General features: G+C 36.5%; 3 protein-coding genes across 3 annotated transcripts; all 3 read left to right on the forward strand.

Moving 5' to 3' along the window:
* Positions 1-13,850: 13,850 nt before the first annotated feature.
* Positions 13,851-38,871, forward strand: LOC100888107. Its single transcript, XM_003728937.3, has 4 exons — positions 13,851-14,365; positions 26,105-26,623; positions 31,282-31,406; positions 36,761-38,871. The coding sequence occupies exons 1-4, from the start codon at positions 14,236-14,238 to the stop codon at positions 36,959-36,961; spliced, it is 975 nt and encodes a 324-aa protein (XP_003728985.1). The 5' UTR covers positions 13,851-14,235; the 3' UTR covers positions 36,962-38,871.
* A 45,325-nt stretch (positions 38,872-84,196) lies between these two features.
* LOC575414 lies at positions 84,197-98,009 on the forward strand. The gene is made up of 4 exons (XM_030973256.1): positions 84,197-85,258; positions 92,903-93,622; positions 94,065-94,265; positions 94,693-98,009. The coding sequence occupies exons 1-4, from the start codon at positions 85,126-85,128 to the stop codon at positions 94,818-94,820; spliced, it is 1,182 nt and encodes a 393-aa protein (XP_030829116.1). The 5' UTR covers positions 84,197-85,125; the 3' UTR covers positions 94,821-98,009.
* Positions 98,010-112,742: 14,733 nt separating this feature from the next.
* Positions 112,743-119,112, forward strand: LOC115919403 (metalloproteinase inhibitor 1-like). The gene is made up of 4 exons (XM_030973077.1): positions 112,743-112,884; positions 114,561-114,845; positions 117,560-117,687; positions 118,398-119,112. The coding sequence occupies exons 1-4, from the start codon at positions 112,755-112,757 to the stop codon at positions 118,548-118,550; spliced, it is 696 nt and encodes a 231-aa protein (XP_030828937.1). The 5' UTR covers positions 112,743-112,754; the 3' UTR covers positions 118,551-119,112.
* The last annotated feature ends 2,905 nt before the right edge of the window (positions 119,113-122,017 follow it).

Consider the following 122,017-nt stretch of genomic DNA (forward strand, 5'->3'; position numbering starts at 1 on the left):
GCCAACTCAAAGAATCATTTTGTAATGATTGACATTTTAAAATAAAAACAATGATTTCGTGCAGATGCTCTAACAAAGTGACAAAAGGGCCAAATAAGGGGACTTACCTGATCTGTATCATTTTTCAGAACAGGTAAAGAACTTCGTAAGGTGCTAGGTCTCTACAGGAATTGACAGAGAAATGAAAATATGACAGAGGTTCACTTTAAAAGTCAACAAAAGTCAACTTTGAACTACCTAAGCTACTTAGTGCCAGCTTACCTAGGATTATTCCTCACCCGTAATACTTGATGGACTGCTTACACATGCTTCAATTTTAGATTTAGATTAAGATCAAGTTTCTGCTAAAAAGTACAATTATGAAGTGAACTAGTACCACGGCATGACGCCTGATCATACCTACATTTCTTCACTTTCACTTATATAGCCTCCATTTATAATTGAATGCAAAAGTTTGTGCACAATTGTGAAATTTTTTGTTTAATTAAAGCTATTTGCTATCCAGCTTGGTGAGTTCCACAGATGTCTTTGCTCTTACATGCCCACTCAATAATGCAAGATAACAAATCTTGCTTGACAAAATAGTAGGCCTATATATAAAATATCTGCATTCTTGTTTGATTATAAAAACATGTAACATACCTTGACCATGGCCATTACAAATAGACCATTTGTTAAGAATGGTCAAAGGTATATAAGACTGACTATGGGTCCAAGGTTAATTGGGTATACATGTACCTACTTCCTTGAAGTTAGCTCTGAAGGTCATGTGACTTCTTAAAGTGTATTCCTTCAATCACAAATATTTTTGACAATATTTCAGACTTTATACTAATAGTTTGTAAAGTCTTGACTCTTCAGAGAGTTGAAATATAGTCTGCTAAGAGCCAGAAGGGCATTATGTTAAACATTTTCTTAAGAGTTAATACCTTTCTAACTCTCAGTAGACAAACTGCCATTTCAAATGCTAAAGGTATTCCACTGGAAGAAATTAAAGTTAGGAATAAGTTCAAAGGCCGGGACTCATTAATTCCTTACATAAACATAACTTTTTCAAAGTTTGTGGAACAGAAATAAGAAATTCCTTTGTATTATGGTTTACATGGCCCTGACTATATTGTATCTGTAAATACTTATTTAGATATATTGTGAGAATTTTGACGAAGGATAAATATTTCTGCAAATTGACAGAAATGTTGTTTGTCAGGCAGTCCATACTGCCTTGCAATAATCAATTTGATAAATTGCATTACAATACTCAATTTCTTCACGACATGTAATCTGGCCAAAATTGAGTTTGAGCGAATTCCACATGCCATATGGACCTCATTACAATTGCAAATAATCCTTATTTTTATCGACAAACCAATGGAAAGGGTTTGTCAGTTTGAAATTTAAGAATAGGGCCTACTGGACAAAATTCAACATTTTTTTTATTGATATTTGTTTTGTAGATTTGTGGCAGCTCGATTTGGGTTTGTAGTTCAAGGTTGAAGTTTTGTTTAACAACTATGCAAAGAAATGTAATCCAAAACACTGTACTTTAGTTTTAGACAAGTAAAATGTGATGTACTATGTTTAGTTAGAAACTAAATTAACATTTTCAGTAAGCTGGAATAACTAAAAGAGAATTGGGCCAAAGAATGAAAGCTATGCTGTAATACATAAAGTCGTTGAGAAAATGGTAACACAATTGAATGTTTACAACAAAATAAATAGAGAGTAGAAACAGAAAGTGTAATACCAGACAAGGAAAAGATACAGAGAGAAAGAGAGATAGAGAGAGAGAGAGAGAGAGAGGGGGGGGGGCAGAGAAAGGGAGAGAGGAAAAAGGGAGAAACTAGATGGAATTCGACTGCGCGCAGTCGAAAATGATGCCTCCGTCATAGAGCAATTTTACAAACCAAAACAGAAGAAATTTTTCAAATTCAAGTTCAATTGTAATCCATTAACAGGTTCTCAGAATATCGTGATTACAAACAATTTCTCATATACATATATGACCCATTGAACTTTGACCTCATGATCCTAATATCTACTCAGCTCATTGGCTCTGCAAGATATCCAGAGTTAAATAGTAATCCATCTGTCAGTTCTAATGAGAATGCGTTCACAAGCTATTTTTGCATACATAATGAGCCCATGACCTTGGACCTTATGAACCAAGAATCTACACAGTTCATTGGCTCTGCAAGATACATAAATGATCTAAGTTTGGCAGGAATCCATCAATCTGTTCTAATGATAACGCGATCACAAGCTGTTTTTGCATACATAATGGGCGCTGTGACCTTTGACCTTTGACCTCGTTACCCAAAATCTAATAAGTTCATCGGCTCTGCAAGTAACATACATGACCTAAGTTTGGCAGGAATCCATCAATCGGTTCTTGAGATAACGCGATCACAAGCTGTTTTTGCATACATAATGAGCCCTGTGACCTTTGACCTTTGACCTCGTGACCCCAAAATCTAATCAGTTCATTGGCTCTGCAAGATACATACATGACCAAAGTTTGGCAGGAATCCATCTATCGGTTCTTCAGATAACGCGATCACGAGCCGTTTTGCATACATAATGAGCCCTGTGACCTTTGACCTTTGACCTCGTGACCCCAAAATCTAATCAGTTCATCGACTCTACAAGATACATACATGACCAAAGTTTGGCAGGAATCCATCCATCGGTTCTTCAGATAACGCGATCACGAGCTGTTTTTGCATACATAATGAGCCCTGTGACCTTTGACCTTTGACCTCGTGACCCCAAAATCTAATCAGTTCATCGACTTTGCTAGATACATATATGACCAAAGTTTGGTAGGAATCCATAGATCCGTTCTTCAGATAACGTGATCACGAGAACGGGACGTACGTACAGACGTACGTACAGACGTACGGACGGACGGACGGACGGACGGACGGACGGACAACCCGAAAACATAATGCCTCCGGCTACTTCGTAACGGAGGCATAAAAAGGAGAGGGAGTGTGTATGTGTGTGTGTGTGTGAGAGAGAGAGAGAGAGAGACAGACAGACCAAGACAGAGGGAGGGAGGAGAGAGAGAATGCATTAAATAATTAACAGAAAGAAAAGAGCACAGAGCAAGAAAACAAGTATGGAGTGACTTCTGACCATGATCAGCGCAATCTTCACTGTTCGCTGTTTTATGAATGAAATTAAACTCCCAATTCATTCTGTCAGCATATTCTCATTATCCCTAAATTACTGGTAAAATGTTCAAAGCAGAGATCAGTCTAGAATAGAACTCCTGTTCAGCTTGGTCTATGAAGAAGAACTAATTAAACTTTAATCATTTCCTTCAGGTCTTCTAAGAGTACAGCTAACATCCATCATTGATTAAAAATATGATTTGGCTTAAAAGTAATCTCAGGTGTCATACAAAAAGTCTGAAATTGTAATTAAAATGATGTGATCATTTTGCCGTTAAATAAATTCTTTGAAATGCATCACTTATTAAATACTTCTGATATGATTATTTTACCACAAATACATCCAATGATATTTACTACTCCAGGTAATACTACATCGATACACTATGATACATTAATTCTATGATTCTAGATGAATGCTAAACAAGCAATATATCAAGGCTGGAAAATAAAAGTGATAATGCAGCTTTAAGTTCCAGAAAAACAAGACAAATAATTGAGAAAAATATCAAAGAAACAGATCACATAATCAGGTGATCTGTTTTTCATCCTATCTGTCATTTTATTTTTATCTGGGTCATTTTATCGGTCATCCAAAATAAACATAAGATCAAATGGTGCATACTTACACCCCTAGGTGGGCGAGTTGACAGTGCCCATTTTAAGGAATTATGTCTGAAGGGTTGTGACAGAGATAGAAGGCGTTGGTTGGTGTTTGGGACAGTCAAAACGCATTCTATATGTTATCTTCAGAGTATCTTGCCTTTGTTGGATTAAAAAATAATTATTAAAAAAGGAGGGGAAAAGGAATACAAATTGAATAGGGAGGGGGCTACTAAACAAAATTTCATCCAAGAAGCTTGAGTTTTATTTTCCATTCGATGCTAAAACTTGACCATTACACACAACCAAAGAAATCATGTGTTTATAAGATTATGACTTTAAAAGTGAACAGTGTTATTGGGGAGAAGCAAGAGCGTAAAGGTGCAATAAATGCATCAAAACGTCTTTAAAATATCCTTGAGATTATCTTTATTATTAAACATTTCGGAAATATTATATATATATATATATGGTCAATAACACTTGAATCTTGAAATTTGAATACAAATTTGGAGGAAAAAAAAAATTGAATTGTGTTTTAGTAAGTCACTTACAGATAAAGGGATGCGTTGTTCTTTCCATAATCATCCCTGCATGTTGCAATCCTCTGGACAAAGTCGTATTATAAATTACAATTTTCTGCGGGGGAGTGTGAATGCTTCAGTATAACAGCCAATAAAATAACTAAACACCCACTGATACATACAAATCATTTTCATTGCCTAAATGGATAAATAAATATGCAATTCTGGACCAAGATCAAAACACATTTCTTTAAACTGTCACATGACAAGATGCAAGTAGTCTGCATTTTCTCACACTTCACTTTTATATAAATATAAGATTTCTCTTAAATCTTTCACAGATCATCATCCTTTTGAAGCATTCTTCTTGGATAAATTTTGAAGAAAATGGAATTAGCGTTATTTGGATTAGCCTTTAAGAATATGAAAAAGTATGACTCATTATCAAAGAAATAAGAGATTTAAAAAAAAAAAAATGTTTATGAATGACAAATGATAAAAGACAGACACAGAGACATTACAAAACAGTTCTCAGTCGTCTACCAAAATAGTTTGATGATTGTACAAACAATTAAGGGAATAAAAGCCCAATCCATTCATGTTTGAATGATACAAATTTGTGTTTTCTTTTAGTGTGAACCTTTGGGAATCATATGAATGGATCCGTCATGTTTAGAAATACCCATTTTTTAAATTTTTGAAAATATTCATGGCCTATGAAATTTAATTAATAATAATAAATTACATTTATATAGCGCTTAATACAAAGTTTCTAAGCGCTTAACAAAAATAAAACTAAAGTAATGTTAACCTACAAATTACAAAAATATAATACATGATACATAATTATAATAACAAATTCCTAACAACAATCATACAATAATAATAGTAAATATTTACATAACGCTTTATAGTTTAATGAACAAAATATGATTACATTACATTACATGTTGAACAGATAAGTCTTAAGTTTACTCTTAAATGTTTCTAACGTTGGGGACTCGCGTATTTCATGGGGAAGATTGTTCCAAAGTTGGGGGGCACAGACAGAAAAGGCACGATTTCCATAGCGGGTGTGGGTGCGAGGGCCTGGGGCCAGATGAAGATGTGCTATGGATGATGATCGGAGACGCATAGATGAAGTACAGGTTTTAGGAGTGATGAGTGCCGAGAGATATGAGGGAGCAAGTTTGTGAAAGGCCTTGTATGTAAGCATGAGAATCTTGAATTTGAATTTGATATTTGAGATCTACTTCTTTTTTGTAATATCTTTTAATTTTGTTTTAAGTATCACACATGTTCCCCTTAGTTGCACATGGCATGAATCTCTCCATATCATGATTTTAATAACCAAAAAGATTTTTAAAATTGTTTAGTTGGTGCGCAGCTTTGAGCACATAAAATGTTAATTTAGAGCAAACATAAGCTGAAATTGTTTAATAAAGGTGGGGGAGGAGAGGTTAAAACAAGCAGAGAAACCAGATAAAATGGATATCTTTGGGGAAATAAAGACACATAAATTTGGATTGTCACATATGCTTGGCTCCCCAGATAGAAGTTCAAGGCCATTGCTTGTAAGGAATTTATAGGTTTATTTAGTGACTCGTCAATGTCTTGGATTCTGTTTTGATTTGGCGTTTTGTCACTCCACCCAAATGTTTATACCACTAACAGAGACTCTGCTCCAGTAAATCAATGAATTATGAAGCTGGAACTATACGTCACCATGCCAACATGTTATCTTCATATCAGAAAGAATATTCACTGGACTAATATCCCAACAACTACCCTCTGGACACCAATTCTTGTCCATAAGGGAAAATTGTTAATAACACTAATAATAGGTAGGGCCTCATATTTTTTTCTTTTTTTTGGGGGGGGGGGGATTTTGTCCATATCAGTATAGTCTACCGTTATTGGGAGAATGCCTCATAACATTTGGGGCAGGCTGCATATATTCATGTAATTAAAATGTGCTCTGTATGGCACATTTGAATTGCATGAATCTATTATAGAAAGAACAAAAAAAGAATGGTTGTCATAAAAACATACAATACTTTTCTTTTTTACACAATCCTTTTAATCTACAATATGATGATGGGAGGTGTAAACAAAAACCCATTAAAGGTAAAGACCAGTATTGGAAACGCCCCAATTTCAAAAAATGAAATGGAACCTCTTATTACCAATCATGTGAAAGAATATGTTTTGACTAATACATGATAATAAAAAATTTGCCGGGGAAACTGCCTACTAATTGATATATTTGGTAAATTAGTTTATCTATTGGGATGTGAGAGATAAACGAATGTGTCGTGCACGTGTGTGTAGTCCCATATACATCTTTCTGTGTACAGTGCTTGTAACTTTACAAAGACTGGGCCAAATTTCTTATCATTTTGATGATTCCAGAACCTTGCAATACACACAAATACTTATATGCTAGATGATCAACCTTTTTTGATCGATTCCACAACGTTTCTTTCACAATGCAATCGCATGACTTTAAGTATGTTGACACCCAGACAAAGACATAGTGCAAAAATCAAACCCTTCTCCTGTACCCCTTTATGCAAGTTCTATCCTAGAAAAATAAGGTCAAAGGAGCACTGCTGGGGGTCTACTTGACCTTCATAGCACAGACTTAATGGATTTAGCTTTGTAGCTCTTTCTGCTTAGCCCTTAAAAGCCTGAGATTAACCTAGATTTCATATATTCAAGAGAGGTGAAAAGTATCTTCTTCCTTCAAAAAAACACTCTCAGATGATATATAATGATTGTCAGACAGGGGCCCTTATATCTTTATATGTGGAGCAGTGCAATCGTCAGAACTGGGATATATCCCCCAAACCCCTATACTCGTCTGAGGGGTAAATTACAAAGAGTGATTTGTTTACAGGATTTTATTCAGGTAAAGAAACAGGTCATGGGTGAAATGAGCCTGCATTGAGTAGGGGCTCCTTTGGGTGAAAGAAGAGTACTAGCAATGTTTTTCTGTATGATGTCTCCATCAGTATTTGAGATGAGGCAGGAACCTAAAATGGCTGACATCATGATATCATTTATTGAGAGCCAGAAGGGCATTAGCTCAACTTCAGTGTCCGTTTTTACTTCAAACAGGGGCACAACAAGATTGAGGGAACTGGGGGGGGGGGGGGGGAATTTAATACTCTGCTTTGGGTTTTCTTAGAAAAGGTGTGGCTAACTTGTAGGCAAATCTTGTCTCATCCCCCCTCCACCCTCTTTTCAAATAGTCTAGCCATATCCCAAACAAAGAACAATGTCTTGTGTCTCTTATATAAATCAGTGCAAAGTTTACACTTCACCCTGACAGTGAAAAATATACAAATTTAATAGAAAAATGAATAACACAAAATTACATAATGAAACAGGCATATTGGGGCACTGTTCTTGAATATAATAAAGAATCAATACTTGCCATGTGAATATATTTTAGTATGAGAATGTACATCCCTCACAATGAATATATTAGAAATACATGTTCCCACCCATGATATTGACCTCTTCATTTGTCTTTATTGGGCCCCATATCTTCAAGGAATGATGGTGGGAGGGGGGGGGGGGGGTCATAATCTGCCTGTAATTCATTCAACCTGTCTCACCCACAGAAACATTCCTACACATCACAACAATTAGGAGATTAATACTCTTAAGGATTATTAATATACGTGGGACTACCTGCTCCCCCGATTGATTCCGTAGGCGTTCCCTGACCCTTCACATAAACAATCCTCACTCAGGTATGCACTTCAGAAGAGAAAGGGGAAGACATTCCTAAGATTTCTGGGATTCTTCAGGCTTGACAAGACAGCATTTAGAGTCTGGGTGGAGTCCATCCAAAACTGACAAACAAGAACCCAGGGAGTACATCCAACCAGACACCTGACATCTATTTATTTGTACATATGTTTGTAATATATATCTCACAAACTCAACTACCACTGCAAAGACAAATCCTTCTCTTTTGTCGTTGTCGCTGAATTATATCCGGACTCTATAACAAGTTTGTATTTTTCTTGGACAAGCTTTACACGCAAGGCCTGTCAAAACACATTCCTCAGATCACTCCCAATCCAAAATAGCCATATTTCTTGGAGCTAGGAGATAAACTATATATTTCAATATTTTGATTTGTGGTTTCACAACCCAGCAGGAAGCTGATTTGAACTGTCTCTTTGCTGATTTCATTTTCAATTTCATACTATATTCCTTTGGGGAATTTTTATGGCTATTCCTTTCTTTGTTATGGTTGTCTTTTTTGACTTTGCTTGACCCTGTAGGTTCCGGGTCCTTTTGCTCCATTGTCACAGAACTTTCTGGAGTCTTTGTCAAATCTTGTAATCTCAATTTCTAATTCTGGTCAAGCATTGTCAAATACAAGAGTAAGGGTTTACAGTTTTCACAAGTACCTTTGAAATATAAGCAAAAGATGTAGTACCCTTTCATTTTAGAAATAAAAAATATATAAAAACCCCAAAATATATCCAATCTAGGAACAGAATGTGACAAAGGTCCTGTATGTACAGACATTCCAGCAATGAAGACCAACAGGTAGTTTCTATTGATATATCATTCTATACTATCAACCTCATATGATGAACATATGACAACAAAAGACACACTCACACAAAATAGATAAACATATACTAAGATACAGAGTGAAAGAAAGCAAAGCGCATCAGTTATAGCAATGTATCAAAGAGTGATTATTGGAGGAAAGCATGTAATAAACAATATGTTTTTTCAAGCTGATTAAGTTGACAAAATACTGTCAGTAAAATTGTCTCTTTTTCTGATTTGATGAACGGAAGGTAATGAAAAGTAACAGTACACACATATGTATCCTTTAAGTAGAATAAAAATAAGGAAATACATGGTTCACCATCCAAGGTTGTTATCTGAATTATGTTTTCATTCCAAATAAAAACATTTCCCTTTCAAAACTTTGACATTTTGCCAAGTCCTTGATGATTAATGAATGAAAGAAAAAAAGCCATTCTAAACTGTTCAAACAAGTGTGATATAGGACTAACAGTATTGTACCATTTGCAGGGTGGTACCCAAATACTTTGTTAGGAGAGGGGCAAAGGGGCTCTCCCTGATGCCACACCCACTTATTTGGCTTCATGTGAGGATAGCTTGTGAGACCACAGCCTACTGGTACAAGTAAAGTTCATAAGACTGACAATGTTAGTCTCAGGAATCCTCAGATTAGTTTTCATAAGGCCTGCTAGACCCACTTGTAATTGGTCTTGTGGCCGGTTCATGAGACCAACATTGGCAGATTCAGGGGCTGTTGTATTACAGAAGATCTAGGCCTATCCCTTTATGTTGTGTTATTTGTAAGGTTTTCAACACAAAGATTTTGTAACCTCAGAATTCCTGTTCTCAAAAACAAACAAAAATGTAGACATAAACAAATTATGAAATGAATAATAAATGACATTATACTAAAAGGTGTACACGTTTGTGCATATACCCATTATTATCATCAAATGGTGAAACATACATGAGAGGTGTGGAGAGCTTTTAAAAGAAAAGTGCATAAACTTTTGGTCCCAACTCAGCACAAATCCTCTCATGTATCCAGATCAAAATCTTTTCCAGAGGGGCTAAAATAGATCTACTTTCTCTTATCCTCCCTGAGGAGGAAATATCAAGGAACTTTCATCCTTCCTTATGACAATTTCCCCTTCAAATTTTATTCTTCAAATGTTCCCAAAACAAACGATTTATGAATCCGATCCGAGATACGTGATGCTCAGGAATAATGCAAGGGTGACTGAAAGTGATGTTTCTGAACATGAGTTTATCCTGGGTTGGCTCCGCTCTTCCTGATCATGTCAAAACTGATCAGAAATAAAATAGGGGGGGGGGGGGCTTTATTGATCTAAGATAGGGCACGTGCGTAGTTTCATGATGAAATGGATAAAAGAATGCTTTTACATCATCATATTTGTCTTTCTTCATCTTTCATTCCTTAGAGATCCTTTGAGATGAATGATAAGATATTTTATGACATCTTAAAACTTTGTGTCAAAGTAGATACCCTTATCATCACTCTTCAGATGTTTAGGCAAAGATTGCATCACATTCTATTGTATCTTTTTCTCTTCTTAGAATGTCTGCCTATATTCAAATGTATTCACACAACTTCATAATACAGGTATGTGACTTGTGTGCCTGCATGTTTTAATACCAAAATAAGGCATTTACTAATAAAGTTGTCAGCTTATAATGACCTGAATCTTCAGTCCATATTTCTTTCTGAACAATTATAAGAAGTGTTTTAGATCATCAATGGTCAACTGTTTTACGCCATTGCCCTCTAAACGTCCACTTGTTACAACAGAGATGGCTAAGGTTAGACATCTCAAATCAGTTCATACTTGCAATTACAACTTTTTGGTGATGTCATTGATTTGAAATTGATCACTGATGGATTATAACTAATGCTTCTAGTACATCCTCTATGTTATTTTTACAATGTAGATGATAGATGTAAGAGAAACAGTGTACAAATTTGCCAATTACGGAAGAACATTCCTGAGCGTACAACCACGGAGGAAAGGAAGTGATGCTGGAATGTAAACTCTGGAGCAAACAAGCCAAAGGGGGTTTGGATGTCGAACATAACGACAAGTGACAGGCAGGGCGAGAGCATTGCCTTGCCAATGTCACGGCCAGGGTATTAAAGGCACTTCACCCTAACACCCAGCAACTCATTCCTGCACGAAGATATTCTCCCTTCTGTCATCCCCTTGACTAATGCAATCATAATCATATTCTTGGGCCTGCTCTCTATCCCTCTGTGGCGCTGACAAGTGGCACGATTTCCGCCTCCCGCCAAACCGGTTTGCACTTTCCTGGAGCCCCCTTATCATTTTCAATCGTGTTTAAGAACATGAATTTCAATGTATTTTGACTAAATTGTTCAAACTTTAATGTTTGAATAAGATGTTGTCCCATCAGGGGGCTAATGTGTTCTTTTAAGATAAAGTACTTCCCCAATGGGAGTGGGGTATTTTTTTCAGGTGGAATTATATACCCTTCAGGCTGAACTTGACTGATTATATTTAGATTGAGAAATCTGTTTATAAGGGATACATAAATAATAATAATAATGACATTTAGGTACCCATTTACCTTGCCTGGATTAAGTGTGCCAAATGTATATTAATGTCTTGCCAAAGGACATTAGTGCAGCGGCGGGACTCGAACCACGGACCTTGTGATCCACAGTCTGGTGACATATCCACTCGACCACGACACAACCTCTACAATGTTGATTTGTAGTTACACAAGAGATATGATTTGAGCACCATTCCTGATCATGAATAAGCCTATTTGTAAATTTCACACCAACCATTTTCTGAATTTCCATCTAATAACTTGAATAATTGAAAAAATATTTAATATATCAGTGTGATTGGGGATTGGCAATAGTACTCTTTAATTCTTCCCATTGATGCCTACACCCAAATCAGTCATATGTTGCATCATTTCCACTTCCCATTAACATATTAGTATTAAGAACAGGCTGTGGACTCATTTTAGGGTTAGCCTTATGGGTAAACGACTTAGTAAAATACAGGGATTTATCATGGTCACAAGAAAATTTGAACATTGCAAATTATCCAATGTGATTGAAGGGATACTTGCTCATTGAACCCAAAACAATTACAAACACCACATCATGTGACACTGTGAATATTCTATTTCTGTGGGTCTTCAAATATACTTCTTCAGATTCTAATTAAAATAAATTGAAATTAGGACTCTGACCATTTTGACCCCAATCCTCCCACATTGAAAAGAGGCCTTTGATTATATCCATGAAAATGGGACAATAGCATCATTAAAAAAAAACAATATGTTCTGATTTCTTGCACAATAATTTAGTGTGGTAGCACTGCAAAGTCATGATGACATAGTCAAAGAAACCAAAGCTATGAAAATTGAAATAATGAACAACCATACCAGTATTTATGAGATCAGCAGCTGCAGCTAAACTTGCAAAAGAGCTAAAAAGTGAGACTTATACATTTAGTTAAAAGACACACAAGTTTATTTATATTTCATCACATTGGTAGAATGAAAGGAAGGAAGGAAGGAAAAACATACGGAAGGTATTTTGTCACATCACTGCATTCTAAAAAAAATCACAGATGGGAATTTATTGGATTGGCCTCATTTAAAAGTGTATTCAATGGATACATTGTATTAGGGGCACTTCTGGAAGATATACTCGCTATTTGGAGAAGCATCTCTTGGGTTATAGGTTTTTTTATATTCATTAAGAGAAATGTTCCGAAAACAGTGAAATTTCAGACGGATACACATATATCCACCACAAAAACCACAACAAAATAACTGTGGTGCTATCGTGTTCATGACAATTTGGAAAACATGTCTTCCTCAATGCTACATGGATTTACCTTGCATTTAAGCAAATCTTGAGTCAGGTAATGGATTACCGGTACATGGCAAAAGAAAAAAATTTGTAGTAATTATAAATTGTATATCTTGCAGCAGATGAGTTGTTTGGACCTACAAAATATGAAGAGAAAAAATTACCCCAAAATACTGAAAATGAACATGACTTCCATATCAACTTTGCTCCGTTCTAAGCTAAAAAACAGTAGTCTCTTTAATGTTCAATGCTACTTGCATTCGCTTACATATATATTTTCCATCATTACACAAACTCAATATAACTTTTCTTTGTGCCCATATTTCAAACAAATTTCAAAGGAAAATTTTGAATTTAAAAAGTAAAACAAGTACTTAACATATTTTCTCAAATACAGGTAACACTTCTTTTTCTTCAGCTGCTTCAAAAAGTGACCCCCTTTCAAGAAAAGAAGTAGATTCATGAATTTGTATGAAGCTTTTTATGAAGGTCTTATAGTAGATGAGGAATTTATATCAAATCTGTGAGAAACAAAATGTGACTTGTTTATTATTTGTGAAGGTATCATAGAAACTCAAAAAAAAAAACCCACACAGGTCATGAAACAATACAAGCTCCACTTCCCAGAAGTGTAAGGGAGAGTGGGAATTAAAAGCCTAATATGGAATCCCACATTGGTATCACATACAGTAATAACAACAATACACCAATGACAGAACAGAGTTGTACAGGAAAGAGGTGTGGCCTACTGATAAGAAGTGAGCACTGAGCCATTACTGCTTCTGATTGGTCAAAGCAACAAGGCACTGCTCACAGATACTCCTCCTACATTACCCTATATGGCATTGAGGTAGTGATGTCATAGCTTTGTTGAGCATGCATGAGTAAGTACTCCACACATTGCATGCTGCGAATACACACAGGATACACATTCAAGCTTGTGTGCAAGCCAGTAGGAGGCTACTATTGTGTGTGTGTTCAAGTGGAGTAGTGTAAAGAAAAAAAATTGAGATATAAACAAGAATGTTGCAAGGCATTTGTCACAAGTTTCTCCACGTGTGTACTGTCAGCTGAATAACGAAAATACCAGAAGGAACTTTTAATGTTATACAGGCCTGCCATATTATCTAGCTCACAGGGAAACAAGTAATTTCCAAACTTTGCCAGCAAGCCTACAGCATCGCGATAAAAGCATGTCATGACATCTGTGGATTTCAGCCAGAAACGGATTTGAATTGTTGCAAAACTTGGCAAGAAGGGAATTATTTCAATGATTGTAGAACCCTTGAAATCTGATGAGTGGATGGCATCTAAAGGTTCTCTCATTCTTTAGAATTCAGAATGTTCTAGTACAGCCTTATTAGCTTGAACATTTTCTAAACGTTCCCTTCAACTAAATCATTGAATCGAGCCAAAGCTACTTGTGACACAAGAATTGACACCAGGACATTTTTATTTGGTCTTTATCTATCACTATTGGATTATTTATTTGTCTTCCAAGATGGATCTTCATCTAGTTGTATCGTTTCTTGTCCTTGTATTCATTGTGGATTTTCATTCATGGAAGGTGTCGGGCTGTCAGTGCTCTCATACGCCTCACCCACAGCAGTACATGTGCGATGCAGACTATGGTAAGTGGTTTACATGATTTACATTGAACTCCTGACAACTTGATGAAAGCTAGGGTTCCTCCTAATGTTTGACTCCTAGTATAAGGCTATATGGATGAGATGTGGGTGAGAGAGAGAGAGAGAGAGAGAGTGAGAGAGAGAGAGAGAGAGAGAGAGAGAGAGAGAGAGAGAGAGAGAGAGTGAGAGAGAGAGAGAGAGAGAGAGAGAGAAAATATGGGGAGAATGATAGAAAGGGAGAGATGGAGGAGAGAGAGAGAAACATAATTTAGAGGCGGGTTCAAAAGACAGATAGACACAGAGAGTGAGTAAGAGACAGTGAAAGAGAGGGATATATAGACAGAAATAAGAAAGAGATCTAGAGAGAGAGAGAGAGAGAGAGATCTAGAGAGAGAGAGAGAGAGAGAGAGAGATCTAGAGAGAGATGTGGGTGTATGGACGTTGTATGACAGTGGTGGATAGTCACAGGGTGAAGAAAATTGGTATGATTATGTCTGTCTTATAGAAAGATAGGCAACAACAAATATATCATATCATCCAATATATAATGGCAATAGAAGAGAAATAAATTGAATGATAAAAAATGGGTACAGAAAGAGACAGAATAAAGGGGAAAGGGATGGTAGCTGACATTGCCAGAGTATATGACATGTAGAGGTCTTAATTATACCACATGCTTCATGTTTATTAACAATGTTAATACAACAGAAATGTAAATTGTGACTTCACTAACTTCAATGATAAAAACCCATTTGATTGTAGTTACTGAGGTAACTGATCAAAATAAACGTTCTGCTTTGAGTATCATTTGTTTATTTGGTATTGAGCACTTCCGATTAGTACAAACATGCGTGCAAGAGAAAGGAAACAAAGTCCCTAGTTTTGAACAGCCAGGTCAAAATTCCTTAAGCTGTACGACAATTGGAAGGCCGAATGCATTCACAAGTGTGCATTGCCCCAGTGAGCCGCAGTCATGGAATTGGCATTGCACAGCCCAGATTGACCTGAAGGAAAGCCATCATTGACGTACTGTTTCCTCGGCAGTCTTCAAATATACATCGTTTCCTAGAGTGTCATTACAAAGTGCTCTGTATCATCCTGTCTCATCAACACACAGCTGTTTGGTCTGTCATACCAAACCATTCTTGAACCCTCCACGCCTACTCCCAGATCATTAAATCATTCTTTTCCCTGCCACATTGAAGAGCATCATTCATGCAGGCAGACAATAGGATCTAGTTGGTGAACTTCTAGTTCAAACAGAGAAGGGAATTTGTCTTGAGTGCAAGAGTTCATTCCCCACACTCGGAGGTCACTAGGCTGTAGTGTCCTTACAAAAACAGGGGGAAGCTTAGACTGGTTCTATGAGACATGCACCGACGACAATTGTTCGGCAGCCAATTTCAAACAAGAAACAAATTAAGAATGTCAAACATAGACTTAACAGAACTATGATGAACTAACTCTATCCCATACCCTAACCCTAGAGGTCTATCTCTTTGAAATAAGAAAGCCTGGAGTTGATGTTGCCAGGCCTTCTATTCCATCACTTTATACTACTACTTGAATAAAAAGGTCATACTGCTTAACCCATTGGTTACTGAGTTATGTCACTATCCTACCAATATTATACAAGAACCACTCCATCCCCACAGACAATGGGTTAGACATCTCTTTATTTCTGATTGAAGTATTATGTTCAGAAATGGAAGAGGTACAGAAGGTACAAGTTCATCACGTTTTTCTTTTTATTCAGTTCATTCAGTTCAGTCATAATTGAGTTGGTGAGTATAGGAATACTCACAAAATTTGACCAATTAAAAAATATATCTAAAGTGTGTAGGAGTGAATGAGAATGCCTACCGGTACACCTGACATCATACATTATATATTCTAATTATAAAGAATAATGACTCTACTTAAGATCACATTATTAAAAATAATGTGCAGCAATAGTAAAGCTTGTACATGCTACATATCATCTGTTTGAAGAAGATTGGGGGTATTCAAAGGAAACCAACAAAAAAATCTGTGTCCTTATCCAACCCACACATTTAGGGATATTCGACACAGCTGTGGGGATACAGACAACCGTTTCTAGATTATTTCTGAGCCTTACATTAGTTTTGAAGCATATTTTCTGAGCTTAGAGTCAGAAGCAGATAATCTTCTCATCGAGCTTAAAGAGACTTTAGTGATCTCTGTCGATCTTATTGCAATTTCCGCTGCACGATCTAACAAGTGTAAGGCAAGCATCGTTGGATCTCACAAGCACGCAGCTATCTGAGATACGTATCGCTTTGAAATGTCACATTTAATCAGCTTTATATCACTGAAAAGATCTTTTTCTAGTTCTTATTTCCTTACAAAGTTGCAGCTCAGTAAGTGTAATACACGTCATAAAATTAATGTTACTTTTTGAGTTTAGATTACATTTCAAGGACTGTTATGTTTGCCTTAGATCTGATGTACAGTAATCATCTGAAGTAAATTATTTTTTTTTAAATTATGAAAATGTAGTGAACATTGATTCTCAGTCTGATGTGAAGCATTTTAAAATAATGAAATAATAAAAGCCAAACAGCTGTAGATAAACACAAGTTCATCAGTAGCAAGGAAAGATATAGCCTCAATGAGTCATCATGCTTAAACACATTTCTTTTGTTATTCTTTATCAATATAATATTGATCATAATTACAGAGATAGCTCCACTTAATTTACCCCAGCACCCCACATCTTTTTACCTTACTTGAGTTACAGTTTACACTCACAGAAGCAGCCAAATTAATTGTCATTAAGACACAATGCCAAATGCCAAGGACATCAGCTAGTAATGTGGGTATATTTGATATGCCATTAATATTTCCTCTCTTTCCTTCACTTTGTATACAGAGAGCAAAATTTCACATTCATTGGATTTCCAACAGGATATGCAAATTTGGTGATTCATGCCAATAGTGGATATATGGATATAGGGAAGTACTTCCATCTGTGACCTTGTCAAAAGTTTGTCTTTTTTCTCAATTAACTACCGTTTTTTTTTTTTTTTTGCTCTTAGTTATTGGTTAAATGTGTCGTTTCTTCTCTCTGCAATTCATATTTAAAAAGGAAATACTCTAATAAAAAGTTGAACAGCTAGGAATAAGATAAATCTCTTTGACTTTATGTGTGTATCTATACTTTAATGATGTTTTAATGAGTAAGGCATCCCTCAATCGCACTAGTTAAGTAAAACCAGACAATCAAATACATATCGACTATACTGTAAAGATTGCAAGATCACTTTGTATTTTATCTGAACCCCTTTTTGAACTCTGCCTCTTGAATCAGCACGACAACAGCATTAAATCAAATATTCAGATATCAAAGCATAATCATGAATGATTAAAAAATTACAAATCACATTGACTATAATCCCTGAGCCCCTTTTGAACCCTTCTCCACTGACAGCAGAACAGGATTGAATGTTTACCGACATTGAAGTCTAATTATGAGTGATGGGTTTGTTGTAACATGGTGTAATCCAACCTGAAACATAACCTCAAGTATCATCTAGGGTTCAATTGTCCTTTTGATGGCACTGGTTAGAGTACACATCTATCATGCCATCAGCTAAGACCTGTAAGACGGTGCTTAAAGATACAATCCTCATGATATCATATGGAATACCATCCCTGGCAACATGAATGTTAGGGAGCTTAGCTTTAAATCACTTGAATATGACATCTTGATAACTATCTATGCATTTTGCTAGGACACATCAGTCTACTATTAGACTTTCTGTAAATCTAGATAGAATACATCAGATATTGAAAAAATGCCAACAATTAAATCAAATTTGAACTTGCTTTACTTAAAGGTAAAGACCAGTATTGGAAACGCCCCAATTTCAAAAAATGAAATGGAAGCTCTCATTACCAATCATGTGAAAGAATATGTTTTGACTAATACATGATGATAAAAAATTTGCCGGGAAACCGCCTACTAATTCATATATTTGGTAAATTTGTTTCTCTCATGGTCTGTGAGAGATATAGGGCAGTCCCATATACATCTTTCTGTGTATAGTGCTTGTAACTTTACGAAGAATGGGCCAAATTTCTTATCATTTTGATGATTCCAGAACCTTGCAGATGCTAGATGCTAGATGATCAACCTTTTCTGATCGATTCCACAACGTTTCTTTCACAATGCAATCGCATGACCATAACTGGTCTTTACCTTTAAGTTATGGACATCTATCCAGGTATAATATTCCTAGGTGTTCCATCTGCAGAAAGCGAGTGCATGTGTTGTCTAGGTGCTACCTAAAAAACACAGCTGGGCACCGACAAAATAACAACCCCTCCCTAATGACACATCATATTCACTCTCCAAAACAAACGCTACCCAGAGCCAACTGCTAAGGTGATGTAAGGACACGTAACAATCTGATTGCGTTTCAGCCTTGTTCGTATGTGAGGTGTGAGGTGGTAAACCATCTACATAACAAACAACATGGTCAAATTAAATGATGTGTAGTATGTGTACATCACAAATCTGTATTACTTTTAAATATTTACACTAAAAATGGTCTTTAATTTGCTAAGTTTGAAGTGTGAATGAGGGCTCCAGCATCAACGTGATCTCTCAAACAACAGTATGGCAAGGGCCCACTGACATTGAACTCTATGGTCAATCACAACAGCTGACAAGAAATCCAAGGGAAATGGTAGATGCCTGGAATTAAGTTTGGACAATTGAAATATAAATACATAATGATGTTTACAGTAATGAATTACTCAATGGGTTGTTGTCTGCAAGATAAATATAAATTCATGGAGCTAGTTATTTTAATTTCTATGCCTAAATGTTATTACCACTGTTCATTGTTCCATTCCCTTATTTTATTTTTTTAATCTCCATATATGTCACCAAAATAATCTTGCTTTTAAATTTATGTTCAAGAATTTATTAATTAAATTCTAGAACAGTTTCAACTTTCTCAAGGTGTTTGTGAATTTCATACCATACATTTCCATTTTTCGTCAATCTGCTTTGCTCCCAAATGTTTCCTTTGTCTTGTACTGTAACAGTACAACCCCCTTACCCCTTCTTGGCTCTGACCCAAACAGAAGCCACAGTATCTAATACAGGTGTTGTTTACCACGGGCTCCCACATCCCACAACACCCTGGTTATTCCTAGTACCTCCCAGGCATCCTCTAATTGTGGTTTCTCTAGAGCATGTGATGAAATGTCAGGTCACAGCCAAGTTAGATTTGACCGCTCGCTCCAGACGGAGTGTGGATGCTTCATTCACTTGTGTCTTTGACCTGACCAAACCACACTGACCAATCTGGTCATTACAGACTGGATAGTCACAGTCAGCCCGTGCTCGATGTGGTCAGTTCAGTGAAAGAGCCAGAGACGTCAGTGATGCTAAAAGACCTTCTTGCCCATCAATGAAAGGACAAATACTTAAGAAAAACAAAAAAAGCAATTTAGGATGCTGAACACCTTAACTTTTCACAAGCTTTTGTTGCAGCTTGTAACATCCAAATCAGAATGATGCATGTAGGTTTTCTGGTCTGCTACTGAAAGGCCTCAAAAAGGCCCCAATCTTCAAGGAAGATGTTGATTATGATTTTGGAGAATCCTTAATGTTCAATCATTCATTCATTCATGTACTGTATGCAGCGGGTTCCTGGTACCCCTTTTCAATTCCTATGTGATTGGGAAATGCTTCACAAGTGCAATCTGGTACCCCAAAATGAAGGGAAAATTTCTATGGCTGAATGCAAACTACAGAACTATTGCAAAGGGAATAAAATTAGCTTTTTAAAAGTGATTTGCATGAATAGTACAACACAGTTTTAACACTCTGGCCAATGGTTCTTGGCCTACATACACCTGTCTATCTTGAACTGTGGAGATCGGACGCGATAAAAGAACATGAAATAAATCAAACTGCACATGCTTCTCTATCAAAGGATGGCACTGAAGTTCTGACATGTCTCTAATCAAAGGACATTATAATTTGATAATCCATCTAAATCTAATTATTCACTTTGCAATGGATTTTTCATATTGGCGGTGATTTGAAAAAGGTAATTGGTCTTACCACTGACGTCAACCGTGTAATCTTCTTCACACCATGTTAATTACAGGATATATCTTCCATTAACTTAATTTCTGAAGTGAAAGTGATTTCCTTCACTCTCTAACAATTCAGGCACTATTTTGTAATACATCATGGGTTAAAGCAACAAATGAAACAAGAATAGATCACATTCACATTCACATAGACATATGTTTTTTTTCTTCTTTTTAGTGATATTTTATATATCATATGGCCTAAACAAATCAAGATATTATTTTGCAATACTTAATGCATTTGGTCACAACAAAATATGCATGAAAATATGTCACTTTGGTAAATTACTGTGACAACTTGATCTTTATATAGTTACTTCTTTATTACAGGGGCTAATAAAATTACAAACGTATGACTAGAGAACATATCACTTTGATAATGTAATGTTATTTTGTCTTTTTAAGTGATGCTTACTTCTTGTATGGGTTAAAAAAGTAAGGAATACCATTACAAAAATACTTTGTGTACTTGATTATGACAAGTTGAGAATAAATCACTTTGATTATCACTCTGACAAATTGTACCTCTTTAGTTTCCTTTTAGTAGCATTAACCTTTCCAATATCATGGTTGATCGGCTTGATGAGGGGGTAATAAGTCAAATTCGAACAAACAGTATGTAAGAGGCAGCATATATTATCATTATGGTTTTTTTTTTTTGGGGGGGGGGGGAACATGGGGTCTTTCTTGTAAATCCATATCAACAACATTCAATTCTGTCTCTTTAAAAAAAATCCCATGTAAGCTTGTTGTGATCCAATAACTTTTGACATGAAAGCCTTGAGGATACTGTCAAAGAGTAATGACAATCGTCTGCAAACAATATCTTCCTTTTCAACAATCTAACAAATTAAACCTCCGATTCAATTTTCTAATCCATTTCATCTCTCATTGTTCCTCTCACCATGTCAATCTCCATTACACCCAATTTCTGACAAATTGGTGATACCATGTGGATATAGTTTGCACAGTAGCAACGGCAATGGCTTCTAGTCATATTGAATTTGGACTTGAATATTTGTTCCTTATGTTAGTGCCGCAAGGTGTATGAGAAGACACAGAATAAATTCCAACTTTCTAAAAAATTTGCTATTGTTGCAAAAAACTTGAGCAAAAAGATATGTTTTAACTTAAAGAACAGTATCTAAACCATGTAAACATCCATAACAAATCAAATGTAAACTGTATTTTAAAAAAAGCATGATGCAGGTGACAACTATGATAAATAAATTTGAAGTTATCAGACTTGTTTCTGTTCAAGTTTTGATGATAAATAGTGGGTGACAATGATTGAAATATTTTGCTTCTACTAGTACCGTTTACTTTTCCGTTTTTGTCATCTCTGTTTGACTTTTTGATTGATGATTCCACACAAATGACACTGCAGTTGTAAATATACACAGGATGAACAGGACTAATAACATGTTCTCATTACTTTTGGCACTTAAATAAGTAACTACTAAACTTGTCGTTAATGACTTTTGATCGTGCCCTTGAACTAAACATGAAAGTTGAAGATATTACCTGTAGGCGAAGTGTGACAGGAATTCCTACACACCGCCTAATCATCATTAAAATGAGAAAATACCGATTACAAGTGGCATAGATCATTCCTAAGTAGCTCTTCTCACCTTAACCTAGTGAGTTAATGGGAAATTAAGGGAAATGATTAATGTTCAGGTGAGAAAAGAACCAGAAACTGTTCTGATTGTAATCAACATTCTTTTGAATTGTATTCAATAAAGGCAGCTAAGAATAACAAATTTAGTTTTATTGCTTGTGGATTTCGTTAAGGCAAATATCTTGCAAAAGCACAAAAATGGGACAAATAGTACAAGTGGTGTAAAAAGTATTTTAAAAAATACAAAAAAGGAAAAGAAAAAAAAGTGCACCCCAAAACAGCTCTTATTTGAGGCTGAAAAGCCATCAATCAAAATCATGAAAGCAATTTGTTGACTTTGACATTCCCTGCAACAATACCTAAACAAGCAGCAAATTACGATCCCACTAAAACATGACAGGTTGTAGAACCCAAGCTGGAAATTGATCACTTTGTTATTCACTTTGCTTTACCCCCGAAGTGACTGAACTGTAAGGAAGTTTTGTAACTATATATATCTTTTGAAGATGTACATACCAGTCTCTTTTGAAGATGTACATACCAGTCTGCTAATACTGAATGGGATATTTACGATCAGTTGTGGACTGAAATATGAAGGGCAGTTTTTCTGTTGTTATGCCATTGTGACCTCCGCTTGTCACTGACCCATTGTTAGGGGAATGCTCATAAAAATATGACTGACTGTCATACTGAATTATTGACTGCTGTGCAAAGTAGTCTCCTAGTAAGGTTTCACCCTGTCTTTGCTTTTCTTTCTCTTCTCTCCTCTTCTCCCTCCCTCTCTCTTATTTTTCATAAATTTTCATGATCTAAATTGGCGTAGGTATTGGCCCAAATATGACCAATAGTCTGTAAAGATAGGAAGAGAGTGAGAGGATGAAAAACAGAAAGAGAGAAGGAAACAAATGTTGGCTTTAGATATTGAAGGGAAGATAAAAATTCCATAGTATCACAATAAGTTGCCAAAGAAACATAAAAGGTGTGATTTACATGAATGATGATGCTCACAATGAACCAGTTTCTCAGTTGGGTCCCATGTTTATTATATTTCGCTGCCTGCCTGGCCTGCTGCCTGTCATGTTTTCAAAGAGATCGTGAAGGAATGCACCCTGGCTACTCGACCTCTACAGGCCCTCTGTCCTAGCTTCTTAACCTAATATTTGCCAAGACTTGAATGTGATCAGAGCTATATACTCTGTCCTATACTTAGCTGCATTCACATAAAGTGCAATACACTCCAGCTTGCGTTGGAAGGACAGTTGAACTCTGTCATGTGTCTATTCCACAAGATGCGACATACAGATGGCTCATTGAGACGTGTCCCTGATTTTTGTCAATTTAATTTCATAAAATTTAGAGGAAACTCTATAAATGTAAAGATTGCAGTAATGTTCCTCAAATGAACATTCCATTCTGTTTACTATTTTCATCCGAAATTGTACAGGTAGTTCATGCATACAATTGATTTATGTGACAAAAATGTCTACATTGAATAGATGCTTTTTTTTTTATAATGAACACTGTTCGTCTGTATTTTGAATGAACAGTTACCGGTACATGTATTCTAAAGAATAAAAAGTATTTCTCACACAAAAATTGGGTCATCTTTGATGTACTTGGTTTTTACAAACTACAATCAAAGCTTTTTTCCAGTTTAAGCTGGCTGTTGCAGGCACAAGTTAGGATCAACTATGTAGTGACTGTTCAACATAAGTTTGAAAAGGGTACATTCAAGTCAGCTTTATATGAAACTTTAGTTGCTTTTGTTGAAGAAAAAACACATGGTCTCTGGAGAAACAATGGATGCTTGGAGTGCCATTCTTCAATAAAACTGTCAAGAATAATTTCAACAGCCTTCCTTTTAACAAGAAGTAACATTGTCTTGAACTTCACATAAGTGACTCACACATTCACAGCTATGAACATTAATGGTTCAAAATGGCAGATATTTCACTCGATTTCAGATTTCATGTACTGGTAATATTTAATGCCTTCCTGACATGAAGATGCATGCCATTCCATCATGTAATGAAATTTGTCCCTGTGGAAAAATTTAATGTGATCATTTTCTATTGAAGTTTCCAACCTTAACTCTAGAAGTGCTGTATCCTTCCCAAGCCATGATTATTATTATACCCTCCATCACCCTTGCTTGAAATTAAAATGTCAAACTAAAGTAGGTTGATAGGGGCTCAGTTTCCATGAACCAGACATGCCCTCTGCCTAAGTTCTAACCACTTTGTATGAGGAGGAGTCTGTTGAGAGCCAGAAGGGCATTATGAGTTAACACCCTTGACGCTCTCAACAGATGATATATGTACCAAAGTTATGAATGCAATATTTCAATACTAAATAGAGATGTAGAATTGTTATCAGGGACAGGGAGGGATAGCAGAGGGTAGCAATGGAAAGGTAGTGCGATGTGAGGTTACACAGCATTTCAACCTTCGTGGTGTCAAAAAGGTCTCAATATTGTATGGAAAAACTTACATTTCATAAGACAAGATTTCAATCAGAGTGCTTATTTACTGGTCATCTTGATATGTTCCACTATATATATATATTCCAGATCCCATTTCAATTATGAGTAGAGAGTAAGATTTTTCTTGAACAAAATATTAGATGTAATATATGGCAGTGAAAGGGGAATCAGTTCTAGAACCTCTATACCCCCCCCCCCCCCACAAAAACCTACAATGTTTCACGCAATCTGGAAATAAATGAATGCATGGTAAAAAGAAGTGAGAAAAAAAAATAGAAATAAATAAGAGAAGTGTTTTACAATAGCTATAGAGGGTGAGCGTAGAGAGGACAGGGTTCTTGAAGGATCTATGGTCTAGAGGCATGCAGGCGCAGGAAAAGGCACATGTCTCCAAGGCCTGAGGACCTGTCACGTTGCCTTTGATAGTTTCCTGTCGTTAAAACAAATTAAATTGTTCAGGAAGACTCAAGTCCCTAGCTCTTTCCATCCGCAACTAGCGCTCACCTTCGCCAAGTCCTTTCTAACAGCATGAACTACCTACATGAAATCAAACATGTATATATGCCTATGTACGCGCTATGGAGATAACTTGATGTGGTAGTGAGGTGGTTGTTGCATTGCAGTATGATTATGATTCTATCTTGGAGAATTTCTGTTGATTCCTAAATTTCAAAAGGAATCCTACATGAATAACTGCTGCATTTCTCAAGAAAAACAAGTGTAATTAACATCTTGGGTGCTACAATTTCCATATTGTTAATTGTAATATTACTTCAGCAATCAAATTAAAAAGTAATTGAAAAATACAATTCTTCTTATGCCCTTGTGCCAGGCACAGAAATCAAATCTATGATGTACATTGTGAATGAATCAAAGCATTGCAGGACACTCTTGGTAAAGTTGAAGAAACAATCAGGAAATCACAAGTATTTCTGATGATTAAAAATCTCCATTGAGACCTGGGAATGAGTCACAAAAATTGCTACAAATCATATTTCATTACTTAACATTCTAAGATCCACTCAAACATGTGAATGAATAAATGAATGAGTGAGTGAGAGAGTGAAATTTCCTTCTAGCAATGTACTTTGCTCAGTCTTATCAACTTTCAGTCCCTTCCCTAGACACAATTACCAGTACCCCAAGATTGAGAGTGAGGCCAGAATGGCCACAGACAGTGTCTGCAGAATTGATTATCCTCTTAAATGAGTTGAATGTCATTCTCAGTTCAAGGGTAAGAAGGGAGAAAGTAGTCAGTGTCCTTTTTTTTTATTGTACTATTAAGGCAAGAAGTCATTCTTTGTGCGACATTCGCAGTATTCAAACAAAGTTGATGGGAATGAAAATGCTGGAGGGGGGGGGGGGGGGGTTGTAGGGTAACACCAACAAATGTCAAAGACATTGAGGCATTGATGGTGTGCTTTGTCTTTCCTTTTTATTGATACTTCTTTTTTTTGTATACTTGATACAATTATTCTATGTTTCTTATGTGTTGTATTTTCAGTTATCAGAGGGAAAGTAATAGCAGAGGCATTTGTACCGAACGGTGGCGTCAAATCCTCCAAGGCACCTGTCCCTACGCTACCCCCACCAACCACCACAAAGAGGCCACCATTCAAGTTCCCTGACTTCAGAGAGCGCCAGTGGTGGGAGCCAGTCCTCCGTCGGCCACACCCAAGGAATCCTCCCCCAAGGCAACCTGAGTGGAGGAATCCCTTCTTGGGCTTCCAGAACCCCCCTCCAATGGTCCTTGCTGATGAAGCCCCGCCTCCAGAACCCCAGCACCTTGAGGAACCTGAGCTACCTCTCATGGTAGCTGACCAGCCAAGCCAAGCCTATCATCATGGGGCATACAAGGAGACATTCCCATGGCAATACAGGAGGAGATACACGTTGAAGGTGGACAAGGTTTACAAGGGAGAGGAGATGATTTCAGTCAAGTCAACAGTCAATGTCTTTACGGAACCAGAAGAAAGCATGTGTGGAAAACAACTCAAAATGGATACAAGATACCTTATTGCTGGTAAGTTACAAGAAATATCTATTTTTTCACACAAAAGAAATGGATTAATATCTCACTGGCTATGCCAGGCTGACATGACCCCAAAAATAAATGATGGTCATTTGGGGGGTAATGAAATTCTTTGTTTTGTCTGTTGTCAGTCTGGTGTTGGTCTCTTTGTGGCATCCAATTTGCTTATAGAGAAAGTGGTATGAAGTGTAAGATGGGACAGAAATATATCATTACTGATATGTTTAGCATCCAGGGGTGAAGAGATTTTGCTTGGACAGAGAAAATTGCTTTTCTCGAAATAAAAGTAAACTCCTTCAGTGTCTTCAAGAAATAACATGTCTCCTATGACTGCTTTTTTAAGAAGTTACAGGTTAACTATACATATCTGAGTGTGTGTACATACAAATTCATATATACAATCAAGAATGCATTTTGGTTGTACAGGTATTTGTATCTTTTTGTTGGCCGCTATCCAAGAAATAACTCCCATTCCTTGAAAGGTGTGAGAGTCCGTTCAGGAGGACTTACAAACAAACTATCATGTAAACACATGATGATATGAATACTCCTTATACAGTGTGTAAACATTCAACGAGCTAGGACCCTTGGGCCTATATACCATTTCCCCATTTAGAAAATGATTCAACTCTATCTTTATTTCTTGATTTTTTTGTCTTCCCTTTTTTTACTAAGCAACAACAAAAAGTAATTACTTCTTGCTGTCTTTAACCACATCTTGTTGGTTCATATTTTTTGCTTTGTCACATACAACCTTTAACTGGAAATCTGCAATTTCGCTTCAGTCGACTAAGTCAAGGATGTGAATGTACCCATGTTGAATCAAATTGGATATGAACTCTTGAACCACCTAAGATCTGAAAATGCAGAATTAGGTCTTACTCCCATCTTCCCTCACCTAGCTTCTTTGCGTTAGGGTGTGGGCGTAGGTGTCAAGTAGAGAATTGAACCCTGTGAAAATTTGCCAGAAAGTCTCCACCCAGTAGCACATTTGATTATTTTCCCTGTAAACAACCTGTACTTGAGGATGACTCTGCATGAAGTTGGAGGCATGTGAACCTCGCAAATAAGAGAGGAAAACATTTAAAATATGCCTAGAAATAAATATCTGTGGTATATAATGAATATACATGTATATGCCAATGAGTGTTGATCATTTCAGTACATTCTAAATATTACCTTTTTGATCACCACATTCTGAATATTCAGGGATGAACAGATTAAAATTTAAGTTGAAAAAAAGAAAAGAATTTATGATGGATTAAAATTGTGGCACAGCCTAAACCAAAAGGGTTTTTAGTATATTTTAAAATAATTTGTATTCTAAACAGTTCTTGCATTGATATACATTTATTTTTAATGGCAGATTTGTAACTTATATACATGTCTAATTTATGATATCATTATTTTGTGTACAAGATTTTTTTCAAAGGTATTTTTTCTAATGAAGGGTTCTATTTTACACTTTTAAAATTCTCAAATATTTTAATTAAGGGATTCTACTCCATGGAGAAAAAATAAGAAAATACACACATGTTCTGTTTTTCAGGTTCGCTCCTACATGTACAACAGATACTATGAGAAAGCTTTGAAATATTCAAGATTTTCAATCAATTTGTGATGGATTCTAACAAATTGTTACCTGACTGTATCTGAAAAAGGCCACAGATGATCTAATGAAACCTTTAAAAGCAATCCAATTCCTAAGACTTCACTAATTAGTTGTGGTAGGATAAGCCCCCCTATTTATAGACTTCATTCACTTGTTCAGCTTCCGTTCACTTATGTGATCTGAGCGTGGAATGTTGATCGCAGTGCAGGTGAAACTGGACTAGTTGATGGAGTCCAACCCTTCAAATTAAGAGTCTAATCTAAGCCTTTCATTCAAGAATATATGAATTTAAGAAGATAGACCAGAATGAAATGGATATTACGGAAGACCTAATTGTGCTATGAAAAGGTTTCAAATAAGTTCCAACAAGTTAATCCAGAGGCAACTTCATGCAATTCAAGAAGACCATGAAAGCACATTGCCTTATACTTATAGAACAGGGGGGAGCTAGGGTAGTAATTCCCCTTCCCTCTCTTAATCATAGTTGTACAAGTCATTAAAACTTTTGAAAAGAAATAATTCTGAAGTCTCCTTTTACAAATCTTTTCTAACAAGATTAGAATCCTGGCCATTTCAAGATTTAATTAATATGTACATTCCTTGAAGATTAACACCCACACAAAGTTCATATGATCCTTGTCAATCACCAAGTTTACTTTCTTGTTACACATCTTCATGTTATTTAAGAAATTATTATTATCATACAGTGAGCAAAACAAAGAAGCAACATTTTAACAGATCAGCAACAAAAGAATGATCACATATCTCGAAATCATTATATGGACACACTAGACCTAACACTTATCCTAAACAATACCTAGCTGCGACTTTAATCATAGCCCTATACCCAACTTAGAATAAACCCTAGAGTGAATGTCGTCAGAGCAAATGTTGGATCCCTTCATATAATATATCATAAACAAGGTAGAAAGGATATCAAGACAACACATCGGCCAAGGCAACCATTAGGAGGAAGGATAAGGATCCAAGAAAATGAACTTGACTTGACATTTAATGGCATCTAAAGAATGCGAAGGTATAAAGAGTCAGCTGTTGCCAGTCATTAAGGAGCTGCCATTGTTCTTAATACAGTTCGAACCCAAACTTCCTGTACTGTCATGTATATCTTGCCTTAGATGCCTTATAGATGATGTGTATGCATCTCATAATAGAATGTATCCCAAAATCATTGTCAAACATAATTTTTTCAGCTCTCATTCCCACGTCATAAAACACTATTAACTTGCAAAAATGAATGGAAAGAACTAAAAGAATACATATATTTTTCTCAGTGCAAATGGCTCGGCAATAGAAAAGGGTTTACATAATCGATACAAGGGTGCACATCCTCACATTCACCAAGCACATTCAAACAAATAATGCAATATTTGATTCATGATTCGCATTTTAAATCTTTCTGTGCTTGCTACATGCATGACTGTAGTATAATTAATTAAATGTTCCTAATATTTCTTCTACCTATAGCCAGTCATAAAATAGTGTGAAAATGGGATAAGGGGTATTTCATACGGTCAGGAATTGTCAAGATCTATGTATCTCAGGAGTACCCTCCAACAAGGAACTCTATGATTGATTCAAAATATACCTTTCAGCCAATAGTGACATTCCTTACTACCTCCACCAAATGTCCAAACTTGTCACTCAAGCTTGCAAACATTGGCTAGTCTTGGGTTAGTGTGAAAGGAACGAAAAATGGTAGGCGTTGCTGGTGCAGAAAAGAATTATCAATATTGTGATAACTCTGCAGCTTTGCACTGTACAAGGTGATGTGTTGACAAAAGGGTAGTGGCAGGCCGCTCTTGGGCAGGGTCACTCAAATACCAATTATGCCACAAAATACAAACAAAAAGGCACCAAAATGGCTTTGACTTTGAAGCAATACAATGTTCACTACATCTTTCTTTTTTCACAACCAGCCCTTTACTCATTTTTTAAAACACATTCTTCTCGGCATTCCCATGGACGTAGTTTATGTAAAAAGTCACTTGTACTGAGGGATAATTGTTAGCGAAAGTGCAGGGAGAATACTTGCACAATTGATTACACTCCTTGCACTTCTTTTATATCAAGAACATCTGGGACCATGTCAGCAGATTGATGGCCCAATTCATTAAAAGCAAAGTTAGATGCTGGACTTGAAGCCTTATAGATACATCCTTGATTTTACATTTATTTTTGTTTTGTTTATTTGAGACTAGTTTGTACATTTTGTATTGTATCCCAAAGACTATTTACATTGGATGGTAGTGAAACACTTGATTGACAACCACATCTCTCAGTTAGTGCTCCACTTCAACTTCCAGAATCCAGTGCTGTTTCAGTACATTGAACGAATTTGTGAACATTCAGTGTAACTATCATATTTTGCAACATTAAAAAAACTGAACTATTTTTCAGTGCACTGAGAACTGTTGTATTGAATGGTCATTACCTCTGCACTGTCATCAAATTGGCTAGGAGTATAGTCAAGACATCACGATCCTGACATGTCTTGCATTTGATGGAGAAAGAGACCCAGGGGTACTTGGGCTACAAACCACAGACACTATAGGGGCCATTGCTTAGCAGATGGGGGTTAAGAGGGGTACGTCACCACACCCTAGGAGGGGGCTCCTTTAGTCTGTGGCAACGTATATATATACGGGCTCAAGCAGAAAGGGTGCATATTTGGGCTACGGAGGGGGTCAAGATTATTGACTGGTCGCTTCTTGTTTATACTGAAGCAATAACAATTAAGTTGTTTACTATGAAAGGAAGTTATTTCCAAGTCACCTGGGCATCTCATCTGCCAAAGTGTCATCCTTAACTAAGATATCAAGTCAAACCCTGAAACAGTCAGAAGAGGGTGAAATAGGAGTCACTGTGTGTCATGACCTCTTATAAATCATCAATTTATTAAAATGAATTTGATTACAATGACTCTTCATCTCTCCCCCATCTCTCTCTCTCTCTCTCTTTTCTCTCTCTCTCTCTCTCTCTACCTCCCTCACTTTCTCTTCCATCTTTACCTATGCAGGTTATATTGTAGATGGGGAAATCTTCATAGGCCTGTGTGACTGGGTAGTTGAGAAGTCTAAGCTCACCAAGGATCAGAGGAGAGGACTCAGGCATACCTACAAGAAATATTGCGATGTCTGCAGAGTAAGTTCTCACTTCATGCATTATACAGACATTCGGGTTTATGGAAAGATTTTAAAAAGTGAGCTTTCTCATTCTTTTAATGTCACACCGCCAAACCGTCCCGTTTTTGGCCAATCTCGATAATATCATTTTTTGTTTGGTCCTTTATCGGTTCTGCGTTGATCTTGTTTGTGTGACTGAGGTATCAGAGCTGTACCTTATATTCAAACCAATGCAGTCAAACAGAGATCTTCTAATTGAATCCTCAAAATGTCTTTGAAAAACCACCATCACATGCACACTCTAAATGTCTCATTAACATTGAATTGTACAAGACTATATTTTGAAAAAGGGGGACATATCTGGGTGGTTTTCATGGTGCATGGATTGTTTCAAACAGATAATTAACTGTATTTTCTATATTTACATTTCTAATTTCTACAGCATCATCAAACCACAAATGACACAGATAGCATTGAGTGCACATACATGTATCTCTATGATGTTTAGACATACTGATCTGAATTAATGAATATAGTCTTGACCTAATCTCTGAATATAAGGAAGCATGAGGACCCAAATGGTGTCATGATATAGTTCCCAGTTCCTGAGGAGACCTCAAGGCTTAATTGACTTGGACATGGGGAAGGTTAGATGGGGAATGGAGTGACTTGAGATTTTCATTTCAGACAGAAAACTCAAATTTTTAGGTCCCTTATAGCTTTTTCATATCCCTTACATAGAATTATGAACTGTCAGTAAAAATGAGAAACTACATGTGGCCGATGTCGATAGCACTACTGAAACATCCATTGCTATATATGCACATCCCACCAAGAATTGTGTCAAAAACATCTTTCAAAACTGTGTACTGTCCTGCATCCTTACACTGCCAAAATAAATGAACAATAGACAAATATTACCATTTGACATATGCTGCATAACTTCAGCAGCTTATGTACGTCACAATATATCCCCCCCAAAAAACCAATCCTTCACATCTATTTGTAAAAGATTATATTTTCCAGGCGTGACAAATCAGCTAAACTTAGCTGAATAAAAGAAACAATTTGTCACTTTTTGTTCCCATTGAAAAGAAGCATTAGAGAAATACCCGGCATCAATACACAGACACCCACGAAATGGTGCAATACAACCAACACAATATGGCAGAAAGTACCTTGCCTCTTCTTGCATTCCACCGTTTGTGTGCTGACAGTATACAACCTGTCAAGCAAACAATTTTAATTCTTTAACATATTTTGTCCTTTAGAGTTAACAAAGTTTGAAAATAAACTGTCATAATACAGCAAAATAGGTTTGGGAATCTGATGCAAGGAGTATCCCTATTTGTTTTATTAATATACTAGCAGGACCCGTGGAAAATCCATGGGATTCTAGGGGAGGGGGCCAAATAGATAGATAGAGGCCTATGTGCTATCAATTTTTTTTTTTAGATTATCTTTATATAGAGAATTTTTATAATATATGCTGTTTGACCATGAATGGCGCATCGTAAAACAAACTATGTCAGATAGGATATCGATAATTACTATTTATTTGCATTATTATTGTTGTGATTTCAATGTAGTTTCATGAAAAGACTACATATGCAGAGGCTTGGATTATGATTATGTTGGCATTGTTCACAAAATGTGTATAATTATTTTCAAAGTAAAGATTTTACGCGAAAAATCGGACGGTTTGTGCACAAATTGACTCGACTGTGTGTGGGACTGTGAGCGTAGAATCCAGTGAAAGATTTTTTTTTCGGGGACTCGATCTATTTCAAATTTTGGGAAAATTTTTGGGGGCTACTTTTTTTAATCTTTCGGGGGCTCATTTTTCTTGGGCTAATTTTTCATTAATTCATTTAAAGATGCAGTTTGTTTAGTTTAGTAGCGTAGTGTTACGTAAAAAAAGGCGTACTTTCTGCGTCAAGTTTCTACGCCGAAAGTACGCGAATTTTGTTAAATATATTAAATTGTTTGCGTCCATCTTGCGTACTTTTTTGCGTCCCTCAGGGTATAGTAACGTAGGCCAGCAAACTCTCAGCTCAGCGTAGTTGATACGCAACTCTACTATGGACCCCACGCCAATTAGTGATCGACCTGCCAGTGTCACAAATAAGGCATTAAAAATATGCTCATCTGACCGTAATTAAATGCCTAAAACCCCCGAGCTTTCGGGGGTTCAGCCCTTTGTACCCGTGGACACCACGCCTGCACTCAAATCGCTTTGAGTTACCTGACCCCCCCCCCCATATTTTAAAAATTGATTTGATGCAAGAACTGTATCATACTAAAAGTATTATCATGTTTTTCAACGACCATGACGACCGTCTGATTTTCTTGTGAAAACTTTACTTTGAAAAATGATTATCGAAATTCAGTATACAACTATACATGGCCAGAATAATCACAATCCAAGCCCAGGTTTCATACATCTATTCACGAAACTATATTGAAATCGGGGCAATAATAGCAATTTCAAAGTGTTGTTTAGACTCTCCTCACACCACGGACAGACCTGGCTACTCCGGTCACCGCTACTCCACGCTCACACACTCAGCTCCGACAGCACCCCCGACAGCAGCGCTCAGCTGCCGTGGCAATACACTGTGGACTCAAGGCAGTTTGCAACTGAACTGTCACGTGAAGGCGTACTATCACAGATCTATTTGCGCTATTCTTGTTGTGATTTCGATGTAGTTTTCATGAAAAGACCAATAAAACAGAAGCTTGGGCTATGATTATGTTGGCATAGATCACAGAATTTGTATAATTATTTTCAGAGTAAAGATTTTACGTGAAAATAGGTCCATGGTTTGCGCCAGTTGTCGCAATCGCCTCGACTCGAATCGACTGTGGTGTGTGCATGTGTGTGACCTGAGAGCGTGTAATACACGTACACTGTGGGCGCCTGGCCTACAAAGCATATCCTATAGAAAGACGCATAGCACGGGTAAGCTCAACCCGTTGAGGATACATATTGGCTACATCCCCTCACCCGGGTGAGTCGTCTGTTGATGTGTATTTCTCTTACATGCTACAAAGCGAACCCTATAGCAAGAGGTCTTACTCGGGATACGCCGCAGCTTTTTCAATGAGACTTGCTACACCCGTTGACGCGAGTGGATTCTCGTCCATCGTGTGTCTCTTCGTCTCTCTTTGATAATTAGACAGAGGGCGGGTGCACGCCTTGCCGACTCGCTCTCGCGGGTTCGTCGCCTCCTCGCAATCCACGACGCCCGCCGTGCTCTCGTCCGCCCGTCCTCCCCGGCGCCCCGAAACCGCGTTTAACGGCGTGGACGTCGATCGCGGTTTCGGGGCGTGGCACGCGGGTTACGGGAGACAGGCCTCGTGGAATTGTGCCGCCCTCCCCGCGCCACGGCGGAGGCGGGCGGGGTCGGGGAAAGACGTTTTTGAGGAACCGTTTTGTACCCGTTTGGACCCCCCGCGGCGATTAGTGGTATTAGTAATATAGATGTAGGACATATGAAAAGAAACATTTATTCCATATATAATGCAAACACAAACAGTTTGTTCAACCACTGTTGAAAATAGATTTATAACATACATGTGCCTTTCTAAGGAGTTATTTACCTTAGTTCAAAACAAAAAAAGCAAAGTGTGGGACATTTGATATTTTTCAAAATGTTATGGCATTAAACTTGTAGAAAAACAAGTTCAGGAATCAATACATCAACCTTGAAGTTTTAAGTGAACTGATAAAAAAATAAAGAAGAAAAATTGTTTTAACGGTTTGTTACAATCAGTGGGTCACTTCCTGTCACACATCCTATCCTAATTACACCAGACTGGTTGTCAAGAAAACATGTTTACTGTCCTCAAATAACACAAGACATTTTGCCGCTTCAAAATCTCATTAACGATTACTAAACGATTACAATCCTCCGGTCATCAGCTTTCCATATCACTTCTGTAAAGGATGTATTCTTTGCTGAAAGCTACTTGACCCTCAGTCATCACACTTAACAATTAAAAAGGCATTGAAAAGCATAAACAGGAAGGTCCACTTCATCCAGTCAGGTCAGACTGATCTAGCTAGACTGTCTGTATACAAAGGAAGGGGGTTAAGATCACTTGAGGACTCACTTTAAGTAGATAACAAGGATATGATGACACCAACTTTGGAACAATTTTGTTTGTCCTCCCATAATCAAATACTTCCCACTCTCACCATGAGACGATAGATAGAAAATCAGTCATCCTAAGAGATTACACACACACACACACACAAGAGAACAATGTATGAAGAATTTGATATCGTAAGATATGTTCTTTCAACTAATACTTTTATCGATAATATGCATGTCCTGTATTGTTTGAAAAGCGTGGTATATTGTACAGTAGTTGGTATGCCAATTGTCTTGGTGTGTTATTCAAATCTTTGTACACAACTTATAGTTGGATGATTTGTCTCCTACGTGGCCAATAATTGTGTCATCTTCACCCCTCAGGGGTACATACCTGCACCTATCAAAGCATTGTCTTATACAGCAGGGGGTTGTTTTGCACACCATGTTTACTCCCCGAGATGGAATGTCAATTAACCTTTATACAAGGCAAGTTGCCTACTTTGTATATTGTGGGATAGTGTCTACAGAAGTGTCATCTAAATTCCCTTTACACAAATAATAACGACAGCTAAAACAGAGGACATGAGAAGGTGGTTTTGCCTCCTGAGCTATATACCAAAATACATTAGTAAAAAGCAGATTTCAAACCCATGCTCTTTGAATACTAACTCTCCCCAAAATGTGGGCCTAGGAGTCTGTAGAAAATGTGTGCTACTTGAAAGCAAATTGTATCCATGGAGTTCATTAAAATGGAAGGACAGGTCTAGTCATGCAGTAGACAGAGATTTGACATTGTCCCAGACAACTTGAGTATCAACAGACAGCAACATGTGTTCAAAAAAGATTAACACTAAAACTAAAGAGTAGATTAGAGACGGTTGGGGAGCTGAGAACCTGACCCAGACAAAAGTTTACCCCAAGGATTATGGCAAATAGAACAGGGTTTTTTAAACTTCAAAACAAAAACACTGCTTCACTGACAAAAATACAAACACAATCATTCCTAGCCCTTACAGAAATTTGAAAATGACTGTAGAAAGTGATAAATGAAGTCTGAAGACCTGTTTTAGATATACATTTAAAGTTCCTTCCAATAAAAATACTTGGTATCAAAAAAATTACACACAGCCCATTTCTAAATATATCATAATATTTTGTTTGGGCTATTTTAAACCTGTGCTGCATAACAGTCTTGTTTTGAGATATGTGCTACATAAATCTGAAGTATCATTTTATAATTATCATTACAATTGTTATTCTCCTCTCTTTGTAGATAAAATCTGGAACTCTGTACTGGCCTCCTGAAGCCAAGGAGAAGGATGTCTGCCCTTATAACCCATACCTTTCAGGAAACACAGATTGCGAAGGAAAATATTCCAGTTGTATCAGGTCTTCAGACGGTACCTGCAACTGGATGGAGACGAGACAGCTCAAACACTGTAAGAGGAAAATAGAGAGTTCAGTATTCTTATAACTCTACAAAGAGCAGTACCTGACTCTAAAGAGGCTTCCAGAACTGACCTTAAAGATTGCTTTAGCAATGTGGAAGGAGTATGGGGTGCACTGCTAGAGACATGGGCAAGTGGAGAGCAGATGAACTGTCCAAACTGTGCAGTTTCCCATTGTTCTCTCTTGGAGCAGTCGCCACAATGAAAGAATTGCTTGGAGAAACTTCCTAGAGCTCTGCAATGGAACATTTTGTGCAGAAGCTCTGGATTCCTTCCATCTGAAGAGTCTAAGTTCACTCACTCTCTCTATGATGCAGCCTTTGACTACAACGAGAGCTGCATATGGAGGATTTGTCTTGTGGCAGTTGTCTTGATGTTAGTCCATGGCTTACAGGATGTCGGACGTACATCCCTTGATAGAACCTTCTACAACCTATAGATGTGAGCTGTTTGGTGGAACACTTTGGAGGACTGTCCCTCATGTGTTCACTCTATTAATATCAAAGGATACTGGTGTGGTCAGCTTAAGAAACACAGGTTTTAATGTGGACATGGGTCAAGTATTGGTATTCACATAAACTTCACAACTGTGTTTACAGTCTGGTCCAGTAATCAAGGAAATTTGAAGTTCTTCACAAAAAAAAAGTTCTGTGCCTGAAACAGACATTGAGATATATTCATTCAAAAGCTTGTAGTTACTGCTTTGAAACTATGAGCGAGATATTCCGTGATTTGAAGCTGGACTTAGACGGGTGATTTGGGATCATGTGCCCAAGAAAAAATATAAGATGTACTATTTAAGCTATAAATCATGTATGTTTTAAGCTACTAATGGTGGTGATGGCCAAGATAGAAAGTTGAAAAAATAGAGATCTCAGAAGTCTCAGGAAAACCTGACTTGCATATTGAAGTTGATGACATCTAAAACTTTGATAATTTTTGTTATACCGCAGTATTATAATGCAAGTACATCTTGAGATTTAAAAAAAAAAGAGGTTTATCATACAAATAGAAATGAAATTTGATAAATACTTCCAACTGTGTATGCAATTTTGAAATATGAATTATTCAAAGTATTATATCAAATTATGTATGATCAATAGATTATTTATTATTGAACAAGGTTTAAATGATGGGTTGTGTTACTCTCCCCTCCTACCTATATATATGTATATTTATATATATATATACATATACTATTCTTAAATGTTATGTAGTTTGTTGATGTGTTAAATGTTCATTTAGGATTCATTATTATGGAACTGTTATGAAGACACCCATGCTTCAAAGGCTTGTCCATGCAGACATGCTGTAGTAAACTTTGGCCTTTTTTATAAGGTGCAAAATGTCCAACGTGCATATCCTGAGTTCTGTTATATAGGATACAGAGATGTACAACATATTAACAATTATTTAAAAGTCGCCGCATTTGTTTCCACAGCATATCTCAATAAGGCTTACAGGTTGTTTTTTAAAGTCATTTTGTTTGTGGGATCATGGAAGGAGAAAAAAGCAGTACATTTTTGGTATACATTCAGATGTTGAGTTCAATATAGAAGTAAACTCTTCATATTTAATGGCTAAAAAGCATCACAACGGATACCAAAGGATAAAAATGAAGAGATATGAAGACATTGGTCGGGTGAGGTGTACTATTCTATGCATAAGATTCCATTGTCTTTAAGTCTTGTACTTAGAATTTTTGCACTATATCTTTGCCATGATTGAAGTGATTTCAGCTCCTGAGCTGCTGATGTCCATGCCAATTTATGCCTGCATGAAAGATGTGATTAGCTGGAAGAGATAAGGTCATCATTGTCTCACAGGTGTCATCTCTTAAGGTTCAAGATGCAAGCCCAGCTAGGTCAGCTGCGGTCGCGATGTATCATCGTGTCTGTCCACGGACTCGTTGTTCTTCTGATGGTCCCTATGTCCATGTGAGCCTTCCTACTCAATCATTAAGTAGGAGTGTGAATCAAACCACTGAGGCTGAAATAGTGCATGCTCATCATTTGGCTGGTCCAGCAAAAAAAGATATTTAACTTGTCAATACTTATTCCAAGTCCGAGGTCAAGATGACTATCTGTCATGTTTTCATCTAAACATAAAACCTACAAAGCATTATAATCATGTCATATATTTCATGATGTCTATCTGTACGGATGTACTTCTTAAACTGTAATCAAATTCATAAAACGATATGGGTGCTGAATCAACCAAATCTAAATTGACATACGTTTCTGTAATCTTCATTTTAAGGGGAACAAACCGATTGCCTGTATTAATCCTCAGTTCTCTGATTGTTTTGTTGGTTTAGCGCCAAGGCAACAATTTGTTCTCTTAAAAACAGTCAAGTCACTGTGATTTCTACATCCATTTCAATATCCTTTATACATCCTTGTTGACTGCAGACCCTTAAAGTAAAGGCTATATACTTTTGTCAATGACCATGCATTATATGCATTAAGCAAGGACCTAATGATCTAATACATGCAGACAATTGGCTGGGATTGCAAAATTGTTATTCACATCTATTGCAACTTTCCGTTAATGGTTGCAATACATTGCTAGTGTTTTGAATGCTATAACACTTTGGAGTTTGAATCCAAACTGCATTTACATTACAAACTCAATGAAAATCATCGGGTAATCAAATGTCGAAGTGAAAACCTACTTTCCAATATGCTCCAGAAAACACTGCATTCTGGTATGAATGAGAAGCACTAATAGCCCCAAAACATGGATGGATTTTGAAAAATATACATAAAATATGTGCATGACTGAAATGTGTTAAGTGTACTTTTCATGAACTTTCATTTAATCTGCTAGTTATAATACTTGTAACTAAACTTTTCTTGGCTTACCAGGCAAAATCCTTTTCACTTGGTTTCATCCTTTCTGCAGCGTGACACCAAATGCTTGTTCGCTTCTCAAAATAGCAACAGGATTTGGTTAGAGTTAAACAAATTGGACCCTTTTGGCAAATATTTCTTAAAATAGAACTATCAATTAAGCTAGACCTCTTCCCTTCCCTCTTCCATTTGACTTTACAGGCTCTCTCAGCTATTTTCTAAATTTGTGATGTCATCACTTTCCTGGCAGTTCCTCCTATACCGATCATCAAAGACCAACATTCAAATAAGAACACTCCTTTAGGCCTTGTTCCCTCTAACATGGCGAACCATGCAATGTCCCTGTGGTAGACATTTTATCTGGTGAGAGACAGAAGGGCATTCACTCTGAATTAAAGTATTGGAGCTTACACCCTTCTGGCTCTCAGCATTCAGACTTCTAAATAGGAATGAGAATAGCCCTCTTAACTTAAGAAGATGCAGTGTTGTTTTATTTTCTGTAGATCGATTTTCTAACTTGATTTACCATGTTATGTCGGGACAAGCTCTAACCTAGCCTACTCCCTTTCTCAACCATCCATGGACCTTTCTCCACTCCATGCGAGTTTCGAGTTGGAAGATCTGTCAACTTGATACTTCCTGCTAAGTTCTGTTAGCTTGCAGCATCATTCCTGACATAGATCCAAACTTAGATTCCTTCCCCTTCCCTTGAGATCGGGCCGAATCTCGACTCCTTATTCTCCTGTGACCCTGACTCATCCACTGTAAATACTGATCCAATTATTTATTGAAATATATACTTTAGAAAAAAGAAGAAATACCCCTGTGCCCTAATTTTGGCAACACTGTTTTATGATTATGTTCCCTCTTTCTTAAAACTCGTTTGGTCTCTCCTTTTTCTTTCTTTAACTTAAATCCTGAACCGAACCCTTTTCCTCCTTTGGCATCCTTGTAACCCTGAACTCTTTTCCTTCTGTAACATCCTCAGTGCAGGAGAATGGGAAAGATATTTTCTAGATGTGATCCTCAGATTTCTGTAACTTTCTACATCACGGTACTGTTAGGGTATGAATAGACAACTCTTAAAAGAATTGCATAAATGAAGTATCCATTTCTATGACTAATCATCATAGCTGGTTCTTGGGGAAAATCCTGAACAATTTGATGTATTCTTTTGGTTGACATGAGTCATATCATCTATTCCTATCACCCTCTCTGAACACAATGTACCATATCACCATTCTCTATGTCATTAGCATAAAGTTGTTTAAGTAACTACTGTAAGCTAGATACAACTAGGAGTAAACCCACTGGAAATGCCTGTAAAATTGAACATGAAATTATCTCCAAGGCTCCAGCTACAATATTTCACCATCTTAAAAGTTTTAACCATAAATCAGCTGATTCAGTTTGGGAAGCTGATATTATTAAGACATGAAAGCCACAAGTATGTAATAAATGAAGAAAAAAAATCATGAATGACTTCCTTGACATTTCACCATGTCAGTGCTGCAGATTGTGTACTATGTAAATCAGCAGTGATATTTAAGCCCTGTGGTAACCTAAGTCATAATGTACAGTAAAGCTCTAGAAACAAAAAACAGCATGTTTTGGACTAGTTCTAAAAATGACAAAGGTGTGGTATAGGATCCCAAAAGCGGACAGAAGAACCGCCCTTAATATGGAAACAACGGCTTTACCCAAAATCCTTTCATCCCAAACATCAGGCTGTTAATTATTTGCCTTTTCACAACTCCCTCTATCTTGCGATTCAGTAATGAGGGCTGTCTCGCCGGGAGGGGGGAAATTAGAGAGTAATTCTTCTAATCAATTGCATCCTGTGATGAACTTTTATAACGAAGAATGTCAGATTAGGCACATCTCCTGGACGAAATGGAACCCAACACTTCCTCGACACCTCAATACTCAGGCTCATGAGAATAAAAGCCAGGGGAAATGAATATCTTTGTTCTGTTGTTGCTTCATATTCAGTAAAAATGGTGTATACTATATTTGCATTTAGTATGGTTAACATGTAAGCATTACGCTTTAACTGCCAATCTCTTATGGTAATTGACATTTATACAAATCCATTTTGTAAAACTATAATTTTCTTCAAATTAAAGCATATACAGGGCTTCTAATTATATTATCATGACCATTATACCATTCTTAAACCCTAGGACGATTTGTTTTCCTAACTGATTACTCAAGTCATTACTTCAATGTTTTTTCCAGTCACAAAGTGTTCCTGTGCAGTGAAAAACTGCAGAGTAAAATATGTAAACTGGGAAATTCACCTCAATCCAGCCAGCCATCCATCAACTAAAATATATATTTATGACTTCATTACAATTCACCTATTCCAAAATAATACATACAAGATAAAGTGCTTCAAGGATAATTAACACTGCACAGGTGTAGACTATGTCGGGATAAAGGGTTATACACAAAGCATCATTCAAAGATTCACCTCTACTTTAGAATCGGAATGACTTTGTATTTTGTGGATAGACTTGACTGCTTGTCTCTCACCACCTGTTGTGTGGAGAAGAATAGGTGAAGACTCCAAGGTGAAGGGGAGGGGGAGAGGAGAGGAGAGAGGGGGAGGGGGATGAGGGAGCTCTTTGTGAAGTTTAAGGGCAATGAGTTGAATAATGATTTGCCAAAAGTTCTTACCAGACATTGTACCTGGCTTTGGTTGCCTTGTAGCGAGCGAGACAGAGAGAGAGAGAGAGAGACAGAGAGAGTGAGAGAAAGGGGGAAAGACAATTCTAGAGGATTTATAACATTTACAATCCAAGAGGGACCAGTTGAGACTTTGGTTAGAAGTGCAGTGTCATGTGCTAACAGACAGACGACGGACCCCTTCACATCTGAGAATACAATCTTGTTGATAAACTAGTGAGATGATGCTATACTCTCACTCTCACTGTATAAATATGTTCAGATATTCCAACCAGCGTTATGGAATTCAAGTTTATCAAATCAATATTAATAAATAATAAATGTGCTTAAAAGCTAAGAGATATTGGCCTTGGGAATTTTTTTTGGTAAATTGAATAATTATGTTAGGTTCATTATGTGCAAGGAACTTTTAATGGTATTTTTCTAGACAAGAAAACCATAATTACATATTTGTGTATTTTATCAAGTAATTTTTCATGCTTGGAAGAATAATATACATGCTCAGTTCTGTGATGCTCTATGCACAGTGAAATACTTTCTGCAAGAGAAATTGCCAGTGACATACTTATTGAAATGCATTATTCAAATTTTACTATGATTCATTTACGAAATATTAAAATGTTCTTAATTTATTTATATTCATTATGAAATCATTTGTAAATCCTTCACTAACTATTAATTTGATGACATGTGTTAAGTTCTAATCCTGGTTTGTATGACTTTTTATTTGAAGCTTGGTGAAAACAATTGAGTGTTAATAACAATATCACATTTGCAACCATTGCATATTTCAAAGCCACTGTATTTATTTCAAGGCTTGATTTTGACTAGACCGTGATAGATATTCTACATGTGTGCATATATTTTTGTAATATATGTTTCTCTTTTTCTTGTGTCAGATTCTATGCTTTTGTAAATAAAAGAACTATTATATTATATAAAATACTATATTTCACAAGAATTTTTGTGTAAAAGTACGAATTTGGCTGAAACTGTTTTGGGAAAGAGCTGTTTTGGGAAAGAGTGCAAAGGGATAGTTCAACATATAGTTTTTACAAGATATGCGCTATTCATGGACTGGAAGTAAAGAAAAATAGAAATATTTCTTACCTGTATGGACATCCGGCAGAATGAAGCATTCAAAGAAAGCAAGAATAAAAGAGATAGAGACAGAAAGAAAAGGGAGAGATAGAGTGTGAGAGAGAGAGAGATTTAGAGATAGAGAGAAAGATTTAGAGATTGAGAGAGAGAGAAAGAGAGAGAGAGAGAGAGATATATAAAATGGAGAGAAAAAAATATTACAACATAACAAATAAACAGTATTTTTAAGGTATAGGTGCATCATAATTCTCTTACAGAATATTCATTTATTCAGTGAAAGAATTTGTTTCTTTTTTATAAGTGGTTAAGAGGATATGATGACAACAGGGAAAATTTGCTCAGGTTATTCAGACTCCAAAGCTGTATTTCTGTTACACAAATTCAACACAAGTTTCAACTTATACTCATCACTAAAATGATCACTTTTCTCAAACATCAAACAAACCAATAACACGCCTTATCCAAACTAACAAATCTACTTTTGGATTAGTCCATTTAATCCCTGCAGAGAAGAGATACACTCAAGTGGATATGGCAATTAAAACATTGAAAAGCCATGGATACTGAATAATCGCTTTCATTGTGTGTTCCTTTGGCTAGGGTCTATCAGCTCGATCAAGGGGTGCCAATGAGCGACTTGTATATAATCCTTGAAGCAGATCGTTTCTGGATGATGATGGTGGTTGGTGACAGGTGGGATAGGGATAGAGGATGAGGAGGATGAGAAGGGTCTTTATGAAGATCCAGCACAAGACACAGGAGATGGGAGATGATGATAGCTGTCTATGATCCTGGCACTGTGCCAAGATTAAATGGCGGGAGCAAAGTTGGCTTTGTAATTTGCGATTCTAAAAAGGCATCGCTTTCAATTTTGCTATTCCTCGCCCTTTCATCATAGAAACTTTTGTTACATTTTGAATTTACAGACTTACAATATATGAGAAACAGGGGTGGTATTCTGAAGAAGAAAAAAAATATATTTCATCAATACTTTGGAGAAATGATTCTACTTTTCATAACAAATTTTAAATTTCAACCTTTCATTTAGTGTTTTGGCAGATATATTTTGCATATATGCAGACACCTATGTGTTGTTATCAACCAATGACACACTGTAAGTTTAGATTTGCTATTACAATTAAAATGTCTGTTCCTAAAAAACACAGAATAAATAGATTTTCTGAATACTGCACCCTGGTTATCAATAAAACACAAGTTACATCCTCCTACACCAATATATTGAAATAATTTGAATATACTATTCTACATCACATTTTTGGATAGCTTGGTTAAATCAACTTGTAAGTAAAGAAGTGAAATTAACTAGGGCATCAACTATAAAATGACAATTTCTTTTACTTAGAGATGTCTGGTCCTCATTACTTCTTTGGCTATCCTATTTCAAGCGATGCATCCTTTTGAGATTCGGGTGTCTTTTAAAATTGGACGGGAAACTGTAAAATTAAGACAAATTTATACCAATCATTCAATTTCTTGTCTGCTATGTCAGGTATAATTTGAAACATTTGTTCCAGAGTCTGCTATAAATTTCAGCGGATGTTTTGCCAGGTGAAGTAAAACAAGAATGAGACAATTGTATCAGGTGAATGTAGGTTGCCTTGTAGAAAGCAGGATGAAACAGAAAATCGAACTTATGTGTCTCTGTTTCTCTGTTTTGATCTCACTCCATATTGTTTATCCGCTCTCTCCATAGTTCCAATCTTTCTCCTTGGCTATCTACATGTTGTTTTGCACTTAAATAAATTTTCTAATAGTTTAATCTTATATTCACTGGAAATATACCTTCAAGTTTTTTTTTTTTTAGTATAAAGGCATAATAGAAAAACAATTTTTGTTCTTCCTCAAAATCAATTAACTTTACCTTCAAGTCCTTCAAATATGACAATAGAGCAAAACAGGAGGAAACAAATATTAAGAATTACTGTTTTTTCTTAAAATCAGTGTAACTTTATTTTCAAGGTGAAACAAATATGGCACAAGAAGAAGGAGGTGCAGCTGTAGCAGACACACATGACCAGAGTGAAAGTCATAAAGTCTAGGACTTGAGGGACGTATTCCCTCGCTAGGCCACAGGAGTAGCATTGAGGTAGTTATCAAAGTCTCGTTTCCTTCCATCTAGAATTAACAAATTTCCTCTGTCTTCATTGGTAAACAAAAAAAGGTCTATCCTCCTCACGCAAGCTGTATTATCAGCTTGGCATCGTTAGCTGGCTGAGGTGACAAGTGCATGTAATGCCTAAATTTAAACTTTGTTCAGATTTTAAAGTCTCTGTAGGAAGTATCTAAAGCCTTTACAGTTTAATAACCCAACTGCAATTGAGATTTCAGACATGACCGTTTCTTCATTAAAAATCCTGGAAAAATTTAATCAATTAAAATATTCCAGACCCAGATTGTGATTCATTATAACCTCTACTCTGCTACTAAGGTTGTGAGCAATTATCAACCATTTTCAAGAGATTTTGAGTTCTAATCTTTTTATTGTTTATAAAGAATGAAAAGCATTATATCTTTGTGGCACATGAATGGATTAAACTTCATATGAATTCACCAGAATCTGTTTAAAACGTACAGTAAAAAAAGCTCGTCCCTAATGGCTGATAACCGCAGCTATGAAATGTGCCTATACCTATAACAATATTTAAGGGGTCCCATCTCACTGATTTGGCAACCATAAAATTGGAGCTGAGGGCTCATGAACATAAATCAGTTATATTGAACTGGCAACGCAGTAATCCGATACCTGTTCCACCTACATTTCAGGAGATTCATTTGGGAATTGGTTTATAATTTTATTATATATTATCAGTCACAAGATTGGACTTTGAATTTTATGTTCAATCTAAAATGTAACTGTCACTACCAATTTTAGCCTTCTCAAATTGTGTTTGAGAATCTTGCACAGACTAAGCACCATTCGCCTAGAATGGCAAACTACTGCTCTCGGTTTAGAAGTCAGCCATTTTAAGAATGACCACACCTAAACAGACATACTGTCAAACACAATTCCCCTCTTGCCCATCCCATCCAATTTCCTCTCCCCTCATCACTTCTTCATTGATGGTGTCAAGAAGTCTACTGCCAACTCTTTATAGCAACTGATCTCTCTCTCTCTCTTTCTTTCTCTCTCTCTCTCTCTCTCTCTCTCTCTCTCTCCTTTACTCTGTCTTTCTAAGACTGTATGTTTCTCTTTTTCATTCTTTCTTATTCATCTTTCACTGTCTCTCTTTCTCTCTCTTTTTATCTCTGACTTGTACACACTGTCTCACTATTTGTATCTGTCTTACTCTCTCTCTCCCTCCCTCTCTCCCTCCCTCTCTCTGTGCATGACCTGCCGCAGACAAGCAATTAGCACAACACAACTCAAATTCATACCCCTCTAACATACATTAAATAAATTTGACAGGACTTAAATGAATTTACATACCTGCTAAAAATGCTAAACGATTGTTGAAATGTAACTATCAGTGTATAGAGTATATTGTAAAGCAATATGTATTATAGGCTGAAAGAGAAAGGGAAGGATACAAAGAGGAGGAGGAAATAAAGAGTATACAAATATGGAAAAAAAGAAGTGATAGAACAAGAGAGAGAGAGAGAGAACATCAAATAGAGAAAGAAACAAAGATAGTATTTGAATCTACAAGAGCTTTCCTACAGAGCGTAACAGTTGGGGTGTACAGGGAGCAATGACCAGAACACTTGAGTAAACTTGAACTTGATCATGCCCCCCTCTACCATCTCCCTTTACACAAAAACTTTAATAATGCAGCCAAAACATTTTAGTCATACATTTGTAGCAATTCTCAACAGAACTGGAACAAATTTTCAAAGAGCGGATATCATCCCACTTCAAGATAATTGAATGGCAAAGGGCCAGAACACATCGTCTGGCTGGGAGGGACAAGCAATGCTTGTTCCGTACTGAGAGGAAATATTTCACATGGCATTTCACTAACATTTATAAGAGGCAGTATGGTTCGAGGGTTAATGGGTAATTCTGTAAAAATCAACTCCTAAATTGTTTTATGAGATCGGATTACTCCAGCTTTGTTGTCAGGGGCCCAATATCTCAACTTTACAAATTAAAATTATTAGAAACAATGATACCTTATCATGTCCTGAGAGCAAGAAAGGCATTAGAAAACAGGATAATGACAATCTAAAGCACACAATAGCTCTAAAGTAGTACCACAAATGTATTTAATTTCCTCCCTATATACTGGAAGCACCTATCCAGTAAGAAAAGTGTTTAAAAGTCATGATTATAACAATATCAAAATTGACCAACATGAATGGTTTTAGTCGAGCTTCTTTTGATCACATTGTACTGCTGTCAGGTACCCCAGTTCCTCTGGAACTGCTATCACATTATTGTGAATGGGATCAATCATCATACCAATAGTTGAGCCTTTGATATTCCAATTAAAAACAAATATACACATTTGGTATCAAGTGCACTAGAAATATTTGAATATCAATTAAAAAATATCATCTATACAGCGCCAGAAGGGCATTTAACTCGTTGTTAAACTACACAAGATAACACATTTAACATCAAAGGCACTAATACTCTTGAACATCAATACAAACATAGCTGTTGAGAGCTAGAAGGGCGTTAATTCTATATTTTAGTATACACATTAACACCATTCTGGCTCCAAACAGACAACTATAAACCTAACTGCCATTTTCTATCTCAAGTAAGAGGATCTACGTCCGTCAGGGTGGTATTCATCACAGGAAGATGGAGGATGTAGTAAAGTGGTAAAGTGACATTAATGGTCATGTTATGAAATATATCAAATCTGAATAACATCCTAACAGGAAGGATAGGAAAAGGTGTTTAACTTCCAGGTGGAAATGATATATGGGGCTAAATCACTGATTTAGATTTTTCTCCTTTTCCTTTGCAGCACTGGAGTGATAAGTTGTGCCACACATGCTCCAGTGAATTTCTTACATCAACCAAATTCCTATTTTCAACCTTGAATCCAACATTATGCTCATCCTTATTCTGCCCCTGTATGGAACATATAATATTGTGATGTGATATATGGATATGCACTTCCAAAGGAATTTGGGCATAATTACCCAGGTTTAAGCTCCAGCATGCAACCGTCATATTAAGAGCATTCAATATTAAAGATTTTATCATCAATTTGTTTGCCGAAAGCCAGAAGGGCATTAGAGCAAAAAGGACATTAAGTCATTGTGTTCGTCTATGGAAACTGACAAACTATTCCACAACATTACCTTATACTCTATTTGTAGACTGCTCAATTTAGCCTGTTGACACTTTACATAGAGAAGAGTAAGGGCTGTGTTTATGTCTGGCTATATACACCTATGTTGCTGATGAGTCTCCCAAAGGGGGCGATCATATGATGCCGTCAACTTGACGGACGGAGGAACGCAGGGCGTATCATGTAATGATCTGTTTGTCAAGGGATGTAAGCGCATCGTGTCGAGACTCAGGTGAAAGGATGGCTTTGAAAGGTATTAAAGTACTTTGGTGTGGCTAGCCATAGAAGATAAGCGGGTCATTGTGGTCGGTATGGTAATTGTTGCCCATTTGAAGGGTGTCTTGTGTTGTAGGTGTCATGTGAGAGGAAGAGAATTCTTTTTAAATGTCATCAGCCGTTTGTGTAAAGAGCAACAAGATTTTCATTGACAGGGTTACTTTAGTCCATGAATGGTCCAGAAACGGTCACACAGGTCAAACAGGTCAAAGTTTTCTGTGTTAATATATGACATTTTTTACCTGTAAATAAAATAGAGCAGATCATGTAAGATACATTGCAGATTAGGAAATATTTGCTACTACGTTTATTATAATTATAATGATTTTGTTAAATGTCTATAATTGAACCAAGACAAGAAAAAGATTGTACAAAATACTGCGAAAGAACCTTTTTGTATAAATGACAAAAAACTGAAAGAATGCAGCCAGGTATAAGTAATCACTGTTTGTCTTTTCTTCACTTCGTTATAAAGTTTAATCGAGAGAAGAAAACAAAATTGTGTCAAAAATTAAGTTTGACACAAAAAAATTATCTAGTGACATATTTTAGGTGAGTCTAAGATGATCTTGGGCTTTAACTCACTATGTTTTAAAACTCATAATCTAGACAAGTGCAACATTCAAGTCTCTTGAGATTTACCCCTCTCCTTGATACGTCTTGCGATGGCATGAAGAGGAAGAGGAGGATTGGGGCGAAAAACATGTCTCACCTGCCAAAATGTCACCAAAACCTTAGTGAATTCAACTATCCGATCCATCTTAATAACAAGCATACTTCGGCAGCATAATCTATTGTTCTGTTCTGTATGTTATTGCATGAGCACTGTATCTAGATTTCATCATCACAGTGACCAAGCAAATGAAGTCTCAGATGGCATGAACTTAAATGTTGTTATCTTCTTTTGAAAGGTTAATGTTCATGTTTTTCCCCTAGTTGCACATGTCTTGGTGAATTTTGTATTCTACTTCTAGATGATGCCTTGACATATTATATAATGTTGAATATATGAGAAAAGTAAAGGTGCAAGAGACCTGGTAATTTTAAGGGGGTGGGAGTACAGACAGATAAGATACAATAATAGTAATATTAATCCCCTTCACAGACAAACTCCTGTGCATTTATTAAAAGAACCATCACTAAATGTGAGATAAAAGAATCAATACCCAATAATTCTAGCACAAAGATCATTTCATATGTTACAGAAATCTCTCTATATATCTAAGTAAGAATGTTCCACACCTCTATCAACATGATTATCTTATAAATATCTTTGCATATTCTATAAAGGTATTTACACATAATTAGAATCTCTTCACATACATATTTCCACATGTTATAAAGATCTCCCCACATCTTTTGAAGATCTCCTACATGTTATGAAGATCTTCCTACGTCTTATGCATAGCTACCCACATCTTATGTAGATCTCCCACGTCTTAATGAGCTCTTCCTACATCTTATGTAGATCTCACACATCTTATGAAGATCCCCCACATCTTATGAAGATCCCCCACATCTTATGAAGATCCCCCAAATCTTATGAAGATCCCCCACATCTTATAAAGATCCCCCACATCTTATGAAGATCCCCCACATCTTATGAAGATCCCCCAAATCTTATGAAGATCTTCTCAAATTTTGCAGAGCTCTTCCTACATCTTATGAAGATCCCCCACATCTTATGAAGATCCTCTCAAATCTTACGAAGATCTTCAAAAATCTCATTTAGATCTCCCACATCTTATGAGCTCTTTATACATCTTAAAAAGGTCTTTACACATATTCACTATATTCCTTCCATATCTCATGATGATCTTCCATACATTACAAAGAAAGGTCCATGTATTATAAAAGTAATTCTAGATCTTATGCATGTTTAAATTCCCACATCTGATGAGAATCTTTCCTTATCTTACAAAGAGCCTTCAACATCCCATGATACATCAACGTCTCTAATAATCGCAATATAATTTCAATATGTCAACATCAAAGTTGAACAGTCTGGTAGCTAGGCCCTCCCAATGTTGTCACCTGTTTACATTGTTAGGACAATAATAACCAATGAAGAAACATCCCGACACCATCTAAAGAATCTCTCTCTCTTTCTAGATTACCAATGGCAAGCATTCCAAGGACCAGCCAAAGGCGAGAGTGTTGCATATGAGGAAGGGGCTCGTAAGACTGGCAGCCACATTACCTACAATTACTTTTTAGCTTGGATAAATAGGCTCAAAACATTTTACCTCCATCTCCAACCGAAAGTTACAGAATATTAGGTTAATATAAGTGTCCTGGCAAGAGGGTAGTTATGTGTCTGACAAACTGCGGTCACTTTTCTGCCCAGCTCATGTCATATATTTCTGGATATAGGCAGTATTATTGCATGGTTTTTATGCTTCTAAAGATAAGAGAATGGCAAAATGGAGGGGAGCTAGTATGGAAAGTGACCTTTTTATCTATCTAATATTTTAACTTGCAGGTACTCTCTGCAAGACGAGCAGCTCGGGCACATCTTTTCTACATCCCTCAAATTTCTAGTACTTTCCAATGTTTTGTCAATAGCTAGCTTTCAGGAGATTCAGGAGGGGACAGAAGGTACGGGAAGAAGGTAAGGGAAGGGGGCAAGTATCATTAATAGCTGAGGTCAAGAGTTACCAATATGCCAAACATTTCAGCTGAATGTACTCCCTATCTAAACTAGCCCAGATACATGAGATCTGCATTTATGGCATCTCTTTACATCCCGCTGGGTTGCCAATGGCAAACATCCAGAGGAGTGGGCGGGAAAGGATGAAACTGTGGCTTGGCACGCGACTCTCTCGACCTAGGGTCCTATGAACCCTGCGGCTACTGGTAGGTGGTGTAGCCAGTAGAATTCATTCAAGGGTTAGGAGATGGTGACAGCTTTTCACTGGGGAGGTAATGTTGGAGTACTTTTCTATCAAGAACCACTGAAATTCCTGTGTCTGTTTCAATCAAATACTTCTGCATATAATTACAAGATTGTTATCGAAGGGAGAAAATTACTTTTTTTTTTCCTTCATTGAAACATACATGCATGATTTTCGCAAAGAATAGACCAACTTTCAAATTTACTTTGTTCACTGATGGCTCATTATTCAGTAATAAATTGACTTAAGAGAAATAAATCAATGTATCAACTTAGTACTAATGATTTTAGATAATTAATTCATCAATGTTGAGGGGGACCTTGACAATGGACTCTATCTCCTCTCCGAAGATCAGTTAACATTATACACCCATCAATCTTCAGCTCCAAACCTCATCGCGCTGGGGGCAACGAGTCCTTCCTTTCTTCCTTCACATTAAGGTGGGGACATTGCCTTATCTCCTCCATCTAGACTAATTCAAACACGTCTGACTTACCGGAAACTGTTAGCATATTGTAATAGGATTCTGAACTTGGCTCAGAGTGGTAAAAGACTAGAACATTGTCTTGTTCATAAAACCAACGGCCTTGGCATATCTTGTCATCGTTATTGGATATGACACTTGATACAAAATTTGTTTTATGAAAAATTTGAGCCTAATGTAAATGGTATGGTGTGTGTTCTCAGGATAGTAGGTTAACCTTAAGAGAACAAATACAATTTTGAAATATTCTACTTGGAATATGTCTAATGTGACTTCAATACCACGATTGGAGTAAACATTACGATAGTGTATAGCATAATCTGGTCATGCATCTTTAGACATGCATCTTTAGACATGCAAAGGGTATTGACATCTTGAAAGTCCTTGCGATCATTTTATGTACACTTTTTAATATTTGTTGTGGCTTTCACTCCACCCAGTAAAGGCCAATACTAGTAGAGACAGAGGCAATGACAGGAGACCGTTATAAAGCTCACTTTGTCCAATTTGCTTCAGGTTTTATAAGGGTTAGGACTAGTGTTATAACTGCATTGTATGTATGATCTCCGCTTAGGGTAAGGGTTGGGTATATTGTTTGGTACATGGAGGTAATTATCTGTCTTAGAATAGTTCAAGTTAAAGGTAGTTTAGCTAAATGTATTGACATGAAAAGAATTACAATTCCTCTATTAACATATCTGAATGAAAGCTTAGGTATTAATAAGCCCAATCAAGATCGAACATGTATCTAGTAGCTCCCGAACCTATTAATGTGGTTCTAACTTATAGTAATAAAATTAAGATTTTCAATAATTATGGATTTAAAAAAAAAATATCCTTTAGTACCACTACATTACACTAAGCTAACTAAATACTGATGGTTCTTTTGAAACAATCTACTCAACGTTTAAAATCTTGCGAGTGGGAGGGTGGGGTTTTCACAACCGAATGATAACTTGGCAGGCAGGTCTACTGTGATTTATGACGCAACTTGACACCTCTTGCTCTACTTTTCATGACCTAAATAAAACCGTTTATTGGGATCTGGTCCAGACCATACAACTGTTCCTTATCCTCATGAAATGTATGAATGGGATGGTTCTCAATGAAACGAGACTTATCTAGGTGAGCGAATCAGGTCAACCATGAAAAACTAGATCTCAATCAAAAGAAGATGAGTTGAGTTTCTATAGCAATGACTTCAAACTCAGACCATGGCCTCAATAGAAGGTGTGAATACATCATAACTCTTTCCGTCCCTACTCTTACCCTACTCCCAGCCTACTTACATCCCCTCCCTAAATAATGGTGGAGTACATGAGGCACCTGATTTTTGTATTTTTGTCCCCTTCTTGTATAGATCCTTTTCTTTTTCAGATTTGTGCTCTGGCCTCTACAAGACAATAGAATTTTAGTGTCATTTTAAACGTATGTGAGCAGACAAGTCGGGATTAATTAACAACATTACATTATTTTTTAGTAGGTGTAACTCATGGGTCTAAATTGGTTCCATTTTGCCGAGTTCTACATAGTGTAGAATAAAGAAGCCAAATTAATAATTTGATCTAGTTAGTTTGTTAATCTCTTTCTGTCTTCAAATTATCCAAGTGGTAACTGTGAATTTTTTATCTCAGATTCATAAAGTCAGTATGTTTTTTGGAAGTCTTTGTCAAAATGAAAAAACAATAAAAATGCCAAAAAATGCATCTAGAAATAGAAACCCAATCATCTTAACATCAATACATCTTGTAATAAAAGAAATCTTTTTAGTTATTCCTTTGAGTACTCAGGTTTCTTTCCCCATGTTAACCTTCACCAACACCTTGCTTTACCACTAAGCCATACCACATCAAAGAGAAGAATAGACCATACAGAGAGAGAGAGAGTAATACCTAGAAACCTTCTAAAAGGTACTCAACAACAAACAACAGAAAGGTACTGAGAGGTAAAAGAAAAGGCAATTGACCCCTGTGGCACGTGGGTGGAGTTTGCCCCTATGTGTCAAAAGTTAACAAACCTCCAGTGAAATGGAACAATTCAATTATATTTGCGGTCACAATAATTGCTCCAAAAGATCAACTTTCTGAGTAAATATGTATTATTTCTCAGAAGCTTAGTTGATCCAAAAAGCAGGGCTGGAAATATAATTGGAATATTGAGAACTGGTGTTGTGGATTGTAAACCAGCTTAGTGGTGTTTCAGTTGGATTAGAAAGGAGTTATTCTCGGGAGGAAATTTGTAAAATTGTTCTTCACGGGTGAACGGATATTCCTAGAAGCTCTGTGATCCCCAGAGAGACATCTATTTTGTCTCAGGTAGCGATGTCAATATGAATAGAACCACCGTGTAATGGTATGATTTACTAATTTACAAATGCTCTGTACCTTTCAATTGACAAAATTTATGTTGAGATAATTTGTGCTGGCAGTTCATAATCTCAGAGTCCTGTTTCTTTCCTTTCTCATTACCAGGATGATTCTGTCAATAATGGACGACCGTAATTGTATTTTCCTGCAACATGAAGGAATATTTTAAAAGGGAAAACTTAACATAACTTAAAACGCAACCCAATCTTTGTCATCATTTTGATTGTATGAAATCGTAAAAAATAAGAGAAACAGAATGGCGAGGGTTTGAAATTACCGGCCCAATAATAAGAAAGTAATGAGCATTTGAAATATGAGACTACTAAATCTATGTGAATTGCAAATCAATAATTTGGTCATTGTGATGTATTCATGGACAAGTATTTCAAATGTCAAGTAATAATAATAATAATAATAATAGCTCGTTCTTATATAGCGCTTTTCAGGACCGGAGGCCCTCACAAAGCGCTTTACAGATAAGTATATTATTACCCCGGTCATTGGATTCAGGCTTACCCGCACACACAAAATATTGTAAATTTCTGTTTTGCTCCTAAGAGCCTTCTTCCTTGGGGCACATCTCAAAATATATTGTGGTTAGCATAACATATTATCAAAGGTTCTCTCAAAAGAAGAAAAAAAATACATCTTGAAAAACTGACAATAATTTAGTCATTTTGTATGTTGGAACAAATGGTTTTCTACCGCTTTGCCTAAGTATAACACTGCGATACAGCAACTTTGAAGTGCTCATACTTATAGTGATTACAACTTTAAACAATTCGTAATTTTTTTTTTTTTTTATCTGATTTCTTTCAAACTTTCACCAATCTGATTCTCTGATTTTTGTGCTTTCTTTTAAAGTAGTTTACTTTATCAAGCGAATTCCTTTTAAATGTACCTGAATTACAACTTTTGAATTGTGTTATTTCATTCCGCATTGAATTATCACATGCCAAGAGCTACTCAATGAATGCACATGCCCCAATGTTCTAGAAAAAATGCCTTTGGGCATGCAATAGAAGAAATGAGTCAAATATTCACATATGAAATAACAAAAACATCATATGTCTTCAAATCATTACTTTCTTAGCTTTGGCATGAAACTGAAAATCAAATCATTAAGCCATGTTTGGGCAAGGACACATAATTGCATCCTTAACTGCTTCCCCAAATGAGCGTGCACTCTGTAGGGTGTCTACAGCAATCTATTACCCCTCTTCACAATTTCATCTTGTGTCAATATGGGGGAGTTTGACACATCTTATAATAGTCAGCCATCGTCTTGAATCACTGCATTCTTCCTGCCTGTGGATGCGTCATACATTAAAATCTTGGCTCTGACATTCATGTTGAAACAGTCTAGCCAATATCAATGTTGTGATAAATCATATCATCAGAGTTGTGTTCGCACTGAATTATAAACCCAGGTTATCAACCTCAAACTTGCCAACAATAAGGAGACCTTTGGTTTGATGTAAACTTTGCTATCCTTTATTTTTTTACATTTTAAAGCTTTTTTTTTTTTGGGGGGGGGGGGGGGGGTCAGACTTCTCCTATTCACTCCTGTGTTCATCAATTTACACAGTCTAGCCAAACTCAATGTTGTGATAAATTATCTCATAAGAATTGGGTCCACACTGTCTAACAACTCCTTGTGGACTCATCCCAGCTAACAACAGACCAATCTGATAAACTCAACCTTTTTGATAATAATGACAATGTAAAGGTTATTCATCAGACTTGAAAAATGTTGACTAATTCTCCTACTCACTACCTACTATGGATTGAATTACTAGGTCATCAACACAATTGTTGGCATGAAGGGCTCTTTAATTTCTACAGACACAGTTTGTCTGCTAAGATTCTGAACAGTGTGATGCATATTGTCCTGAGAGCGAGAAGGACATTAACTCATCGAGTTCCACTAAGTGTTAACACCTGTCTGGCTCTCAAAGACATTTGGCATAAAGTTGGCACCTTTCTGGTTCTCCCCAGACAAGGTATTACTACTCAATATTGAATAGACCATTTGTCTTGGATCATATACGATACTTTTCAAACAACTTGTTCCTCTTGTTAAAGGTCTTCCCGACACGGTCACTACTTACAATTTAAATCATTCATGAATAACAGAGATTTTTGGTTGTCCCTTTTTGGCTAAAATACCCTCTTTTTGTCAATAGATGATGGACCCAATTTGACATGTAAATGTGTCTCATTCGACATACCATTTCTTGATACAAGACCAATGATTAAGGTGGTAGCTGAAAACAGTCATTATTGATGGTCATTTTATGAGATCTTTCATTGTTGGATTAAATGAATGGATAAAATACTAGTGCTTACTGCACAAGACATATTAAAATATGATGCACCTACTTCATACACATAGTGTAAAGTCAGTCCTTAAAACAAGTTGTTGTTTTTTTAAGGGGGGAAGGCAAGAGACTGGAAGCCAACAAATTGAGACTCCCTTGGTCTCATCTATTAATTATTCAGTTAGTCCATATCTCTCTTTGTCTTCCTATTCAAAGAGAGTCCCTTGATGCCTTTATCTAAACTGGCATGATTCTCTGTAAACCAAATGACTTTGCCCTTGAGTTGATGAGGTAAGTGTTATTCATCATCACCAAACTCTGTCCCCTTGGATTTCTTAGACAAGAGCTAAGAATAAGAAAGGGGAATAAAGACAGATTATGAGGAAAAGGAAAGGAGCAAAGGTGGAGACAGACAGACAGACAGAGACACAGAGAAAAGACAGAGATAAAGAACAAGCGAGTAACAGAGACAGGAAAAGCAGAATAAAAAGTAGACTTTGAAAGGAACAGAAAGTAAAAGCAGACTACAACAACATTGAGACAAATTAAAATGAAACGAGACAATAGAAGAAAAAAAATAAAAATAAAATGAATTCCACATAATTTTGAGAAAGAGAGAGAGAGAGAGATAGGAAGAAGGTAGGGAGAGGGGTGAGATCGAGGGAGCAAGAGAAGGAGCGAAAGGGAAAGTGTTTATTTTAATTTTAAACAAATATTAGAAAATTACACTAGTTTTTTCTTATCTAAAACTTTTTGTGGTAAAAGAGGTTTCATACTAAAGAAATAGTTTTGGCCACAGTATATGTGTAGTTCATTATTTTTTCAAACAAAATGATAATGTATAAACATTTACACAGACTTATTACACTAAACCCATGATACCACAAGTTTGATTGTTTGATAATGTGTGTTACATAGACAAAGAATCATATCCAACAGGTTAGTAAAAGAAACAGTTTACTTCTAATTTGTTTGTATTTTGGATGTGTGAACATATATGAAAAGAGATATGAGTAGGATATATAGCTTGGCTGTTATAACGACCTAATTATCTTGTTAACCACACACATGGGAGCTCCAAGGGAGTAATTTCATCAAGCATTTTACCCTCAGCTTACCCCTCCCCCTTCTCTGCCTCCCCTCCCCCTCTCTCTCTCTCTCCCTCTCAATATGTATGTATGTATGTATGTATCTCTGTTTCTCTACATTTCTCTTTTTAAAGGTAAAGACCAGTATTGGCAACGCCCCAATTTCAAAAAATGAAATGGAAGCTCTCATTACCAATCATGTGAAAGAATATGTTTTGACTAATACATGATGATAAAAAATTTGCCGGGAAACTGCCTACTAATTCATATATTTGGTAAATTTATCTCTCTCATGGTCTGGTGAGAGAGATAGGGTAGTCCCTGTGTATAGTGCTTGTAACTTTACAAAGAATGGGCCAAATTTCTTATCATTTTGATGTTTCCAGAACCTTGCAGATGCTAGATGCTAGATGATCAACCTTTTCTGATCGATTCCACAACGTTTCTTTCACAATGCAATCGCATGACCATTACTGGTCTTTACCTTTAAGTGTTACAACTTTAATTGTACGTCTATTATACCCTTGCCAATTCCAAATCAACAATTGCAAACTCGCAAAGCCACATTAGTTCAGCTAGGTGCATTCATTTTCCCTTGTATTTGAAAGTGTGTCTCTCTCCCCCTTCTTTTCTCTTCCCCTGTCTCCCATTCCGTTATTGTTTTAATGTTTTATTCCCTTTCCAGCTCCAAATCACCCATTTCAAATCTGCAAAGCCACACAAGTTCAGCTACATGTAGGTGCATTAATTATTCCCCCGTGTATTTCTCTCTAAGAGGTAAAGAATGTGATATGACACATCTTGTGGATCAAGTCATCGCAAACCGAAGCAGCTGGTTCAAAAAATGCCAAGCTAATATTGTTGAAATATTAAGTGAAAATGAAACAATAAGACTGATAACATTGAGGAGGTGGGGGAGGAAATCGTAATAAGGGTAGACAAAGGGACAAATGTGCCACCCAAGAATATAGCCCCATGGATAAATTGCAAGTTATCCAATCAATCACAAATTTACAAAGTCCTATGTCTGTATTATGTACTTATGATTGATATGAAGGTACAGACAATTTGAATTGATTACAAATGTTCATCACACAGAGACCAGTGTTACATATTTTTCACATTTTCCAAAAATTAGCATGTTATGTAAGGATATGATCTTCGAAACCCTTTTCAATATCAAAGAAACTTTCAAACTAAAATTTTGGCAACGTCATTCAAATCAATTTCATTAATCTAAAAGTCTTACTCTCTTGCAAAGTCATCTAACTTTCCAAGTTTCTAGTTGAGTTGTTTATCTTTATTTACAGTATCCATTCAACAAGAAATATGTTTGATTTCTTTTCTCTAACAACTGTTCTTTTAGCACTCGATTAATTCTCTGATAAAACTGATCAAAATAAGGATGTGTTCTATTTTTTGTTGCAGAAATGTAGATATTGGAAAAAAGTGGAAATTGCTAATAGGGAGTATCCGCATTCATCATATATTGATCAGATAATTATCAAATCATGAAAAGGCAAATAACACTGAAATAGTTCCAAATTGGCTCAAAATCAAATGATGCAAATTGAATGCATCCTAGTGATGTTGGTCAGTTTGTAGTTTCCTTCTAAGATTAAATCTGTTTTTCATCATGAACTGGCTACACTCGCTTTCCGTCCCTTTGAAGCAATAATATATAGTTATTACGCTTGATAAAATGACTTTGCTAGGATTATTAGATCCCTTAGACAAACAAATGTTATAAAATAAATGGATTTATGGACACAGATTTGAATCTTATTGTTGTGGGTATGCAAAACCCTTTCGTGAACTTTGCAATGAACTGCATTCTGAATGTGAGATTCACACTCCCTAAAACAGATTTACTTCCTGTTCTAAATGAGCTGCCAAACAGTACAAAATTAGATTTCAAAGAAAATTAATGTAATTAGAACTTCCTAGAAAAATCCAATCTTTTACTGTATACACTATGAAAACACAACGCCAAAAGAAAAAGTCAAATATTTGTTATGAGAGGGATGTAATGCACTGGCCCCTTGTCTCTTGTGACTCAGCTCTTTTCAGAGAAAGTATTTCACGGAGGAACCAAGGGGGTGATGTTTCACACCTAGACGGGTGACGCGGTTCCCGTGTCACTGACGTTTGAAAGTGCTGAATCAAAGTGAAGCAATGGAAAGCTGACAAGAGAGTGAGAGAGCTGATGATTACGCACTCTCTCAACACATGGCAACAAAACAATTCCAGTTAAGATGTGTAGTATGAAAGGTAAGGTACAGAGTTTGTTTGCCTTCGGGGGATGTATTATGAAAGAAGGGTGGTAGTACGAGGAGTGTGCTTGTTTGTCTTCATTTTCTAGAATATTATTTTTTCATTACAGCATACTTGTGATTCACTTTCTTGGGAAACTGAGAATGCGACTGAAAGAAGAGTAAACATTTACATATTGTAAATAAAAAAAGTTTTAAAAAAAACAACACACTATCATTTCTGAACAAAAAACCTGCAAATGTTAATCTGACAATACAATTCTTAAATTAGGGTGGTATGAACTACTTGTACTCAACAGTAGACTCTTATTATTTCCTGTACTCTAATAACCTTCTAAGAAATGAATGACCTTCATGTTAATGCACTATTTGCTCCCCCTTTCTATTTGAAAACAACTAGATCCACTTTTCCTCCCTTCTCAGAAACTTTGCTTCCAAATTTGCTTCCAGGCTCCAAACATCTTCTCCTCGCTACTCCCTCTCACTGCTGCCGAATCGAGAGAGGAGTGTGACACTTGTTCTAGGGTTTTTCTACGAAAGTGAGCAAGCTTGTTTGAGTCACGGTCACGATTGTGGAAAGAGTTTTGTAAGGGGATTAGTTCCAGGATATGGGATTATTTGACCTGGTGAGCTTGGAGATTCACCCCAGAGGATTACCCCACTCACACCAGTATTATTCATTGAAGACGATTGTAAAGACTCTCAAGAAATCAACGTCAGGGTAATTCCAATACCTGATTTTACTGCTTATAGAAATCATGTTTTAATTATGTTATATGTCATTGTCTCGGTTGCTCATTTCAATACATAATGCACAAGGCTATTGGAATTTGCTTTGGGTTGATTCTTTGAAAGTCTCTGTGATGGGTAACTGGCATAATGAAGATATTTCACGATCTTGAAATATGTCTGCTACCAATATCTAATGTTATCCACGTAACTTTAGCCTTGAATTTTTTTTTCCTTACTTCCTTTGCCAAGAAGAGAGTACATCTTGGCTGATCGAGATCCCCAAGAGAGGTGAATGCATACACTCATTGTGCTCATTTTAGTGCACAGCAAAGCTCAATTGTTAAGGTAATGGTCTCAACTTTAACCTCCTTGTGAATATGTCTTTTATCTCTAAAGAACAACAAACAAAAAACTCTAAGATGAAATCATCACAAAACACTACAGTTAACTCTGCATAATCAATTGGAACTGCATAAAAAATACTTTGACTGTGCAAAAATTGACTTAGGAATTGTAAATATGAAACATTTTGGGGATAGTTTGGTTTAAAAAAATAGATTGTAATAACTTGATTTAACTTATGCAGAGTTAAGTGTAATATACTTTGTTAATTTTCATCGTTTACAAGAAAGACATACTTTTACTTGCCTATTTCAGCTTTCTTTCCACCCATTGCCCCATTACTCTATGTAGAGAACTCCTTTGATTTCAGAACAATCTCCATTACCCTTATCCCCCTCAAAAAAGCATCTACCAAAAGTATTCCTGATCAACTTCACTTTGTTTCAATTAATCTTCCAGGAACCTATTCTTCGATTATTCAAATATTTTGGTGAAAATCAATATATTAACAGCTGGAAATGGAAAGAAAGGTGGATGAATCGCTCGGTGTGAAAGAGGTGCCAGCTTTTCCACATCATCAATAAGTGATTGTATTGAGGAACCTGTTTACATTATGTTACACTTGTAGCCCGGACAGGACCCATGCTGTAAAGTATGAATTGAAGATGGAAATAACTTCTGGTTTAATCAACCAGTGTAAAAGGGGTGACATCTTTTCCACACCATCAGTAAGTAATTATGTTTAGAAGCTCATTTACATTATGCTACACTTGTAGCATGCTCTTAGCTTGGACAGGGGTTCATGCAGCATAGTATTTGGTTAACCTCCAGGATCAAAATCAAATTTCAGGTGCAAAAAATTGGTTGCTTCCACTCGCCCTAGGGGTAAAGTGAACAAGATTATTTTACAGAGTCTGTTCTTGGTTAAGACCTTGGAAAAGCACATCTGAAGACTTTCAATGTGGCAAGGTGGTTAGAGTTACAAAACATTGCCCCGCTCAAACCTTTAGCTATTCTTAATTATTGTTAACCCATTGGTACTGGAACCGAGTGGTCCCTAGGGTTAAGTCTATGGCTATGAATGAATTCAGTTGTCAATGGGTTAACAACTTACATGTCAACTGTATACAAGATTTTTGGTTTGATATCCAGTCAATATATATTGAGTACAGAGCCAGAAGGGCATTAATTAAAATACTCAAACACTGTGTCAATCTCCTACTGGCAATGAACATATGATGCAGGCCAGACTAGGCTGTCAATTCAGTTCCTATGTGATAGGTTTATCATGAGGTTTGCATCTCTTTTGCATCAAATAATTTACAGAGGGTGAATGGACAGCCAGCAGTTTCTTACAACTCCTCCAGGCAACCTTGTCTGTGAAGAATATCTAATTTTGTATTAACTTCCAAGAGTAAAATTTGTCTTACAATGCTTTCTTCCAAGCTTCAAAATAGAAGTAACTGCTTCAATCTGTTTATGCTGGAAGAAAAATGAACATTTTCTTTGTCCAAACATATTGTTCAGTAGTGAGATACTTAGTTGAAATTTGCTGCCAATGGCATTGAAGGGATTAAGGGTAGGCTTATCTTATACAGATGTGGACTTAGTACATCAGAGGTTTAACATTAATTAATTGGAAACTCACAGGATTCATATTTTAAACAGATGTTAGGGCAATATTACCTGCACTTACCATGCGGTTTGTAAAAGGAAAGCTGAAATTATGAAAGAGATAAAACACCTGCATGCAGACGTCCACAAGGGGACTAAATTACCAGACAGCACCTGGCTTTGACCTAGCCCTAACTAGGGATGGTCTGTAGGTGATTTATTCATTAAAAACAAACCTCTTCAACTCCCATGCCATCAGTGATAAATATGGTTTATAGCCTGGATTGATTACACATCAAGCAATCCCTCGACGGTCTTACCACTGTGCAGGGACGAGGTGAGAATAACAACCACATTTCAAGTTCGTGACAAAGACTTTGGCAGCAGACAACGGAGAGGTTAAAATTAAAGTTTACTCATGAGCCATTCATCCATGATCGTAGTCCCATTCATGACTAAGTTTGTAATGTGGTGTAGATTTTTTTGGTCAATCATCTTTTCATGGTAGGCAGTCCCTACGGTTTGGCTCTCGTTTACCCCTTAATATCCCTGGAGCAAGATCAAATTAATTAGGCACGGCTTAATCACCAAGAGTGACAAATAATTCTCTAATGGACTGAGAATGTTTTCATTTCAACACGCAAGAGCAGGAGGTACAAAAGAAAAACCAGGTGTGGTTCTAATTCCTCGCTCACATGACTCATGGGGAATGCATAGATTGGATAATGAAGCATCATTGACAATTGATATTTGAAACCCAAGGCAACGCAGCAGAATAATAAAGAACTCTCAAGTTTGCTTTTACTTCCACAAAGTGAATTCAGTCTCTTTTCACATGGGACTTTACCTCAAGGACAACGTGTGAAACAAGATGGAAGTCAACTGTTAGCTGATTGAGAGCCAAAAGGGCATCAAGTCATTACTTTGTCAAAGCTTTAATATTCTTTTAGCTCTCAAGAGATGATATATTCTCTGAAAAAAAGAGATCAGAAAATTTTTGCCTGGAAGTCCATATGGCCATAAACAAACCCAAACCAATCATCTATAAAATCATCTACAAAATGCAACTCCATTACAACAGGTTGAATTCGATCATGATCTATGCATTTTCAAAAATATGAAAACAATTATCTTAATTGCTTTAGAATATCAAAATATATATTTTTCTGTTAATTATCTTTTTTGGTCTCCTCTATTAATAAAAATTGAAAAAAGAGTATTTCTGTGAAGTTCCCCCAAGTCAGATGAGCATTACTTCATGAACTCCAACTTATTAACACCTTTGGGCCCTCATCAGATGAACAGTGTATCGCTACTACTGATTGAATTGTGCAAAGTTCAAGAAGTTCATTTGGAGGATGGTTCTGAGGACCACTATGAGGTGCAAATATGACCGTGAAGATGTTCTTGGGCTATGATATGCTATAAAGCTCAAGCTAGATTGCCCACCTTGAGCCTGAGGTGTGTGGAGAAAGCACAATTTGTTTAATTTGATTTGGACCTTTTCTCAAAGAGCTCTGTTCAATCTCATATCTCAAGCTCAAACTTTTTCTGGCTAATGTAGATGGAGCTTGTTGCAAGACCAACAGGGATATCATCACCTGGGACAGGGCAAGAGAAGGGGCCATGCCAAGAGTAAAACAGGAACAGGAACCAGGCTAGAGGAACAGGGCCCTCTGTGAGGTGTTAATCAAATCAGCTCAGGAAGAACCGATGAGAGACTCTCAATCACCCTCTAAAAAATCGAAAAAAAGATGGTGGGGTGGGAGGATATTCCTCTGAAAAACAATATAAATTTCAACATTGAGATTGTGAAAAGAGGGGGGGGGGGGGGAGCAAGCTAGAAAATGTGTATTCATTTTCACTGTCCTAATCTGAATTATTTATGCTCTTTGAAACATATTTGCATACTATTTAACTCTTAATCCGTTACCACAGAAATCAACAGTTTCTGACTGGTTTTGCATACAAGCAAATATGATAAGGTCAAACCAAAAATTTGCATTTATGAAATTAATTATCATATTCGTATAGCGCTTAATATAATGTTGCTAAGCGTTTTACATATTTTAATTACTATTACCCCAGCCGTTGGATTTAATTGCTAATTCGCACATTATAGTGCACACACTCTGCTCCCTGGGGAGTATTCCCAACAAGTGCCATTTCAATAGCACGCATATGCCAATCCAACAGCATTAAAGGTAAAGACCAGTTATGGTCATGCGATTGCATTGTGAAAGAAACGTGGAATCGATCAGAAAAGGTTGATCATCTAGCATCTAGCATCTGCAAGGTTCTGGAATCATCAAAATGATAAGAAATTAGGCCCATTCTTCGTAAAGTTACAAGCGCTATACACAGAAAGATGTATATGGGACTACCCTATATCTCTCACAGACCGTGAGAGAAACAAATTTACCAAATATATGAATTAGTAGGCGGTTTCCCGGCAAATTTTTCATCATCATGTATTAGTCAAAACATATTCTTTCACATGATTGGTTATGAGAGCTTCCATTTCATTTTTTGAAATTGGGGCGTTTCCAATACTGGTCTTTACCTTTAAAGTTCGCATTCTTCCCTGTACCATTTAACTCCTGGGTGGAGAGTGGCAAATGAGATTGATATCAAACATCAATTTTATTCATAACAGATATTCAATTTTAATTTGCACTTGATTAGAGGACTTGCTGAGGCTTTGGATCAATCATCACACTTCACAGGATGGGGCCAGGATCTACTCTTCTACATCGATCAATCTCCGAACAAATCTTCAATCCATCCATCCATCTTTTCTCTGATTGATACAGTGCCAAGATCAGTCCAACAACTACTTCCTTTTAACCATGAATTGCAGTTTCACAATCAGCACTGGAGCAAGAAGTCAGTTTGTTAAGAGCAAGAAGGGCATTAAGTCTGAGTTAGATGATATGAATTAAAATCCTTCTTGCTCTCAGAAGACAAATTAATGCTGATGCTCAGAGACCAAGCCCATACTTGCGATGTTTGATTAGGGACCAAAAGACGGAAATAAAAATCAAACATCTCCTCTCTTGATACCCGCAGGGAGGGACAAGGTTGCATCCTCACATTCATGATGCAATTATGAAATAGATCAGTGGTATTTGAAAGGTTATCAATCATCAATTGCCACTAAATTTATTACCAAGAATCCCAAATATTAATAAAGCAAGGTTTAAGAAATATAGTTGAGTTCTGGCCGTGCAATGGCATTGGGAAAGAAATTGTCTAGTAGCAATGGGAAAAATATTTGTTCAATGAAGCACTGAAAAGTTTTGGAAATATCAAAATGAGAAGAAATTAACTCCATCTTCCTGGAGATCACATGCATTGCACATCAAATGGGACTACATGCAGCCAGGGCATGGCAGTTTGGTCCAAACATTTAAGACATTTCTTGACCTATTTCAAATGTGAGGGCAATTGAAGAGTAGACATCTACAGGAGAAGTTCCTTCACAATAGAATTAAAACTCTCACAAATTATTTTTAGTCTTTTGGGGAACTCATCATTCTCTCCATTATCATTATGATTATCACTCTTTTTCCACATTTTTTGGTTCAATTTTCAAAGAATGATAAAACTTTGGGAAGCATATTTGAGGTCAAAAGTGTTAATCTGATCAGGGCCATTTACACAAGACAGATCATCTAAGAGTATGAACTGGGCCATTGTACGTCTGGCAATGTACATCTGAAACAATGCAGCCTGGTAGGATGAGGGAGGGGAGGATGAGGGAGGGTAGGATGAGGGAGGGGTAGGATGAGGGAGGGGACCGGAGGAAGAAGAATGAGGTCAGGAACTTATCGTTGCAGCTGGTGTGCCATTTTACAGATAACCTTTCCAGATTCTGCTGGACAAAACAAACTTGTATGCCAGTCCGCTTCAATTTGAATCGTCTTTGTAATCGTTGAGACTGCTTGTTAACCCTACACAATTACTTGATGATGCAACTGAAATACCAAGGTTAAATTGACCTGGATGATATACTGGTACCTATGTGGTGGATGTATTCTAGTCAAAGGGCGCGTTCATGCTTGATTTTGAAGGCAGAATGAGCGATTTGTAACGCTCATCGTAAACGCTCATCGTAATCGCAGTTCCACGGCGCACTGTTCATGCTCACTTCTCCAGGCAATTCTCCTTGGGTGGCCTTCAGCTGGATTCGCAAACCTGTGTGCGCATGCTACGTACACTCACTAGAGGTCAGTGCATTGACCCCATTTAAACGCGTTTACAAATTGTAAACGCATCTTTTTGTGAGTTTACGATCGGCGATCGTGATCGCCGTTTTTCGGTGATTCAACAAAAGTGAGCATGAACGCAATCGTGTTTTAAACTAAACGCGTAACAGATGCCTGATTCTGGCCGCCCAAAGTCATACTGGTACTCACTGCATCAACATTTCCCAATGCTATTTTCTATATTAATTACAAATGATAAATATTCACAAATCTATTACATAATATCAGCAAAACCATGTTAAAAAGTTTGAATTAAAAGATTTAGAGTTTTCTTATGAAATGATGATTTCATCATAAAACTCTATTTCATTTAATACTTGCACAAATCATTTTCAAGAGCATTATTTCACACATTGTTTTCTTGGTCATGTTGCAGTTGAGAACACTTCAAACCAGCAATGTTCCTTGTTATTCTGATGGTAAAATAGAAAGGTAGTTTTTCAGACGCATCTTTGTTACATTTAGTTTGGAATTGCCTTGATCTTTTATGTTACTTAAAACCAAAACTCACTTTCTTACCAATTCATCTTGCAGATAGACTGACAAATGCACTTACTACACAAGGATAAAGCTAAAAAGAGGGGCATACACACTAGGGGGAACAACGTTTGAAGAAACCTGATATTAAGAATCATCACATAGTGAAAATGGCCTACTTGGGATAAGAATGGTATGTAAAAGGAACATCATACAGAGACCTTATCGTCTTGGTTCCTACTAGTTTAAGGATGCCACCTTACTACATGGTTACTGTCAGTATAAATCATGGGCTTTGGTCATGGGCATTGGTCATGGGCATTGGTCATGGGCATTGGTCAAGGGTACAAAATAACAGCTGGCCAGTCATGTTTGCAAACACTCATATGAAGCTCTACTCAAGTAAACAATCCATATTCAATATTACTTTCACACCAGCGATGGCCACTGATTCTTACGGATTGTTCATTCCAAACCTTTCTTACAATTTTTAACCTTCCAGTGAGAAAAGTTCAATTATTGATCATACAGCTATACAACAAATGATGCTAGTCTGAATGAGGGGGTATATGTCTTTGCCATGAACCTAGTAGCTCTTTGCCTTGTACCAGATAATCATCCCTGACATGAATGGATCCACCAGACCTTCATCTCATACCACCCTTCTTACACTCACCTGTTGTATGGTAGTTAGCTGGAGTATGATGATATTAGATCTAGTGGTCTTCTTGAATGTCAAGGCCCAGTGGAAACCTGGAGCAAGGCCAGATCATCTGCGCAGATCATTGTTAGACCAGACAAAACATAAGGCCCATTTTCATTAGCCCAAGTTTTCAAAATAGCCCTCTCTATAATTCTAATTACAACCAGCACAAACCGATTCACAGTGAAGACCAGTATTTTCATACTCGTGCTTAAGATCAGTATCAGCTCGAGATCCAAAGCAAACTAGGGTTTGTTCAGGAAATGTCAAACTATTTGGTTGATTAGCATGCTTATTTGGCAGTAAAAATGCACTTGGACTTTGATGTCTTTTCAACTTGAGCTTTATCTTCCAGTGAGCAGAGATTACTCTTCTTGGGCTAAGAGAGAAGTTAACACCAAACTCTTACTTTGCTTTTTTAAAGAAATGCTGATCAGTCTCCTATCTCAAATTTGAGTTTGTTTGGGCTAATGGGAATGAATCATCAAACTAAAACCTCCATTGTTTTACACCAAGTCATAGTTAAGAAATGCTTGAGTTGGTGCAAGGATGCATTAGTCATAGAAGTTACATTTACATGTTACAACAAAGATACTATGATAAATATCAGATGCAAGTTTAACATGACAGTTTGGTTTTCAAATATGATTTTGATTAAGACACTTACTTTTTCATAGGTGAGTTTGTTATACACCAGGATTGACTAGACTGTTTGATTAAGGAATTTAATTCACAAGTTTTCTGAAAGGTTTATTTTATCATTCATTTCTTGTCTTCTAAAGATACTCACAAATCATTCAGATTATATAGCACCTAATAACAGGATCTTGTTAGAAATGTAGGCCCTACATTTATAAAACAACAGTCTGAACAAAGTCACTTGCAAGTTACCATAGGAGTATGAATTATGTGCAGTCGACACCCAAAACAAAAGTTGCTTTGAAATGTCTAAAAATGACATCCTCAAGAAAATATTAAATAATTTATAAGTTGGAATGGGCTTGATAATGTGTTTTGGAAATAACCACTATGACCTTTGCGAGATGATTTATAGCTTGAAAGTTATTCTAAAGTCAGTTTCAATAACAGGATTGAAAAAAATAAGGATCAGTGCTAAGGTTGACAATAACAGGTATGAAAATTGGGCTATTAGAATGTAGGAATTGATCATAATTTATCGTAGTTCATGTAATTGCTCAATAAATAAAAGGTTGTGAGGTGCATTTAACCATAGCATGTCTGTTTTTATTGCTATGTTTAGAAGAGCATAAATGATCACTGGATATTTTTGGAGAATATTTTCTTTTCCTTTTTTTATGGGGGGGGGGGGGGGATTTGTAAAGGTAGGTTCGAAATCATATGGTATGAAACCATTGTGCAAAAGACAAACAAGAAGAAATGGAAAGTAAAAAGAACATTCCTTACGACTGAAACACAATACTATACAGAAATTTGATAAGATGCTTTGAAATTAAATATAAAATCTGCCCCATGAAAGATCATCTGTAAAAGAAGTGGAGTAACTTTCATCTGTTCCTGGACTATAGTCTAGAAGACAGTTACTACACATGTATGCACTTACAAATAAAATGTAATCAGTTTCAATTCTTAAAATATTGGCTTCTTAATTATTTCACAAATGGAAAGCAAATTTCTGTTTTACATGGACAATAAAACTTGAATTTTGTATCACCAATTCTCATTCTTTCTCTTTTTATAGTTCCCTTACAAATCTCTCTCCTGCCTTTTCAAATGTTGTCTTCTACTAAATCCTACAAGGCCCTGGTTTTCTCATCCTCATCATCACCAGCCTACAGCTTTTATGTTCACACTGTATCCCTGTCACGCTCTCCTGCCATCCAAACATATCCAGCCTATTTTGAGATGGGTATGAAATCACCGGGTCTATGGTCCCCTGCCCTCCCGATATAGCCTTCCATCTCAGCGATGGAAGGCAGAGAGAAATATGTCTCACTCTGTGCTCTTACTCACAGCTAGTCAATCCTTCCTCCCATCCATCATCACCATCTCTCTCACATCCACTCAAGCATGGAAGAAAGAGAAGGAGAAGAAGTCCTCCCCAAGTCTTAATCATCTGTTGTTGGCTTACTGTATCTTCTTGTGGAAAAAGGATACTTATAACAGCTGAACTTCAACTTAGAACCACATCAATTGACCTCAAATTATTATCAATCTTTACTATGGTTAAAACAAAAATGAATAAAAACTGTGTCAATATTATACAACTCTTTTTCTTTCCTTCCATGAACAACATCAATTTTGCCTTTGAAAAAAAAAATTCAAAGTGACACAAATCACCCTGACGAAGGTTCATTCAACTTTATTTCATAAGGCTCTTTGATGGATGTTTGTTGCTATGGATACACCTTCAACAATATTTGGTTTCATTTATGCTTTTTCGGTGAGCTGCAACAACCAACACCAGAAATAGACATAGGAGATATTTTGAGCCACTTTTCACTAATCTCTAAGTATAATATCAGAGTGAAAACACGATCGTGTTAACAGATTCCATCTATTTACATTAGAAGACGATTTTCTTTTATTCATTGGCACAAATTCAGAGTTGATTGGATTTGTTTTTCTCGCCAGGGAGATCACTCATGTGACTGTTATGACAATGAGATGATGACATGGGCATTAGCTAGCGATGACAGTATATCTTGGATTGATGCTTCTCTTTCCCTCTCTCTCTCTCTCTTCTCTCTCTCTCTCTCTCTCTCTCTCTCTCTCTCTCTCTCTCATTGCTTCCATCTTTCTCTTTCATTCTTGCATTCTCCCCTTCAATCTCTATGCTTCACCTGCTCTCTCTCTCCTCCATCTGTCTATTTTGCATCTCTCTCTCTCCTTCTCTCTGTCTGTCTCTGTCTCTCTCTCTCTCTCTGTCTGTCTGTCTCTCTCTCTCTCATGCGTTGTGAGTAAAGGACCAACCCCCACGGTACCTTGCTCTATACCTTAATATGTCAAAACTATGAGTAATAGGTCCACTAACTTTGAAAGCCAAACAAATAATAAGAGCACAAACTGACATTTATTTGACATATATATTCCAGCTTTTTTAACTCAATTTCTTGTATTCTGTGAAATATGGAAAACAAAGACACAAACGACTTCTCCTTGACATATTCCATGGGGAAAAACTTCTGATCTACACCTAGCGTTGGCTCAGACATTGAGAAGGCAAGCATCTTGGGTGGCTGTCATCATCTTTCTTTCTCCTAACATCCATCAATTCTTCTAATGTTTCATGAAAAGGGCATGAATTCATCATTCTTTTGTTTTAAGAACACACTTCTGTCATCCCCAATTTACGCTTGCTAACCCTATTTTGAACCTGACTTTAGAAAACATTTACTGAAAAGAAAAGGAATCATCCTTGAAGCGTCTAATGTTCTCACAAATTATAAAGTATATATTTCTTTTGAAGTCAACCATGCAGACAAGATATGAAAATGAATAATTCTTTCAAGTACCATATTTTGAGAGGATCAGTCAGAGGATTCTATACAGGTAAAATTCAAATGAACTTTTTTGAAGTGCCACAATTGTCAGAGGAAGGGGAGGAGAAGGGGGGGGGAGGGGTGATTCTCCAAGTAAAATACAGGGAAGTTCAGACTTTTCACACATTGTACAAACTCGCAGGAGAGGGGGAGGGGTGTCCCAAATAGATTTGTTTTCTTCTCAGGATCATATTTTGTAGAGAAGAGCAGTGGAGCAAGAATTACTGCAGACACTAGAGTACCACCAAGTTTACAATTTCATTGTGGTATCATTTTCAATGTTTTATGAAACCATTGTTCTGTATTCAACATCACATTTCATATTCATGTTTTTTCAATTTAAAAGCAATTTTTGTCCACATTTTCTTTAAATAATGTTATTACTAAAGTAATATATACAGTACCTAACTTTTTGGCATATAAAACCATCTTTGGCAGTGAAAGGGCTCAAATAAATGGGAATACAGATTTCTTCTTTGTCCAGAAAGGGTCAAGAGAAGACCATATAAATGAAGAAAACAGGCCCTTTCCTCATTTCATCTTTGTCCTTGCATCATACAGGATTGGAAAAAGGGACAGTTCAGGCACAGAAAAAGAATATGTATGATTATCTGATTTGATTTGAGAGCATGGTCATGTTTATAATGAGTGGCCTCGATCTCTAAGATTCAATAGACGGGGCCGAACTGACCAATTGCAATCAACAAGCCAGATTTCACAAACTTGTGGATCATGATATTAGAGAGAGCAAGATCCTAATACCAGCCACACCACTGAAAAGACTCCAAATTAAGGATAACTTGGCTTTCTTGTTGTTGAGAATATGTTTTGGTTGTTTGGTATAATTCTTATCAGTGTAAGGGCGCATTCATGCTTGATTTTGACGGCCAGAATCAGGCATCTGTTACGCGTTTAGTTTAAAACACGCTTGCGTTCATGCTCACTTTTGTAGAATCACCGAAAAACGGCGATCGTAAACTCACAAAAAGATGCGTTTACAATTTGTAAACGCGTTTAAATGGGGTCAACGCACTGACCTCTAGTGGGTCTACGTAGCATGCGCACACAGGTTTGCGAATCCAGCTGAAGGCCACCCAAGGAGAATTGCCTGGAGAAGTAAGCATGAACACTACATCATGGAACTGCGATCACGATGAGCGTTTACGATGAGCGTTTCAGATCGCTCATTCTGCCTTCAAAATTTAAGCATGAACGCAGCCTAAGTAGAGCACAAGTGTAGGTTCTTTGGAAAAAATGTTCATGGACATAGAGATTAGGATTTTTTTTTTTAACCGTTTCGTAAATGCAAAAAAGGTGACTGTGTGTGTAGCACTGCAATACGTCAGCCCATTTCTAACTAAACAATTTCACAAATCATTCTTCGTAATGCATCAAGGAGGGGCAGGTTATTCAATATATTAAATTGAATTTGGGGGTGTCATTTGATAAACTTCCAAAGAGACTGTCTTTCTGAAGGCACCATTACCAAACTAAGAGAATACTGTGGAATTTTGAAAGAAATAAAATACACATCGGTGTGGTATGTTCTTGTGAAAACAGGAGACAATTGAATAATTCAATATCTGATCCTGGCCTGCTTTCAATTTGAATGGAAGAAAGACAGACATGTGATAGTACTATTCTATGTCAGATCATAGAAATGGAATTGGGCAAAAGATGAAACAACAAATTCAGAGACAAAGTGAAGGAGAGTAACAGAGAGAGGGAAATGGAGAGAGAGAGAGGGGAGGGAGGGAGTGGGCGGGAGGGAGGGAGGAGAGAGAGAGAGAGAGAGAGAGGGGGGGGGGGGAGAGAGAAAGAAGAAAGAAAGAAAGAAAGAGAAGAGAAGAGGGAAAGAGGGAAAGGGACTAAACAATATTCATGTAGATTAAAAGGTGATAACCAAAGAAAAATTAAGCAGGATTATAGCATTTAATAGGTAAACACGGAAAAGTAACCAGAAATCAAAAATAGCAACAAGAAATTGTAACAAAACTAAGGGAAATGTGACGAGATAAAAACATTTTTTAAAGACCATGGAAATAAACAGGGATAAAGAGTGAAGGAAAGAGAGAGAGGGGGAGAGAGAGGGAGAGAAAGGGGGAGAATAGATATGGAAAGAGACAGACAGGCAGAGAATAAATAAATGGCTGACGAGAAGGAGAGAATGGGAAGGGAGAGAGATGGGGAAGAGAAGGTAGACCCAATCATGGAAGACAGAGAGAAAGAGAGAGAGAGAGAGGGAGAGAAAGAGAGAGAAGTAAAGTGTAAAACATGGGAACAGTAAATTGACAGTACCGTTGATAGATAAGGGTGGGAACTTCATCCTTCTCTTCACAGAGGAATAACTTTTTTCTTTCTCCTTCTCTCTAGCAGAGTGATGACAGTGCAAGGGATGACTATGATTAGGTCACCTTTCAAGATGTTGTTCAATATTCATGAATTGTGCCAGGGCAATCACCACAGATCATTACAACAAATGGACAGCCTAGAGTCTATGGAACGAGGATCGAACCATTTCCTCTGGTGACAGTTGCTCTGGCCATATTTTGTCAAAGGTACAAGGTTACGATTGGGATAGGTTTAGGATTAAGGTTAGGTACCAAGTCCAGGGTTGAATCTAGAAATGTGGTTATTGATGGAAATGAACTGCAGAGCAATTGTCACTGAGGCATATTTCATAGAACCCTGTAGATGCATAGCTGATCAACCACTATTGATCATTATATAATAAATGGATAATCCTGTAAGGATGAAGACATGTACGAGCCTTTTTAATTTTCCAAACAGATATGGTTCAAATTGTGTTTCTTGTTACTATGACACAATGGAAACACCACACTGATTTTCCAATCTTGTAGTGGGGCTTCATGCAGGGGATATGGGGTGAGGTGGGGTAGGGGCATTCCCCCTTCCTCTGGTGAAAACCAAATCTGGCATATACCTTGTAGTCCCAAAATGTTTCCCTCTGTGCCCCTTGCAATTTCAGACCCCTGTTTTAGCCCCCCCCCCCCCCAAATGCCCATGAAAGATATTTTTGCCAGAAATTTTTGGACTTGTACCCCCTCCCCCTAAAAGAATCCAGGATACACCAGTATTTTGGAAGGCAGAACGTTATCACAATGGTTATGTGGTAAGTTTCTCTATATCCATGTCATTACGGACACTATGGCTATCCAGAAGTTAGAGATGAGTAGCAATCAACTGTCTCCACAAAGACTGAAGATGGCACCATACAGCTTGTGTTCCATGGACTCATTCAGTGACATCATGCAAGCTGCATTCTTCGTAAACAGCAAAGCCAGTGCTAGACTATGTCATTTGCTATGAATTCATCTCTCTTTTCCTCTTCATCATCTATCCTTTTCACTCTACTCTCTTCTCTATCTTTACCAATTTTCCAATAATCTAGATCACTTATCATATTAGAATTGCTCTTCTCATCCAAAATATGAAATACGTTTATAGTTACATAATGTGGTACGTGTGAAAGTTTTTGTTTAATTTTTTTTTAATAACAAAAAATCCTTATAAACTCCAGCAGCAGCATGCCAAGGCATATGATGATGATGATGATGATGATGATGATGATGATGATGATGATGATGATGATGATGATGATGATGATGATGATGATGATGATGATGATGATGATGATGATGATGATGATGATGATGATGATGATGATGATGATGATGATGATGATGATGATGATGATGATGATGATGATGATGATGATGATGATGATGATGATGATGATAATGATAATAATAATAATAATAATAATAATAATAATAATAATAATATGTCTTGTTTACCCAGGGTAGCCTCATCAGTATTCATACTGTTCTCCCTGAGGGCCCTGCAATCATATTATATATATATCACATAATAGTACCATAACGAGAATACTAAAAATAAATATTTCTTAGTTTTCTACAATTATCCACCATATTTATGATGAAATATAGAGGAAATATAACCTATACCACACAGAAAAAGTAAGCACAATAATTAAAGCTAACTTTTACAACATACTGGTTGAAAAATATTCTTGAAATTGCTTACCTGTAGTGTAGTGAGATGATGATGTAAATAGGATAGATGGACATCAGATTACCATGACAACCAAAACAGTTCCAACATCATGAGGGAGAACATGGGGGAAAAAGAAGAGATTAAAAAAAAAAAATTAAATACAGGATAAAAATAAGAACATATGCATATATTGTAAAGTTTTATGTCAAAAGCTGAGGTAAGTTTACACTGATAAAAAAATGCATTTACACAGAAGGAATTACCAGATATCAAACATAATTTTACAACCATGAGGTTGAAATTCAGAATTTCAATACACATCTCATTTAATCCCAGATTATTGCATAACAAAATAATATAACATAGATATTAAAGGTGATGTTGCCACTGTTCTCTATGGATCTTCGTAAAACAGGAAAACAGCACAAGAGAATGAATTATTTGAACAAAAAAATCTATTCAATGAGTGGGATAGTAGGAAGCTCTTTAAGAAAAGAGAAGAGCTCCATCTACTGGCTGGAAAGAATTTTACTCAGCGGAGCCAGGAATCTTCTATGGCTGAGCTTAAAATAGAATACATCAGTGGTAGGGTCCATCATTACAGATATGAAATCCAATTATGATGCACTCACCCTATCCCCCACACACACATACACATATACACACACACACTATGCAGTGATATCACGTTTTTACAATTAATTGAGATGAATAATCTGAGGCATATGATAACATATTGATAATGGAAACAGACTGAATGTTGATGATAGAGAGTGTGATGCCAATGAATTATCAATTTATCTATTCAATTGCATAGATTTATTAAGATAGTATCATTGATGTCATCTTAACTTTCAATCATTTTCGTTAACCATGTATGATTCATAAATCAATAATGAAGTATAAACAAAGAACAATGTTTAGAGATTAGTAAATATGTCAAAAAGGGGGAAAAAACTTTTGTCTTTAAATGTAACTTTCACTGTGACTGTGTAGTATTTAATTAGAAATGTTTGTAAAGCTAATTATGACATTCTCTCTGTATCACCTTTTCCACAATTTATCTGTGCGCCAAACATGTCCATATGTGTATCCCTGAAGATTTGATTCAAAGTCTAATTCTCAGCATCTGATTGAAGATGACAAAAGCATGCAGTGAAATCAATGACATTGTGTCAAACTCTTGTTTCAAATTCAAAAATAGAAAGGACTAAAAAATGAAACATTTATTAAAAAGTGAAATTTCTAGGAATTGTGACATTTCCCAGGTGTATTTGTAAATGCATGATTTCTACTACTCATTAAATTGCAAGTTGTAATCTTGTATCTTATGACAAAGATATCCCTTCAGAAAAGCATCTGCTGCTTACTCATGGCTGAAACCATCAGCAGAGACTTTCACATGTCAATAATCACATCATCAGGCGACACAAGAGACAATGTATCATATTTCTTCATGTATCACAACGATTTATCACATCTGACTTGCGCCCTCTCTCTAGTGAACAAGAACATCAAAACCAAACTCATGATATGATTTAGGACCCTATCCATGTAGGACATAAACTGGAGACAATTTGTATAATTTTAATCCCACCTGGGCATGTTCAAAGGTTAGAATTACCAATGTATCAGTCATTTAGTGTATGAATCTAACAACCATGGCTGGTTGGCATGGCATGACACCCACTTCAAATTTTGTTTCCTGGCAAGGCAATTGTCTGCAAAGTGATTGTCTTTTTTTTTCCTTAAAAACTTTTGAGCATATACCTTTGTAAGAAGTTTTTTAATGAATCAATAACATTTTAAAACGTATTTTTAAGGCACAGACACAGTTATGTCAAGAAATTTGTGTATTATCTTCAAAATTCCATCTTTCGCTAGGAAAGAGAGACATTGCATGAAATAGGACAAAAGAGAATGTAATTTTAAAGTCCAGCATCTGCTGTCAGCAGGCAATATCCCCTTCTCAGTGACCCTGCTCTGCCCCCCCCCCAACAAAAAAAGAAGATACATACATACCATATTTTCAAAGGTGAAAGTAAAGATTAAAATCACAACTTCTCTAGAAAAATCAATTTAAGGTGAAATGTGCAAACCTGACAGTAACGTCTTGTGTAATGCAAACGTGACTTCTTTGGATATACAATACAGTACTGATTTTTCGAAAATAGATCATGTTAAAGGGGAACATGAAAAGAACATCTATATTACTAATACGCAAAATCGCCGCGGGGGGTCCAAACGGGTACAAAACGGTTCCTCAAAAACGTCTTTCCCCGACCCCGCCCGCCTCCGCCGTGGCGCGGGGAGGGCGGCACAATTCCACGAGGCCTGTCTCCCGTAACCCGCGTGCCACCTCGACCCCGCGATCGACGTCCATGCCGTTAAACGCGGTTTCGGGGCGGCCGGGGAGGACGGGCGGACGAGAGCACGGCGGGCGTCGTGGATTGCGAGGAGGCGACGAACCCGCGAGAGCGAGTCCGCAAGGCGTGCACCCGCCCTCTGTCTAATTATCAAAGAGAGACGAAGAGACACACGATAGACGAGAATTCACTCGCGTCAACGGGTGTAGCAAGTCTCATTGTAAAAGGCTGCGGCGTATCCCGAGTAAGACCTCTTGCTATAGGATTCGCTTTGTAGCATGTAAGAGAAATACACATCAACAGATAACTCACCCGGGTGATGGGATGTAGCCAATATGTACGCTCAACGGGTTGAGCTTACCCGTGTTATGCGTCTTTCTATAGGATATGCTTTGTAGGCCAGGCGCCCACAGTGTACGTGTATTACACGCTCTCAGGTCACACACATGCACACACCACAGTCGATTCGAGTCGAGGCGATTGCGACAACTGGCGTAAACCATGGACCTATTTTCACGTAAAATCTTTACTCTGAAAATAATTATACAAATTCTGTGATCTATGCCAACATAATCATAGCCCAAGCTTCTGTTTTATTGGTCTTTTCATGAAAACTACATCGAAATCATAACAAGAATAGCGCAAATAGATCTGTGATAGTACGCCTTCATGTGACAGTTCAGTTGCAAACTGCCTTGAGTCCACAGTGTATTGCCACGGCAGCTGAGCGCCGCTGTCGGCGGTGCTGTCGGCGGTGCTGTCGGAGCTGAGTGTGTGAGCATGGAGTAGCGGTGACTGGAGTAGCCAGGTCTGTCCGTGGGTGCATGTGAGGAGAGTCTAAACAACACTTTGAAATTGCTATTATTGCCCCGATTTCAATATAGTTTCGTGAATAGATGTATGAAACCTGGGCTTGGATTGTGATTATTCTGGCCATGTATAGTTGTATACTGAATTTCGATAATCATTTTTCACAAGAAAATGAGACGGTCGTCATGGTCGTTTAAAAACATGATAATACTTTTAGTATGATACAGTTCTTGCATCAAATCAATTTTTAAAGTATGGGGGGGGGGGTCAGGTAACTCAAAGCGATTTGAGTGCAGGCGTGGTGTCCACGGGTACAAAGGGCTGAACCCCGAAAGCTCAGGGGTTTTAGGCATTTAATTACGGTCAGATGAGCATATCTTTAATGCCTTATTTGTGACACTGGCAGGTCAATCACTAATTGGCGTGGGGTCCATAGTAGAGTTGCGTACCAACTACGCTGAACTGAGAGTACGCTGGCCTACGTTACTATACCCTGAGGGACGCAAAAAAGAACGCAAGATGGACGCAAACAATTTAATATGTTTAACAAAATTCGCGTACTTTCGGCGTAGAAACTTGACGCAGAAAGTACGCCTTTTTTTACGTAACACTACGCTACTAAACTAAACAAACTGCATCTTTAAATGAATTAATGAAAAATTAGCCCAAGAAAAATGACCCCCGAAAGATAAAAAAAAGTAGCCCCCAAAAATTTTCCCAAAATTTGATATAGATCGAGTCCCCAAAAAAAAAATTCTTTCACTGGATTCTACGCTCACAGTCCCACACACAGTCGAGTCAATTTGTGCACAAACCGTCCGATTTTTCGCGTAAAATCTTTACTTTGAAAATAATTATACACATTTTGTGAACAATGCCAACATAATCATAATCCAAGCCTCTGCATATGTAGTCTTTTCATGAAACTACATTGAAATCACAACAATAATAATGCAAATAAATAGTAATTATCGAGATCCTATCTGACATAGTTTGTTTTATGATGCGCCATTCATGGTCAAACAGCATATATTATAAAAATTCTCTATATAAAGATAATCTAAATTTTTTTGGGATAGCACATAGGCCTCTATCTATCTATTTGGCCCCCTCCCCTAGAATCCCGTGGATTTTCCACGGGTCCTGCTAGTAAAATATATAAACTACAAAGTAAAATATATTTTTAAGGAAATTTTACAAGATGTAAAAATATTGAAAAGTACAAATAATCCTCTAGTGTTTCAGCGATAATGTCTGCAGCAATAGGGTTAATGTTTCATCAAAGGTCACTTAAGTAACGGACCAATCTGGATGTGAATGGAATTGAAGGTCGGTGAACATTTTTTTCTCACCCTCACCCCCTCCTTCTACTCCTTCCTCTTCCCCTTCCTCTAAACCCCTCCACTCCCTCTCCCCTTCGCTCTGCATGGCTCGCCTTCTCTCACCGTCTATGCTTTGGACCGTTGCTAGCGACACACTCCGTTGCTATCCACCGCTAAGGATGTAACAGGAAAGTTTAAAAAGTCACTCCCTGGTTGGGTTGATGTTCAGAAGTTTGTTGTAGCCCAAGGGTAAGCATTGACATTTACTTTAATTGGGATGCTATTTCCATCCTTTCACCGCAGGAGCATAGATGTAGCCTCTGAGTAACGTTTCAGACGGGATAATTTTTCAATTTGGTTAATTGTGAGATGATATCTGCAGCAAGCTCTCATGAGCTGAAGTAAATGTTCCTTCATACCTTTACTATAAAACATGAGTGACCATTACATCAACACTATCCGGTAGAGATACTTTATACATTTAACAACTAAATTATTCAGACCCTTAACAAGTTTGGTAGTTTTTTAAGTATGTCAAAAATTTAGTTGTCCCACATTTATGTTTCTGAAAATGTGACATATTGAAGCTTACATCTAAAAAATGTTTAACAAAAGCCCTAATACTAGTCCACCTGTCATTCTTGAGCCACAAAAAAAGCACATCAAATTTAAAAGGGTATGAATAATTTAGTTGTTTACTCTATATCATATATGAGAAAGTTAATATTGTGAGTTAATTTTTTTTAATATGATTGCTATTGCATTGTTTATCTTGATTAAAAAAGGGTGTTCCAATATACAAGTAGTGTTCAAAGTTCCCAATTCATGACCCCATTTTGAATTTCAAGGAAAAGATCTTTTATATTATAAAAAACAAATAACAACACTGAGCACCTTTCACCACAGAAATAGTTATCCCGGCCCTTTAAATGATATTAAAAACTGTAAGGAGGTGTTCTGGCTACTCATCCACCAACATGAACTGATTTTTTTTTTGTATGAAAAAGATCCAAGAAAGAAAAAAAAATCAGCACTGTAACAATCAATATCAATATCAAGCCAGAAGGACATTATCTTATACACTATAACACAGAGTTAATGCCCTTTCTGGCTCTCACCAGAAGAAACTATCATCTCAGTGAACTAGGAGAAACCAGCGTGAGGGCAACCAAAGCAAAATAAAAGATTTGCCCACAAATGGAATCCGACAGATTCACCTTTACGGTTTCAAACTCTACCATGACGGGAACGATCAAGAGTGCGGCTCAGAAAGAATATTGCTATCGCTGCATCAAGCTTAAAAAACCACAAAGAAAAAGGCCCTTTCAAATCTTAAATGGAAAGAACTTGATTACCCCATGTGTCTTTGCGTAGAATCTGATAAGAAAGAGTATTTTTTCGAAGAGCAATCTACACTTGGCAGGAAAAAAATGATGCATTCATCGGAGAATACAATTAGGATGAATGAGTATGTGTTGATCTGATAATATTCAGTCTGGCAGAATGATTCATTTCAATGTGAATATGAAATCATATCTGCATAGATAACATTGTAAGTGTGTATTGGAATACAACAGATACTGCATGTACATATACAGTTCTTTCTCTCTCTCTCTCTCTCTCTCTCTCTCTCTCTCTGTTTCAAACATTCTACTTACTTGAATATACATACTTATCATTCTTCATTAACCTAAATAAAAGGAAATTGCATTTCATCTGAATTATTAATTTTCCAATCAACTCTGGATTTTGATCTGAAAGATAACAGAGCCCAGTATATGGACACATAGCAAATATGATATCCTATCTTAATGATATCAGGATGTATGGGCTCACTAAATTATAAAATTTCATTTGATTTATTCATTGTCTTGCTTCTTTAGCCATGTCAACCCCAATATATCTTATTCTAGATCCTTCCCTTCAAATACCTGTCATGCTGTCATACAAGGATTCTGTTTATTTCTTTAGATTTGAAACCTTTAGCCTCTGGTATGTTGTGAGAAGGCATTCTCAGAAACATAACTCTCATCTGATGAGAGTCAGAAGCTAGGTGCTACCTCAAACACTTCTTCATATAGTTAACACCCTTCTTACTCTCAGCAGATGTTATTATCTACATCTATATTTGACAATCAAATAAAATAGAGATCCCTAGTCTTATCCCAATGCAAACACAATAATATACTAATCAATTCTCACTTTGTCAGCTTCACCCCATCTTTTTCCTTTGCATGAAAAGTGGAGAGAGAGAGAGAGGGGGGGGGGGGTGTCTCATGCTGAAACTACTTCTAAGGCATTTTCCTGTATTCCTGTAACTTACATTTTTCTTTAATTTATCTCCTCTTTTTGTGATTTATCAATTCTATTAATTTGCTTGCTTGATACTCTATTACTGGTTTCCTTCATATATTTATATGAATTGTGCCATATTTTGGTTCTATTTTGGTCCCTTTATTATCATTATGTATTTTGTTTTTGTTCATACAAAATGTTCCTTTTATACCTACTTCAAGCCTCCTTCAAAATAAGATAATGGAAGCTGAATGATACCTTTTTCTTCCTTATCCCTTTATCATCTCTGCTCTGACAGGATTCAATATCAAAGCATCTTCAGTGTGCATCTCTCTAACCCATCTCAAGGCAAGGTCTTTATGCTCAAGTTACCATCCATTAGAATTCTCATATTTCAGATCAATTAAATCCTCTCTTTTCTGCCAAACAACAATTCCCTCCCTCATCCGTTTATTTCATCTCCAATACAACCTCCTTCTCCATGGCCCTACCTCATTTCCTTTCTCCCTCGTCCATTTTCCCATCTTCTCAAAAAAAAATAGAGAGACAATATTCCCGGTATACAATGTACACATCTATGCTCAAACTTAACATACATGTACTAACCTTCTCATCCTTTCTCTAGAATCTTCACATTCATTCAACTCTTATTCTCAATTTCAAAGCAGATTCATCAGTTTCACCTCATCCATTGTCTAACAAGTTTCTCCATTTCTCTTTCTTATTCAATTCTGTTTTTTGACCTTGTTTTCAAATACACCTCTGACCTTTTTCCCAACCCTACTGATTGCATCCATTTCAAGAACTCTCTACGTGCTCCTATTACTGAATTTCTTGAAATTCTACACCACAAACTCACCTGTTTTATGTCCACAATATCTTGTAAGTTCAGTTATAATTTCATTTTCTCTTTCATATATTTTCTCTGAAAACTTATTTTCCAGGTCAAATCTATTTTGAAAGAATCATTTATTTCTCTTTGGTATTGTTTTATTTTTCCCCTTCCCTCCCCCCCCCCCCCCCAACCCCATCTCCCTTCTCTCTCTATCTCTCTCTCTCTCTCTCTCTCTGTCTCCGTCTCCCTCTCAGAACCTCTCACTCTTCTTCTCACATTCAAAATCCTTGCATGCCCCTCAGGAGAGACACACATGCATAAACATCCCAATATTGACACGATCGCTAAGCTGGGGGCTCGTTGGAGGTGGCGTACTTGAGACTCACACAGATCTTGAGGGAACAGAGGCTTGAGCTTAGCTTTAATATAGAGCCAGGAAAATATCTACTGCAACTTTAAGCATCTTCAGCACAGGGGATCTGGTATCCCAGTCCCGGAGCCATAGTGCGGCTTTATTAGATCAGGCAGCAATGTACAACAAGTGAATTATCGTTTCTGCCATCAGCGAACCATTCCATCATTTTTGGTCTCTCTTACTACATCTCTCTCTTTCTCTCTTTCTCACTTACTCTCCATCTCTCACGTTTTCTCTTAGTACTTGCTCTTGATCAGAAGAAACCTTCATTTAGGGAGAAAAGATGCTCTGGTGGATCGATGGAATGAATAATAGAGAAGCAGGTCTGTGTGGGAATCCACTGTGAAGTCAACCTCCAGAGGGGCATGCATGCAGGGGAGAGCTAGAAAGAGAGTTTGTATTCTGCTGATTGTCTTGCAATCAGTCACCACACTCTGAAATTGTATTAGGAGCATACCTTGCTAGCTAGATGGATTCCACTGCCTGCTTTATTGATTAACGCTTGTATGAATAAATCATACGCAAGTCTCCAATTCAAACTGGGAAAGGATATATTGTCTTTCGTAGGAGGAGATGTTGGATTTGGGACATAAGTTTTAATCTGATTGGAAAGTGGAAAGCGCAATACTGGCACAGCTAGCACTCACGGCTAATTAGGCCACTAGCACCCAAATTTAGATCCCAGTGACGACATCAAAAGTTTCCAAGGCTGAACGAGAGGCTAATCTAAGGCAAGTTGTCGGATTCTCCACAGCTATAGTCACAGGCTACGTTGACTACCTTCTAACACTCGTCATTGTACCATCACTGTCTCGTGTTAGCTGGATAAAGGAGTATTCAAAATGGAGATTATGGGGCTGAGTATCTACATAGCTTTGTGCTCTGTTCTGCTGCTGTTCTTAGGGGCGCCCAGGGCAGAGGGGTGTAGCTGTGAAGGGGCACACCCTCAGCAGCAATTCTGTAGAGCTTCCTATGGTAAGTTTTAAAGGCATATATCACTACTAATGAATTTATTTCTAATTGTCATTACTGACTTTTGGGGAAGGTGCAATTTAACTAATGGAATGTAATACTTGCTTACAGATTTCCAAAGAGAAGAAATTACAATTCGATTGATCTTATATTTTGCCTTCATCATAAGATATTAACTGTTGGATCCAACTTCTATAGTAACCATAGGTAATATTAGAGAACACTGCAGTGTTTTATGTAACTTTAAAAACACAGGGCAGCATGAAGGTATAACAGTTTCTGAGTCTCAGAACTGAATCACCTTTTGTGGCCATTTTAATGGTTGACTTACTACTTTTTTTTCTTTTTCTGGTGGATAATTGAAATCTACTGAAGTGTTGTTAATTTTTTTTTAAAGTTAAGTAATTTTTTTACTGCAATCAAATGTTTTCAAAGATTATTTTGGCTATTTGAAACCCTTATTCCACACCTTTACAGGGATATTGATGTGGATAGAAAAATGCCTTATTTACAAATTTGATATACACAAAAAAAATCATTGATCTATGATGTAAATTTCTTTTGGTGATTTGGAATGCAAACACATTGAGTATTAAGCCTGACGGAAATGGGGTGAAGTCTATAAAAATGTGTGTTGGATCAAAATCAAATCATATCTAATGAATTAAAGATCATGTTTGTGGCACTGCTTACAAAAGAACAGCATCCACCTTTTTAAATCCACCAATTTATTATATACAACCACTATAGACAACTATTTTTGCTTAGCTTGTTAGTTGACAGCATTGTATTTTCTGTTCTCAAACATAACAGTATCCCAACCATGTTCTGAGAGCAAGAAAAGTATTAATCTAAGTAAATCATTAATAACTCAAATAAAGCCTCTCTGGCTCTCAGCACGATATACAGTTAGCAACTAAATTATTCATACTCTTACCAAGTTTTGTAATGTTTTAAGTACGTGAAAAAATTGATTTGGCCCCATTTATGTTTCTTGAAAATGTGACATATTGAAGCTTAAATCTATAAGTATTCAACAAAGGCCTTAATTCAACAAGTTCACCTTCTTTTCTTGAGTTACAAAAAATACAAAAACATAAAATGTACAAAGGTATGAATAACTTAGTATACAGCAATATTTATTGATTAAGAACAACTTTGAGCAGGAAAGTAGGAGTAATAATATGCACTGCTCTGAGGCTATACTTGGGATTTCACCCACGTACTGTCTTCAGGATTACAAACATTCTCAACTGAGAAGCCCATTTACACAGCCCAAAAAACAATCGTGAAAAACCATTTTTTATGAATTTCTGCTGACGTTTAAAAAATACCCCAGAGGTGTTTTTTTTTTTTTTGTATAGTTTGGGTCTTTCTTTGTGTTTAAGGGTAGTTGACTAGCAACTTTGGCCAAACACCTGAATGTAAAAAAAACCAATGATTTTGATTTGCACTTTGCAGTGTAAATGCAGCTTTGCTGACATTTTACGGTGACCCCGAAACTGTGAACTTTCAAAGATAGGGATTGTACTAATAGAGGAAAAGATTTGCTATTGATGTGAATGTACATGTTCCAGTAGACAAAGGAGAATTCATCCACTTGAACATTCAAATAAGGTATTTTTATAAAGTGACAGAATATGATGAATTTCTTGCATCATTCTTGGACAATTTATCAGGTATATTGCTTTCCATGTTTTCCCTATTTATATGCAAATAAACTATACTAGTTCACATTCTCATGGACCTGAAAATTCCATGCTATTTTTTATAATATTTCTACTTTCTACTTTTGTACTGAAGAATTTAATCTGTGATGATGTGTCTTAAGCGCTGCTATTTGCAGAATCTTCCTGAAATAAACAACAAGTTTTACAGCTTGAAACAATTCTACAAAATCAAATTGAAGTATTCATAATAAACCCCCTCTCACCATCATTCTTGTAAATTGTAAGGCATAAAGCAAACATATCTCTTCACATCAATCACTATATATATATATATATATATATATATATATATATATATATATATATACGCAACATTGAATACTATTTTAGTAGATCATTATAACATCTAGGTAATTAATTTTGAGTGGGCCAGCAAGTGACGTCAATGATCCTTTGCCACATTCCAATCTCCTCGTTAAAAAAGTCTTGATTTCCAATTATCATTCATGGATTAATGTACCTTGTCTCCTGCAGGTGACAACATCAATTTATAGCTTAAAGGTACCCTTCAACGTGTCAAAATATATGTTAAAAAGAGCCTATAAGGATTATAGGGTTTTTGACAACGGTGCAGAATCCCTTTGCAATAAGTTCTTTTGTCATGATAAGTTCTTTATGATTATGGGATGGTTTGTACCATGCATTTGTTAGGACTAAAACTATTCTTACTAAAAAATCAAAGATAGCTTCCCCCCTATTATGTTAATTTATAAACATTTCTGAGAAGTTCTTACTACACTCTAGGACAAATTAATACTTGATTTAACTATTTTCATGATCTAGTGAAAAGCTAATTAATAAGTTTAAGTCCATTTGGCAGTTGCTTTTAGCATGATGGGTTTGGTATTCAAACTTGTAATATTTTGTTCCATATATAATATTTCAAGCTGGTAGTTTTCCTTTTAGTACACTAAACATATCGAGCAATTTCATATTTTTTTCTTCGGACGATTTGTCTCCTGAAGTTCTTTCTTTTCATTGTTCATAACTCATTGATACCCCCAATACACAGGCATGTTTGTGGTTACCTTGTTTCAACACACTCCCACAAGCATTTCCCAAACATTATATTCAATTTCCTCATCCGACTATTTTTTGCAGTTTCAATTGGCCTGAACGCAGCAATGTTTTCACAACGCATCTAAAGCTAGATTTGCCCTTTCCAGGGTAAATGCAACTAATGTAATTTGCTCGCTTTGGTTTTTTGTTTTGCCCAGTTCTATGCCATGGATTTATATCAATGTAGATTGAATTCCAAGGCCAATCTATATACTATTCTTCCATAGCAACATATAAAATATTTGGAAGGAAATATGCGCCTCCCTTTCTTATCAAATAAAAGAAATGTGGGCAAAATTTGAATCATGAATATACGTCAGAGTAAAAAATAGCTAGCAAGTATCAGTTATCTTTCAATCACAGAAGAAAATTATTTTTACTCATAAGAACAATAAATACAAACTTAAATGTTCCTTACAGAAAACTATTATCAGACAAATGTTTATAAACAGTAATGTAATATTTTGAGATTGTAGCCAATATCTTACATATTTTTTATGTACACAAGTGATGTATTTTAATGATATAGATTGATGTTGAGATAGGAATAAAATATTTGATCGCAAAAACATCTACAGCTTACAACCTTTAATAAACCATACCATATACAATCATATTAGTGGAAACAGTGCTGCTCTTCATAGACATGTATCACAAATAACTTCATTACCTACAATACAACCAGTATCATTCTCTCCAAGTGACTGTATGGTACATGCTCCTGAGACAAACGCATTAATTATGTACAATCACTTCCTGACATTGACTAATTTAAACCAGGACCCAACATGATGTCTAATGCTAACCCTAAACAAAACTTGAAACCTACGTAGCCTTTAGGTTAGGTGAGCTGTAACATAATCACTAAACCTTAATCTAATGCTAATACCTCCCTCGTCGTTTTCCACACACTTTTTTTTAATTTTCTCTATATTTTCATGGTATTTCCTAAAAAAAAAAACTAAATCATTTCTTCCATTTTCTTATGACAAAAATGGAGAAATGGATCAAAAAAATATTTTCAGGATAAGGATTTGTGCAAAAACAGATAAATGAAAAATATATTCAGAGTTTAAAAAAAGAAAGATATAAGATTAAGAATATTTTCTGTGCTGCTTTTTCACTATTTTGTTATTACTATGTTTAGATTACTTTATTTTGATTAGGGTTGTTGACATAGTTTATATCAGTAGGTACCAATACCTACTTTGACTAAAGCTACACGATGATTATGATATACATGTATATTGACAAGCTATATTCTATATTTACCCATTAAGTAGACCCATCCTGCCTGTATGCTGAGTCAGCGTGATATCATTAAACAATCACACAAGGTGGCCATCTTAAAGGTTAACTTAACTTCTGGTAATCAAGTAACTCAACTCAAACATGATGGGATTTTTTTTAATTAAAAAAAAACTGTACTGAATATGAAGCGGGAATGAAAAAGATATTTGCCATTTGAAGTTGAGAAGAAATGTGTGATTTTTGTTTTAATTAGCAAAATAAACATGGGATATCTGTTCATGGCCTACAGTATATTATCTGATATTATGTATAGGTTATTCAGCTTAAGCTGGTTAATTAAAGGCCCATTGGGATTAGAAAAAAAAGCGAGTATATAGAGAAAACAGGACAGTAAATAACAATAGAAAGAGAGGGGTAAAGGGCTGTATATTCTAAAATATAATCTTGTTTCTGATTATGATTTCAAAGGAAATTCAGGTAGAAAAATGATCTCAGCAAATAACATGCCTGGGCAACATTCTCCGAGGTAGCGACACAGAAAACCCCATCAATTGGCTTGATATTGAAAGAGCCCCCCAAGGATGGGGTAAGGTGTCAAGTAATACAGGAGTACGAGAGGGAATCGGATCCTCACGGAAGTATTTTTCTGATTATATTTGCCAAGCTATCAACCTGAACAGGGAAGGTTTGGAAGAGGTTTGAGAGAGGGCAGGAAAGATCAGCATCTGAAGATGCAGCCTCAAGGAGGAAGAGGAGGGAGAAGATAGAGGATGGAATAGACGATGGGGTTGATGGGTTAAAGGGATGATGGAGGGTGAGGGGGAGGGGGGGTTGGTGGAGGAGGTAGTCAAATGAGGTAGAAAGGGGATGAGGGGGTTGGGAAGAGATGGAGAATGGAGAGAGGAATGAGTAGATGATGGGGTGGTAGGGGTATGGGAGGGGGGGGGGGGGTTGATAAGAAAACAAGAGTGGGTCAAAGTAATAAGGGACTGGGAGAATTGGAGGTATGGAAGGAGTATGTGCTTGATCGGTTAGTGGTGAGGGGGGGGGGGTGAGCAGATAGTAAGTGGGTGGAAGGGAAGAAGGGATTGGGTAGATAACATATCTAGAGTGGATTCCACTATCTTCTTTATAGAGGATAGGTTGGATAGTGTGTTTGATAGGGGTGGGCAGGGGATGGGGATGGATAGGATAGATATAAATATAGAAGGGCTGGGGTAGATAAAGAGGTCTGGAACGAGATGGAGGATGGGGTACAGAATGTGGTGGGGTGTCTAAAGATACGTAGTCTGGATGAGGGAGTGGAATAAGAGAGTAGTGTGGAGAGGCTAGAAGGAGAGGGAATGTGGTTGAAAGGAGATGAGGATAGAATGGAGGATGATATGAAGAATGTGGTTATATAATGGGTGGGTGGGTGGGAGGGGGGTTACTGAGAAGATAGAGTGGTCGTGAGTGTGCGAAGAGTAGAGGAGCTTGAATGGGGGCGGATAAGAGGTAGAGACAGAGGATGGGGTAGATGATGTGTGTGTGTGGGGGGGGGGAGGGGTAGAGATGGTAAGAAGATGTAAGGAGAGGGGAAATAGGATCGCCAAATGGTTTGGGAAGAAAGACAAACAGACAGACAGAGGAGGAATGACTTGTGGAATTCAATTGTCAGCAAAGTATTTAAATAAATATATGTGACTAGAGCATTCCTTTTTGGTGTGAGGTGAGCAAAGCCCCAACCAATGTTATAAACAAAAAGATGATTAACTGATCATTCACATAGTGGCATACTCCTCTGCAAAAAAAGTCCATAAATTGGTTGAAGATGGATATTTATAAAGAAAAACAGAGATAAAGAGACATCATATTGCAAAATAACCAGATAAAGACACCATAAGAGGTTAAAAAAACAAAGAGAAGTAAAGATAAGAACTGTAATGAAGGGGAAAAAAAGAAGAGGAATTTTTTTTTTCGAGGGAGAGGGTTTCCAGGAGAATCAATAAAAGGCCCACTAGGTATAACAAGCAGCAATCTAAGAGGACTCAAATATCACTGGTAACATCATCTATCTCTTAACCCCTTGCCTACTGGAACTAGGTGCTTCCTAGGCTAAAGCTATGCCATGGTTAATTCAATAGCAAATGGGTTAAGCTGCATCACACAACATCTGCAGTAGCTTTACTGAAATCCCATGTAGTTTCTCCCTAATAGTATGTAAAATGAACAAAATCATCACTGGATGGTAGAGGGGGATAAGTCAACTGTTTGTGGTACTGTGAAACAAAATAAATTCAAGGTGTCATAAAAAACAACAAAACTGATTTAAATATTTTTGAAGGAAAAATGATTTGTACATTACTGAACATTCTTAGTATAATTTTGACTAGATGGACAGGTACACCAAAGAAGAGAAATAGAGGCAAATTGCTATCTTAACCATCTCCACCAAACAATTAGATTTTTTCTAAATGAAACTTTCAAATTGCTTTGCCCCTGGTTTATGCTCAACATTTTCTATTGAAAATATGAAATATAATAACTTTAAATCATGCCTCCATCATCTTTTCTCCTGTTGTTATGGCACGTTTGTTTCAAGCACCGAAAATAAAGTTGTTTCCCCTGAAAGGCAAGCTACACACCAACCTCAAAAACAGGCCTCTTCGATTTTCTTGCAGATAATGGAGGAATACAGCTGAGCGTATTTGACATTAGGTTGATGCAGAGAAGATGCAATTATATTGGATGCGGAGGATGAGGGGCTGTAAGGAGGATGGAGTATTATGCTACCACTCTTCGAGACCTATGTTTGATATACTTTGCTGCATAAATGGGTATTGAATATCCCATTTACAGGAATGATTGCCGTAGGGTATTATTCATAAATGGAAGCTTGAAGCCTGCACTGCGGTGAAGTGCTATGTTGTCTCTGAATACAAATGGAATATTTGGGGGGATAATTGGTGCATCAGAATTTTGATTGCCCATTACCGCCTCCTAGTCCTTACCCATGATAGCATGACTACACTGCATATATGAGACAAATATTGGCCATCCATGAAGTTAAGATTTTCTGTGGATTTCTTGATGATGCTGTTTCACAAATAACTGATAAACATGAAATTAATTGTACTGGTAAGTAAGGTACAGTAATACAGCTCTCTTTCCTATTTTTCCATCACTGTAAGTTCCCCAACAAAAAATGAAAATTAAGATAATGAAAGCAATCAAATAGTTGAAAAAGTCAATGAATATATTTACTCAATAGTCATTAAAGCCCCACTGCACTAAGTATAGCTACTTGCGCCCTCTATATAGCAAACAATGCCTAAGCGGTGACCGTTGGTCCCCATGGTCCCCTTTATCTTATGTTAATTGAGAGCTGATTTGATGAGATAACCACTTGTCAGTGACCATGCAGGGAGGTCTAATCCCTCCTGGCCAAACTAGTGCAGATAGGCTTTAAATTGAGTACAAACAGTCTGTTTGGAGCCATAAGGCATTTTACCTGGCTCCAAATGGACAATGTCAGAAGAAAAAAATACAGTAGTTACAAATATGCTAACATCACAATAACCTATTCATAATGAAAAATATTTGTGTACTTTTCATTCCGATTTGACAGTGATTGGAGCAAGGGTTCTGAAGAGAGAGTACATCCCCAAGAATCCCAGAGGTCTTGGTTTCAGCACGGGACTGCTGGGTTCTGATCATGCTGCCATTGAGCCCCTAGGTGAGAGGACTCGTCCCTACCCTGGAACGGGTCTCCATCGACTCCCGGATGAACGACTAGAAGGCGAGCAGTTTGGTGATGGAGGCAGACAGTTGCAGGACCTGGAACCTTTGGAACCTCTTCCCTATCCAGATGGTCTAGGGCCTCCCATTCTACCTGAGGCTGCAGATCCTTTCCAGAATGATGGATTATTTGCCCCCATTCCTCAATCAGATGGGCTCCAACCCTTCCCTCAGAATGATGGTCTAGAACCCTTCCCTCAACCTGCTGGACTCCAACCCCTCCAGCAACCTGATGGGCTCCAAGCCCTGCCCTTCGAGGGTGGTCCAGAACCACTAGGTCAGCCTGAGGGTCTCCTACCCTTACCCCATCCAGAGGGCCTACAACCGCTCCCTGAGGAACCCCACACCCATGAGGCATTACCACCCTTGCCCTTACCAGAGGACATGAAGCCTCTTGAGGATACCATCACAACACTGACAACTCCACCTCCAGATTTAGTGATGACAGATGAATCCCACACCATGACAACCCTTCCTCCACAGGAGAAACCTTCCAATGAAACTGTTCTGTTGGAGCCTACAATAGGTGCCGAAGAGCCCATAGCAGAAGGTATATAAGTATACTCTATTAAACTAAACTAAAACAACAAAAAACAATCAGTAGTATTTATTGAACATGAAAGAATACATCCTTTAAGCATAAAGGATGAGAAGTAAACACTGAATTTTTAAAATAGACAAAATGAAGTTTAACCAAAAAAAAAATCATTCATACAGTTAAAAATTTACTCAAGTATAGAGCAGTTTTATGAAGTGATGCGTTATTGCTTACTGGAGGGGGGGGGGGGGGGGGGGGGAGTAATCTGTGTTAATCTTATATAAATTAGATAATTCAGTAGTCAATAGCTTAAGTCACACTGACTCCATTACTGGTCCATAGGTCTTCTCCCTTAGTGTCATCATTAGTATGTATGACACTTCATAAATCAAGTTGATTAATGCAGTCTGCTTTTTTAAACCTAGGCTTTGCTTCATATTCTCTTCATTCACAGAGGAGCGCATCATCGACCCTGAGAGCATGGAGGCCTGGAACTATAAGATCATCTACACCCTCAAACTGAGCCACATCTACAAGACAGGGATGGGGCAAGAAGGTTGGAAGCAAGGTGATGAAGTACAGGTTGATAGCTCTGCTGCCTCTAGTCTGTGTGGCAAGACAGACCTCAAGACAGGAAAGAACTACCTCATTGCAGGCGAGTAATATCTCACTGTTTCAATCTTTAAAGATTGTCTAAAGGCACACATGATGCCATTCTGCATGTATTCTGCAGGCATGAGACAGAGAAAATGTTGACACTGTGCAGGGGTTCACTAGGAGATTAAGAAATTTGGAACCCCAATTGTAAACTTGAAGCACCGGGTATATAGACAATCCACGACTTTTGCCTTTAGTTAAACATACTGATCTTGTTTGAAATCTCAATGAAAATATGTTCATAAATAGGACCTGCACTTTTTTTTTCTTCCTTGGACATGAAGGGCAACACAGATTTAATGATGAAACAATAAGATTGCCTTATATTGATCTCTTTCATGTATTCCTTCTTTGGACACATATACCAATATGTATGTAAACGTAAACCTAATTTCCTATCCCCTGAAATGATCTTTCAAACCCAGGTTCAAGTGCAAACCAAGTAGTGCTCTGTGACTGGGTTCAAGAACATCATAAGCTGACAACCAGACAGAAGCAGGGTCTCAAGACAATCTATGGAAAGTCTTGCGATGTCTGCCAGGTAAGTGTGTGACAGAACTATCTTCAGGGGTGTCACTATAAAGAAAAGTAGGGGGATAGGTGACACCCAAACTATTCAAAATGTCTAGTGACACCACTGACTATTTGGGGTGCCAAGACAGGAAAGATATCCTGGTAAGTGAGCTTCAGGGGAACCGGTAGGGCTTCAAGTCCCATCTGATGTACTCTGTAATGTAAAGGACTACTAGTGCATATGATTGGTCTCAAATCCAAGTTACCCTGTTTCTAAGATCTTTGCCCTATCCTCTAAACCTTACTGCCTCCCAATATGTGACAAAAGACTAAACAAGATGACCAAATTCAAAAAGACAGGATAATCAAATAGCCAACTAGGTTGCTGGCCAGGAAGAAGAAGAATAAAATGCCTCAATTTGGGAATGGTTTGTCACAGATCTAAAAAATGTATCAGATTCCTTCTGAAATCTCAACTTGAATCAATTAATACAATCTATAATATGGTCTTAAAACTGGTTCACTGCTACAAATGAGGGATTGACCAGTAATGAACTTGCTTTACAACTAATTTCTTGAAAATGTGACCCAAAAGTTTAGTTCTTTGAAGAAAATTCAATTTGTACACTTGAAAGAATTGTCACAGTCTACATCAAAAGACACTGCATATATGGCCTTCACATTACCAATGGTGTCTTTTTTCCCCCTCTTTATCTCAAAACTGCTAGATCCATTCCTGTACGTCAAGCAGACACTGCAAGAAACCCAAGGAGAACCGAGCAACCACCTGTCTGTATGATGCATCTCAAGTCCACATAGGGGACGCCTACAGCCCTTATGACTGCATCGCATCTCACTCACGTTGCACCATGCGGCATGGACACAAGTGCAAGTGGCAGAAGAACAATGACTACCATAAGTGTGTCAAACACCAGCTTCCTTGAATAGAGGGACACTGATGTACCCCTGGCCCTGGTAGGAGGGCAACTCCTGTACCCATATTCCAAGAGTATGATATTTCAAAGAGTTTACCCAAGGACTTTATCAAATTTGCCAACAAGTTTGTATTTCTTTATTCTTCAGTTCAACTAAATGATACAAAGTTTATCACAGAAATACATATCCATTAGTCTAAATAGAGAATGAATATATATTATCTCCGTAATTAAAGAATTTATGCTGTGAATATTGTAAGACATAGTAAAATGATATACTGGTAACCATCAAAGTGGAGTGTATAGTACAAGATACTATGAAAATGCTACAATGTAGAGAGTGGCCAAATAGTCATTTTCCTGGTCATTTTCCTGAAATATTTGAATCCTATATGATGTTTTTTTGTACAAATAAATATACTAAGGCATATTTAACAACATTTGCAATGCTAACTTAGTTACTTTCCTAGTAATTTACTTTTGAAATGTTTCTTAAACCTGTTTGTTAAAGATGCGTTAGAGTGAGCTCAGGCGAGACGAATCCGTCTCTCTTTTTCTTGGGCATATTATATGCTATTGCAGGGATAACTGCTATGAAACCACCAAAGTACAACCATCACTATCAATCAAGTATATAAATAAACTTACAAATATACCCCTAAAAATCATCCATGAATATTAAAAAATTTCTTCTTATTTGTGTTTCACTTTCAGAGAATAAAACTTTCCACAAAACTGCACTATGCATCAATAAAACCAGTTCCAGGCTCATTTTAATTCCCACTCCCTGATAAAATGCCAGCTTTATGTTTTTTAAACAAATTTGCAAGGCTAACCACCAAATATATCAATAAAGTTGAATAATCATTCCTCTAGTTCCTCAAATTTTCTAGATTTCACTGACATTCTCATAAGAAAAAGTATAAATCCAGGTGTGTAATAACATGTCTCTATCTTAATAAATCATATAAATAATATGTGAATGTATATATTTCATGTGATTTATATTGTACGTTTGTTTGCTTTGAGCTAAGATGTACAAATATGTTACCCATAAATCATGGCATAATGTCAAATGCCCACTTTTGTGATTTGATGAGCTCTGAAGCTGTAGCTTGCTTTCAAGTTGAGTGGGTTTTTAATGCAGTTAATGAATTGAGTTGTACATTGTATCAAGTCTGGAGTAGGTAAACTAATCCATGGAAAAAGAGGGGAGGATTAGCGCATCTTCTTCAGATTATATTCAAAAAAATTAATTAAATATGATTTTGTTGGTGATGGGAAAAACCCATTCCACCTGAACTGCAGGCTATAGAGCTTGTAAATAATGCTCCATTTTAACATCAAGGAAGCAGGTGGGTGTTACAAAAGTCAAAATTGAAGTTGAATATGATGTGATACAGATTAGATTGATTTTGTAAAGTATCAAGTAGCTTGTAGTGTGAACCAGTACAACTGAAATGGTTTTATGTGTAGCATACAAATACATATTGACATGTTTGGGGTATCTTACAATACTTAAACTACATGACTGACTTTTGTATTACATTGTTTACCAAATATTCATTGTTATTAGAGCTTCAGTCTGTACATATATCCAACACAGATACATCTATCAAATGATTCCATGGTCATGACCAAATTGTTGATAACTTTTAACTGTTCCATGCACTTTTATGCCTGTCAAGTACAAAAAGGAAATACTTTGAAGACATAAAAAATATCCAGTGTATATCTGAAAAGTTGACTTTCAGTGCACATGTACATTTACTTCAAATACCAGGGCTAGAAGATTGCTACAGATCCATTGGCAAACTTTGATAGCTGAAAGGATAGAAATATGGTTGAATCCCAAATTATACACGATATATTGGTCAGGAAGTAAGAATAATATCTGGTGCTTACTCCAAAGTAGTAAACAGACCTATGTTTGTTATGTTCACTGTAAAAAGGTGATTTCTTTAAAAGATCAATGAAGGAAAAATATGACTTCAGTTACAAATTATATCTACAAACTAGTATTTGTTTTTCTATCTTTGTGACACCACATGCTGTTGATGAATTTAATAGGATTATTTTCCACTCAAAATGTAACAAAAATATGCAGTATCCTAGTTATGTAATGTTTTTCCATGTTTGTAATACTGGCTTTGTTTACATCTCATTTTCAATTCAACTATGTAGAGGATGTTACTGACATGTGTGAACATTGACAGCTGGATAGCTCAGATATTAATGTTCATTGATATATATTGATATTGTCAATTAAAGTTATAGTAAATATACAAATATCATTATCTTGGTAGCCTATCTCCTTTAATCTCAAATCCATAATGTCTAAATATAATACTTTAACAAAATCATGGGCAGGTGGTGGTGATATTAAATTCCAATCTATAATTGTTTCTTCAGGGTTCCAGGAATACAATGACAAAAATCAAGAGCGAATAAACAGCTTTGTACACTAAGATCATTTTCATCATAATCTATAAATAAATTCAGACAGGGTATAAAACATTGAAATAACCTTCAATACCAAGTATTTAAGAAAGAGAAATTAAACCCTCTAGACATTCTTAATAAAATTGATTTTCAAAGAATACTCTTTTCTTTATGGGCACTTCAGGGAATTCATCAATTCAACAAGGGAGCCACTAAACTTCCTAAATCTTACATTTCTTTTAGAATTAATGCTACTTCATGGAAAAGAAATACTTGCAGCTGGCAACAAATATCCAAGAATGACAATATTCTCTTGGGGTCCAGATCAACTGTGTACTCTGTACCACCATTGTAGTAGGTCCATGGTACCACTCATGTCTACACCACCGTTCTATAATTCCATGTAAAGGCAGGGTGGGGGTAAGTCTGACCTCTGGGGTAGAGGGAAAAAGGGCTTGACCTTTATCTGGAAAGGCTAGCAGGTGAATGGACTCTTGTAATAATAGGAAGGGGGTTCACAGTACCGAGTACGGAAAAAAGTTCAGTCACTTCAGACACCTAGTAATGGACTGTTCCCCTTTGCCCATCATCCCAGGAGCTTCAAACAGATGTCTTTGCTAAAAAATAGGGGTATTATATACACAACATATGCTCTACTAATGATACATGTAACTCTTCAGTCAATGTCCACCACCAACCAGAATCCTCACTTCAACCCTAGACCAAACCCTGTTGATCACCCTAAACCTAACTAAAAACACAACAGCATCCCTAACCTTTACCCTAACCCTTACCCTAATCCTAACCTTGTATACACTGGTTAGGAGAGCTGAATATGGATGTTTCAGTCAGGATTACTGTGGGCCATCACGATAATGCTAAACAATATCTGAATTATTCCTGCTTTACTTGATCACACTCAGGGATGGCATGCACCTTTCTGACCCGGGCCCCTGGCCGAACCATGGAAACTAAATGGTTTATATTGATTATGAATAAAGCCTGACAAAAAAGATTCTCCAAAGCAAATGGTACGTAGGTTGCCAAAAAAGGAAGAGGCTAGGCTTTTATGGGCATTTCATATTTCAACTAGTACAGATACCAAAACAAATTAATCAATATCATGTTCACTCTGATAGTGTTACACTATACTCTTATAAATATTGTCTGTTTATCTGTTTAGGACCAGAAGGGTATTAAATCATGTAATTTAACACAGAGTTAACACTCTTCTGAGGCTGAAATAATTTTATAATTAAGATTTATCAACAAACAAGTATTTCGGGGCACAATAAAACATGTACAGGGTGAATATTAAGTCGGAACCTAATTTATGATTTTGATGCTGATATTCATTTCTTCATCCTGCTGCTTAAATACTAGATCCACGTGAATCTGATAATATTCCAGGCACATTGGTGCACAAGCTCACAAATCTGATTGCCTGGAGATATATTTGTCAGAAATATCTTCTTATTGTTTTTCTTGTTCTTATTGTTCTTCTCTCTTTCTCTTTCTCTTTCTCTTTCTCTCTTTCTCTTTCTCTTTCTCTCTTTCTCTTTCTCTCTCTTTCTCTCTCTCATCTACCTCAAAGGCATTACAAAAGTAAATGACATTTTAGGAACTAATCTGTATACTGGAGAAAGGCTGTACCAATACCACTGTATAACAGTCACAAGGGCATTTACCCTTTAGATAGGATCCAAAAGAAAGAAATGTCAATTAAGTCCAAAGTGCTTTCACTCTTACTCATCTTAGGCATGTGGGACACCTTCCAACTTATAATCATGTTCATACAATAGACATCTAAGAAAATATTGTACAAGATACAAGGTCGACTGAATGATTCATGCCAGGCTTGGTTCGCTTGGTTTGATGGCAACATCTGACTTCAATGTCAGAATGACTGGGCCAACAAACATATTACCTCAAAAATTAACACAAGTTCAATTATGGGATAACAGAATGACACAAAAGAGAGTTATTTGCCTATAATTAAATTTGTTTCTCAGAATCATGAGATCAAAAAACAAATAGTTTGATAATTATTGAGTAGTCGTTATTTATAGAGGACCTATGCCTCGAGATCATCATCATATTGTTAGGTGTTTCCCCCTCCCCCCAATGGTTTCTAAAATATATGGGGCATAGAGAGATAGATAGACAGATGCATTTGTAGATAGATACCTACTATTTGAAAAAGTGTCTATGAAAGATTTTTTTTATCTCTATAGCTTCCATATTTGTATGTGATTATTATCAGTGGTGATGAAATCTTGCGGAAAGGCCATTCTATTAATATAAGCACAGATTTAATTATTATGTGAGAAGTAAATTAAGTATTGAAAGAATATTGTTTTTATGTCATTCTCTAACAAATGCACAAATTACATATAATGATGCATGCAACTCACTTGTATTCTTATTTTTGTTTTGGAATAATGTTTGGTGAGGAACTTTGGGTGGCAACTGTCATTTTAAAAAGTTGTTAGTCTTTAAAAAAAAATTACACTTCTTACTTGGATTGCAAGATGGGAATTCTTTTTGCAAAAATAGCGAAATAAACAAGGACACATCTTAATTAACCTTTACTTCCACATAACTTTGTTTTGATTGCTCTCTATTTTACTATAACCCATTCACAAAATTGAGCTTGCATCTGACCATATTAGCTCTTTTCATCCATATAAGTACGTTACTGGGGAATAGTTGATTCGCTATTCATGACATCACACAGAATGGGGTGGAGCCTAGCTGGGAGGGATAGGAAACGGACCTGTAACTGAGATTTCCTTCTACCCAGACAGGTGCTATGTTTGGAATATCCACGGTATCTAGTCCAGCTTAGTCTGCTTATACAGACTCTGACACCAGAACAAAATGATGTCTTTGAACCGAACCTAAATCAAAGAGGTACTATACAGAGTCAGGATCTACCTAGTGTAGTCTTCAGTGCATAAAGTTCCTTCAATATGACTGACAATCAAACTACACGCTTAAACACCTTTTGGGAAATTTTTTATCTGAAAGCCACGTAATTTGACAGTTTTTTAAATTTTTTTAATCTTTTGAAAGTGAGGAGGGAGTGTTTCATTTTCAGAGAGTACAGATCTCATAGAATCATACTGTAAAACCTCTTCTTATAGAACTTTTTTTGGTAGAAACCTAAAGTCCCCCCCCCCCCCTCCCTTAACTAAAGCTAGCAAAAATCAGCTTCAAATAAATAAGTCTCTTGGCAAAAAATGCAATTTAAAAATAAATTGAGAAAAAAGGGAAAGAAAAAAGAAAAAAAATAATACCTAGCTTATTCAATCCCCTCTTGCTCCTTTCAATTATAACATTACCTTCTGGGAAACATCAAGAAAATCATATTTGAAACTAATTTAATACGAAAATGCACTCAAGGAGTGTTATAATTTATTTTAAAAAGTCCATGACATAACTACTTCAACAAAGCTTAGAACCAAGACTAGACAGAGAGGGAAACTGGCTAACTTCCTGTCACAGGTCACATTCCCCCGAGGGAACTGTGATGATGTCATCAGAACAACTGACCAATCACAGCGCTCATATCCAAAGCAGTACAGTAAATACTCTGGTGAGATGTGACCCTTCTACTAGCTCCCTGCATGCTGGTGTTATTTACGCAGCTATTTGTTTCCTCCTCTCTGACGTCTATTTTCAGGTAGTCACCAAGGTCAATAACTTTGTTATTTTTATCCAAATATATTCCTTAAAGTAAACTTGTTTTTTAAATGTCAAAAGCAATAAAGAACAAATTATATTTATTCAAAATTATACGTCGAAAACAAACTCTGACCCTATGCAGTCAGCAAATTATTATAATGGCTGAGATCTGGGGGAAATGAATTGCATATTCTGAATTTGAGGAATAAATTTCTACCATCTCTATTTTCTCTGTATTTACCAGAAAATTGTTTGTGTTACCTTTTATTTTAAATATGCTAATTGGGGCAGGAAATTGATAAGCACTAAAGTTTCTAGTGATTTCTTCCCATTTGTTTTAAAGAGAAGTACATACCCTGATCACCATGAGAATTAGATTAGATACAATATGAAAATTCAGAGAATCTGGTCTGTCAAAGTTTGAGAACTATCTGATGAATGATAATTTTGTTTTGCTTTGAACTTTTGAAAATCCCCATGCCAATTAGCAACTATATTATTTCTTCTTGTGAGTTATTCTCTATCTGTTTGGTACAAAAATTAACATATTTCCCTTTATTACACATATGATTTCATCAAAAGTTAAGATTCAGGATGGTTTTGGAAATGTTCAATACAAAAGAAGCTGAAAGTTTTTTTCGCAAACACAATCAAAGAGTTGCAATCTTTAAAATGTCCAAACTTAACCCATTGCCTGCAGGAACTAGGTGGTACCTGTACGAAGCCTATGGGAATGAAAAAATTCTGTTGTCACTGTTTATTAAATATTAGCCTTCTTTGATATTTTTTTCTTCAAATTCTCTCAAAACTTTTCCTTGGCTGTTTTCTTTATTTCTTAAATCAAATTTGATGCCACGACTTGATCTTTTAATGCTTTTTAAGAGGGAACATGTCCTTCTTGTAACAGAAATTCATGGAAGGGGTCTCAGACAGTACTAGAAGGTCAATATCTGGTCACTCTGTCCAGCTAATTCCTTTGAGAATTGCACCATATCTATGACATAGCGTTGACCATGTGTCAGCATCAAATTACTTCATAAATTATTAGGCTATCATAGTAATTACAGTCTTCCACTCCCTGAGACAAAATTGCAAAATTCCTCAAGGTTGGTCTCAATCGGATTGCATCATAGCTCTGTTTACCTTATCAAAACTTATTGGTATGACAGACAACACCCTATTGCACAGAGTTAGGAGGTATTGCGAAGAGTTGTGAAATCTGAAACAGACATGATTAATTATTAAGCCTCTGATAATTACTTTCCGCTATGATATGTCTTGTTTTTAATGAATCATCAACTATGGAATTATTTATCTGAAAAGCAAAGAGACTGCCAAACTTATAAGGATGATTATTGAATTGCATAACTGCATATGGGTGAAAGATAGTGCTGCAAAAAATAGAATTGCTCAATAAACGTGTTTTGTTTTGTATTGTTTTTGTTTGTTTTGTATTGTTTTGTTTCTTTAATTATTTTCATTGACTGTTTATTTATTTTTTGTAGTAAAATTGCTCAATCAATTTATACAAATGGGTTCATAATGAGGCTGCTCACCCTTTATTCCATCAAATTAAATATAATCTTTTTTTAGTCAGAAGGCCATTAATTAACTCATATACTTTAACACAGAATCAATGCCCTTCAGGTTCCAACCAGATGATATAAAAAGTGCATCAAAAGGTGAACACGCTTAAACAACTAATGTGATCTGTTTCTGTTTAGTCTAGTCATGATTTAACATCATTAGTATTGCAACCAGGAGTAGTACACATGGTAACGTTTTCCGGAACATGATGGTTAAGCAAGCATGGCATACCACATAGTTTATGTTTAAGGAAAATATGTGCATCTTTCCTAAAATTAGGTGCATTCATTCTTTCCTATGACACGTCTCTATACCTCAGTTCAAGTTCATAAAAACTGGGCAACTTTGTTTTGTTTATCTGTTTTGGCATACTAAATTTGCAAAGTAATAATATAACCCACACCAGTTCAGTGTAAAATCAATCAAAATTCCATAAATCACTTGTCTGTTGATACATTTCACAACCAAACAGTTTAGAAAACTGGCCACATCTTTTCCTATTTAAAACAAGACATAGGTCATCCAACCAACAACAACAAAAAAGGGGGGAAAAAAGGTAAAAGACAGACACATTCATATTGCATGTTAACTTTGACAGGTAACATTTAAAACTTTTTGAAACTTTTTGGCATAAACCCAAAATGAGCCATTACTATGTTTGCAGTCTATGTTTCATCACTTTGTAAAGCAATCAATCCCCCTTGAACACGCTTCTATTAATAACCCCCTACCTCAATCTTATCTACTGCCCCATTCAGACTCAAGGAATATATACAATATTTGTATAAACAAACTTTGTGCTAAGAATCATAAAAAGGGGCGCACACACATGAAAATGGTGATTTATAACAAAACATAGTATACAATGATTGGTTGTGTAGGGGTCAGTTGACATGATAACTTGCCAATCATCAGTGCATGCTCACAAAAAGCCCCAGCCAGTTATACAACATTTGTATGATAAAACATTCAGACAAGAAGAGGGACTGATTCTTTACTGAGTTTCCATTCAAAATGATGCCAAAGCATGCATTTTGCTATATAACATTCTGTTACACAATGTTCAGACTAAAACAAAACAATTACTCATTCATTCATTACTAAGTTTCATTTCAAAACAGTGCCAAAACATGCTTTTTGCTACACAATGTTTTGTTATAAAATATTCGGACTACAAACAAAAAAGAATTACTTTGTACAGCTTTACAATCATTTTTTGGTTGTGTGAATGAAGGGTTATTCCATTTAGTCTGAGACATGATAAGAAGTTACATCATAGAGATGTATCATCAATTGAATGCTTGTCTTCCGCCCCTTCCTCCGATCATCCCCCTCCCCATGTCTGCTATGATGAGAAATATTGCCAATTTCCTGAATCACTCCAGTTCTAGACAATGATGAAAGCAGCCCCAAGATACCCCTTTCTCCTTCTCCCTTACCCCCCTTTCCCCATCTTCCAAAGAGTGTACCCATTTATAAAGTTCTTACATTCCTATCTTTAACATGTGGTGTACAGCTTGAAATGTCCAAATATACAATATAACCAGTAACTTTTCCATACATGAAACTTTGAAACTTTTGTAAATTGCCTTATTAGTTTCATGCTGCAAAATAATTCATTTTTATCCTTAATTCATTCTCTCTCTTTTTTTCTTCTTTGTTTTCTTCTTTTCTTCTTTGTTTTCTTCTTTTTGTTTTTGTTTGGGGGGGGGCAATAATTCACATCTTATCACAATGAATCAAATAGGATGATAAAGAAAATACCTTTGAATGACATAATATACCATCAAAGTAAAAGAAAACATACAAAGATGGAAAATCTATTATCTATTTTTTTGTTTTGTTTAAATTAGCGCATTGAATTTGTGCCATTTTTAAGCTTCATATTTTCCTATTTTGGTCAACATGGAACATGTTAATATCAAATCTGATATACCATTGTACCAAGTACTCGGCATCCCCTCTTGGTTTGAGATGAAATTCTATTCTGAAATATCCTAGCAATGTGAAAGTGCCTTTGGCTGCCTAACTATGATGGGCAGGAGCTGGGTGTTGAGTCAGAAACTTATCTGTGTCAAGTCTGTCAATGTCTCAAATGACTGATTTCTACTTTGTCTCTTTCTTAAAATTCTGAAATTTCACAATGTCTTCACTCTTTACAAAGTCATAGATGAAACATTGTGGTTTGGATATATTCCACTTGTAAACCTGATATTTTTTTTGAACTTGAAATTAATATCTTTTTACCCCTATAGCTACAATAAAAAATTGATTATTTCATTTCTGGATTCGAAACCATAGTTAAACCAAGCAGATGATAATAAGAACTATCCCCTATGGCTATAAATATTTTTCAAATTCAATTGATCAAGTTAACATTTTATTTGACAGAGAAATAGAAAAATAAGTATATCACAAAAAGATAAAAGAAAAGAGAAGTGAAGATGAGAGAGAGAGAGAGATAGAGAGAGAGAGAGAGAGAGAGAGAGAGAGAGAGATAATGAGAGAGACACACACACACACAGACAGACAGACAAACACAAAGATAGACAAAGAAAGATAGAAAGAGAGACATTCAGAGAGATAGAGAAAGAGAGAGAGAGTAAGAGAGAGAGAGAGAGAGAGAGAGAGAGAGAGAGAGAGAGAGAGAGAGAGCAAGAAACTGAAATTACCCTTTGAAGTTTAACAAACTGAAATTGAAAGTACAGCACAATTTTCTGGATTAAAGATTGAAATTTTTTGGGACAATGTTAAAGGTCAAGAGTGTTTTTGCACAAGATATAGAAATTTAATTGAAATTATGATGTCACAGACGTAAAATTTATTTTCTTTCAATATATCATAAATCAATTTATCTGAATGGCTGAAACCACGGACCCATGGCTCAATGAAATATCCATAATCAAATAAATAAAATAAAATCAAGCAACACAAATGTTTCACTTTCACCCTTGCAAAAAATATATTTCTGTCAGGCTTTTATAAAAGCAGAAGTAGATTTCACTAATACTTTTCTTTCCCCTAGAGTAGTGTGGCCAATTTACTACAAGTAGTAGACCAATCTAAGGTAGAGACTTTGGTCTCAGCTGGTTCGGTTGGAGGGGGTAACCACATTCACCACAAAAGAACGTCCATGGAAATCTATGCGGTTAAAAATTGACAGGGTTCCATATCTATATCTTACTGTATAAATAATCAATGAGAAGAAAAGAAATATATTCTATCTTCTTTTTCAGCTAAAGGATAATTTCATTTTCATTTTCATTATGTGAGTTTACTGTATATTTTTTGGATAGATTGCACTTTTGAACATTTGATTTGTACAAAATGCAGAGATACAGTGTCTCTCTTTTGATGATCGAAGCAGAGGTCACTTATAGCCTGCGCAGACTCAGGATATTAATACAAAACTCGTAGAAAGAAATGTCATATAAAGATTCATTATATTGCAAAAGAAATGTCTGATCAAGAAATTATTTTAGAGAGGTCATTTGACATGACAATTGGTCAATCATCAGTCTAGCTGCCTTCATGATAAGCGCTGCCCAGTTATATGATTTTCGTCAAATATGACATTCAGATCAAAACAAAACCTTGATTCTTTATTGAATTTTCATTCAGAAATACTCAGAAATGTATCTTGCTAAAAAATCTTTCTTTAAAATACAACACTCAGACATATCATAGCTATACAATTCTTATATTATGCTACTCTAAAAGTTGGGGGTGACAGGCAGTAAGTCACTTCTTGTAGGGTCTATCAAATAATTAAAAATCTTTTAACCCCTCCCCAAGAATCATCCTTTAAATCAAATAAAATGAATAAAACGTTTACAATACAAATGTCAGCCTTTTCTAAATTGGTATGTGTTCTTTCCAGCAGGCCCTTGACCCACATACGCACTTTTTAAATTACCCAATAAAAGTTATGTTTAAATATATAAATGCTTGTCAAATTGAATCAAACCAATCTCAATATATGGCAAATGACAGGATGATTTCATCCATACGTGCAGATTTCAACCTTTGTCATTAAAGGTTAGAGAGAATACATTATTTTTTCACCACATGCATTCATTCCAAGGTCATTAAATTTAGAGCTCCAATGAAAATCGCTTTAATATCAGATTGTTAAAACAAATATTTGAAACACTCCCTCCCCCAAACAAAAAATGAATGTGTCCTCTCTAAATGATATGAGTGCCATAAGTGGTCAAGAAGTTAAATACGACTTCAGGACTACAAATATTAGTCGTTGACACATCTATTAGAGAAGGACTTCAAATCTTATGATAGAGGTATGAAATGTTAAACTAATGATATAAATTTGTTAAGGTTACAAAATGTGAGTTTAGTAGACACAAATCTTTTTTTTCCTAATACATGAACTAGGTCAATGACACTTCAAATGAGCAGGAGAGAGAGGCAGCTTCCTGGTTAAGACAACCATCATATTTTTAGTCTGATCAGAAGGGGAAAACACACAAAAATCCCATGATCTTTGCCCTCAGACCATTATCATCTTGTAACTTTTCCAAGTTTGTGGAAGACGGGATATCAAAAGAAGTAATAACAAATTAGGGACAGGAGAATTGCATTGTAAAGAGGTCTGCTCCGTGCGGGGCGGAAGGGCATTGTGTAATCACGGAGGGGGGGGGGGGATGCTCCAAATTGGCAGCACCTGTTTGTTGGACATGCCTCCGTGTCAACCAAAGCCATGGAAGAAATGAAATCATCAGAAGTAAAATTTAACCTGATTTCATCATTTCCGTCATATTTATCAATTTCTTCATAGGTTTTTGAAGTATGTGACAGAAATTCATGCATCACGGCGAAGAACATAGTCTTCACAAACAGACCCTTCTTTGCGCTCACACACAATTCAATAAAGAAATCAGCACAGCTTTACTTTGTCAGTCTTTGGCTGTGTCATGAACAACTCAAATACAAGACTTATGGTCCGAGGTCTCTTCATAGTCTTACAGTTCAGACCTTATTCAACTTTCTTTGTTTTTAAGACTGACAAGGGTTTGTACTTTCAAACTAGGATGGAAATTGGAGGAGAGCGTTGACATGGAAGATGACAGGATAAAAGAACGATGAGAAGAGACACCTTATTTCCATGTTTGATTAGACTAGTTACGGTTTCCTGTTTCTATGGTCTAGACACTCAGGTATTCATGGATGTGACGAGACAATACCTAGGAAGACAATCCATCTAAAATCAGATCTTCAAATACCTCCACTCATGATCTTTGACTGAGTCGAGTGTCAAGAAGGATGATGTAGATAAACAAACAACAACAATTTTTTTTTAGTTTAGGATAAAAATGTTTTCATGAAATGAAAACAAAATATTTGCAGGATGACACCTCTCAAGTGATGTTACTTATTTCTATTAAAAACAATGGCTTAATAGTTTCTATTGAATTTGTCATCATAAAATGTTTTTGAGTATTTGAACATTTGAAAAAGAAGTCATTTGATTTCCTGGCAACAGTTATAATATGTACCAAATATTTTCATAATCTAATTACATTAATAATCACACCTGTGTCGATATCATAATTATATTTTTACATCATTTTGCTTATTAATCAAATCTCAATTGGGCATATTGCAGTAATAAAGATGTTTCAAAACTTAATTGAAGAAAGCAAGCAAAATAATAATCACCTCCTAACTTTGTCAAATAATTAATATTGAAAACTAATTTAATTTACTTGATATTTCAACAATTCCTTTGAAATTTTTTGGAATATTGAGGCTAAGGTAAAATGTGATGATAAAATCACTGTTATCAAGTATATTTTTCTCAGGCTGGATTACATGTCAGGCACGCAGCCAACAAAGTCAATGACATGTGCCACCTCATGCTAATACTGCAGTTCAAAATGTTCCTTGGTAAATTGCACAGATAGCTGCCGTACGTTGAACATGCTTGCTTGCTTTGCAGCGAAACTTGGCAGCGTCAAGCAGAGGGATAGACATGGTGTCTGCTCTGCCCCACCCTCTCCTACAGGCCCACCCAACCCTATGAAAAACATTGTATATACAAGGGGTGTTTCCCATTATCATGATATTGAGAGACTTTGTCTTGTTTTTTAGTATGAGAATTATGCATCGGACAATACCAGGAGATATATACAATAAGGATATTGTAGAGTATATGTAATTTGCCAAACTCTAGATCTTCTGCTTATCTTCTATTGTGTAAAATGCAGAACATATATCAAGCACTCCCCTAACCATAATTCCCTGCTGAAGAAATTTATGTTAACATTCAATGAAAGCATGTACTTGGACCAACAATTGCCTCTAAACTGCAGCAACTGTGTCATCAGGAACAGCCACTCTAAGAACGTTTCTCAATCTGATATTTTGGTATAGTGTAACACAAGTTACTTGGAGCTTTGCCCAATCAGAGCTTATTGGTTAATCATAGGTAAACTTTGACTAATGAATAAACCCCTGCTGGTGTTGTTCAAGGGAGGTGAAAGCGCAGTCTATGTCTATGACCATAATTGGCTACAATCATAGTATACCAAGTGGAAGTAAGCTTTATACTTAAGTACGAAATATCCTTGAAACTTCGGTACTCTAAAGATTTGTTTTTAACATGATGGCAAATACTTAAGAAAAATCAATTCCTAAAAGAGTAATTTCACTACCCTTTTGTTTAACCATAAAAACCATGTGTGGTTTCCATAATGCATAATTGTGAAGTTTACACTTAGTAATGGATGATTTTTTAAAGTGCTTTTTTAAGAAGATTTAACCTAAAATGTATGTCGCTATCTGATGAAAGGTTTTGAAAGGTACTAAAATGGTACAAGGGCTTTGAACAATGATATCCATTTTAACAGAAAGTCAAAACTTTTAAATCCAAGCGTGCAACTTTAAGATCGGACCTTCCCACTTTGTGCCAAAGAAAGGCTAATAAAACAGCCTAAAATTGAAGGAAAAGTACAAAGAAAATTACCCATGAAATCTTGCCCAATTCAGATTAAATTTACAATGGAATTGACACCAGAGGCTGGCAGTCGTCAGGCCAGGGCTGACCAATATCAACTATTGCCAAATTGGCAACAAGACTATTTCAACCAATCAGCTACAGCCATGCAGCCACCTGCTTTGATCAATAGGAAAACCGCAAGCTTTATGAGGAAGTCATATTGGTTTCACCTGCATTGAACTGTTCTCCTGCTGGCCAACACTCTCTAGGTGGATGTTGGAGAGAAAAATATGAAAATCCCTATACGCCTAAACTGTCTGTTCAGAGCCAGAAGGATGTTAACTCTTTGTTAAAGTATATGAGTAGTAACATCCTTCTAGCTCCAAACAGACGATATAACCTTACTTGTAACAACAGAAATATATCTTGTCTGGTACAATCCAGAGGGCTGTTGACCCTGTGTTGAAACAGAAAGGTGGGAGGACATATGAATTAATGCTCTCTTGACTCTAAGCATAGGTGTGCCAGGAACTTATGAACCTTTTTTCACATGAATTACAACATACTAAAATGATCCCTGAACAATAATATATGAGCTTGATATGATTACAGAACAGTCCATTCCATTGTACATTGATTAAAGATTATAAAATTCTGTTTAGGAAAAAGACACAATATTTTAATGAGAAAGAGGAATTCAATACAAACTCAGAGAGGGTAGTGAATGAAAATGTACAGAGCGAAGGAGGTGGAGAGGGGAGAGAGGGAGAGAGAGAGAGAGAGAGAGAGAGAGAGAGAGAGAGAGAGAGAGATAATGAAAATATACTATTCATTTTCTGTGCACTGACTATAATAATCCCTACGTACCATACTCAATTCAAAGAAGAAAAGGACAAACGAAAAACCAGAACAACAACAAACAAACACATTTTTAAAAGTCTTATTTGTCTCAATCAGAATTTCATGAAAAGAATAACGATAGATTGGGCCCATGTGATTTTTTTTTAGAATTTCCCGGAAAATTGAATTATAATCAACCAGCATTTCCCACTCAAAACATCCAACAAAAAAAAGGGTGGGTGGGGGGAATAATATACTCTTAGCAAGTGACATACCAGACAGATCAAATATTTTACATGTGCAAAGGAAATGATGAAGAGAATGTTGTGATACGTCATTACATCAGAACAGGGAAGAAGCAGTAGTCTATGACCCAAGACTCTCATCATCTCATGCCTGAAAAAAAATTGGTAATCAGCAAAAATAATGAGAGAGAAATAACTTGTGAAGAATCTATACTAAAGTAAAAAAAAAAAAAAAAAAAAAAAAACCCAGTCCAGACAGACCATCTAAAGAACAAATACAAACTGACATTCATGTAAAAGTGATCTTTTGGAATGGGAGACATTACATCCAATTGCCTATTCCACAAAGCCATGCAGAGCTACATCACAGTAGGTTTTCTTGACTTTAATGTTTTTCTCTATTTTAAAAGTTTATGTAACTGTTACTGTTTGCATGGCTTGAAAAGAGATACATAAATCGTTTTATAAAACTTTTAGATATACTGAAATCTAATAGTAAAGTATTTCTTTTCAGAGGCTCAGGATTTAGGAAGCTAAAACAAACGATGGGTATGAGGTTGTAAACTACTACTACTTTGAGTAGTGAGAAGCCGTTTGGGGCATTTCCCATCGAGTGGAATTTACATTCTCTGATGTCATAACCTGATTATCAGCAAGCACCTGTGATGTCACAACTTCCTCACTGGGAAAGTAGCCAATCAGGAAGCTTGCTTGGGCTGTTTACCGATAACACATAGCGGAAGAGAGAACAGGCGAGGGAGAGAGAGAGTGAGAGAGAGAGAGAGAGAGAGAGAGAGAGAGAGAGAGAGAGGGTGCATGTGGTAGGTTAGGTACCTTGTGCAAAGTGAGTGAGAGGAAGGTAAATGAGAGGCGATAGGTTGAGAGTCGGTAGGGGAGTTAGGGTATATATACCACCACACACCAACATGAAGAATCATTGTAACTTGAGAAAGTTTGTATCACCTTATCACAGCACCTAGATAGATTGGTTTTAGGCAAGCTGTTCTTGAGTGTGCATTAGTTCTGGATACGAGAATTGTACATTTGCTCAAACACCATCTGTCTACCAAGAAAAAACTTGAGAACGCTTCACCACACAAAAGGTTGATGAACCGAAAAGAAGACAATCCTATCATCAAGAAGTGTCTAGTATAACAGGAGATAAACATTTGTCATTAGCAGACTCAAGTTCTACAAGCAGACACTTAACTTGTGGTATTCAGGGCCCCATCTTTCTTATTCTTCATTTTCTTCTGAGGAGTTTGTCAGTCTCCATAGCAACCATGCAGCTAAGACAAGCATCATCGTCATCACTCCTGCTCTGTGCACTGGTGCTGATTGTCACCAAGATGACGGATGCCTGCTCCTGTATGCCTGCTCACTATCAAACACTATTCTGCAGAGCTGATGCTGGTAAGTTGAACCTCTGACAATCCCAATGTTACAATCATTAAGCCTCAAAGTTAAATATAATCTGAAAACTGCCTGTGGACATTAAAACTATTGTCAATGCTGAAGCTTAGATTTCTTTATACAAAATAGATATGGAGGGGGGGGGGGGTTGCACAGCTGCAAAGTATATCCAAATTCATAAGGAGGAATAGCAATATTAGCAGCAGCAGGAGAAGTAGTAGAAGTCATAATACTAGTAATAGTAGTAGGGGTAGGAGGAATCATAGTAGTAGTAATTGTAGTAGTAGTAGTAGTAGTAGTAGTAGTAGTAGTAGTAGTAGTATAGTAGTAGGAGTAGCAGGAGGAGTAGCAGTAGCAGTTGCAGTAGTAGTAGTAGTAGTAGTAGTAGTAGTAGTAGTAGTAGAAGTAGTAGTAGAAGTAGTAGAAGTAGAAGTAGTAGTAGTAGTAGTAGTAGCAGTAGTCCTTGTTGTCGTTGTCATCGTCCTCGAAGAAGATGCAGTAGAAGATGGAGTAGAAGTAGAAGTAGTAGTAGCAGTAGTAGCTGAGGTAGATGTAGTAGTAGTTTTTTAAGGGTCCAAAATATGTATAAATTTATGTAGAGGTAAAGCCATATTAAGACCACTCTGCTATAATAAATAATAATAATAATAATAATAGTACATTTATAAAGCGCAGAAACTATCCAACATTAGGTATATATTCTACTGCGCTACAAGAGCTCCTGATATGCTTAGATTTACGGTACAGTTAATTAAAAAGAAGTGTTTTCAGTTTTGACTTGATTCATGCAAGGGATATCACCTAGAGTGCTATGCTGGCATGAACATCATCACCATTTGGTTACCACAAATGAGCCATCTTCCTAAGTTTGAAACTTTTGCTGCAAAGTTTGGATCTCTAGAGAGTTACTTGTTGGCAATGGATATAGGTTAAATCAATGTTCTTTCTTGTTTAATATTATGAAAAGTCTGTTACCAAGGTTGGCTCGTGAAGGAACAGGCTGTCAAATCTATGCCAAAAAAGCTTTCCCACTTACAATATTTTTCATCAAAATGCATGCACACCAATTTCCTCCATCTTGGTATGTATGTATTTTTTTAAACAAAAAATGTGAGAACATATGTTTTGTATTGAATGTACATGTAGTGTGGTTATGAGCCAAATTTTAAGAGCCTACATATTTGTTAATACATACATGATTCATCTTAATTGGACTATCTCCAACTGTTACAAGGTCCTTGGTGTATCAATAACACATTTACCAGTATGTCAGTGCCAGAAGGAAGTTAACTCATTCTCTGTATTAAACCTATGGGGAATATGAGTATTCAGTTGTTAGTGGGTTAATACCTTTCAGACTCTCATGTAATGATATGCTCTAGCTACAATGATGCCAACTTCTAACTCTACTAAAATTTCTAACTTTCACCCAGAACCAATTCACCAACCCTAACCACACCCTAACCACACCCTAAAACCTAATCACAACCCAACCCTAACCCTGAATCTTCAACATAATTAAGACCAAAGCAAATTTCCCCCAAAACAAAAACAAATCTTTCATAATCTCTGCTAGAATGGGTTGTAGTTGGATATACCTCTGCCCAGTGTGTAGTGTATGAAAACCTAGCATCTCAAACTATTTTCCACAATTCTTCTTAAATTCTTCATTTTAGTTATCGAGGGAACGATCAAGAGCACATCGTTCATCTATGGCGACAACGCGGTCTCCAACAACGATGTCTATGGCTCTTCAATGGACTACAGCTACGCGGATCTCCTTCCTCCACTGGTTCTCCCTCGGTACCCTCTCTTCGTCGTCTACAACGTGACTATCAAGGAGGTCTTCAAGGGGGAGGAGGAGTTGGTCGGCATGACGACCGTATCCGTGTCTAGCGCAGCAAACGGAGCAATGTGCGGAGTAGCCGATCTCCAAGATGGAGAGGCCTACATTTTGAGTGGTGAGAGCTAATAAATAATATGCATTTCATGAAAAAGGGTTGAAATGTAATGAGGGGTGGGAGGGAGAAGATGGAAATATGAGAAAATCGAGACATATCTTCTCCTGTTCTTGAATGTGCCTTTACACTCCCAAACAATTGAACTCTCCATGACCATGCCTTTTTAAGGCAACACAAATTTTGAACCTCATTCCTGGCAGCAGCTCCCATGTTTTTACCTTTAATATCATGCTGATGATACTCTCTAAGGTGAAGGCTATATCTATGATAATAGGGCAACGGATGTGGCTTCTTAATTAAGACCCATTATTAAAAATAAGAAATAAAAATGCTGAAAATGAATAAAAATGCTAAAAACAAATAAAACTTTGTTATATCATATCAAACTGCAATTTGTGGTAGTAAAGGGACTAGGGTATGATTCCCTTCAAAAATTTGATGGAGTGGGATCAGATTACTCAACAATACATCAACCGCAATGTTCCTTCACCTTTTACGCAAAGGAAACAACTAGTCTATTTCTGTTCGATACAAAACCTTAGCGACCCTACCATCCCATGATTCCCCCTCTGTCGGGAGCCTGTAACACCCCCTCACTGTCTACCCCCTCACTGTCTACCCCCTACTCCCACCAGCCCACAGAGATATGACATTTCAAGTTGATCCATTCATGTGATCAACACCTAACCAATTAGAAATGCTCGGCTGATATCGTAATTAAAAAAAGAAGAAATCAACACTGCGTAAATCAGATTTTGTTAGACGTCTCGGTCATGGTACCTTGGGCGCGGTCGCTACCATTATGAAACGAGGGAGGTCAACTTCTTACGAGCTGAGACGATGCGGGGTAGTTATTTTTCATTCAATTCAACATGATGCATGATATATTGGGGTGCCTCAAATAGCAAGTCATTTGTTGAATACAAATGAAGAAGATGCGGGTAACTCGAGTACATCGAAACATGGAAAGATATTTTAAAAATTCATGGGATATGTTGGACTCATGGGGACCATTAAACATCTCATGCATTTTACAAAGAGCAAATCAGACAATAGGGAAAAGGGATGATGTAGTTTGTGGTTCTGTACCTCAATTATGAGTGCTGCATTCTACCACAACGAACAAAAATACAATTTCAATCGAGATGATTATAAAGTGGGATTCAATCAAATTAGATGCGCAAAGCCAGTCTTCCTGAAATGTAAAAGATTAAATCAGAGAATCTGAAATGTCAAGATGGATAATAAGAAACAGAATTAGAACATTTCTATCTCACAAGAGACAGTTAATAATGCCTACTAGTCAACTGGATTGCACAATAATAAATGCACACTAAAGGTTAACTTTGATGAAGAACTTCCCTGATATTGAAAGTGTTAGTATAACATTGATTTCACAAGATCAATACTTAAATGGGTTGAATTACAGACTGGTAAACCATTAACAAGATAAAGTTGCCAGAGAGACATGATTTATAACAATTCAACCCCAGTAGTAAAGTCCCTTCTTATCCCTCCCAAAATTTCATGTTTAGAGCGAGAATGCTTTCAACTTTAAAAATCTAACAGAGTTAACACCATCTGGCTCCAAACAGACAATTTAATGATTCACTTTTATACACTCATGCAGCAATCAAACAAAATATCAAAACATTACCAATTTTCCTGGTGGACAATAAACTGAACCTTTAAGAAAGAGTGAACTTATTTACCAGTCATGGTCATTCACTCAGCAGGCTAAGAAGTGAAATTAACTTCTATTTTCACCCAAACCCAGTGGAGCTAGTAATAAGTCAATTGCAGCCGGGAGTTGAGATATTTTGAGGATTATTATTTTCTCTCTCTTTTGCGCTGCATGCAGCCACTTCATCATGAGGTTGTTTTCCATCGAGCACCTCGGCAGACAGTGAAGCGTAGCACATCAATATTAAGAGTTGTCAGAATTGCTTATTAATATCCGTTTTGATCTCCATACACCCCAAGCATCATGAGAATATGATGAAGGCAATTTAGAAAGACTGTATTCTAAATGGGCAAGGGGACATTGTAGTTAATAATGTAATGGTATGAGATTGCCATGTCTGAATAATGTAACAGTTGGAATGAACATATAAATTGAAATAAGATAAAACAGTGGCATTTTCCCTTTATTGGCAAGAGTCTCAAGTCTGATTCTGAAGGGAATTCAATTTGATGATAACTACTATCAAAAACTGAATCAATTGGAAAAAATAAAGCTTTATAAAAGTATTTTAAAATGTTGGTGATCTGTAAACATGCATCATAAAAAATAAACAATATATTTACACAAGCTAGTAGATAATGAGTATAGAATTACATTTGGACTGATAAAGCGCATTTTCCTGAGGACAAACAGCGCTGAATACTATTATTACCCTAGCTTCAGCTCAGCTTCAATAATATGCTAAAGTATTCCACAAAATTCTTCCTTCTAGGGTAACTATTACTTTACCCGGATGGGAAGTAGCAATTTTAGATTAACGTCTTGCCAAAGCATGTTTGTGATATAGCAAGGATTTAAACTTCATACTATGTGATCCACAGCCCAGTGACTTATCCACTAAATCATGATAACTCAAGCTAATTGAAAGTATACAGGGTGCAGTAAGAGCTATATGATTGTTCCTCTTATTATTTCAACCATTTTGTCAGAGCAAATACTAATTATCATCTCTTTTTTTTTAATGTTCTAGGTTTTGTATGGGATGGAGAACTTAATGTTGGTCTGTGCAGCAGTTGGGTCCAACCAGTCAACTCACTCTCAGTATTCCAGAAGAGAGGACTTAAGCGTCTCTACGCAAAGTCATGCGACGACTGTCGGGTAAGACATTGAAACATTATAACCTTAATAATTCAGTCAAACCACGAAACCAACACTGAAACAATTGATAACTTGTATTGGTTATTTGAGCTCATGTAATTAATTGTTTGATCTTTGTCGGTCTTGCAGGTGTTATTGGGGTATATCTTAATGATCATCGATACACAAGCTTTACAGAAATTAAAGGCTGTCTCTATATGATACCCCCACCCCCACAAAAACAAAAATAAAACACTAACAGTTTTGAACAGGTTGTCTTTATGAACAGGTGAATTCTTAAGCTTATATATTATCCATATAAGACTTCATTAGGAAGCGTAGTTTAATGTTGTACGAGTTACATTGTGAGCAGTCTGGAGTACTTTCCTAGCCATCATTTTTGCTTTTTTGCGATCTTAAAATTCAGGAAAATGGAAAAATTTCTAAAGACATAAATAACTCTGTTTTCATCTCAGACTGTTTGGTAAGTTTCAACACTATGCCCACAGCCAGTTTCAATACTTCTACCAGAAACTAATATACTACTTCTACATTAATTATGTGCAAACTAGACTTTGGAGTAATTTCCACAAGTGCTACCCACAAGTGCTGCATAAGTCTTAATAACAAATATTTAAAAAATATTAATTCATGTTTAATGATGATGATAACAAAACTATAATATCACTATCTCTTCTTCATTCTCTCTCTCTCTCTCTCTGACTCCACAGATTTGTTCTGCAAAGTATGACAATGACTGCCTGCCCACGGAGGGGTGCATGGGGTCTTACGCATCGCCTTGCGTCAGAAGGAACTCTGCATGCATCCGCAACAACAAGGGACGCTGCTCCTGGAAAAATAGCAAGTACCTGAGGCTTTGCTGAGCATCTCGTCATCACCAGATAGACCCATTCATCCTTTTTAAAACATTATTCTTAGACCCCATTCAGACGACAAGAAAGTTATACCAAATTTGTATGAAGTATAAAACATTGTATAGCGAAAGAGACACACACACACATGATAAGAGTTTCATACAAAGAATTGTTGTATAAAGAATCTAGATTTGAAAATATTGTATGTTTATAGTCAGCTCAGATGACAGTCGGCCAATCATCGTTTCACACTCATAATAACCCTCAGCTAGTTCTACTGTTTTCTTTCCATGTGACGTTGAAATTATAAAGGTAATCTGGTTTTTGGTTGGATTTTCATTAAACATCTGTTTCGCTATACAATGTTTTATCATACAATGTTGTATTATATGATGTCTGAACTATAAAAAACTATTTATTGTATAGCTCGATATATAACTCTTTGTTATCTGAATGGAGGGTTACAGTCTTGATATCATCACTGATCATCCTGATAGAAATTATTGCTTGAGTGTAATGTCCAAGGTCGGGAGGTTGACAGATGGCAATTTAGTCTCTTTTTCATTTTAATTGGACCAGGGCATGTGAGTTAAAGTCTCACCTCCCTGATTGGACCTTACATTCACTGACACCAACGCAGCTATGAGCGATTAATGAGAAAACTTGTTTGAGGAGTTTTTGGCTTCATGTAATGCATGACTGACCTAGCGTGAGGGTTATGGAGAGGACAAGGAGGGTTGTTGAATTCAGAATAAATGGGAAGGGTAATCGGGTGATGTTCAACAGAAATTTATTCTACTTTTCTACAAATTCAAGCTCATTTCTTTATTTGCCTATGACAGAGCATTTATGAAATTCTTCACAAAAAGTTAGGAATAAAACTTATTCATCCAAAACTGCTTTCAAGGTTTGATGGGACCCATTGGCTGTGGATTAAGCTACAATCACAGGGCTATATGTCTTCCTTATTACTTTGCTCAGCTAAGAAATATATATTTCTTGTTGTTCTTCCATTTTTGTCTTCCTGTCCTGAGTGAATCTACTATTGCTATGGCCTTATGTATGTCTTTATTTTCTAAACTTTTCATCCCATGAACTTGTCACACTATGATGTTGATAGTTACAGTACTATTTTGTGAATATGGTAGTTTACCTATCTTTGTATAATGAGAGTATTATGACGATATCTTTTTCTTGTGAAGCTAAGTTTCAAATGTACCTTTTTGGTAAATGTGAGAGTGCAATAGTATTTGAACATGTATCAAGCCTTTGTATGTCTTTTGAATAAAATCATTAAAGTTATGGTAAGATTTTGCATGTCGTGAAGAAATTGAATATATATTACAATTATGAAAATCTATAGTATTATTAATGTTGGTAATGAAAGAACAAAGAGACTTGCATTACATCCACTGTATTCAAGCTTCAAAATCATAACAAATTATAAACAAGGTCCTTTTCTAAAAGGGGTCTATATGTAGAAAATTGGGTAAGATTGCACTTTTGAGGGTATGAATGCTAGTACAAGCTAAGCCAAATCGTAAAAAGCTAACACACTATTGAAGAGTTCCTTACTTTTCTTTGGAAGTTCAAGTTGATTAAGATTATAACCAACAATTTTTGAAGCATTCTATCATTTTGTCTTAAAATTTCATCTACTATTCCTTCCATATGTAATGCACATTCCTGTAAAAGTATTTTGTTTTATCATGTACATATAGTTTGGGGCAGGGAGATTTACTTCTTTTTGTATAAATGTATGAATATTGTTATCTTTTAGTGTATAAAAGTATTCAAATATTTATTCCCTGAATATGAAAAGTGTTTTATGTCAAATGTTATGAAGCCATTCATGTACTTGAGTACTTAGATGTTTAGAAAAATAAAAATGATGTTCCTTTAATACAAAACTGCATTATTAAATTCCATTATTTTAAGTTCTATGAATACTGTATAAGAGGGATAATTGTGATAATAGAACAACAATAATGATGGTGATTATGATGGCAATGAAAGTGGTAATGATGGTGGTGGTGATGATGATGATGATGATGATGATGATGATGATAATGGAAGTGGTAGTAATGAGGATGACGATAACACTGTGGTTGTAAAGGAGACGATGGTGAAAAAGCTGAGTTGAATATTGATCATGATAACGATAATGGTAATGACAGTGATGATTATGGTGGCAGTGACAGTGATGAAGATAATATAATAATGATGGTGGTCATAATGATGGTGGTCATATGATGGTGGTGATGAGTTCGTTCCAAAGTTTTAGTAACATGACTAGATGATTATGAGAACTTAAGTAACCATAGTGATGATACAAAATATAATATGAAAACAGAGACATACTGATGATTCATGGTTACATTAGTGGTTGAGGTAAGGAATTAACTCTTTTGACAAGTATAGAGGTATAGTTAAGTAGAAACTTAGTACCATTTTTGCTTTCAGCAGACAATAAGAGATGATGGAGACAAAGATAATGATGATGATGATGATGATGATGATGATGATGATGATGATGATCAGGATTACCGTGGGGATTACATTCACGGAGATGGCATGTAGAGTATCATAATAAATCAACACCATAACACAGGAAAAGGAAGAAAGGTTAGTGTTTCTGAAAATGCTTATCAATCCTAACTACATCTCAACAAGAGGTGGCACTCTTCATATTTGTCATATCTGCAAAACCAAGTGCGCCACAGTTGGCAACGGGTAAACGCTCTCTCTCTCTCTCTCTCTCTCTCTCTCTCTCTCTCTCTCCCCCATACACACTCCTTCTTTCCTTCCCTATTTTCTCTCATTCTATCTAGATGAGAGTGAGGGCTTGAAAAATGGTGAAGAGTAATAAAGATAAACATTTTTCTTTTCCTTTCATTTCTTTTCTCATTTCCTCCCACCTTAAAAGTTGTTCCAAAAGAGAAACCTCCTCTCAATTTTTTCTCTAGTTCTTCTTTAAATCAGTAACTGTTGCCAAGACCTGACATACAGAATAAGAAATCTAAAGTTCACTAAATGAAATCATTTAATACGTTGGCAAACACCAATAAATGTGGGAGACAACTATTTATAACCACAAAAAAGGTTATTGTATCAATTGAATCACAGTACCAGACACCAACGTCAGAAGGAAACCATATTCATTATTGAAGTCAGAATTTTAAAAAAATTGAAAAATCCATATTGCATAGCTGATGTCTGGATGATAATGGATTTTCTGTCAAAACCACAAATATTTAGTCGAGGTATTTTCATCTTCAAGGCAAAATTAAACCTCAAAACATATCAAATAAAACAATAATCATTACATATAACAGAAAACTGCAATAATAAATATATTTGTGATTCTTATATGGTACAGCTAAAAATTGATTACCGGTATTGATTTATGGTTGCGAGGAGATTTAATTTTTTTTCTACATCATTTCTTCTGTGTAACAATTTTTGGTGAGTTTAAG

This window comes from Strongylocentrotus purpuratus, unplaced genomic scaffold, assembly GCF_000002235.5.
Source record: "Strongylocentrotus purpuratus isolate Spur 01 unplaced genomic scaffold, Spur_5.0 spur5_scaffold_6, whole genome shotgun sequence".
NCBI classification, from domain to species: Eukaryota; Metazoa; Echinodermata; class Echinoidea; order Camarodonta; family Strongylocentrotidae; genus Strongylocentrotus; species Strongylocentrotus purpuratus.

Coding starts and splice junctions, on each gene's coding strand:
- LOC100888107 (XM_003728937.3), top strand. CDS start 14,236: ATGGATCTTCATCTAGTTGTATCGTTTCTTGTCCTTGTATTCATTGTG. Junction 26,624..31,281: donor TACAAGATACCTTATTGCTG/GTAAGTTACAAG, acceptor TTACCTATGCAG/GTTATATTGTAGATGGGGAA. Junction 31,407..36,760: donor AATATTGCGATGTCTGCAGA/GTAAGTTCTCAC, acceptor CTCTCTTTGTAG/ATAAAATCTGGAACTCTGTA.
- LOC575414 (XM_030973256.1), top strand. CDS start 85,126: ATGGAGATTATGGGGCTGAGTATCTACATAGCTTTGTGCTCTGTTCTG. Junction 93,623..94,064: donor CGAAGAGCCCATAGCAGAAG/GTATATAAGTAT, acceptor CTTCATTCACAG/AGGAGCGCATCATCGACCCT. Junction 94,266..94,692: donor AAAGAACTACCTCATTGCAG/GCGAGTAATATC, acceptor TTTCAAACCCAG/GTTCAAGTGCAAACCAAGTA.
- LOC115919403 (XM_030973077.1), top strand. CDS start 112,755: ATGCAGCTAAGACAAGCATCATCGTCATCACTCCTGCTCTGTGCACTG. Junction 114,846..117,559: donor AGAGGCCTACATTTTGAGTG/GTGAGAGCTAAT, acceptor TTAATGTTCTAG/GTTTTGTATGGGATGGAGAA. Junction 117,688..118,397: donor AGTCATGCGACGACTGTCGG/GTAAGACATTGA, acceptor CTGACTCCACAG/ATTTGTTCTGCAAAGTATGA.